At 40.6% G+C, this 144179-nt stretch overlaps 2 protein-coding genes across 4 annotated transcripts; both read right to left on the reverse strand.

Annotated features, from left to right (window-relative positions):
- Positions 1-710: 710 nt before the first annotated feature.
- On the reverse strand, positions 711-2240 carry NKX3-2 (NK3 homeobox 2). The gene is made up of 2 exons (XM_048304245.1): positions 1754-2240; positions 711-1289 (listed from the first exon to the last, which is right to left on the reverse strand). The coding sequence occupies exons 1-2, from the start codon at positions 2148-2150 to the stop codon at positions 811-813; spliced, it is 876 nt and encodes a 291-aa protein (XP_048160202.1). The 5' UTR covers positions 2151-2240; the 3' UTR covers positions 711-810.
- Positions 2241-23024: 20784 nt separating this feature from the next.
- BOD1L1 (biorientation of chromosomes in cell division 1 like 1) lies at positions 23025-59905 on the reverse strand. Of its 3 annotated transcripts, none has more exons than XM_048303415.1 (25): positions 59711-59905; positions 59167-59291; positions 57711-57901; positions 55959-56570; positions 55339-55485; positions 53852-54021; positions 52833-52956; positions 52337-52481; positions 51605-51680; positions 44996-50717; positions 42468-42529; positions 41009-41078; positions 38415-38458; positions 37447-37534; positions 36316-36395; positions 35596-35680; positions 34537-34610; positions 33153-33228; positions 33038-33072; positions 31068-31113; positions 28153-28187; positions 27963-28047; positions 27370-27523; positions 25585-25728; positions 23025-24415 (listed from the first exon to the last, which is right to left on the reverse strand). In XM_048303415.1, the coding sequence occupies exons 1-25, from the start codon at positions 59903-59905 to the stop codon at positions 24307-24309; spliced, it is 8694 nt and encodes a 2897-aa protein (XP_048159372.1). In that variant the 3' UTR covers positions 23025-24306. The 3 variants fall into 3 exon arrangements, with proteins under 3 accessions (XP_048159372.1, XP_048159371.1, XP_048159373.1); XM_048303414.1 differs by having other exon boundaries at positions 44606-50717; XM_048303416.1 differs by lacking the exons at positions 23025-24415; positions 25585-25728; positions 27370-27523; positions 33038-33072 and having other exon boundaries at positions 44606-50717.
- Positions 59906-144179: the final 84274 nt, after the last annotated feature.

Consider the following 144179-nt stretch of genomic DNA (forward strand, 5'->3'; position numbering starts at 1 on the left):
ATAATAACAACAACTTTAATACATCTGGAAAGTGCGAAAAATCCATAACTCCTCCCTCCCCGAACACGGAAAGATCTCAGGAAAAAAAGGAAAACAAGAAGTCAGGAGTTTTGATATATCTCACCCTTTTGTGACATATTTATCCTTTGCCAGGGATCATGGAGTACAGGAATAACATGGGCAACAAGAGCAGGGGGGACCTGAAAGAGGTTTCCTTACATTCAGCACCATACAAGGCACACTCAGTTTGCAACAAGTTGGAAGACCAAGGACTCAGACGACAAAAATAATCTTCCTTACAATCCACTGAGGGAGTCCTTGATCTCCTCTTTTGAGCTGCATTTGGTTTTGCGGATTGTACTTTTTTTTCCTCTCCTTTGTTTTCTCTCTCTTTTTCTCCACACAAGATCGAGTCTCTACCGATCCAAAGGAAAATAAAACACACAAACAAAAAGTCTACACCAAATACACTGACAACATGGATACCATGAACAAGTTGTGCCAAATTGCAAGAGTCCTCAGCTGGCGGGGTGGGGACAGGGTGAGGGTCAGGGTGGGGGTGGCCGAGAAGTCCTACGTTGAAAGAGGAGAGGGTGAGGAACCATCCAAAAATATTAATAATAAAAATAATAATAAAATAATAATAATAAATACTGTCCGAGGCACTGAGAGCTGCAGCTGGGGCTCTGGACTTGAGAAGCTGAATGGATGGATTCATGGATGGGGAGGTGGCAGAGGGAAGATGGGTTTTCTGGCTGCCAGTGTGTATGGTGGGGGTGTCGGTGCCGGGGGGGTATGTATGTGTGCCTCTCACTGGGTGCCGGCAGCTGCAGCGCAGGTGGACAGAGCCCACCCGGGAAGGCAGTAGTAGGGGTAGTAGTAGGACGGCTGAAGGGAGAGCAGCGAGGGCGGCCGCAGCACCTCGCCGGGGTGGTACTGTCTCTGGTCGTCGCGCACCAGCACCTTGACGGCCACCTTCTTGGCGGCGGGGGCGGCGGCCAGGAGGTCGGCGGCCATCTGCCGCCGCTTGGTCTTGTAGCGCCGGTTCTGAAACCAGATCTTCACCTGCGTCTCGGTGAGCTTCAGCGAGGCGGCCAGGTCGGCCCGCTCGGGCCCCGACAAGTAGCGCTGGTGGTTGAAGCGCCGCTCCAGCTCGAAGACCTGCGCGTGGGAAAAGGCTGCGCGAGAGCGCTTCTTCCGCGGTTTCGGAGCCGCCGCCGCCTCCTCCTCCCCCGGCAGCAGATTGCCGCACTTGCCCGCTCCGTCCTCTTCCTCCGGGGGGCTGCGATCTGCGGGCAGGGCGAGAGCACGGCGGTCAGGGCAGGCAGGAACCGGGACAGCGGCATCCCCGCTCCTCGCGGGGCCCGCACCCGCGCACAGGCGGCCAGGTGCGCTCCCTGCGGCCAGTCCGCAGCGACGGGGCGAGCGGAGAGCCCGCCAAGCCGCTGCCCGCCCCGTCGCCGGAACAGCCGCCGCCCGCAGCCGGGGCTTCTCGCTCTCCTTTAAGCGACGGGCGCTTTGGCGGGCTGCGGGCTCAGCCTGGCCAAAGGCCCTCCCCGATCCGCCCTCCCTCGCCCCGCGGGACGCGTTTTGGGTTTTCTTCTCCCCCCGACACAACCGAGCCTGTCGCACAAGCGACTGTCGCCCTGGGGGGCCGGCGGAAAGCCACGATCATCTCCAGTTCCCAGCCCTCCGGGTCATTCCCGCCCTCCTCGCGCGGGTGCGGAGAACCCGCCATCGGGGCCGCCCCTACCTGAGACGGCGGCCGACATCTCGCTGTCGCTGAGGCCGGTGGCGTCCCGCTCCGCCGCCTCCGGTGGCTGCGCCTCCCCCGCCGCCGGCCGCCCCCCGCCCGTGGCTTCCGCAGGGCGGGCGCGGCCACCGGCGCCCTCCTCCTCGGAGCGCCGCTCGCCCTCGGGGTCCTCGCTGAGCGCGGAGTCCGAGTCCCAGCCCGCCGGCGTCCGCAGGGCCGCGGCGCGGGCGGCGGGCGAGGCGCGCGGCGGGTCCTCGGCGGCGCCGCACAGCCGCCAGCCGCCGGCCGACCCCGGGGGCGGCGGCCGCCCCGCCGCGTGGCGGGCGCGCTCCTCCTTCTTGTTGAGGATGGCTTGGATGGAAAAAGGCGTCAGGGCGTTGCCGCCGCGGACGGACATGGCCCGGCGACGGGCAAGCCCCGCGGGAGAGCAGCGGACCGCGCCGCGCCTTCAGCTAGGCGACCGCATCGCCGGCCGCCGCCGCGCCGGTGCCGGGCCCTGTTCTGCCGCCGGGAGGGCGGGCGCCAGCGGGAGCAGCCTCTCTGCGCCACTGCCGGCCCGCCCGCCCATAGGGCCGGGGCCGCCGGGGCCACCGCGCTGCGCCGGGCGCCGCCGCGGGTCCCTGGCGGCGCGGGCGCTGCCTCCGCCCCGCTCTGTCCCGCCCCCGCCCGCCCTCCGCTTTTTCTGCCGGCGGCGCTGCCATCCCTCACGGCCGCCTGACAGCGCCGGCCCCGCGCCTTCCCATTGGGCAGCCCCCGCGCGCCCCGCCCGCCCATTGGCTCCCGCCGCGGGGCGATGCGGCTCCGCGGGGCGCGCGCCGGGGCGCGCCGCCTCTTAACCCCTTGCGGCCCGCGGGGCACCCCCGCCGTCCCCAGCGCCCGCGGCCGAGGAGACCATCGAAGGGACGGTCCCTCTGCATAGCAGAAAGCGGCGGCTTCCACCTGGAGAGTGTCGGATCATAGTTCGGAGGTGTTTCGGGTGTTTCCCCCCTCGCCGCGCCTCAGCAGAGCGCCGCAGCCTGGCGCCGGGAAAGGTCCCGTCCCGACGGGAACAGTCGCGGGGACGGGACCAACGCCGCAGTCTGGCGTGCATCGCTGCGTGCTGCTGGGGAAGAGCCTCGGAACTCGCTTATTTGGAGTCTGTCGGGGGCCGAGACGCCGCGCCGGTACGGGGCTGTGAGAGCCCAAGTCCCCGGCCGCTCGCGCTGTCAGGGTAAACGCAAATCAGGCTCGGCCGGATTTGAAAAATGTGCTTTTCACCATTTCGTTTGTTTAAAAACATGGTCGGGCTCATATTAAGTATGGTCTTCTGTCCATGGGGCTTTTAAAGCCCGTATTAGGAAAGCAATTTCTCGCAGATTAAACTCTTTTCCCTAAACCATGCTTTGCCTAAAAGAAAACGGCCCTACACAAGAAGCTTTTGGAAACTATTACACGCACGTGAATTGTACACACGCGACTCATTGCCAAAACAACAATATGCCCCCCAGCGTCATGCTTTTCTATTTTTCAAATATTATTGGCGTTCTCGGAGCTAATAAAAATACCGGCAAGGGTATCAAGCAGGTAGATGAGAAATGAAACGCCTGCGCTTCACGAACACGGGTGTTTGGTGCTGGGAGAAAGCGGCAACAAAAGGAGACAAAGCATATAAGAAAGATATCCGCAAACCCGCTTTGTTCCATGAACTAAATTCCCAGGGTGTTACCGGGCTTCTCCACAGGCGTATGGCCACCGCTAACACCTCCCTACTTGATCTCACAGAGATGAGCGTCTGTTTGTAGTAGACTACGAAACAATGATAATTGATTATCAACGACTCTGGCATGAATTAAATGTTTTCAATCATAATTCTTACCCCCAAACTAAATCAGTAAAATAAATAATCTCTCTTTCATACATAGCACGAAGCTGGAGAGCACCTCTGCATGACTAAGCGAGAACTGGATTTATCTTTCTGAACAAACTCAGACCGTTTTAATGACCTTGCTTGGACTCACCTTTTACCTAGGTATTTCCCAGGAAAGCCATCGCTTTGCCACCGAAGACTTCGGTGTCACGATACACTAAGAAAATATCCAAAGGGGATTTTTTTAGAGCTGGAGGTAAACAAGAAGCATCTAAAGAAGCTGAGAGAAATCCACTTACGAGAAGATACACAGGGGGCTAGGAAGGGTGCCCTGTACGAGTATTTTAAAGGCTGCTTAACAGCCAAGAGATGAAATTTGGGATGTCGGAAGAGATGCGTGGCCTCAGACGCGGGCACAGAGGAAGGGCTCCGCTCTTCCAAGGGGGAAGGCTGGAAGTGAGGGTCGTGGGAGTCGTGGTTTGGGTTGACGGCCAGAAAGCGGCTCGGGGCACGGCGGAGACGGGGAGCTCCGGGACAGGGAGTATCTTTTGTCGGGCTCTGTTCAGGTGCGGCAGAGCGCCGAGAGCGAGGCAAAGCGGGAGGCTGCGGGGGCCAGCGAGCGGCGGGGAGGAGGACGAGCCTCTCCCCCGGTGCAGCCGATCTCCGAGCTCTGGCACAGGGAGTTTCCAACCCACGAAGACCCTGATTTACAGAGTTTCGTGCCCAAACTGTTGAAAATACCTGCAGATGGTTTACAGCGGCTGTAATTCTTTGCCAAGTTACTCAGGTATCATACACACACACACACGCACACACACACACCCCCTCCTTTTCTTTCTTTCTTTCCTAATTTTTTTTTCTCTCCTCCGCCTCTCAGGTGATCTCTGCACCCTCTTTCCGATCAGAAAACCTCTGTTTGGAGGAGGAAATGCCTGAGGAAGAGGCCGGGAGGAGAGCGAGCGGCAGCGGGGGTAAGGCGCAGGGGAGCGGCGGAGGGAGGCCGGGCAGGGCCGGCGGGCTGGGGCCGTGGCGGCCGGGGGCCAGCTGGGTGGTCCCGCCTCGCCCGGCCCCCAACCCCGCCGAGGAGACGGGCAGTGGGAGGGAGGGAAGGAAGGAGGGATGGATGGGGGGAGAGCGGCGGCCCGGCTGTGCACCGCGCTGGCCGCTCGGGCGAAGGGCTGGCAGCCGGCTCCCGGCCGCGCTCCGCGGGGCAGCACCGGAGTGGGCGGCCTGCGGAGGGCACAGGGCCCCCTCCCAGAGTGTGAGGGGGAAACCGGGCGCAAACTCTCCTCGTTGAAAAAGGCTCGGAGCGGGCATGAGGACGCAGCGGTGAGGGCAGTAGAGGGGCAGGGCAGCACCTGAAACGGGGATGTCTGAGGGGGCACGATTCCCACCTTGCCTCCACCCTTGACAAGAGCTGCACACCTCCCATTACTCGCCGTCTGAAGCGGCCAAAAGCCTTGATACACCGTAAGATACCATAACACAGGGATCCGCCGTTTCACAGACTTGTATTACATTGCAGCGGGGGAAAGCCCAAACCCCGCCGAGAGCTGCCTCTCCCCGCGCCCACCGAAGGCCCCCGGCTCCCTGTCCCGGGAGCCCGGCTCGCTGTCCCTCTCCCTCCCGCTGCCCAGCGGCGGAGCCTTCCTGGCCCTGCCGGCGGCCGGGCTGCCCCACCTAGAGGCGGCCTGGCCGCACTGCCCGGCCCGGGGCTCCTCTCGGGGCTGCGCTCGGCCCCCGCACTTACCGGGGCGCCCGTCGGGGCCGTGGTGACAGCGGGGCTGGGGCGGTCAGGGCAAGGAGACACGGGTGCCGAGGCACAGCCCCGGTGCCCGGTATCCAGTGACAAACCACTGCGTGAACTGGACAGCTGGAGGGGAGCCTGCCTGGCTGCAGTGTGAGATGGCTTCTCTCAGCCACCTGAGCCGTTTTACTTCCCAGGTGAGAGGCAGCCCGCTCACAGAAGCACTGCATATGACATGTGGGGTGATGAAATGGGGAAAGATGTGTTCTGCTCATAGGCAGCTTATGAAAGCCCTTTTATCACATGTGAAAGCACGAAGAGAGGCGGCTGCAAAACCTTAAAAAAGTCTTTGTAAGGAGCACACACTTTCTACATAATACATAACGTTGTATAAAAAGACCCAGATGATCCCCTGAGTGGGAGTACATTGCACTGGGAAAAGGAAACGTTATAACTTTTCCTTCAGGGTAGGATTTGCCCAGTATGGGAAAATAATTAGTGGTGTAATCTCCATGTGCCAGTTCTGGGGCAGAGCCAAGCTAGCACAGTACCACTTCTGCCTTCCAAGCTCTTCTCAGCTCTGAGGCAGGCCAAGCAGTTTCATGGCCAGGGGCTACCACACACTGCAGCCCTCTTGGCAGCACCTCCCAGAGCCTGCATGGTGGTAGGTAATACTTTTGCCATACCTTATTAGAGGTGATTTTTTTCCCTAGATACAAGCTGTCTCCCTGAACTAATTTGCCTCCCGATATACTCAGAGCAATGCAAATCCTTGCTGAGTCTCCTGCTGGGTCTTCCAGGGGCTTAGGTGGAAGATGGCAGTGGTACAAACAGTACTTCCTTCTATAAGGAATTTTAATCCCTTGTTGATAATGGGGAAGATTTCATTCATGGCTTTTACCTCAGCTGCGCTGCTCTCTGGCTGCACAGAAAAGGCGCATAAACATGTCCTGGACACTTGTTTTGCAGGAAAATCTTAGATCATCTGCTTTTAAACAGGTTTTGACTCTATTTCTTGAATAATAACAATTTATTTCCAAAAAATGTAGCTGTAACTACACAGTAGGTGACAGCTGTACATCTCTAAACCACATTCCTGTCAAGATTTCTCCATGTATTTCATGAGGGACCTCATACAAGTAACTGCTGCAATATTCGGTCTCCAAATTCCTTTTTACAGTTGACATAAGGACCCTGTGTTGTTGCTGAGATGTCAGCTGTAAGATGCTTCCAGACTTGAGTGAGAGAAGAATATACCTTCTACAATTAAGAGAAAAATTGGAATGATTTTTAGAATTCAACCGAATATGTGCAAATATAATGCTGACAATGAGAACTTTGTTCTCACTAACTTGACAACCTTTTAGCAAATTAGCTGAGTAGGTTTTAATAGCTGCTTTACAATCCCCTTCTCTGCTCATATTCCTCATATGGGGAAAAGCTCACGTCCTTCAGGCCTGGGAGGCTCAAACAAAAACACTCCTATAGGAGTTTACAACCAAACTGAAAATAAGGCTTGAATCTTGCTGGTTGCATATATACAGTGACACAATTTCTCCCAGTTTTATTGCTCAGAGATGCTGTTTCTGGGAAAACCAAACCAAATCTCCCTCTTGTTGCTTCATCTTTACACTAACAAGTGAAAGCTTAGCATGCAGAGTACTAAGCATGAAAATAAACCTACCAACATTTCATTTCACTGCATGGCAGTTTCCCCTGAATTATTCCTCCTTGCAAGACCTTGAAAAGGAGAAGACACATGGGTTGTCTAACCACGTTGTGCTCCCAGGAAGGAGTGAAGCTGCACGGTTGTCTCTGATGATTAATGTCAGGAGGCAACCAGCTCTGTACACACTGAGAGTCCTGTCCCACATTTGCCTTCAGGCACCACCAGCTTTTGAAATATGCTGCTTTTTCTAGGCTAGATTTCCTACTAAAGAAGTAAATGGCTATATATTCCTCATTTTCTGATTAGTTACCTGTAGGATAGCAATACAACCTGGATAAGAATAGTTTGTTTTACTAACAAAAACCAAATTAGCATGTGCAAATGGCCAGGTGCTTCTTACAGTAATTAATTAAGGCTTTTGTAGACCCTATATTTAGCTTCTAATCTGTTTTATTTGCAGTCCCTGATAGAAAAATTAAAGTAGAAACAGATTGAAATACTTATGTCATATGTGTGAGTCATCCATACAGTGTATCTACTTGTTCTGAATTTTTCCTTATAATTTAGTAGAACATTTTAAGGACTATTCACCATATTACAGTAGATGTGTTTACTGTGTGCAAGTCTCTAGACTTTTAGGAACACCTCTAGCACAGGTTAATCATTTGATGTTTATTTGATACAACATCACATGAAGTCCTGGTTTCCTTTACCACTGCCCTTCCACCTATACGAAAGTAATAAACTTTCCTAATTTTTGTTTGAAATAATTGAGCTCACTGTTCACATATTGTGGAGGAACTTGGTAATGAAATCAATGGCTACATTGGGGTACATTTAAATATTTTTATTGCTTCTGATGCTTAGGTAAATCAAGTGAGCCTCTCAGGATACTGGCACTGCTTACACTTCTAAAGTGATTTTACCTCTTTGTCTGACAGTCACCTCTTTATTGATAGCAAGTCAATAGTAATTTTATATTAATATTTCTATCTCTTTATTATTCATATCAGGAGTAGACACCTACAAAAGGTAGAATCTGGTAGTGTTTGGGACTTATCAGTTAAAAATTTACACAGATCATTGATTTCAGAATTTGAGAATTTGAGATCAAGGACTCATTTGTTTCACATCCTCCTCACACTGAATATGAAGCCTAAACCATGGAGATAGGATGTGGCATTTCGCTGTGTGTTTTGGGCAGTCTCCTGCATGCAGTTCTTGCTGTTGGGATCCTGCTCTGAGGAGCAGACCTGACTCAGGAGCTCCTGTCCTGACTCAGGTGTCTCAAACATGGTGTGTTGCAGAGATGAGAATTGTGGAGTATCTGTCCTGTTTTGGATCCAGGCCTATGTGATTGACTTCCTGCGTCTGAAGGGCAATCAGAGGTGTAAGAGCACCAGCAGTTGCACTGGGTGATGGGTCTGGTCCCCAGGAATGCCCATCGTGCTGCCCAGCAGAGAAGGAAGCCAGGCAGTTTAGACCAAGAGTCTCACTCCATGTGAGACTCGGTTCTTTGAAGGGACCCCTGCCTCTGTGAGAGCATTGTGACATGTCTGGTGGAAAAAAGGCCCCCAACTCTGCCTGCTGTGAGACAGGAGTCCTTCCCTGCAGCTGCCTTGCAAGCTCACAGTGCTGGCCTTGCCCAATAAGCTGTGGTGGAGCAGCCAAGCCAAGCAGTTTGAGCATGGAGAGCTTGGATCCAGCATTGAGATTATGAAGTTAGAGCAATTAGCAGGTTCACGGTGTGAGTTGTTTCCACTGGCAATGATTTTGTATGTACAGTGACTGTATGTTTCATCTGAACACAGCTTTTACATTAAATCACCAAGTCTTTTGGCTTTCTCAGTGAGAATACAAATACTTACATAAACTTCACAAATAAATTAGTGACTCTGTTTTGTTCAGTAAACCTGCAGATTTAACTGGCTGCCTGAAAATTACAAACCAAAACCCAAACATGACACAAGTTGTCTGCAGGCAATACAGGTATTGTTCATATTTTCTGAGTGTTTCTTAGAGGAAAGAGACTTTGAGTGTGCCAGTTGTGGATGACTACAAATAAGCACCCTGTCTTGTCCTTATGATGCTCAATTCTGTTCTCTCAGAATTTCTGTCTTCATTAGTATTTTTTTTTTGCCTAATTTTAGATGTTCTGAATTATAGGTTGTCTCCTGAGTGGGTTCTCTGGGTATTCCTGTCATAGAAGTAGCTATTTCTAGAATTCATTCTAGACATGTTTTGGAATTTACCTAACAGAAAAAAAATGTTAAGACAGGTTGATGCCTTAGGTGCATCAAGGTGGCAGATGACAAATAAAAACGTGTAATATGACAAAAGCAGTTTGGACCCTACCCCTTATATGAGCAAGTGTAAACAAGATGGTTGGAAAAGTAACCAGTACTAAAGGATTTCTGTGACTTAGTGGAAAACTCTTGTGATGTGAGTTGGACAGAAATGTAGGTAGACAAAACATCAGTTATGGATTCCTTGGAAAACTAAGAAAATCCTTTCATTTCTCCAGGTTTTCCACAACAAAAGGATGCAGAAATATGTTTGCAAGTGAAACGGAGAAGTAGAGGAGTGCTGTCTGGAAGGAATGCTTCCAAGATGGCAAATTGTGATATCCTGCAGTATCAATGAGGTTATTTTTGGCAGGACAAATGAGAGCTTTCTACTCTCCCTGCTTTGGAAGGTGGGTAGTCTGTGGTGTGACCTTTTGGTGCTTTATAGTATCATCTGTATTTTGTGAGACCTGATTAAGAACGCCATGCTTTTATCCATGTACTCCTAGTATTCCAACCCTGTACAGGAGCATAGTAAACTGCCGCCTGTAGGAAGCATTAAAACACAGTCTTTGTTGTTCTCAACTCTCATATCTCCAGAGGACTTCAGATTTGTCTGTATTTCTTTCACACACCGTACACTTTGTGCAACACCTCTCTGTCAAAGATTGTTTTGCACCAGATATGCTCCCCCATCAGGAAATATAACTCAATAAAATGAAGTGTTGTGCTTCACAGCTCCAAAAAGATGTCTGCAGTATAGTCTTCTGCAAAAGAAGCAACAAAGCTGTTGTAGTCCAAGATCTTTGTACTGTTGATGATTTGGTCTGGCTGACCAGAAATTCCAAACATGGATGGTATATATGTCTATGGATCAGTCATGGATATCCATATCTTTGACTTTACCCATAGTTATTATGCAGGGGACAAAGATCTCCCAAAGGCAAAGGACCTTCATGTACAATAATATTTCTTACATAGGGTTTAATTTATCTATTTTAGTATGACCTCGACAGCGAACTGTAACAAACCTCTGCAAGCATAAGCATGTTGACCCTGAATCCCTGTGAGTTGTCGGCAGCTCTGGAAGAGCAGCAGCGTACTGGAGGGAAGAGTGGACATCCTGCTGTCTGTGGAGGATAGGGAAGAACTTCCACCTTCCAACCCCAAATGCCTTGCTCTTTGCACTGCATACAGCCAGGTGCACCACTCAGATCCTGGGGCTACTTTCTAATACATGGTGACTTCAGAAGCAGGCCTGGGCAGCTCAGGTACCTGCTTTGGGATAAGGTAACAGCTGCTTTTACAGAGAATATATTAAATGTCAGAACACCTGGATAATGAAACAGTGAGATCCTTTCAGTGAGGAGGAGGCAAGTTTAGCAGCAGAGGAACTGAAAAGACAAGTCAATGTCATGACAGGGATCTGTGCATTGTTTTGTTCGAATAGCCCCAGCCCTTTGGACACGTGGAAGTGATACTTGTGAGCATCACAGCGCCATACTCTTGTATTTAATAAACTTTTCAAAATGTGTTGATTCTGAGACTCATGATAAGACCAGCTTATGAATATATTGGGTTGCTGCTGGCTGTAGCTCACTTAGACACATATCCTTTGTCATATGACCAAGCATCTGGGCCCCAGCCAACATTGAAAAATCCCCTGTGCATTTTCTCCAAGAGGCAGAGAGTGTTCAATAATTTCCTTGAAGAACAGGTTTTATTTTCCCACCTGCTGGCTCAGCTGCTTTTTGATGTTGAGTCTGTCCCAGTTCTTGCTGCATCCTGGAAGCGTGAATGGTGACTCTAGTCACATCAGAGTTGACTGAAAGAAATGAGGAATAAGGATGGCTAAGGAAAAGGGAATTATGATTGCTTTACTTGATATTTTCACAACTTCTCTCATCATATTAACTCTCACAGGTTAGTACAAATAAGGTAAAGGCCCCCTAGGTAAAGTCTAACCTGGTTCAATGTCAGTACATCCATGTACTTTTTTCATCCACAAAAGTTCTTGGTCATGGCAAAAAGACTGAGAGGAGAGAAGAATGGAGCTGAAGAAAGGACTTTTTAAGAACTAAAAGGAGGATAAGGGCAAAGGAAGAGATCACATATATATGTGATTCAAGAGTATGCAACAAACTGATGAGGGAAAGGGAAAGGACAAGGGAAAGGATAAGGACAAGGGTAAGGGGGAATTGAGGTCTGAGGGATCCTGTGAGAGAACTGAAGTGCATGGATGGGAACAAATGGACCTTGAGCAGTGAAAGACAGGTTGGATGAGAAGTGAGGATGGTGGGAATTAGACTGGAAAAGTGTTAGGAAGAGGGGGCTGAAAAATGAGAGAAATGAGAAGGACCTAAGCAAGGAAGCAGAGTGGAATGGAATGGAATGGAATGAATAGCTTGTGTTAAACCACCAAATCCAACTCATTACACTTGAGAAAAAAAATGTTAAATGCACTGTTCCTGAATAAGTTTGATGTGCCTATAAAGATAGACCCATGTTATATGGAATTTAATATTGCATCTGGAAACAAAACTCTGGGTGGGTTTGGACTTATGCATGGTATGCTACACAGCATTCTCATGGATACGGAGTTGAAGAAAGGTATTTCTGCTGAAAGTGGTGAATCCTGCCTGTGCTGTGCAGAGCGGGAAGCTCAGGAGGAGCTGGTGGATGGGTGGCTCAGGATACCCAGGAGTGGTGGCCCCAGGACCATCGCACGCGAGCCCTCCTTGTTCCTCTCTCGAGCACTTGAGGGTCTTGCCTAACCTGCCCCAGGCTCTGGGCGCTCCAGCCGCAGGAAAGGGATCCTGCCTGTGCCTGCCTGTGTGCGCCGTGCCTGCTGAGCTACCTGGCAGGCACCAGTTGCCATCTAGTGGCTATTGTAGGACTCTCTGTGCCTGGAAAACAGTTTTTTCCAACCAAATTGCAACCCAGCAACTGCTTTTCTAGAGAAGATTTGCACGATTTGCCCCCAGAGGCTCTTGAGTGACTCGCTCAGAAGCACAGGGTCTGACGCTGGGAGCGAAGAGTGGGCGCCCCTCTCTGTAGCACCCAGAGTCTGGCCTTGCTTTGCAATTAGACAGGTTATTCACCTGCCTTCTAGGTGTGCATTTTACAGAAGGAGAAGGCTGGGAAAGTCCCAAAAGCAGCCGAGTGCGACATCAGCCCTGCTGGGCTGGCTCCCTTACTGGCAAATGGGAACTCAGCAGAAGCGGGATCTTCACTTCTCACTTTTGATTCTGGCCAGATTATTGGAATAGGCTGGAAGTTTTTCATCATTATATTTTAGTATTTTCTTCCTTGCTAGATCCCAACCAGACCAAGACAAAATACTCTAGCTGTTGGGCAAGCACAGAGCAAATATTGGTCCAATGGGTATGTTGCATTGGCTCCAGACCATTCCTTTCCCCTGGTCCCTGAGAATTGAAGACATGGTGCAGATGGACAGTTTAAGACTGATGCCCTTGAGTGAAAAAAAAGTAATTTGATTCCTTTTCCTTTCAGAGAGCTGCCAGTCACTTTCCATTTTTTCCCTGAAGAAAAGACATGATAAATGCTGAGAAAATTTGAGAAAGGTGAGAAAAGAGGGAGAGGAGTGAAGGAATGAGATCTGTGAAGCACTCCCACTATTCACTGGTGTCTTTGAACAATCCCATTATCTCAAGAAATCAAGTGGAAGAATCTTAAGAATTAGGAGAATTTGGAAAAGTGGAGTACCTACTGTCCCCATTATATTACTCTCTTGAAAGGGAGACCACCATGAAGGAATGGAAGAATTTTCCTTCCCTGTCTCATAGAGTGCCTCAATACAGAACACCCCCACATCCTTTACTGTGGTAGCATCTCCTTGTCTTTGTGTTCACTCGTGATGGATTGTTCAGTTTTGGGTTATTGCCACTGTGGTATACAATCATCACAGCAAATAATGTCCAATTGTACTCTAAGTACTTATCACTTACACACTGAGCATAGTTTTGTTTTCAGAAGAAAAACTTCCCCAGTTCTGAAAATACGACAGAACTGTATGAACATCCATCATGAGGTCGTAGAAGTTAACTGGACTGTATTTTGTTCGTGCAAGAAAAATGGAGCTCACAACATGTCTGTACCAGCAAAGCTTTGTGCATGTGTGTCCTGGTTTGAGACAAATTCAGAGGAAAACATCTGAAATGTATGTATCCTCTAATAGAAGGCAGATTTCAGCAGCCCCTCCCCCACCAGGTTCAGAAAGAAATTCCTCAGAGGAAAGTGAAAAAAACTATTTATTTAACAAGCAGGGTGCATGCAGGCACCAAAAAAAAAAAAAAAAAAGAATGAATAATGTTAAATAATAAAACCTCTCACGTAGAGAAAACCTGAGTCCTTTCTGTAGAAGTAGCTTTGCTCTCTCTGGAGTTGGGGTGCCCTGGGCCGAGGTGTCAGGCTTCCTGGTGATGTTCTGGTGTTGCTGAACAGTCCAGAAGAAAAGAAGAAGAAGCCAAAGTCCCAGGGACAAACTTTCTTGCCTTAGCTAGCAGGCTAGCTAAAAAAGCAAAGAATTTTAGCTCTCTGTCTCTCTCCTGAGAAACAGAGATGAAAGTTGGGAAAAAGCAGGAAAGTCCTTTTCTCCACTCTGCTGCAGCAAGTTATCTGTGTTTTTGAATGCAAGCTGCCAAAAGAATCCCACCGGCTTCCCCCACCCTCTCTCAAAGGTACAGAAAGGCACAGGATTCTTGTCTGGGCATAGAGCAGGCAATAGGGGATGCAACATCATAAAGTCATCCCAAAACAATGTGTTACATGGCACAGCTGCCTTTCTTCTTTCTTGGATGCACTTGAAGAGGATCCTTGTGTCTCCAGGCTAAGGCAAACCAATATATACCTGCAAAGCATGGCTGCAGGGCAAAAATCTGAAGCTGTTGTACCAAAAAAATCTCCCCACCATAGATGTTTTATAATGAAAAGAACCCCCAACCTTTTTTTTTTTTTTTTTTTTTTAATGCAGAACTCTGTCCTTTATATGTTTATTTGAAAACAGAAGAAAACTTTGCTTTATGCTTTTGCCTAAATTAAGGACTTCATGCTGTCCTGCCTTGTCTCAGTTTAAGACAAGTTTAGGAGGAAAATGCTCTGGAATGAATGTCTCCCCCAAAGTCAGGGTTTTGGCACTCCCCTCCCCCACCAATGCAAAAGGAATTTCTTGGATGAAAGTGAAAAAAACTATTTATTTAACAAACAAAGTGCCCACAAGGCACAGGAAAAAATGAATAACGTTATATATTAAACCTCCTCTCTGCAGAGAAAGCTGGTGGATTTGGAGTTCCCTCTACAGCTGGCTCGGCCCCTCCCGAGGTCCAAGGTTGGGATGCGGCGTCCCCGCAGCCTCCCTGGAGGTCCATGGGGTCCGATGATCTGATTCTGGGATCACAGTAGGCCGAACAGTTCCAGAAGTAGAGGAAGAAGTTCTGGAGGATTTTGGTGTGCTGGTATGGGAAAATTTCTTGCCTCAGCTACCAGGCTGGCTAAAAGCAGGAAGGTGCTCCCTCGGCTCTGCAGCGGTGAGGACGCGGGGGAGTGTGTGAGTCCTTGAACACAAACTGTGCTGAAGAATTCGCCTGCCTTCCCCCGCCTTGCCTCAGACCCAGCTTAAAGCTGCGGAACCCGTTTCTGGGCATAAAGCAGACAATAGGGGAACACAGTATTATCATAAAATCACCCCAAGACATGCCTTTTTTTTTTTTTTCAGTGGGAAAGAAGGAAGGAAAATATATGAGCCACTGAAAGTTGAGAACAAAAACAGCTTCGATCTTTGAAAACAGAAAAGTAACAAAACTAGATCAAGCAAAATGCAAGTCTTAAGGGAGTAGGACCCTGCTATAACGAGATATGGTCATACAGGGAATAAAAGGCACAAATTGCAACAGAGAATTTCACGTTAGAAAAAATTCTTTAAATCTAATCAGCAACAAGAGTTGGGTGACACAGGAGTGGTGTGTGTGTGTTTTGCCATCACTGGGAATCTGTAGGATCTGGTTAGACATCACATGCTTGGAACAACCTGGAGCAACCTGCCCAGTGGATCAGTCAGTCTTTTCCTCCCCCCATGTGAATGGCTATCCTGTGGCTGACTTCCAGAGGTGTTGGTGCCAAACCTGCATAAAGAAATGAACCAACTTCTCACAGCCGCCAGCCCCTCTCTGGCAGTCCCATTCCACCCAGCACTGCAGGCAGCAGGGTGTGGAAAGGGCCCAGCCTCCAGGGCCTCCCTGGGCTCAGCGGCCCTTCATGCTTATATCTGCTGGCTCCTCTTTTCCACTTTCACACCAGTTTCTGTCCCCGGGCCCTCCTCTGATTCAGAAAAGGAGGTGGCATCTCACTGGGAGTAAATGAGTACCATTTTACTTTGATTAGATCTTCCCCAAGAGAGTATTTCCTGTGATTGAGGGCCACATAGAGTTCTAAGTTCAAAATTAGTTGAAAGAAGTTTTATCATAAGTTTTACTTTTTTTTATTTGGCCTTATATTGCCTATTTACTTAGCCTGAAAAATCCTGAATAAATAGAGTTAAATAAGCACTATATTACTGAGCAATTCTTAGCTCTTGTTTATATAAAAAGAGCAGAGTGAACCTATCATTGTCTGAAAGGAAAGTCACATTCCAGATCTCTGCTTGCTTTGGGCACCAAAGCGGGAATAACTATTTAATTTTAACATTTTCAAGTTTATATACTGGAACTGATGCTGGAGTATCATGAATGTGATCACAGAGCACTTTTATTTCATGTATTCCTCTTTATTCATTCATTTTAATGTATGTTAACTTATATAAATCATTGCACAGCATGTGTGACATGTTACAATGAAATCTAGAAAAGAAAAGAACATCTCTGGAGGGCTGAGTTGTACTGTTGACAGTAGGACTGATAGCTTTGATACTCCTCTGTTGTTCATTCTCAGTTACATCCTCAGTACATGTACAGAGGTACAGCCAGTGCCTGTGCTGTCTGGCTGTGTGATCAGCAAAGGAGCTGTGTTTAAAAATAGGGCTCAATTTTGGCTATTCATGTGGTTTGCAAGGGTCCAAATTATTCTGAAATATGTTACAGAGCTTTTTCTACGTTAGGTATATTCCCACCGGCTGGTTAAACTGGATAAGAGCTACTTTTTGTGTATGGCTTAGCTGGAGCCACGTGTAAGCATTGTCCTTCCACAAGGAAAAGCCCCAAATGATCACCAGGACTGCAGCAGGTACTTGATCTCCAAACTGAACTGACAGAAAGGCTTATGTTTCCCCAGTGGAAAGCAGTTATTTTCAGTGTATTTGGTGACATTAGGGACCAGGGCTCTGAGACAGCTTTTCTGCATTTCAGGGGACCTCAGCTTGCTGATATAAGATGTTGATGGTGAGGGCAGAGATGCATGCCTTTCAATTGCCAGTATAACTTGTTGTCAACCCTAAACAAATACACAAAATAAAAAATAAAACCTCATTCTTGGTGATGCATTTTCTTTTCTAGAAATGTTTTATTTTTAATAACCTTCACTTCAGCTGTTTCCCACCTGATCTAGTTGAAGTTGCCCCTGCTCATTGCAGGGGGTTGAACTAGGTAACCTCTAAATGTCCCTTCCAACCCAAACTGTGGTTCCTTGATTCTATGAAAACTGAGCTGGCCTGGCCTACACTGTATTTCTAGAAAGCAGCAAAAGAAGAATTTCCACAATGCAGAGGCCACAGAAAAACCAGAGACCTGTGATAATAAAAGGATTTATATTAATAATAATTACTATTGTGGTATGTTCCTTGGAGGTAGATATGCATTGTGTGTCACACCACCTCAGCAGGAATCCTTCATGGTGCTTGGGGAAGCAGCCAGCCCAACCAGGTGTCTGGTGAGATATTGGACAAACAAGTCTCCAAAGTCTGTTTAGCACCTAACTTGGGTGGAAGGGGATGCCTTCTCTTATTCAAGGGCCACAGGCAGGAAGTCTACCTTGAAATTAAAGGCCTAAACATTTATTTTTGACAAGCATTGAATGAGATGGTGGTACACATATGCCCTTAACATCCTTTTCCTCAATATTCCATGGAGTGGAACAGTCAGCTGCAATGTGGACAGTGAGCCCTGCTCCCTTAGCTGCTGCTTCAGCAAGGAGGGCATGCCATGGAATATGAAATATCCGAACAGGAGAGAAAGTAGCACCCATTGTTGGATACCCTACAGCCTTGTCTGGCTGAGACGTGTGGGTTTAAGTTCCTCACACTTGTCCTTGAGGAGCTACAGGCCAGTGCTGTCAGCTGTTAGGACAGCTTCTTCAGCTTTGTGGATTGCATCTGAGGAGCTAAGTCTAACACTACAGGAATCTCCGATGCTTCATTTGGATTCCTAACTTCTTCAGGGAGCCAGCTGGCCTAAATTCAGATGTTTCAACAGTAAGTACAGTTGAACCTTTAAGCACAGCCTCAACATTTACGTCAGTTTTAGAAATGGGGCTCCAGTAGCTAAAGAACCCTGGAAAATCTTGTCCTGTGGCAGAATTTAAAGTACCTCTCTAGGGGAGAACCTGTCACACCCCTTCAAGCCATTTCTCTGTTAAACTACCCGCACTGCTGAGAAGTGGCACAGCATATTGCAGCTAGTCTAAATTAGTCTGGCTTCAGCTTTCAAAAACTGCATGATCTCTTCCTGATACATTAGGCAGCAAGGATCCCTGAACAGTTGGATAATCCATCCTTGCAAGAAGCCGCTTTGTTTTGTCACTAGGGAAGATAAACTCCACAAATTACCTCACTGTTCACTTAAACATCAATTATTGATACAGGGGTGTCATAAATGTGTGGGAGAGCTAATGGTGCACCTGGATGACCAACATAAGGGCACTCAAATCCATGGTACAATGGCAAGGTGATTTCACAGTCCCTCTCTGCCACATGGACATCTCCTTTGTGCAGGCAGCAGTATTTGCCCAGTTCCATCAGCAGCTGGTGTAGTAAACTGATCACATTAAAAACTCATCTGCAGTTTTGTTTTGTAGAGGTAGTTTCAAGCTCCCTGACCCAGCAGTCTGTGACTGTACAACACTGGCATGGAGGAAGGCACTGGCTGAGGGGCAGAAAAGGGAAGGTGAAAAGTGCCTTGCAGTCACAGCCTGACCATGCAACCCCACCCCTGGCTAATTAATTGCACAATCAGTGCCAAAAATCTATTCCTGCCCTACTAAGTTACGGCCATCTCAAATCATATTTTTCTTCCCCGATTGCTTGGCAAGACTGTTATGTTCCTAGCTTTAAATACAGCTATCTAGGGACTTCCAGCAAGACATTTGTTTTTATTATGTTTTTCTTTTGGACTTTATTCACAAAGCCAGCAAGGCTAACTAAAAAGCTGAGATTTGAAAGAGGAAAGGGGTTTAAATGAGAAATACCCTTTCAAGGAATTTTTGGTGAAACATCTTGAAACAGAGACCTGAATGGAGATAGAATTTCCTTGCTATTTAAACTTCCATGTTTTAGTAGAAAAAATCCCACCCTGTTTGAAACAGACCTCAGATTTTTGAGAAGCTGATGGAAGTAATGGAGTGTGACATACACAGCTGGGACAAGGAATATACTGGAAGAAGCGAGCACAGTATCTTTAAGAAGTTGCCAAGACCTGCAGAAGGCTGCCATGGGCAATTTCCCCTGAACTGAAGCTACAAGCAAATGAAATAGATGGAACGTTGTTGAGATCGAAGGTATGAGTCTTCTGAGCTGTATACAAAATGGATGAGCAGGCAATTATAAGGATACTGGGGTTACCAAGAATTTGGAGTAGGTGTATACTGTATGAATGTGCAGTCACCTTTGTCAAGATGGCCCCATTAAATCTTAAACCAGAAAATTTTAATGGAAAGAGAACGAAAGTATACCTGTTGCTTTCCCTCTTTTCAATATAAACAGGTACAGCTTCAAGGAAAGCAAACACTGCTTTGGAATGGTCTGTAAAATCACTCAGTGCATCCCAGATTCAGGCCAGCAACTTTCTCTCTTCAGACCAGTGATGCTCAGCATCACAGAGGTGCCACTACCTCTTCCAAAAGCAAGGGAGTACCAAATGTCTGTGGTGGCAAATGATCTTTTCCTAATGCACAACTTGATACAGGTATCAGACTTTGGCCACTTTTACTGTAGACACCCAGCCTGGTGTTGGACTTGCATCACAGTGGACATCTGCTGATTGTCACTCCAACCAGGAGCACCTGCTGCTCTTGGTTGCCAAGTTTTATGGGACAAATTTTACTGAGTTTCTGGAGAGATTAAAGCAGCTCAGGACCTTATACAGGCTCTGAGGGATTGGGGCCAGAGGTTGTTCTGTACAGGATGGTCTTGGAACACAGGTTGAGAGAGAAGAAACAGTAAACGTATATTTGGGATGGATGTCACAGATTAACCACTGCCTTCCTCAAGAGAGAAGTAATGTGTTACTAGAGAAACTGTTGGAATAGAAAACAGAGGCACTCAGAGATCTGCCAGCATCAGCAAAAACCTTGCCCCAGCTGCTGAGTGCACCTACTGAATTCGGATCAGGCTCTAGAGGGAAATTTCACCAGTTGTAAGACTTACAAGCTTGCCAGACCCCATCTCAAAATGAAAACTGCAAACTTGTAGCTGGGGACTCTCTAGCTGGTTTTAAAAAAACCCACCACAAAGAAAAACAACTGAATAAAATCCATTTGTGTGATTTAAAATCTGTGTCGTACATAACCCCACAGTATTTCAAGTTGAAGACAGTTAAGAGGTGTAAATAGCCTTTAAGTAGAATGCACTAGAAATATGAAGAGATCCTGAGAGCTAGCCAACAGCCAGCTGGGAACACAGGCAGCCGAAGTATGGCAAGCAGGACTCAAGGTCCTGTTCTGTAAAACGCAGCAGGAGGAGTTGAACTCCATCTTCCAGCAGCACAGCTCTGGTTCACTCAGTATTTTAATATTCAGAGAAATGAAGTTGTTCCAAGAGAAGGAACTGGAAGAAAAAACAGCCACTAAAACATAAAAACCAGCCAAGTGGTTTAGAAATTTACTGGGACAGCAGCCTAGCCATGTTATTGCACCAAACGGCCCTGAGCAAGTATCTCCACAAAACACTTTCAGGACATTCTGTTTCATCACAGTGCAGGACAGTATTTTTCTCCTGACCTCTCTAACTTTGCATGGACTAGGAAAGTATCATTGCTTTATACGTATGTCAAGATTCAGGGTGGAGTACAAGCCTAACTTCTGAACAAGATGGGTGTGTCTGACTGTGGCAAAAGACAGTTTTCTTCACTTCCTCCCTCCCTCACTTCGCAACTGTCTTTGATGGGCAATGATACCCTAATGTGGCTGGTGTGGGGTCAGTAGCTCTGGCCCATGAAGCTGTGACCGGTCCACAGAGATGGTCCCGTGGAGGATCGTCTGCCCAGGGCCCGGTGTCTTCCCTCAGCCGTAGCTGGAGGGCCCGTGCAGAGGCTGTCAGCTCTCTAGTGATTGTCAGCCCATGATTTCAGCTCAGGTCTGCTGGGCAATCTCCAGGCCAGACCAGGAGGAGAGAGATGAGAGACCCGTGTAGCTGTTCCACATGGGGCAGCTTTATTAGTCCGTACCCAGCGAAGGGGAGGCCAGTGACGAGCTCTTTGCTCACAGGGGCAGAGGGCTAGATCTTACAGGGATACAGGGGGTGGGTGTCAGAGGGTAAAGGCCAGTGGGCTACAAAGGATCTGCATAGGGTCTCCCAGAGGATTCTGGGTCTGTCTTCTTCTCACCGTAACTGCAAAGTGGTTGCCTTTCCAGGGAGAGTCCTGCTGGGCAGTTAAGCAATCTCCTTATCTCAGCAGACCTCTCTCCATGGCAGGGGCTGGACATACCCCACAATACCCAAGATGAAAACCAGGTGGGAATTGCAGGACAAACTGTCACATAAGGAGATAAAATCCTAAAGTAGCTCCAGAGGTGCTTTATGGTTTTGTAACTGTGCATTCTGCAAGGCCAAAGAGCGTAAATACTTCTAGCTCTTCCTGCTCATATCTAACCCTTTAGACCTGATTGTCTTACATTGGCAATATTTAGACACTGTATCAGCAGTAAATCCAGTCATCATCATCCACATAATCAGTGTCAGATTTCTCGTGCCTGAGTTTTCTCTCTACTACTCTGCCACACTGTGACTCCTGCTGCAGCCAAGGAAAAATGATTCTTCTTCCCCTCCATGTCTTGTACTCAGAAGGGCTCTGGGAGACAGAAGGTACAAAAGAATTGGAAACTGTCAACAATCAATTCAGTAGAATGGTGAAGGTTGGAAAAGATCTCCAAGATCATAGAGTCTAACCCTTGATCAAACACTGCCATGTGAACTCAACCACAGCACTTTGTGCCATGTCCAGTCATTCCTGCAACAGTTCCAGGGATGGTGACTCCACCACCTCCCTGGGCAGCCTGTTCCAATGCTTAACCACCCTTTCACTGAAGAAGCTCTCCCTTATGTCCAGCTTGAACCTCTCAAGTTTTGCTTAACTACAGCAAACCAGTACTGTCCCTGTAAAGCATAAAAGTAACTTAGATGATACTTTGAAATAACTAAGCAAAAAAATGAAGAAAATTCCCAGTATGGATTGACAGTGATGTGGCCCAGCAGAAACATCTATTTTGTTGACAAGAAAGAAGCTGTCAGCAAGTGAAATGTCCATCAGCTGAAAGTTTGTGGAACTGGCAGTTTTTATCCTCCCTTTTAGTGGCTGTCCTGCAGAAAGGTAATTCCTTTAATGCCTTCATATCACAGAATAATTTAATCAATGATCAAAGATACATTGCATAGACAAGAAGATGTTCCCAAATATTATTCCTAAATGTTATCCATCACTAGGGGGAAGGACAGTAGACCACCTCCTAGGAGCTTAGCTTTGAGAGACTGACACCGATCTTCAGAGCTGTTTTTCTACTGAGATCAGACAAGAGCCAGTCAAAAGGATCTGACACAAGCTGGAGCTTTGTCAATCACTATAATCCATCAGAAGAGCTGTGCCTGTGAAACAGGCAAATATGAGCTGTCCTGGGGCAGGACAGGCACTACCAGCAGAGAGAGTAAATGATAATAATGTACAGCGCAGTGGGGAGGCTTCCTTAGGAACCTCCTGAGCAATCTCATTACTGAATTCATGTGAAGGAAACAAACAGGTGCAGGGGAGGACTCCACCTAAAGTCTGGAAAGCACTCATGGAAAAACAAGCATTTCAGCCTGTTTAGCCTTACAGAACAAAGGCTGAGACAAAATCTACAACTTTGGTCTGTGCAGACTGCAGGGGGCAAAGGGAAAAAACAACCAGAAAACAGGAAAGGTTCAACTTATCCTACAACTGTGTATAAACATCAGTATTAGCAATATATAGGAATATATCAAACAGTATGTTAGCTAGGTATGTACTAATATGGCAGCAGAGTTACTGTATAAAGTAAAAGGAGTTAATTTTCAGAGCAAAGATATTTTCATCTTTCAGACTAATTCGCTTAGAAAAGCATTATGTGTGCACTTGCTTTTATAGTGTACTAAGGCAGGTGAACAGTTACACACTTTCCCCACTGTTCACATACCTACAATATAAGCACTTGTGAACATTTTTTAAAGGCTCTAACCAGGTAAAGCTTATAGACATGACTCCAACCAGACACATTTGTAAAGACAAGTTCCACAGTCAAACAATTAAAGGAAAATAAAATAAGGCAACTCAGATTTTTGGCAAACATTTTATATTTTTTATATAAAAATCTCAGTAAGAAACCTAGCAGAATATCTGACGGAAACATCTGCCTTACAACAAGTTGAAAAAAAAAAACTCACAAAAAAAAGAGAAATAAAGAAAAAAAAAAAGTAAAATTCCAACCCCCAAAATAGTTTTTCATTATAAACCAGAATATCAACAAAACACTTAAAATAATCTCAGATTGTTTGGCAATTCATCACATCATAACAAGAGACACATTTGATCATAAGAAAAGTTCAACTTTATATACAACTTCACTTGAACATTTGCTCTTACCAGAGTTAATATACATTAAAAAAAGATTCTGGCAATAATACCAGCTTCTATTTTTAATACCTGTGTATAAAATGTAACATAAAATGCTGAAGCTCTATAGTTAGGAGAAGTGATGTTTGATTTCAATGGGTCCCTCTGTTGAAAAAGATAAATACTGAAAGAACAGGTGCTTAGTTGCAAAATAAAACTGTTCCATTTTAGGGTGGTATTGGTTGACTTTGAATAAATCTAACCTATTACTATTTATTTCTTGAAGTTGGTAGTAAATTTACAAGAGAAAATATAATCTAGTAAGATTACATTTTAAATGTCATACTTTGTCACAAATGTGAACAGAAAGGAGCCAAGTCCCTTTCACTATGCTAAACTACTTTAATGCATGCGAGAAAAATACTTTACCAACTGTCTGAGCATATTTTAGAGAACTTCAGATTTTAGACAGCCCTGGGGGAGTGGAGGGGAAGTTTCCTACTGACATCTGCATAGAATGTAAAATATATAATTAAAAAACCCTAAGGTATATACTAAAGTTTACAGACCAATGCTTTCCATATAATAAATAAAATGTCCATCATTGATTAGATTCATACACAGAGTAAAATACAACCTATTTTTACAAGTTTATGTACAAAGTGTATTACTAGGCACATGGGTGCCTTATGGGTTGGAAGCATCTGCATTAGCACGTCACATTGGGAAACTCCAACTTTCCAAGTCAGTGATAAAATATATAACTACTTTGTTTTTCATTCAGATACAAAGTAAACTTATTTTTCATCTGAAATAAATGTACATAATATTCTGTATAAACAATAGTTTATAAAGCTGTTTAAAATGTAACTTAAAAGTACTGCATTGTTTAACTTAGAGCTCTGAAACAAGCACGTGCAAATCCCTTTGCTTTAAAAAAAATAGAAGCACAGATGTTTGTTTTCCTTTTGACTCTTCCAAGAACAGTACTGGCTGGTAAAGATTATCGTTTTGCTTTCTTTACTGGCGTCTCCTCTGTTTTCTGCTGGCCTTTTCTCCGTACCACTGTTGGGCTGTCCTCCCTTTTACGCTTGGCAGACTGCACCTTTAACCTGAAAAGCATATTAATAATTATTTTCACAATGGTAGAACCTGTAAAACAAAGAGCAGTCAGGCACAATTCTGTTCAGAGGGCAGAGCTAAATTGTCCATCTCTGTTGAACTACAAGGATATATTATATAAAAGCTTACTACTAAAACACACTTCTTAACAGGTTATGGGGTATTATTTCAGTATGCTGGAGAGTGCTCCATACGTAGAATCTGGGGCTAGAATTCCCCTTCTTCCTTCTCTTTTTCTGGAAAGATTTGTGGATTTATAACAGAACATAATGGCCTTCATTAACCTGTACCCTGTCTCACAAAGACAGAATAGCAGCAATAGTGCCTCAAGCCCTGCATACACAAGGGGGAGTAGAGGGCAGACATCACATACCCTTACCCCGTGAACTCACACACCCCATCTATATGCTCACCATATTCCAGCTGCAACTAATTGTAAGTGGGCTTAAACTCTTGGTCATTCATAACCACACAAAATAATGGAGCTGAGGTGAACTGCGACAGCCATCAGCACACAATGCACACGTTCCCCAGGTTCAGCCTGAAGACACTGGCACATTTCAGAGAGGACAACAGCAACACGTGTTTGGCATGCAATGCATTTTACAGGTAATCTACAAGATGCAGAGCAACTGTCCGTCACATTTGTTACTTATTCCCTTGGGATTCTGCACTGTGATCTCAGCTTTACAAATTAAAGAGAATGCCAGGAAAGGAAGGAAAGGGAAATATATTCAAAACTCGGTCTAAGGGCTCTCAGAGTTTCTCCTCTTTTTATCAGCTGATCTTAGATCTTTGAAGCATTAGAATCACATAATCATATTTAGCTTTAACCTGAACTACCGATGCTCTTACCCTCTCACCCAGGAAAGAATCACAGCTCAAGTTAAAATACTACATAAACAGCATTTTCAGATTCTCCCAAGAGGTTTCCAAGGATATAAAGAAAAAAATCTAGCCTTCCAAATGTCAAATAAAGGAAGAAAAAGAAAAAATGTAAACAGAAGAAAATCCTTTAAAAGCTTTTATATATCACAAAAGAACAGAACAAAACTAGTCTGCTGTTCAGATTTTGAAACAGTATGTTACATATAAGGAAAGGATCACTGTAGTGGCTTCCAAAACAAATACTCAAAGCAGATTCAACTTTAATACTTACTGTGTCAATGGAGGAGATTTATTAATTTTTGTATCGCTTGAAGATCTTTTTTTTGCTGCTAGTTTCTGTCGTTTTCTAGGAGAAACTGAACTTGGACTGCTGCCTTTAGAAGTTGCACGTGTGGTTGGCTTGCTGGGCTGTTTTCTGTAATACAAAAGAATGATGAATTTATATATAAGAAAATACTTTTACCAAGTCACTTTCTTCTTGCATTCCAAGTGAAGATAATTAAGGCTACATAGTATTTGCAACAAGTAAATCAAAGTTGCCAAAAGAAACAGTGAAAAAAACGTATTTGCCTACTTAAAGACATACTGCAATGCCAAGCTGTGCATTTTCATATCAAATGTAGAATCAAAAGGCTACTTTACTGACAATATTTGGTATTTCACAAAAAAACCCAAAAAACCCATTCCAAATCTGCAATAAATTTTGTACATAAGTGTCCATGTTTAAAAGAATATCTTGTAGTATGAACTCACTCATATGAGCTTCAGTACCCACAAGTTCAAAAACATGAAAAACTGGTTATTGGCAATTAATTTAATAGTTTAGAAAACAGGTGACTTAAGTCAGAGAAATCCAGCAATGCTGAAAATGAAGAAGCATCCCCTTCCACAAAATTATTTCCAAATGCTACTTATAAAATGCAGACCGTAAGCAGCACCTTAAGGTAAAGATGCTTTGTTGCAATCAGAGCTAGAAAGGTAGCATTGGAAATCTGAGACACAACCCAAATCTATAAAAAACAGATGTTTCCACAAGCAAACAGAATAAACCCACAAGTATCTAAATCTTTATTACAACTTTAGAGTTAACAATTACGTGAGACTAAAGGAAGTCCCTTTGCCTTCACCAAAACAAAACTGTGGTAATGGTAAACCTTCTACCTGTGGTAGTGGTAAACCTTCACAGTTTTTATGTAAATCAAGAATCATGTAACTACTTTCAGACTCAGTTCTGAAATTATCAGTTCAAGAGCACTATGTGTTTGCCCAAAGGCAAACATATAATATACACAATATAACATATAATATCCGGGAGTGAAGTAAATATGGTCAATTGAAAGTAATCTCACCACTAACATAAAAAACCCCCGGACTCCAATTCTCTTCTGAAAGACAGCAACATAAATCAAAACTTCCCAAAGCTGCTATCTTTCATTGTTTCCACAATAAGATCAAGAGGATGAGCTCTGCTAGAATTCAGTTTGCCCACAAAAAGGCAGACCTGTGCTAAAGCGGATGAAGAATGGCTTCCTGAGAACAGAACTCTTGCTACTACACATCTTTTGCAGCAAGATTGCAAATCACCGTACTAGAAATTCAATCATCCACTACTGCAGATTCATGAATTTAACTGGGACAGTACTTAAAGACACCAACAGGAGTAATTATACTTTCACCTTGTTCCAACACCAAATATCCAATGGTGAATTGTACAGTCAACACAGATGTCCCATTCTACCCATCAGAACCAAGCATCCTTAGACTCAAATTCTAGTGAGTCATCACTAGGATGAAAAGTGCCAACAGGATCAATTCTTACCTTGTTACATATTCAAGTATGCTTTTTGAGACCCTAACAGTTACCCCCACCTCACTTTTGTCTCTTCATTCCTAGAAAAGTGCTACTAGAATTAAAATCAAAATTACTTGGGAAGCTCTTATCAATTTAAAGCAAACAAACAGAAAAAGTCAAAAAGAGGAAGTAACAACCTCTTCTGCGTAACACAACCGAGAACAATGTAGAAAAAAAGCTTGTTATTGGAGTCTCTACAGTTACCTCTGAGCCTCTAATCTTGTGGATGATCTAGTTGTGGCCCCAGAATGTGCATCATCATCTTCCTCACCGTCCTCTTCCTCACCTTCCTCTTGCTCTTTTAGTTCATCTTCAGAAGATGTTAATTTCCGACGTTTCTTCTCTGGCTCCAGTGTTTCTGTCCATGTAAAATTTTACACATATGCTATAATTTTCCAAAAGCCCTCCAAAAGGACATGAACACTTAATTTAGAAAAGGTATTCTAGTCACAAATCCCATTTTCAGTAAGTAATTTTCCATTTCCTTTATATTTCAGCATTTTTAATTCACACTTGTTTGACTAAATCTTGCTAACGCATTCACCACAGTTTACTTACACAGCTCATAGCCAGAATTCATAGAAAGTTCATGAGGCTTTACAGAAGCATCTGGGATGTAGCAATTCTGACATGAGATTACAGCAATTTACACATATTTACATAATATTTACACTAGCTGTAATTCAATGATTTTTCCTCAAGAAAGGAAAATTGAATAAAGCTTATCTTGTTGCTATTAGTAAACAGAAAGGCACAGCAGTATTTTCTTATTCTGTTAGGAGTAGCATAGCTTTTACCAGTTTCCTCTGATTGAACCAGAGAACGCCTGGGCTTTCTTCCCCTTTTACGCACAACCATTTCTGCTTTCTCAGTTTCATCTTCCTGAAAAAACAAAATGGAACCAAGTAAGTCAAGAACTATCTACTTTACATAGAAGACAGACATTTTTCATTACATACTGCTTGTAAATTTACAAATTGCACTTACGTTTGTTGTTTCTTTCTTATTAGATATGTCTGTACCTAAAAAGAAAGAACAAAACTTAATCCTGAACTTCAAATCTTTCACCAATCAATTTAAAAGGGAGTTCTTTCATACTCTCTCAACTTTGCATAAACATCATAGTAGCTCAGAAAACATTTGAAGTCTTTTTCTAATTTAGAAAATAGCTTTGTTATACTTTGTTATATACAGAAACTGGGATAACGATTAAATTTTTTTTTTAAGTACTAAGGCTTTATATGACTGACAGTATTTATTGCTTTGTTGCATATGCTGTTTTGTTTTAATGGAAAAGCGAAGTTACTTGCCCCTTTTAACTACTGTCAACCAATTACAGAATCACAGAAAAATTTAGCTTAGAAGGAGCCTCTAGAGGTCACCTAGTCCAATCTCCTGTTCAAAGCTTGGCTAAATTAACTGATCTGATCATACCGGGCAAGACCTTGTTCAGTCCAATTTTTAAAGTCTCCAAGAACATGGTCCCTCCAGTAAATCTGTTCTAGTGCTTAACTGTGCCCATGCTGAAGCACCAAGATGACCAAGATGAAGCTCAAGAAGACACTATTTAAAACCTTTCTCGTACCTGGTATGCAAATTACATGACTTCCTCTGCTGAAATACTTCTTACTTGCAATTCAGTAATTTTTACAGGCTAGCCTATACATGTTAAAACAGATTTTTAACTCTACATCCCATGTCTCAACTTGGCTTCTCTCCATGGTTACCACTTCTACCCTAACTCTGTGATGAGAGAGATTATTTTACAAAGCTTTTGAACTCTGTCGAGCAGAATTATCTCAACACCGCAAGGATAAAAATCCTTAGCAATAGAAAAGAGAAGCAACCTAAATAAAAGCAAGTTTTTGTATCTTTTTTTCCCCTGCCATAAAATTCCTGTCTAATTTCTGAAAGCTATATGAAAGAGGACACAAACGCTAAAACCCTCACCAATTAGACTGACAGAACAAACAAAAGAACATCAATGCGACGGATCTAAAATAGATCTCAAAGAGCAGAAACATATTCTAAAACTCACACGCAAGCATTTTGGAACTCCTTTGTAAGGTTATGGGGAAAAACTTTATACAAAAGCAAATGAAGTACAACACAAATATATTTAAGTATTAAAAAAGTAAGTGAAATAAAACATAGGACTGTCCACTGTATTAAGTTCTTCACACAACGTAAGTACATACATAATACAAGCAGCATGTATTAGTTCTGTTTTGTTCAAAAGAGATACTTCAAAATTCTGGTACATTTTGGCAAATTTGTGGCAAAGGGGTTTTTGACTCAAGAATAATCCCATCTAGATCCAAGACATGCCTTTAACAGACAACCCTCTGTAAGATACGAAAATGTAATACTTTTGCCTAAAGGTAAGTATAAAAATAGTAAGACATGGTATCTAAAAATCTTACTAATTTTAGAGCAGCAACTGCTGATTAGTGCTAAGTAATTAGTTTCAAGTTCAGTGTCAGTGTTATGGGAGGATGATGCCTTCATAAAACTTATGCCTCTTAACTGCATGTGCTGTAGTGACCAAAAATAAATCTCTGCATCCCACTCCACATGTGGCTGTGTCCCTATTTCAAATCCTTATGCAGAACACCCAGAAATTACCAGAATAAGTGAACTGCACAGAGGGATTCAACTTGGCTTCCTTCTCATTGCAATTTCAAGGGTTTTCAAGCCCTTTATGCATGTGAATACTAATATAGGATGAAAAGTTTAATAGTGCATTCTTCCACTTTATATACTTCTCTTAGCATTGCTGTGGTATCAACAGCCTTGTACCTGGAAAATGGAATGTTACATAACACACTCAAACTAAGTACACGGTGAGGTGTCTGTCCTCTTGGATAAAAAACAAAGTAGAATGCACTTTTATTTCATTCTCACATTCTTGTCTGTTCTCTTTGCAGTTCACAGAAGTCAAGTACCACACAATGAGCTAACCCTTCAGAGACAATTCTGAAGCATATGGATTAAAGCTGACATTTTAACAAATGTGGAGAAAATAGGAAACAGTCCATATGTGCAGTGCAGCCAAATTAGTATCTCTGTAGAAACCTAAGCTTTTGGACACTCCAGAAAATTTGTTTTCTCAGATTTGTTACGTTTGTTTGCATTTGTTTACAAACAATTTTTAACCTACTTTTCAGGTTCACCTGCTTCCTGAAATAGGTTTTTTAAGTTTGTTTTATGAATGGCCATAATTAAAAAGACACATTTAAACAACCAATGCAGTTCAGACTCTATACACAAGAAAAATTAGGAAAGAGAAACAGAAAGGTATTTCACTTAATTGTATTTTAGTTTGAAGCACTAAGAGAACATCTTTGAGTCAAGCTAAGCAACTATCTTCCACAGATCTTACAGCAGTTGTGAAAACGGAAGAAGAAACATCCCCTCAAGATACCTCTAAGCTCTTTAGATGGATATCAACAGATAAACCAATTAACTGAACAAAATTTGAAATTTAATGTAGTAAGAGTGATTGATAGTCACTGTATGAAAGAAAACACGCAGAAATGAAAAACAGTCACTAAGAGCCAGTATGATAGGGGTACCTACCTTCCTCTGAAGCTTTGCCATGTACTTAGCCCACTCAGTCATTTGGTATATTCTGCAATGCATTATTCAGCACTGAGTAGTGCTGCTGCATCTTTCAACTAAGTTCTTATCAAGCTGCTCTTTTTTGAAAAGAAAAACTTGGTAGCAATTTGGGACAAATCTTCACTTCATCTCTTACTTCAGACATTTTCATTCATGAATAACACTGACTGCCAGAGATGATATCAGGATGAAGAAAGTGATTCACATGTGATTTTTGTGAAAACCCTCTTTATTTCTTCCATTTTTCGCTTTATATGTTGAGGCAGATATAATTTTCTTACCTGCTGGAGGTGTTTTCCCTCTGCTTGCAAAGGTAGGAGACTGCAGCTGAAATGAAAAAAAAGTGGGTTACTTAATTTAAAGAAAATCAGAAAAATTCAGCATTGTATTACATAATCACAGAAACTTGCTCAGATTCATTGCAGAATGAATCTGTAGATCTAGAACATGTGAACATTCTAATGAGCACACAAAGTTTGTACTGAGTTTAACAATAGGATCCATTTTTCTGTTTTGATAAAGAACTGAAACAAGTCAAATCAGCCCATAAACCAATCATAGCGCTTTCAGTAACCTGACAATAAAATAATTGCAATAAAAGACACAAAAGATAAAAGCAGTTTCAGGCAAACACATTTCTGAGTATTTAGTTATCAACAAAGAAGTTTTGTACAGTCACTTTATGTAATCCCACATACAGATTTACAGAACTACAAACCACCACAAATTTTTTATTTACTCAGAATGCAGAAAAAGCTATGTATAATTACACAATGTCCTGTGATGACTGTCCAAAAACTTCAGTGCTTTCACCACCAAATGACTGCAGTAGGATGCCTATGATTCCTCTGAAGTAGCAACATGTTCCCAAAGCAGCCCTGGGGAAACTGTCATGTAAAGGTATCTCACCTTAGAGAACCCCTGTCTCAGATGGAGGGCAGGTATCACTCCTCCCTGAGCCAGCCTGCAGCTGACACCAATCACTCACTCATCACTAAGAGGTACAAGACCTTTAAATACTTGAACCAGAACAAGATGATTCTGTTCCAGTACTGGCACTGAGTACAGTGCCAAGGTACACCTATTTTTGAGGGTGATTTTGAAATTTGTTTTAATCCTTAACTGGACAAACCCTCCCCCCCCATAACAACCAAACAAAAACCAACCCACAACACCAAAACCAAATACCAAAACACACACCAGATCAAATTACATTTCATTAAATTAATATTGAAAAAAAAAAATCAATTAGGAAAGACTAGGAATTCTGAAACAGAATTCCAGCCAACCTGTAAGAAGGGACAGGACTCAAAGGGCTGCCTGAAATACAAGGACAGAACAAGCAGAGACAATAATTCCTGTTATCCATAAACTAGGTAAATTCCCAAGATCTCCAACAGCCATGCCAGCTGATGCCTCACCAGGCAAGCAGGAAGAAAACATGTGTTTCAACATAACTTTAAAATAACCCCTTTTCTATGCAATAACATTGATTTTGAAATAGAGGAATTCCCTGGAGAGAAGCCTTCAACGGGAATAAATCCACCTGGTTGTACTCCACAAACATGCCTGACCCATTACTGCCCTGTGCTGTAATCCAATTGGATTGCAGAAACAATGCCAACAGAACACTTTCTTAGCTGTCAATGTCCTTCACAGGAGTTAGGAAATAAAACTACCACTGAGCTTTAAAAGACAGAGGTATGTTTCATGAGCTCCTAGGTTACACACCACTATGTGTCTACCTCTTGCATGAACTGTAATGTTGCAATATATATGCAATACAACTGCTTTACATACTATTTTATTTTACAGCTATGAAGAGATACTATGTGCTACTATTATGACACATTCAGCAGAGGGGAAAAAAAATTCGTTTTTGAAATAAAGTCACCCTTGCTCTTCAGGCCAAAATTACTCTCAGCACGAACTAAAAGACACACATGCACACCACCAAAATTTCACCCTGCACACAAGCATATATTGCTATCCGGCACAACACTTGAATTTGTATTAAGTGAACTAAGCATGAAGCTGATAGGTAACTTGCTGTGTTCTGACTTAACACAATATAGATGAACTTTTTAATCAAAATATAAAGAGAGACTATTAACCGTTTTTGTTTGCTTAGACTGAACTCAATTATCAAGTTTCCCATAAGATGTTTCTGAGATGCTGTAAACTGTTAAACAGGTAAATGGCTCTTGAAATACTGTGTTTAAATGCACCCAAACAAAATAAAGGCACTTACATTCCCAGTGCTCATATCAGCTTTTGACTCCCCACCTGAGGGAAGAAATATGAGTTCAGAACTTGAATGTCACTATTATCCTTGTTTTTTCACACAGGTATTATGAACTACTTACCACCAGGTTGTACTGCTTCAAGAGGGTATTTACGAGGCCGTCCCCTTTTGCGTTTCACTACTACAGGCTGATTTTCCTATTAAAAATAAAAGACAAAAATATTTTGGCTACTGTAACTGGCATTTGAGCAATACAATACAAAGACTGCTAATTTAATTCATAATGTGACAGTGGCAGAAGTAGTGATTTTCAGTTAAAAAATAGATGAGGCAAGTTTCATAGGAAGAGACACTGCCTGTTATGAATCAACTAATATAGGTGAAAAGAAACAAGACAACTCCCAATTACACAAAACACTCTGTGGCTTGACTCAGGCACAAAGCATGTCTGAGAATGCAGTGCCTCCTGCTCCCTTAGCCCCAAAATCTCTACCACTTGGTCTCACCAATGCTGCTGGCTTACCCCATAAAAGAACTCCAGACTTTACATCCCATGAGCACATTTTCCTAGTGCCATATAGCTCAGTATACATCCTGTAAGTTGAGCAAGTGCTTCAAACAGCTAATACCCTAATTATTGTGATAAACAGATTGCTGATATTCTCTATATAAACAGGATCTTTAGCAAAAAAAGGCCCCTTCCTTTGAAGTTTTAAGCTTTGAAAGACAACTTTTAAGTAATAAATACAGTCAGATGCTCAGATTGTGAAATCCCCAAGAATAGATTTTCTCTTATATACAAGGGAAGATTAAATGCTTCATTCAGCATTTACTGAAGTTTAGCAGTATCTCCCCCAGAATGGTTCTAAGAGACTCAAACCTCAAGTGAACAAACATAAAAACGTATTCCTTTAATTTTCTTTCACTTCCAAATTTGAGGCAAAGAAAGCAAATGATGAAAGCCAACACCTTTCTGAGATCAGTGTCTATTTCTAGAGGCCAGCATCAATTTTAACCTCTAGGGTTCAGACATTTTTTTACAACCCATACTGTAGAATATCACAAGTATGTGCCTAGGAGATAATATAAAGACTTTAAAAATTGTTCAAAAATAGTGTTTTTTAAAGCCAAGTCATATTTGTTAATGAGTAAACTGTCCATATCAATTAGAAAGTTTTCAGAAAACATGATTTCTATATAATACAACTCTATGTAATTGCTTCCTAGACATTTTGTAAGCACTACTAAGCATAGCAAGGGAGTTAGTCCTACTTTGGTAATCAGACATTGATGTCTTATGGTCTGTGAGTTTATACTTTGTGACAGAGCTACATAAGTCCTTGGTACTCTACCGTACCAAACAAATTTTCACAACTATTTCTTAGTAGGTGAAGGCCAAGTTTTAATATTGCTGTCAACAAAATACAAAGTACTTATCCACTGCAAAGATAGTGCAGATTCACAGTATTCTATCTCAGTGAGTTATCATGAGTAAGACCACTCACCTCTGGAGAATTTTCATTTGATTCTAGACTGCGCTTTTTCTTTTCAGACATTTCCTGTTCAATCTTAAATTCATCTTCACACATACAAAATAAAATAAAGAAAGAAAGGAAATTGTATACCTTTGTTTTATTAGGCAAAGGAAATGTAGTACAAGCCACAACCTCCACACTGAAAACGTTATTTCATTCCTTAGCCCAAAATTCCCTAAAAACACCCATCAGAAATCAACACTGTTTGCCTTGTAGCAACAGTGTACTGGTCTGCCAAAATGCTTCCCTAACACCAGATGAGTTAAGAAGGTCTCCTATTTTAAGGTAAAATCAAAAGCTCACTATTGTGGCATACTATAAAATGGTACAACAAATACAAGCCCCTATTCCATTTTCTCACATGTTCCATGAAACAGGAAGCTGAGGATACAAGCACATTGCAGAACAGACTCATACTTGTCATCTTGCTCACATGAGAAACAAAGCTATTAATAGGTTAAACTAACATCAGGGAAGATTCTCACACTGTTCCCAGAAAGACAGACTGAAGTAACATTAAAACAGATATTAATAATGTGGATATGCCATCTTTTATTATTTATTTTAGTGCAATGAAGTCAATTACAACAGTGCAATTTGCACTCTTTTCTGGTTGGTTTCTCTACAGAAACAAACAAAACTCATTTGATTGTTATGTCATGGATTTTTACACAGGACAGCTCTTGCTTGTGGTCAGAGTTAGGAGATGTTCTTATCATATAATGCTGATTGTGCTATTTGCCTGCCTACCTGTTTATTTCCCATTAGCTTTCCTACCCAAGATACATACTGAAGCAGTAATGGAGCAAATGGGTGGTAATACAGCAGAAACATCAAAACTTCTTTCACCATTAAAGAAACTAAGACTAATGCATTATTTGATAGCAGTAATAGAGCAGAAATCAACTAGAGAATACATGCAAGTATATTTGCTGGGATCAAGTTCCCAATTTCTCTCAAAAATCACTCAAATGAAATGAGCATTCAGTATGGGTTCAGAAAATCTGCCATAATGGGCAGTTTAATTACCTTTTTCTTCCACAGTACTTCTAGGAGGTGTTTGTGTTACATCAATTTCTTTGGACACTTCTGCTGCATCACCTGAAATAACTTCCTACATTATTTTGAAACAAGAGAGAAAAGATGTCTTACCACACATTGAAGATCACTGCCAGTTACACTAAAAAATCACCCCACCCTGATACATGAGTAGTTATTTTACTCATCAAGATTTTGTACTGCATCTTAAAAACTTTGATGCTGAGAAGCTTCATCACAAATTAATGGGTGAGACAGTCCCAAATATACTGCATGTACTCCTAAAAAGAAGATCTATTTTGCCTTAATTCCTGTTTTGATCTAGCAGGAGTCAGTACAAAGTCAGAACTTGAGTGAAGTGCAATACCCTCTTGAAGATCTCAGATCAGTATGTCCATGTTGATGCTGAACTGACCAGACAGCTGGGATCCAAAAATGCTCCATGAGATCCCAAGCTCCTACCTATTGTTCAACTCCGTCCTCTCAGCCTTCCATACCTCAAAGAGGTTCAACACAGACCCCCGCTTTTTGTTTTTATATTGTCTCCCCCACTGAAACATATCATTCTCTAGTCAGTTCTTTTATATTCAAGACAATGCAAAAGCAGCTTATTTATGGAAACACCTCCCAAAATAAATTGCTGGAGAAATAATGACTTAGATTTTAATCTTATTTACAATTGCAGAACATAAAGAAGTTCTCGGAAAATACCTTAATGTTATCAGGTTTCATTTTGGAACACTGACTTTGTTCATCATCTTTTAGCACATCCTGAGCAATCAGCTGGTTGCCTGTAAAACCAAGTGACAACTGAAATGTTAAGAAAGTGTCTTCTGCATTTGTCATCTTTTCATGCCACTTTTATACCAGCTCACTATTACTGAGATTCAAAAGTCTGAAAAGCAGCATCTTACTTACAGATGAACAGATCGTTATTCTAACCACTCTTTGAAAAGGGAAGACAACACAATAACAAAAGAGAATTACATGTTTCTTGTATGTTACAGGTGTGGTTTGTTTTGTTTGTTTTTAAAGACAAGGCCAAAATTGAAATTTGGTGGGACCACATCAAGAAATAGAACATCAACCTTAACTTCAACTCACCCAGAGACAGGGAAAGCGGTTAATGCTTTGTGGGACACTAATGAATACATGACTTCTAATTACTCACTTCATCAAATCAAAATTCTTAGAAGAAGAATAAGCTGTTAAAAAAATGCTATTATTAATTATACTAACTCTTTTTCTAAATTGTTCTGATGCTGAAAAGACAAAAGAAGTTGAATCCAGAGCTTGAAGAGATTTTACACTGTCAGTCTTGTAATTACTGTATCAACAAAATGCCCAACTTATTTCTATGTTAACTTTGTCTAAATTTAATTTAAAAATGTTATGCCATTCAATGGACTGAATTTCTTCTCACCTTTTGCTTCCAGACAAATAAAAGGCTACACTAAAATGTAGTTCTTTCCAACCTAAGAAAAGGAAGCATCCAGCCCCACAAAGTCTATTGAATGTTTAGATTTTCCTCCAATGATCAGCTCCTTATCTTTAAAAGGATAAAACTAGTAATTTTTCTAAACAAAAATGTTTCTTCACTTAAGATTGAAAAAACTACTATAATGCTCTTCTGTGCAGTAATTAAATTTGTTATAATATTTTTATCAAATATATTAACTGTAATATTAGAAGTTGTTTTGGGAATATAAATTGCTTTGGAGTTCGGAATTTCCTATATACCATTCTTTTCTCAAAAATACCATTTTATGGCCTAACCACAGTAGAACTTGGTTTTGCCACAGAAAAGCTTTGCACAAATTTGTGTACTTCTGTATCACTTACATTTTTCTTTCTCCATTGTTTCTGAAGATTCACATTGTATTCCTCTAGATCTATGTTCTTCAGTTACCTGGGTAGCCAAGTTTTCCACCTACACACAAAACACAAAGAAAGATAACTTCTTTTTTTCCATGAAGTTTATAAACACAGAAGGGAGAAACTTTTCTCGACTTGCTACTTTCAAGTACAACATACATTAAAAATGGAAAGCAGCAGTTTACAAAAGGAATTTATTCCTAGAACTCAAGTAACATTACTACTACAGAACCGCACAAAGTATCATATTTTCAGTATTGTGGTATTTTCAGAATTTCTGACTGATATTTTTACTGAAAAAGCCTCAGAATTAAGCACCCTACTACACATTTTAAAAATAGTTCATTGCAGTAAATCACACAAAATATTTCTGGATTTAAAGGACATTTTCCTACATGCAAGAACAATAGAAATGTCGCCAACCAGCATTTCAATACAGTAATAAATAAATTTACTACTCAAGTGTAAGCAAAAACAAACAATGTCAGCTTGCTACCTGTATTTAATATCATTTCTGCTCCGTAAGATACATTTTACATTTGCAAGTTTCCCAGTTATCCCTCTTAAGTATAAGTTCTTCTGAAAGACCTCAGACTGCATTAAAATAGGTTTCTAATTGTGATCAAAACCTCCAAGAATGATCCCTATTTTTTTTCCTCTACTGTCATGGAGATCAATCAAGCTTATCTTTTCTGCCAGTTAAGTCTTGAAATAGTCACAGACTATGGAACAACAATACAAGATTTATTTACTGGCAGATTATAAAGAATAATTAGACATCAACCTACACAGCTGCAGAGTCTCAGTATACATAGGCTCTGCATATACAAAAATAATATTTCCCTTTAGAGAATATTTAATGTAAATAGAAGTAAATTCAAGTATGAGAAAAGCAGCACAGATTTAGAGAATAAATTTAAAAACTAAGAACTTACATGAGAAGTTTCTCTTTCTAAAGGAGTATTTCTCTGCAGCATATCTATTAAAAATAATTACAACACAATCAGAAAAGCTAAACAACAGCAAAGTATCACAGTATCCTCTACTTCACCTCCCTGAAAGGATTCTAGAGAACCTGAAACTACATAAAACTTACTTTCAATGTTGGAAATAAGAGACAGCCAATCTTCTCTTTAACAATATACTCACAAAACAAAACAAGAATATGAATTTCTGAGCATAGGATAACTAAGAATCACTTTATGGTTGAAATACAGGCAATGAAGGGGCTGTCATCTTTGAAATTTATGGTGACTTTGACATTTCAAATACAGTTCTACCACTTGAATCAGAATTTCATCCATCACAGTCTTAGATACTGATCATGGGATGAAGTAAAATGTGATTGAGCTATGCTGTAACATTATGCTTTCAGAGAACTGAAGTTTGCATAATTGTACTAGTGAGATCTGTATCTGATAGAATGCATGTAAGGAAATTGTCCAATTGCTACGCTCTACTATACTCTGATGAACTACAGCCTCAGTCTTCCATATCACAAACACAGGGAAAATAATTATGAGAGTTGATGAGTGGTCTGAAGTTTTGAAAGAATTCCGTAACTTCCAGTACATAAAGAGAATTATAAAGAAGCTGCTCTATCAGGTGTTCTTAATATCTGATTCATAAAAGCGATGAATTAATATCTTAATTTTTAAAAGTTGCTGAAACATTCCAAGCAACTTTCCTTTTAGCTACAGTAAGAACATAAACCTAAAATCCAATAAACCCACTCTTTTTTACATAGTTTTATATATTTTGTAGCTCATTTCTTAAATCTACATGTTTTAGCAACAATTCTTCCACAGCTACACTGCTGAGTTGCACATCTTTCAATTTTTAAAGCAGTGTCAAATGAAGAGCTAGCTCCTACCCACTCAAACAGCAAAGATTTGTTTACATTCCAAAGAATCTTGGACTACTAAACTACTGTGTCTGCTGTTCATATTCATGACAGGACACACATTTGTCTTTTAAACAACTTCCTTTTACGTATGTTGAGCTGTATGTATATAAGCATGCATATATACATATATGAGAGATTATTGCAGAGGAGAAAAAAACCTCTCTACCAAGACCTACAAAGCATTAGTCTTCAGAATGTGTCATACCCAACATAATTTACGCAACAAATGGATTTTTGTTAAACATTTTACAAGAAACAAGATTAATCTCAGCTAGCTCAATCTGCACATTTTAAGTACTGTCTATCTGGGTGACTGAGTGATGGGAAGTGGCAGAGTTTTAAAGGCACTTCAAAGAAACCTCACAATACAGAAAAACCTTTCTGAATTTTAGATCTGCTGTCCTGAAGTCTACATTCTTCTGACCAGTTCTCAAGGTTTACATGTGCTTTCTTGTGAGCAGAGCATGCCTCTTACCACTCAGCTGAATACACACCACCCTATAAACAAAAATATGAATCTGAGCTACCCTGAGAGTAAAAACAAGAATTACAAAGTTTTATACCAATGCTCATATTTCACCTTACTGCTATTTTTGTTTTTCATTTGGTAAATTACTATTTTGGTATGCCTATTTGGTATGTCTAAAAATTTAGAAGTGAGCTTAACAGTGTGTCCTTTCATAGCATGTAGGCTTTCAGCTGCATTTCTGTAAGAGCTTTCATTTCTGTAAGAGGAAATGCATCTTTAACCTCCCCAGACAATATAAGCAGCAGTAACGCTGGTACCTCTTGGGATTCATTTTAGTTCTGCTTGTTATTTCAATAACTGAGGATTAGTTCTCATCTGGTAGTGTTGTAAACATCTTTGTAATGCATCTGGAGCACAAAATCCATCCCATTTGATGGGCACAAAGCAGGCATTTGTTTCTGTTTTAACAGGAAAGCCAAACAATTGCAACGCATAATTTGGTTTTGGAAAGAATGGATTCTTTTTTAGTTTTGGTCCCACTGAAGATTAGTTAAAGTACATGCAAAAGGAATTACTGAGCACAGATCCAAGCTGACTAATTGAGGTTCCTAAGTTGATGATTACCTACTTATAACTGCTCTTCAAATTTGAGTGGATGGCCACAAATATTTTAATCTTTTGGAGAGCAAGAAAGAAAAAAAACCAACAGAAAATTTCTGTAAAGTCTCTGTGACTTGTCATACAGTACTTACTATTTTTATATCCTCACAAGGCCTGTCACAACACCCTAAAACCAGGATATTCTAAATCTGTAAGAAAGAAAGCCATTCCTTGGGGAAGTTTCTGTATCTTTCCTGGACAAATGTTCTTCTGTATTTATTGATTTTAAACAGAATATTAGCAGTCTACTTTTTAAAAAATCCTAAATTATAAAATCCTTTCCTACTTTCAGCATATCATGTTGGAAGAAAATTCTGACCCTCCTTTCCCACAAACCAAATTCAAGCCCCCCTTGAAGTACTAGAAACATTTAAAGATTTCTGAAGGCTTTCTTCAATTCCTTTATATGTCACATATAACAAATCTGCAACCATCCCGTCATAAGTAATAGTCTCTTAAGCATGAAATTAAGTTGCTATCAGCATAAAAATCACCTTTTTGCAATTCTTTAGTTTGAAGATCCACACATCCCTCTTCACTTCTTGCACTTCCAGGCTGTTGTGACTAAATACAAAATCAAAAGAAACAAATATTGCAGATATTCAGAACAAGTATGTCTCACTCTGCTCCTTCGTATCATGATGAACATTGTCTTATCACAAACTATAGAAGTCTTCAAAAGCTTTCTTATTAAGATAGTACATATATTAAGAAGGAATAGTCAGAGCTAAGTTCAATAGTACAGAACTTAGATTTGACCTTGGAGTTAATATTAGTACCAGAGGTTAGCTTAAAAAAGCAGATTCCAGGCATTCAAGGTGCAACACCTACTCTGAGTTCCAAACACAAGCAATAGTGTAGAAATGTTCACCTATACAGGGAAAAAAGGGGTTTGCAATGTATAATGAAGTACAATGACCTCCCTTCAACTTGTGTTTTGGGTGGATTTTTTAGGTTTGCTTGCGATTTAAAAATAAAAAAAAGAAGTTGCAGATCAGCTCAAAGTTACTATTGCATAAATAATGCTACATGGAGCTAAGTGTACCTAAGTCTGATCCAAACATTGTAAACGCAGATACAGTTCCACATTATGGCTATACTGACTCTACAACTCTGTTATGCTGGTAAACAGTACAGCTGTTTTCAAGTGGAATTCAACTCTTATCAATAAATCCCACCAGACTGAAGCTGATTTAAGCTTTCCTGAAGTCCACCCTTTCACAGATGCTTGGGAGATTCTGAACCACCTTATCCCTCGATAACTTATTCTCAGAGCTTGGCAAAATATGCGGATGCACTCCTGCATCTGAAAAAGGAATTAACCCATGTGGAATCCTGCCTACTATGGATCACAGCCCAAACACACAGACAGATTCAGCTTTGGTCTTACACAAGCCATAGGTGACCATGAGCCCAAACACCCTGCATTATCCAGGGTGCCTCACTGTTCTGTGACAGGGCTGCAGTTATCAGAACAGAACAGCAGCAAGTGTTGCTCGAACACACCGCAGATGTGAGAGTCTCAAGAGTGGCCAGGAAGTGATGCAATGCAATGAACATCAGTGTAGGTTTGTTTACTGGTTCAAAGAACTAAACCAACATCTGCCAGCTCTAAGAGCTGGGGTGTGGATGGCTATTTTACAAGCACTATCACAAGCAACATGTACACAGTATAACCAATTTTTAAAAAACCAAACTTGGATGTCACGGTCACAGAAGAAGTTTGGCTGAAGGAGGGAATTATTCCTAACACAGAATAACATGGATAGACCACAATTTAAATGCCAGCTGCTTAGAAAACTACAGCTGAATAATCTCAAAAATCTTTCAAAGTTCTCCAGTTTAAATGCTACTTTTGCTGCACAAAAATCAAAAGGTACAGTAAGAAACCCTAGCAAGATGTATGAATAAGCAAGAAACAGCACAGTAAAAATTTTCAAATAACATAAATACCTTGCCAGTTTTCAAGGTACTTTCTAGTTCTTCTGCCAACTTTGGTAAGGCTGCATCATTGCCTAATGGAATACAAATATGTTAAAATTATCAGATTACATTATGCATTTATCTCATGCTATAGCAGAATGCTGTTTCTCAGTACTACCTCATGAATACAGCACATGAATTTAAACCCTTCCTGTGGACAACAGAAACAACCACCAGTCTGTTTACAGCAAACCAGCTCAATAAAACCCCAGCTTGGCATCTGCAGGAACACAAGTACTTCTGTGTTTTCCTTAAATACAAAAGGCTTGGAAAATATGGGGTATCAGGATTTACCACAGCTTACTTATGAATTCTGACTTCGGCTTTTTTTCTTGCTTGCATATGAATTCTAACTTTGGCTTTTTCTTCCTGCTTTTCTTCCAAAAAGAAACCACCAACGGATTTTTTAGACCATTTGGACCATTTCGAAACAGCAAACTACCTCTGTATTAATGAATGCAGAGCTAAGAGTTAATACTAAGGATATATTTTGTTTTAAGTGACAATTAGGTCTAAATCTGTCAGCTCTAGAACCACAATCACTGAAAATGTCCAATTTCTACAGAAACTGAAAACTCAGTAGCTCCTGTTAGCATCAATAAGATTTCAAAATACCTTAAAACTCCTTCCCATTTCATTCCCCAGGGGAAAAACTGTATGCTTACAACATCTTAAAAACAGGCCATGGCAACAGCATTGTCACACGACTTCTACAGCATTTTAGGAAACCTATTTCAGAAACCTGTTTAGACAGCTTTTCCTAAACAAATAGTTATAACATGATAATTCACCAATGCTGCATGTGAAGTGATTAAATTATGGCTGCTGTTCACGGAATAAGTACCATTACCACTGGTACTTACAAAAGCTACATCAATGGACAACAAGGATTAAGGCAAGCACCGAGATAGGAATACTTCACTGTGTAGCATTTTACACTTTCACAGCTCATGTTTGTCTCTTGTATAAACAATAAATAACATTTTTCAAGTTTACTAGATCGGAATCTTTCCTAGACAAATTCCTAAAATCCCAGAATCTGCAGAGAGTGCTTTCTCAACTCAAATATCAAAAGAACTAGAGAATAAAGCCAATCTTTGAGAAACCCACATTATAAAATGCTTTTTGAAATAATGCCAAGGACAGACATGAGAAGGAAAAGATTTTAAAAATAGTACTTGATTAGCAGCATTCCACTTCCTGTGGTATAAACAAATTTTTCTACAGTTTAATTTCTCCAAAATTTATACTGAAGTCATAATCTTGACTTCATTATAGCATCTACAGAATTCATTAATTTTCAAAAAAATTGGTGCTTCAGCTACTTCGGAGGGTCAAAGAGGTGCAAGGTCAAAAATAGTAGGATGTTCATTACACTGTCTTTTAGGAACCAGCAACCATGCAAGTTCATTTCAAACGTTAGCTTAGAAGAATGGATCTGGATATAGTGTGTGATATACTTAATGTCATATACTATTATTTTCTATTTAAAATATACATCTACTGCTTGCTTAAAATACTTATTTAGGATGACAGTCTAATTCCTTTGTAACACAAAGCAGAACAATTTCAAATGTATTCACAGGACAAAATTAAGTGTAAGACAGTGAATCTGAACATGACCACTAAATAATCATCCAGAGAAAATCTGCAGTTATGAGTAAGGATGTCCACTCTTAACCTTCAAAATTACTATGAAGTTACCTTCCTAAAATGATGAACATACATCAAAATGAAATGCATCCTCTTTCCTAAAACACTTTTTTGAATTTTGTAACACGTTAAAAACGAAACCTATGTGTAGCTCCACAATAATTACTCCTTGCAAATCACTTTATATATTAGCTCATAACTTGATGTCAATGTATTTTAGTAATTTTTTGCATTCTAATATTTGTTTTCCAACACAACTCAGGTGGTCCTATTCACCCAAAATCACATGCTTATTTGTCACCAACTCTTAAATGTATTAATAGCCATATTGCAACTAACGAAGTGAGGTATATTTGAACAGTACAAGTTATTTCTAACTATAATGATGGTAAAATGCATCTATTTATGACAATTCATAAACTAAAAAATTAAAAAAAAAAAAAAGAAATCCTCACCTGAATTAAAGGTTGCATTGCTTTTCTGAAAAGTAACTTCAATGCCAGTATCATCTGTTTTGACCAAGCTGGTTTTGTCATCACTGTCATATAGCTCTTCTACATGCAACAAAGGGAGGTCCCCTTTTTTCCCTAATTCTGCTTCTATTGTTACTTCACTGTGGTTGGTGTTTACAGTCACTTCATTTGCAGAAACTAAGGAAAGAGCCTGTGTCTTAGGCAGGGGAGTCCTTATTTCAGAAAAGTCACTTTCTAAAACCACGTTTGAGTTTAATTTATAGCTTACATTCTTAACAGCTTCACTCTCTATCACTGCTTCTGAAATCGTACAAGAGAGTTCCGATGTAACATCCTCATGCAAAACATCTTCAGCTTGTTCATCGTCCTCACCTGCCTCTGGGGAAGGACTCTCAGCAGTCTCTGTACTAATCTCCACGCAGAGGGCCTCATCCACACTCATGAGGTTCACTGCATTTTGACCCGTTTCTGTGATTTCACTCTCTACTGTGGCCTGAGATGCTGCCGATTCTGTCCTCGCCCCACTCTCACGTGTCTCGTTCTCTCTCCCAATAGCAAGCAAAGAATTCTCACTTTTTTCGGGGCCTGTAGTTGATAGGATGCATTCAATCTGGTTAGCAGTATTAAAAATTTCTTCACTTTTGTCTTTTACTTCTGTACTCTCAGCAGCAAGTTGACTTTCTTCTATGACTGTAAAGGTAAAGAGACTATCACATTCTTCCACTGCGCTCAGAGTGATCACTGCCCCCTCATCCTTATCTCCTATATTTGAAGCAGTGTGTTGATCTTCACTGTCAGTTGCAACCCTTAGCACAGGAGCTCCACATTCTCCCACAAAAATCACAGAACCTTTGCTTTTCCCATCTGCATTGAAAGCAGCTAGTCCAAATTGCTCATCTACAGTTGCAGTGGTCTCCACACCTTTACATTCCTCTGATGCATTTGGAGAGAGAACAGCATCTTCATCTCCTGCTACAATGAGCTGACTTTCAGCTTGTGGTGCTGCACTGATCAGGACAATCTCACATTCTTCTGTCATGCTTGTAGTGATCATAGCAGCTTCATATCTTCCTTCTGTTTCAGAAGCACCGAGTTTGTTTTCATCTTGCATAGCTACACTAGACATAGGAGCTTCAAAACATTCTGCTGTACTTGTAGAGATCATTAATGTTTCATTTTTTGACTCCATGTCTGAGGTATGTTGAATTGCCTCTTCTGTGACTTCACCTGACATTAGGATTACTTGTTCTTCCACAACACTTGTGGAAATCATAGCACACTCATCCTTTTCTTCCTTACCACTAGCAGTTGGGTGACTCCCATCATCACTGTTATCATCTCCTCCTGTACTGGATTCACTAGGCATGGGAACCTCATATACTTCCATATCTATGGAAACCATAGCATTCTCATTTATTTCTTCTGTTTTCACAGAGGGGAGCTGACCATCATATTCAATAGCTGCACTTGACATAGGAGCCTCAAATTCCTCCACTATACTGGTGGAAATCATAGTGCACTCATCTTTCTCCTGCTTACTGCTAGAAGTATTCACACACTCTTTAAACTCTGTAGCTGTGCTGGGCATAGGCACTGTGTCTTCAGTGTCTATTAAGATCATAGAGCTTTCCCCACTTTCATTTACTCCTGCAACAGCAAGTGGACCTTCTTCTGCATCCATGGCTGAATGTAAGGGAGCATCTTCCACTGTGCTGGTAGAGATGACATCACCTTTCAATTTTACTTCTCTGTCAGAAGGAGTACGAGAAGATTCATCTTCCTTTGGAACTGCACTACTTATAGAGGCATCAAGTTCTCTGCTGTCAAAGGAAGTCATGGCATTATCATGTTTGTCCTCAGCACCAAACTGAGTCTTATCTTGCACTGCCATAGCACTAGTCATGGGACCCTCACACTCCTCAGCATCCGAGGGAAGCAAGGTACCTTCATGCTTTCCTTTCTGTGCAGCTAAGGCACCCTCATCTGCAGCACTTGCACTGGTTACGCTGCTTTCAACAATGCCTTTATAATTTTTGCAGTCTGTGCCACAATTAGCTTCTTTCTCTACACTTGTCATGCTGTCGACAGTAAGCTTATTTATATCTGTGCCAGCCACTCCTGACTCAGCTTCCATTTGTTCAGCAACTATGCAGATAATGGAACTTTCACCTTCTTCTGCACCTATACAAATTAGTGCATTTTCACTTTCCATTCCTGTACAAGTAGAAGCATGCTCATTTTCTTCATTTCCTCTTCCTGTACTGGTCACAATGTCCTCACCTTCTTCATCCTCTTCTTTTGAGCCTGTACTAGTCACAAAACCTTCATCATCACACAGACCAACGCTGACTGTAGTGATACTGGCTTCTTCCTTTGCCCTTGTACTGTCCATTAGACTTTCACATTTTTCAGCTTCTAAACAAACTACAAATCCCTCATTGCTGTCTTCTAGCCCTGTGCAGACGGCTGAAATTTCAGCATCATCTTCTGGGGTTATGCCTGTGCTGGTCACTGTGCTTTCACCATTTACAGTATCTTCAGATTTGTCACCACTAGTTCCAGCCGTGGCACTGTTGTTTGTGACCACTGCAATACATTCACCAGTAACAGCGCTTTCTCCTTGGGTATCTGTACCAGTCACAGAGCAGATGATGAAGTTATGACCTCTTTCTTCTGCACCTGTGCAAGTCACAGTACCTTCGTGCTCTTTTACTTGGCCAGCTATCACACTGCCCCTAAATTCACCTGAATTATCACCACTGGTGGACCCTTCACCTGTTTCTGTCCCTGCACTAGTTACAGCTCCATCGCTCTCCATTTCACCTAAGCACGACACAGAACTTTCAAATTTGCCTGTATCTACACAAGTTGAGGTATTTCGCTTTTCTTCAGAGCCTGCACTAGTCACAGCGTCATCTTTTTCTTCTGTCCCAGCACTATTCACACTGTCTTCAATTTCTACTCTGCTTGGGTTCACTGAATCCTTACCACCCTCTTCTGCATCAACCATGGTACAGTCACCATTTTCTTCTCCTTCTGTACTTGTTAGGAAACTTTCACTTTCTGCTAATCCTTCAGTGACAACACTGCCACCACCTTCTTCAGCTGCTGCAACAGTACAGTCACCAATATCTGCTCCTGTGATGAAACTGCAACCCTCACTACTTTTTACCCATACGCCTGTTGTGAAACCTTCATCAGCTTCTATGCTTGTGCAGATTACTGTCACCTCACTTTCTTCTTCTGAGCAAGTGGTTGTAGCATCACTGTCCTTTTCAGAATGTGGTGCACCCTCAGCTCTTTCTCCTCCTGTACTAGTTGCCATTGCAGTGCTCTCAGTGATCTTTTCTGTGCTAGTTCCTATCACAGTGGCTGGAGTTTTTTGTAGGCTGCTGTACAATGAACTAGGTTTACTACTTCCTGCACTGGTACCTACAGCATTACTTTCATTTTTGTCTTCCATGCCAACCACATTGGTCCCTTCTTGCCCACTGGCAATAACAGAGCCTTTGAAAGTTTCCTCAGGAACTCCTTCAGGCACTAAAACAGAGGAAGACTGGATCATATAATCAGTGTCATGCACCTTGTTTTTTTCCACACTATCCATTGTGCTTCTTTCTCCCTTTGTGGAGGGATCTGTATTCAAGCACTCTCCCTCTTTTATTCTTAGGGTAAGTTCTTTTGTTGTTACATCTCCACGATCTTCAGTTATGTTAGACAACAAGTTTTCCTCTTTTCTTCTTAACTCCCTATCTTGAGAGCTTTCCGACTTTGCTGCTTCATTGTAATCTTGACATAACCCAGCTGTACCGTCTTCCACTGCCTGTTCACCAGACCGGGACACCTCATTATCTTTTTCTATACTGTTTGCCATGATGGTGGTGTCACCATCATCTTTCATGACAGAACTTGGCCCTGCACTATCTTGCTCCATGTATACAACCTGTGCTGTATCATTCTTCAAAAGGAAAGCATCTTCCAAAAAGGAAGTCCCATCTGAATTATGGCATTCTTTAGACATACTTCCTAAAGAATCTGTAAAATCCGAGATATCCATATCCATGGACTTTGCATCAGCAGCATCTTCCCTTGAAGAATTAATTGCTAAAGGAACATCATCTGAATTAGAATTTATCACAGTTTTTAAATTCTTTGGTCTTCTGCTATCTTTTGAAGCCTGATCTTTACTGGCCACATTCTTTAAGGTTCTACCACTTGTTTCATCCACAATGCTCATTTTAGAAGCCCCTTGTTTACTGGATCCTTGAGCCATAGAAGCTTTTTTGGACGAAGTGTCTAAGGCACCAACTTGTTTATTAGAAGTATCTTCTTGTTCAACAGTTTTTTCAGCTGCAGGCAGAAACTGCGATTCACAGGCTTCAGGATCTGCCAAGCTGTGTTTTAACTCCTTATTTGAAACAGAACGAGATACTTTTTGTTTTACTGCACACTTGGCATCTCTGGCTTGGAAAGAGTTTTGAATGTTTTTTCCTTCAATGTTAGATGCTTCCTGTGCTTTTGTTTTTTTCAAATCAAGTTCCATCAGCTCTTCCGCATGACCAGAATGCATGCCATCATGATTCATAGCTGCCTTTTGAGGGGCTGGAGCCTGGCTGCTTTCAGTTGTGCTAGCTGATTGCTTTTCCTCCTTAAGTAAATCTTGGTTTGATAAACTGCCTTTTCTGTTTTCACAGGATACTTTCTTGCTTTGTTTCTTATCCACTGCCACTGTGACATTTGACAATCTTTCATGCCCACTGTCCATTTCTTTAGTACCTTTATCTTCCAATTTGATGCTCTCGTCCTTCTTCTTTACTTCTTTGTTGCTGTGCTTTAAGTTTCTGCTTTTATGACCTTCAGCAGAGAACCTTCTTTCTAGTTTGGAATTACTTAAATCTTTATCACCTCTGTACTTCTCTTTTACAGAGCCTTTTTCTCCAGAATGTAACTTAACTCTGTGACTAAAGTCTTTTTGTGATCCCTGAGTTGACTGTGGGCCACTTCCAAGCTCAAACTCAGCACCACTATCCTCCAAACCTTTATCTTCATTTCTGGATTTGTGTTGTTTATCTGAATCATTGTCTTCCAGGCTCTTATCTTTGTCTAGTTTCTGTCCAGTGTCTTGTTTTGTTAATTCCTGTAATTCTGCTTCAGATGCTTTGAACTGTTTATTATGACTCTTTGACTTGGACTTTAACAAAATCTTGTCTTCTGCAAGGCTCTTAGATCTTCGTCTATCTTTATGAACACCATCTTCATGTTTTACATTACTATCAGAGTTAGTTGATTCTATTTCATGTTTATCGTCTGAGTAGCTTTCGCTTCTTCTATGTGATGCTGAAGCAGGTTGCTTTGAGGCACTTAGGGAATCCTTCTGTGGCTTAGAATCACTCAAGGACCTTTTGGTCTTGCATTCTGCCCTTGAGAGATGTCTGTCTTTTTTGTTTTCTTTCCTCAGTAATTCCTCAGCTTTTAAGGTTGATTCAGAAGGGTTTTTTCCATCCTTTCCTGTTACTGATACTTTCCGTTCACTTCGGTGTTTACTTTTTCTTTCACATTTGTCATCTGAGGAAACCTTTATTTGTTGATTATGTTTCTGGCCACCATCTTCTCCTTTCAAACTTCTCTCAAATGAATGAAGTTCAACATCTTCACCTGACTTGTGAATACCATCTCCTTTATATTTGTGCTTTAAAGAAAGTTTATCTTCTAAAGCAGTTCTTTCCTTCTCATTTTTATCTCTGTAAGACTTGGCTTCTTTTTTGGCAGAATTTCTCATATGTTGAATTTCTGTGTCAGTATCTTTTTTGGGGTGTTTTTCATTCTTAAATATGGATTTCTGCTTCTGTGGTTCTTCACTATTGACTTCTGCTTTATCCAGTTGTTTTTTTGGATCCCTTGTTTCATTGTCCTGCTGAGTTCCTTCAGCCTGAAGAGAAGTGGAGGTTCTTCTTTTATGTTCTTTTTCTGCCTTAGAATCACTTTTGCTTTCCTCAGTTGAATGCCCCCATTCTGAAAGTCTTCTAAGTTGTTTAGAGAATTCGTTTCTCCCATGATTGTGCTTCAATTCTTTGGAAGAATTTTTTTCACAAGTCTACAAAAGAGATTTTTTTATATATGTAAGTACATATTACACAGTTCCTTCACTTATGTGACTGAACAGAACTGGCAAGCACAAACTCTCGAAAAAAACAATACGCTAGGGAATACACTTAACGTTGTAATAAAAATTCACCTACAATAGAGTCAGTCAGAAAACAAAAATTGCCAGTTTCATTTCAACTATCTACTATTGTGGAAAAATCCAAAGCAAAAGAAGTAATCCTTAAGCAGCCTGTCTGAACTTTATTATCTTTTCTTCATAAGGTAATTTTTCTAAAATTACTTAAATTGATTTTTGAATAGACAATCACAATTTCAAGCACTCTGTAAGTTCCTTCAAATAACCATTATGCTGTCTGGTAGAACAAAACCGTAACTAAAAATTCAAAACAAAACACCACAACAAGACCTAAAAAAAATAAATCTAGACTTCTACTTGAACTTCCACCTTTTTTAATTTAAACAATGTTATTCATAGAATTCTTGCCATAAAAATTTTATTTCCTTTTGTGTTTGGAGCACAGTCAGTTTAACTTTCCAGTGAGAAGTTTAAACAGATCAAGCTGAAGTCTTTGCATATAAAAAACACTGCTCTTTCTTTAAAACCCAGCATACTTCACAGATTAGGGCTCAAACTGCATCTCAGGTTCTACTAGACATGCATCAACACTGAATATGCAGACCATATTTCAGTGGCTATTGGAATTCAAAAAACATTACTACAGTGATGTCAGATCACTAATACAACTGAAGGAACAGGCAGGGAAAAACTTACTAGTGAGAACAAATGCAATTGTATGCAGTTTGGTGCGGACATATGAAAGAGTACTATTAGAATTAAAAGGAAGATCATAAGGTTTATTTTTAAGAGACACCTACCTCATTTGTCTTTTGCATTTCTTTAGAATCTTCTTCACATGGCTCATTTTTCTTTCTGCAGCTATCTTCAGCATGCCTGAAATAGGTATTTGGACAACTTAATAAAGAACAATCAGTACCAGTCTAACATTACTTTGTAAAATTTCTGCTTTCACAAGAGCTGAGCACGAGAGAGAAATGCTCACTAAAAATACAGAAATAGAACATGATCACCAAACTTCTAACCAATTTGCCCAGGCTTTTTTTGCTTGTAAAATTATATATCAACTTCAAAAATACCCAGAATACAAGTGCTTTAAAGCAGTATTAGTATGACATTTGTACTTCTGTTGTCCCATAAAATGTGTCAGAGTTCTCCTTGCCCCATATTTACCTGAATGAGGACAGTTATGTACAAAGGTACGTATCTACATAAACATCAATCTAAAGATGAAGCCAACTTGACTCGCCTACTAGATGCACAAACATGTAAAAGGTCTCCATTCTCATGCCTTTAATACCATTCTGTGAAAAGCCACATGAAGACTCCTACTGCAGTCTGAGATGCCATGTATTTAAGCAGCTATAATTTTTCTGCCTGAATTCCACGCTTATTAGTAACAAAATTATGCAAATATTTTAAGAGAAAACTGTTAAAATGGATAAGGCTAAGTACAAAGTTGAAAAGAACCTTTCCAATCTGCAAAAACGAATATTCAAAACCTTAACTCCTATTGAGTAAATACTAAGTACCTTGAATCCCTTTTTCTTTTTCTGCTCAGGGCCACTTTTTTTTCCAAAAATTTCTGTTCTTTAAGCACATCCTTAATGCTGGTACCAGTAGTTTTTGACTCTACACTTTTTGATGAAGGTTCTTCTAAGTGCAAGCCACTTTTTCCTAAAATAATACACAAATGGTGAAATACATACACATAATTTATTAGTGTTTCAGCTATAAACATGACAAAACGGTACAGAGAGTACTAAAATGTAGCAGAGAATAGCAGTTATACAGGTGTTAATTGAGCCTAAGCAGTGTAATGGATATATGAAAAAGTGAAGAAGAAATTCCGTATTCATATTTTGCATTATAATTTTTTCTGTTACATCACTGTTGAGATGTTGGGTTACTAAGGGAAGGAAATGACTACAGACTTGTATGACCATTATTCAAAGCTGAATGTTTTATTCTATGGAGAATAAGTGAGAGCAGGGTGGTGTGGGCTACTCACAGTTCTTCTTCTCATACCTTTAGCATTCTGATTTCCAGTTTTTAGGGATTTTGTCTTTTCTGCAGCCTTCTGTTTACGTTTTTCTTCGAGTCTCTCTCTGTTAATTCGTCTTCTAAGGAGTCTTTCTTCTTTTTCTTTGGCCTAGAGATACAAAACCATGGAGAACAATTTAACATTAGGTCAAAGAACGTTCTTTGACTATAAATATAAGTCTAAACCCCATAGAAAACAAAACACTGCAGCTTAAGGCCAGCAAAAACATAAATACGCCTTAGAAATCATACAAAAGTTAATGGAACACTCTAATATTTTTGTGAGGCGAAATTAGCTGAGTTCCAGAATTTCACTGCCAATCAAGACTGCAGACTGAAGCTATGAGACTTTCTCAAAGAATGTATGTTTTATTTGTATGTATATACAATATATACACAACATATTTTATACACATGTATTATACATGTAACATAAATATATGTACCCGGCCAAAGGAGAAAATCTAAAAGAACTGCTGCTCCCTCTTCTCTGTGCTGGCCCTTCTGCCACAGAACAGAGTGCATGTGCTTTAATCTCTGTTTCCATTCCCAATGGCTGCAGACTTGCTACAAACTACTGATTTCATGGTCAGCAAGGACTATGTAAAGAGCTGGTGTAATGAAGTAGCCTCCAGTACTCAACACAAGCCTGATCTACTAAAAACCCCACTGAAGGCAGGCTGCAGGTACATATGGGTTACTTTTTTCATCCATATTTTATTTTGGGGGGAGGGGAAAGAGAGAGAACACACTGTCATTGCTTTCACTGCCAGAAGCCTTCAAACTATAATCAGCAGAGCAGAGTGCTGTGCTGGAGAGCAGACTGTGCCATACTGATGGAAACCTGAAGAAAGGGCAGCTATAATACAAGAGGAAAAAAATCCCTGAAAGGAGAAGAAACAGAAGACTCCCCCTCACACAAACCACCACCAAACCAGAAGTGGAATTTCTGCCCTAAAAAGTTTTAGGACCAGAATGTGAGCAGCAGAAAACCGCAGACTTACAATGGACTGACGGCGCTGTTCTACAGTTCGTTCATCATCAGAATCACTGAAGTATTTGGAGTACAGGAAAGGCTTGCGAACATAAGCATGGCGAACGGGCTTGGCTTTCCCGTCACTCAGCTCGTTAGCATGAGGCTTTGTCTTACTTTGACTGTTTTTCTCCTCTTCATCTAAAGAAACGTTAGTGAGCGTAGAGATATATTGATAAATTAGGGCAGTGCTTCCAACATAACTTTTGAGGAGGCAAAGCTACTCAGAATGTATTAACAATTATTTACTCTAAAACCATAAACAGTTAAAAAATTAAACCCTTTTAGCATCCAAATATCACTAGATTATGAAAAAAATCAAAGGTACATTCATGTGTTTGTGTGCATCATTCAGCCAAAAAATTGCATGACACAAACCTGGTAATAAACCAGGACACAACAACTGGGTTTACCCTCTTGCCTGTAATCCCACTGCCCATTTACATACAGTACTTAGTAGCTAGCTATGCATGAGAAGTCAATACAATTTCTGCTATGTATTAAATTATAATTCTCCCCACACCAAAAATATCGGTACAGTATTTGAGTACGTAAAAAGTAGTTGGCCTACTGAAATACATACACGAAACACACTGTTGGTTACACAGATATAAGTATTAATCAAGTAAATATAAATAAATCTATTTCAGTTCTATCAAGATTACTAGAAATAGTGCAATACTGTACTAATTATTTGTATTCCTGAAACATACTTGAGGTTTGTTTTCGTTTCATAAATAGTCATAACTGAACATAATCTGTCAAGTTTCAAAGTAAGACCAAAGCCAGAGAACAAGTAATTCAGTGCTTCTAAATTATATTTTGAGAGCAGAAAAGGTAACCTGTGAGCATACTAGAGAGAACTCATTCAGGTACTAAGGCATTCTGCATTATAAAGTGGAAAGTGTTATTAACCGCAGAAATCAGTTGGAAGTCTGTCCTAGATAGGGAGAACACAAAAAGGCAACACACTCAGTGAAGCAACTTGGTATTTCTGAACTTTTAAAGCTAGATCCATTGCTGCTCTTTCTACTGTGGCCAACTTCCGGAATACTAAAGCTCTAAACCCAACCTAATGTACAGAGTCAGCTACAGCCACTACCTCGGGGTCACAAAGCACTCCAGTGTTATACCAAGTTCATGGCAGAATGGAGAGGAAGAAACCCCACAGAACAGTGACATTCACCATTACGTGCGATTCTCATCTATGTAATACTGTAGCATAAAAAATATTTAGAATGTTTAGAATATACCAAACGATATTATATGAATAAAAATATTCAAAAAGTAAATCCACTACTCATCTTTTCCAACTGCACAAACACTATCCAGTTCGCATTCAAATTCTCTCTTACAGGTAAGTATAACATTGCAAACCCTCAAATTTATGATATGGTACACTCAACAAAAGTATTACAAACTCCTTATTGCTAGTTAACAATGTAATTATTTTACCACCTGATGTGATCTCCCCCTCTTCAGTACTGTCAGAAATTACAGGCTCCTCTTCGCTCTCCTCTTCAAAGGAAGAAAGGTCACTGGTATGGACAGAGCTGACCGTGATGTCACTGAGTACATCCATATCTGAATCTATTAACGCATTTTCTTGCAAAGGAAAAAGTAAAAACAAAGAGCTCTAAGGCAACACACTGAGTTTGTGAAACTTTTCTTACCAAAACATCAATTTTGTCACTAAGAACAAAACTACGTTAAGAGTTAGAAATAAGAAAACAAAATTTTAACACCTTAATAAAATAACCAGGCTAACTCTGGTTTACTCAAAACAAAAATCACTCTGAGGAAGAACTACGAACTTTAAATGAGGACTGAAATTATTGAGAGAACTTGCCAGATTAAGATGACCAATCACACACCTGAGGAATCAAAGGTCATCTGATTCCCAATTCAGGTACCTCAGCTAAGAGTCCAATTGTCACTAGCAGACAAGTTTGCCACAACTACCAGAAAACTTACATTCCAAACATACTGATTCCAAATATTCTAATTCAGCTCCTGAATAAACTTAAAAACCTTACTCCTTATCCACATTTTGAGGAAGAGCATTGCCCATACCATACCTTCTTTAGTGCTTTCAGCTGTTTTATGTTTATTGCTATTTTTTTCTGGAACTAACTGTTTCACTGGTTCCGACTCTTTTGCTTGCTTTTCTTCTTTTGACTTTGGAGTATCATCACTTTTCTTTGAATGATCAGACTTCTTGTCAAGCTTTTCCTTCTTTTCTTTTCTTCTTTCACTTTTTTCACTGCTGTCTGGTTTCTTGTCAGATTTATCCAATAATTTACTCTTTACCTCTTCACTTTCCTGTTGAATATCCTTACTTGTAAAAGTCAAAATATTAGTATCCTTTGCTGTTATTTTTATTTCTTCACTTTGGCAGGGAAGCTCATTTAAATCTTCACACTTTGCAAGTGTTTCAGCCCCTTCTCCAGAAAGGTCACAAATTGCTTTCTCTCTGTCTGGCAAGTCCTCCGCATTTCTCTCTTTATCAGTGCTACCATCCACACTCTGCTGAGATGAGAGTTTTTTTGCAAATTTGTCATTGTTCTTGGGATTTGAGGTCTCTGTTGAAGCCCTGGCAGCACTTGCTTCTTGGTTAAGAGAAGTTATTGTTTCCAAAATGGACATTGCATCACTAGCTACATTAGCACTTGGAACTGTAGCAGAGACACCTTGAATAGTAAAAAAGAACAGAGTTTTACTTCACCCTAGTTTCTGTAATTCTGTTGAGATAGAACATTAAACAAGTGAAAAGAAACAGAATAAGCACTCTCTATAAAATATTTATAATTAACTAAAATATTTGACAAATTTTGTCTTGAGAGATTTTGGTTTAAAAAAACAACCAAACAAAAAACTCCCAAGAAGTTGCATTCTTGTGGCAAACACTACGATTACTAGAGATTCATTTTGCTCTGTGACACACCACTGCTCCTGAGGTGTGCTAAAGAACATGGGGATTGTCAATGGCAAGGACATTCTGAACACAGTCCTTGTTCAACTTTACCAACATCCTAAGTAGGATGATGACTCTGGATAATAAATATACATATACAATAATATTCTACATATATGCACACAATGAAGGAGGAAATCAGTAGCTCACACCTCTAGTATCTCCATAAATGTCATGGAAGATCGACTCAGCATACTGACTATATAACAACAGGACTATCAGAACTATGTTATCACTTTTCTGTCATCTCAGAACCAGTTCTGAAGATGAATGACTAAGAGTTAACTGGACTAGCACTAAGAGTTGCAGCTGGCTTAGTAACCCACTTCACAGGAAAAAGGCTGGGATTTAAATAAAGGTTACAAATAGATGGATGGCTGTGGAGTCTCTTAGCATAGGAAAGAATGGACAATTACCTGCAGGAGCGTTTAGAAGTCAATACAGGTAATATTAGGACTTTAGCAATCCAAATTTTATGGCACACAGCAACGGCACACGTAACTGTCTATTAAGTAATTTTTTCCCTGTCTACCAATGAACAAGAAAGTTGCATCATTCTTCTCTTACAGCTATGTCTTATCTGATCCTATAATACTGAGACCAAGTTTTCTCCCCACAGTAAACTGATCCCTCATAATCTCATGACAGAGTGACGTGGTCATAACAGGGTGACATCTCTATTGCTTTCTACCTTTATACATAGACTAAGAGACAAATGCTATGGCACAGTGTCTAGAGCTCACCTTGCTAATATTGATACTAACAGTGTTATGGTGGTAGCAAACCTAGTCAATGATTCTGCTCTCTCAAACCCCATTTTTTTGTTAATAGACTGCTCAGAGAAATGGTAGAATACCTTGTACTGTAACAGAAGCATCTGCTTTCTCCTCACTTGGAGATGTACTGGGGCCTGCCTCCTCTTTGTGATTCAATGTGGCTAAAAATTCATGGACAGCTTTTTCCACCTGAGGTCTGAATGTGTGGTTGATCTTTGGGTCTACAACCTGAGAAATAATTCTGTCAATTCCCGATTCCAACATTCCAGACCTGGAACAAAGTTACATAAATTAGTATGAAAAATTAAGTTTCCAAGAATGTAGTAATGAAATATGATCATTGAGATGTGACATAAACACTCATGAGAACCTCCAATGAAGCACCAATGTTTTCTGAGCATCCCTACAGCTATGAATTTAGCCTGTGCCTTATCCATAAGAAAAAATGTGCTACAGAAACAAAACAGTCCAAGCACACAGAATTAACACAATAAGCAGCCTGTTGTTACATCATTACTGGTTACACCTACAAGTGTTATCTAACTGCAAAAACCATTTGTGGAAGAAATTTAGAAGAAACCCTATAGTATCAATTTCCACAGCATAAAGAGATGAATTATAGAAGGCATGAGGTATAAATAACTACTAAACCACTCATCACTACCCTAAGTTACTTTCTGCCCAGTATAAGGTGGCAAGTTCTGCAGCTTTATGGAATACACTTAATCTTCAGTAAAATAAAATAGAAAAGAAAACCCACAGCTATAAAGCTTATCTGAACAGACTCCTGTAGTCTTATGTGAGATGTATGCTACCTCTTGTCCTCATTGCTTCTTTAACAAGGAAAACTGCTCCCTTCCCTACAAACCAAACAGTCCTCAGTACAAGTTATCAACGGTACCACCACAGCGTGACAGAGTAAGTTTGTTCCCAATCCTTGGCTTAATCCAATTTAATGACCAAACTCATAGTGCTCTGAAGAAATTTCCTAATGTTTGTTATGAGTCTAACATTTGAGAAAAGACTGGAGGAATCTCCATGAAATAACGTAATATCAAGCTAAACTGTCTGACATAATTTTAACAAAAAAGCAATTCTTAAAACCTCTTCTCTGCCCAGCTAGATTTAAAACAATTTTTCTGTTTTGTGACTTTAGCTTTGTACTCTGCAGTTTAGTTTGTCACATACTTCTCCTTAAAACATAATAATTGCAATTTTATTAATACCTCTTTAAAACAGAAAGTAAAGGCACTCTTTAGCTAGAGGGTTATATTCCAAGCCAAAATCAAGGCTTCCACCCCCGCATAAACTTGGATCAGATCAAAGAACATCTCCAGTCTAATTCTGACTAATACTGATGGTGAGTTACTACCTCAAGTAATACCGCATTTTAAACACTGAGAGGGGGAAAAAAAAACCCACAACTTTTTCAGATGTTTCTTCGAAGAAAGCAGCCCACTTTACATTAACCCAGAGCCTTTGTCACCTATCACAGTACACAAGCATGTTCAGAGAAACCCCAGAACTGTCACTTACTTGAGAACCTGCTGTCTAATGTTATTTCTCAGCTGGTTTTTGTTGAGATGAGGACTCCAGGTATGAGTTGCCAAATGATTGGAAACAAAGTTGTCAACGCGCTGTCTCAAATTCTGGTAGGCAGGCTAGAAAGCAACAGCAGAGATTGGACTGGAAGGATTGTATAAGTGGTTGGTTATCCTTCCGTTGGCCAGGCTAGTACAGCTGGGAGCCCCGTCGAACCCCCTCGGTGCTCTGCAGGCGCAGCCGCTCCCGCAGCCTTGCGGCGATGGCAGCGCGTTAAACGCTGCCCTGCCAGACCCTGCGCGAACCAGGTGTGTGTGACCGTGCGTGCACGGCCGGCCGGCCCACGCTCCCCGCCGAACACGGGGCTCCGGCTTCGCCCCCGCGGCCGCGAGCGCAGCCGGAGCCCCGCGCGGGCCCAGCGGCCGCTCCGCACCTCCGAGCGCGGAGCGCGCTGCCCCGGGCCGGGCCCGTCCCCGACCTGCCGGAGCCCGGGGCGCCGAGACCCCCCGAGCCGCCGCTCCCACCCGTCCGCCCGCACCTTGGTGTCCACGTCGGCCAAGCAGTCGCGGCGGAACTGGTCGAAGAGCCCCTGGCTCTTGAGGTGGTTAACGATCATGGAGACCAGCTCGGGCTCGGCCGCGCCGCCCCCCGCGCCGGCCCCGGCCCCCGGCAGCGGCGGCGGCTGCTGAGGGGGCGGCGGCGGGGGCGGCGGAGGCTGGGGGTTGGTGGCCATGGGGGCGGCGGGGCGGCGGCTGCTGCCGGCGGTGCCGGCCGGGCCCCGGGACGGGGCTGCTCAGCGAGCAGCGGCGGCGCTGACCCCGGAAGCGGAAGGGGACGGCGGGAGGAAGCGGCGCGCGGCGCGGGGGGAGGCGGAGGCGCCGCCGCTGAGAGCGGCGCCATCGGCGCGGGACGAGCACTGGCGGGGCCGCGCGCAGCCGCCGCGGGCCCTGCACGGGGCGGGGGGGGGCGGATCCGCTCAGGGCCCCCGGGCCGGTGCGGCCCCGCTCCGCCGGGCCGAGGGGGGAGAGAAGAGGCCGCGGCGGCGCTCGGCTCCCGCCCGCCGAACCCACGGCCCCCCGCGCGGCGCGGCCGCCGCTGGGCGCTGCGGACACCGCGGGCGTGCCCCTCTCCCTAGCCGCCCCGACCGCCCGGCGCCGCTGCAGCGCGACCGGCGGCGACCGGCGGCCCCGCCCCGCGGCCCGCCCCTTCCTGCGCCGGCCGCCATCGCGGTGCGGGCGGTGCCGCGCGCTTCCTCCCTCGGGCGCGGGGCGGGGCCGCGCGGGGTCAGGGGCGGCGGGGCCGTGCGGACGCTGCTTGGGACGCCCGGGGGCTGTTCCTGGCTGATAACGGGACCTCCCGTGCCCCCCGGGCCTGCCTCAGGGGCCGCCCGCGCCGCACCGCTGGAGGAGGCGGTGATGGAAGATGATACTTAAAACACTTGAATTTCAGCTTGCCACCTTTACAGATCAGCGCATTCTCACGTGCTCTTGTAATAGAAATGCTTTCAGCCCACCTCTTGTTTCCTGGTTACCTTGTTAGGCGTTTTTTTTTTTTCATGTGCCTCAGTGTTATGGTCACATCTGTCCAATGTGCTGAGGCAAGGAAGATTCAGATCAGATATTAGAAAACATATTTTTCACTATTCGGGTGGGCAGGCATTGGGGTGGGTTATCCCGCGAGGTGGTGGAGTCACCGTCCCTGGAATTGTTTGAGGCATCTGGATCTGGTGCTGTGTGATACAATTTAACCTGTAGGCCCTGCTATATGTGTTTACAAACTGGTTATGACTACAGTTGCTTTTGCATTCTCTTTTAGGACAGTCTAATTTTACAATATTTTTCACATGTATTTAATATAAGAACTCTCAGCAAGTTTCTTAATATCTTCTAAATAAAGTAGATAACACATATTTTTTAGTTCCAGATGCAGTTCCTAAACTTCAGGCAACATTTAAATGTCTGAAGAAATACTAAGAAATGAGACAAACAGAAAGGAGATGTATATGATACTGTGGGAGCAAAAAGTTTACATGGCTGCAGGAGGAGGCTGGACAAGTAGATGAAAGTACAAGTCACAAAATTCAGCGAAGGTGCTTGTGGCCCAGAAGGCGCCTGCTCTGTGGGCTACTGGGGACTGGGAAGGTTTTTTTTTCTAGCTGTAGGCTTGCTTTTTGTCCTTGAATATGAGACAACTCTAAGGCTGGGCAGACCCACATCAGCCATTGCTGTCAGGTCAGCAAGCCACACAGCTTGTGATTTCAGATTAATGTATTTTTGTCTCAGGTTATAGTTGATTAACTGGGGACATAAATGGCATGATTATGCCTCATCTGAAGCAGAAATTCTGTTCCTTAATAGGAATAAAACACTATGATGAATTTGGAAATGTTGTTACTGCTAGTAGCGTAAGTAAAAAAAGCCACTGGCAACAGCTCACTCTTCCCTTTCTAGACAGTGCTGCAGAAATCTTATTCTATGGATGCCTACCACAGGCATCAAATTTGGAGTGGCCAACATGCCCAGCTGATTCTATGAGTGTTCATAGATTAAACTCTCTTGAAGTCAGTTCATACCACAATTGATAAAAGCAATAACTGAACTTGAAGGGTTAGTTGATGTTTTCTGGTTTTTGTGTTTCAGTGAAACACTTTCTTTGTTCGTGCTACGTATGAATGATATCTATAATGAATCTGAATTTATGAAGTATCTGAAATCCAGGTGACAGCTGGATTAAGAAAATAAAAAAAGAAGGTAAAAGTCCTTCACTTTGTGTGGGAGTCAAGGATTAATCTGAACAAGTTTGGTAGTGATAGGAGATGCCCTTCCTCTGTGATGAACTCTGTTGCAAAATTCTATGCTCTCCAAAGATAAAAGTATTGCTGTCAGTATTGAGATTACAAGGGTGATGTTCCTCTTTGACCACTGTAGTCTTTTACAGACAAGGGTACACAGAAAGTGGAGTTCTTTAGTAACATTTTGAGTTTTCTAATAAAAATAAAGACTTTTCACCAGGAATAACTGAAATGCCTGAGCAGATTCTTGGATAGTAAAAGCTCTAAAGCTGCCCAACACCAACAAGAGATCTGTCCTGGATGAATTGCTCACTTCTTCCTCTACATATGTGGTAATATGTCTGTGCCTTGTACCATCTGTGTTACCACTGTGGCTCCATTCTCTGAAGCTTATTTTATTTTAGTATGTAGCTTATTGGTATGTTGTTTGTTATGGCACGATAAACCCCAGAACTGTGGGTGCTAAATTGATTTGTTGTATAAATGTGCATTGCCTGATGCATATTTCATTTTTGCTTCTCCCTGTGCATAAACAATATACTTTTATGGTTGTCTCTAGTTAGAGAAAGCCTCAGATTTTCTGATGCTTACTGTTATGGGATTTTTCTAAAAAGGGCAAAATTATTATGCCTAGGAGCAGCACTAGTAATCACAACCTAGTCCACTCTGTTTTGGAGCAGCAGAGAAATGGTGCCAGCACTGCTGAGGTTTTATGCTTCATCAATAACAGCATATGTGGCTTCAGCTAAGTTGCAGCATGAAATGCTGTAGTTGCAAGACTGAAATGTAGCCAAGGCACAGACTGTACCTTCAGCTGTGATGTGATCGGAGCAATATCCATATCCTTACGTGGGAATAGTTGCAGTAGATAAAATGTTCTTGTACTGCCATGAATGGAGGATATGATTCTGTCACCCTTTTTTTTTTGGTATGTAAATAAGAACATTTGGATAAACTTGTTTAATAGCATGTGCTTGAAGTACTCTTTCTGGCAATGTCTTGGAGTGACTTTATGATGTGTATCCCATATCGCTGCCCTATGCCCACATGGCTTCACAACCATGTTTCTTTCCAGGTGTCAGTCACGTTTTTATTTGTTCAAACAAGTATATACATGTATTTATATTTTTTATTTGGCTGGCAAATAGGCCCTGTGTAAAATGTGAAGCTTGTTGGTTTAAGTGAATTATCTGTAGAACAGCAAAATGTATTTTGCTTCAATGGCAAGCTGCCTGTCCTAAGTGTTTTCCACAGGCAAGCCTTTGGCAAGTGCAGAAATGAAAACAGTGACTAGACAACATGTTTTAAAGTGATGAAAGGAAAGCTTTTATTTGGAGTAGGCTGTCATGACCTTGCACTGACACCTCTAGAACTTTTTGGTCACTTCTAAAGAGATTCCTTGAGCAGAACTAAGACTACCATGAGACCCTGATTCTCCCGCTGGAACTGAGTAGGATGATTGTTGTCAGTGATGCTTAAGTTCAGTAGAGACAGACATGTGGTGGCTCCTCAAATTGGCCAGTCAAATAGATAGACTGAAAAATACTTGTAAAAATACTAAAGTTTTCATGCTCAGTAGCTAATACTACTGGTTGTATTTGCTGGGAAGATGGTATGATTCAAGTTTGAGAAAAACTTTTGATGTCTTATAAGTCACTTTTCATCAACCTGCATTTTTTTAATACTTTTTTATTGATGTGCAGAGAAATTAACTCATCTTTGTTTATGTAACTTAACATGGTAGAAGCATTTAGTTACAGATCGGAGTATAACTTTATCTGAAAGGTTAGGATTATTTTTTCCAATGTCAGAACTTCAATGTGGCACCAAATTTGCACATAATGCTTTTTAAAGTGCATTATTTTGAAGGTACAGCTATGCCTCTTCTCCCTTTGTTTATTTTATGTCTCTGTTAAGGCCAAGAAATTGAGTTTCTGGATGTCTCAAGTTTTTTGAGATGAATAGAGCCTGTTTAGAGGATGACATTTGAGAGCAAAAAAGATTACTGTCACAAATAACTTTAATACACAGAGTTACTTGATTTGTTGGGGTTTTTTTGTTGTTGTTGTAACCAAGAAAGGAATCTTCAAGGGCAGATGGAGCCTTGACCTGCCTGTGAGAGGAAAGCCCATCCGTGTGGCCACGGCTGTGCCTGGTGGTCAATGCTTGTGCTGTTCCCTTTTATAGCAATGAGAGAAGGGACAGGCACACTACAGCTTCCTTAGCTCTTCACAAGCAATCAATGACTAATGGATGTAATACTGTTGGGATTGTTATTGGCACCTAAAGAGTTGGACATCTAATTCCTGCTAACGTGATTGATGATCTCAGCATATCTTTTTTTTTCCTTTTTTTTCCCTTGCCCTTTTTTTTCTTTTTTGAAATGTAGGTTCTTTCATGCTGAAGAAATACCACTTTATTTCTCCATTCTGGTGAAAAATGTTAGAATGAGTTACTGTGCTCTCTTTAATAGAGTTTTTACTTCAGTGTTTGTTTTTGACTGGAAAATACATGTTTTTGCTATTTGTGTACAGGGAGACAGAGAAAAACTTAATGGAAGCTTGTTCTCCAGAGAGAGCACAAGAGATTATACTCTCTTTCTACACTCTTTCAGTTTTGCCTAAATGTAATTTTAATGGTAAGGTAAAATGGTACAGCTTAAACATGAAAGCAGAGTGAGTGGATACACAAAAGCATGAGACCTTTTATATCAGCATTCTTTGCTGACTACAGCAAGGTGAAATCAAGGTGGAGGCATTGCTTAAATGGAATGCATGAAGCTTAAAGTAGAGCTGATGGACTGAATTTTGCTTTAATTTATACCTAGTGTAGGTCCATTGAAGTCAGCAGGGAGATGGATCAAAGCAGGACTTTGCTGCTAAATAATAGGGTGCTCAAAATTGCTCATGCCATCATTTCTGCAACCTTGGTTGTAATCCTCAAGTAAAAAATAGAGTTATTGTATATAGCGCAAATATAGTATTTTCTGTGGAAAATTTTTAAGGTGTTATTTAGGAAAATAACAAAAATTAAAAAAAATAATGTGGGCTTTTGTGTTGTTCTCTTGTGTTGGGGGTGCGAAAGGTCTGGAGGAATAGGAATGTTGAGTCACATTTCAACAGCATTCATTTAGGAGAGGTGGGGTGGAGGGAGGAAAGGAGATGGGTCATTTTGTTGCCGTTGACCTACCTTCTGTGCTTGGTTCCTGGTACTGCTGTGCAATTAAGAGAACGCTGTCCAAAGTCATTGGTAAGGTAGGGGTGTGTGGAAGGAGCTGGTGTGAAGGTGTTGTAGATGAAACATCGCCCTCCTGGGTCTGGCTGCAAATTGAGGCAGTAGCTCAGGTGCAATCAAGGGTGCACCCATTCCCAGTCTACTGCAGATCCCACTGGACACCCCAGCAGCATACCTGGCATCCTCGCCTGTCTTTCCGTCGAGGGGGCAGAGAGGAGAGTGTTGCCCACAGGAGGCTGGCCCCACTGTAAGTTCAGATGGAGTGTCTGAATGGGAGTTGAGATTTACTGCCTAGCCAGAGGAGTACCCCCAGACTATTGCACTTCAAGGGCTGCCCTTGGAACTTGTTCTGAAGAATGTGGAAAATGTGAGGGAAAAAAATCTTCAGCGAAACAGGAGAAATAATGATGCTTGCTCAAAATCTTTCCCCCTCACCTATTGATTTGCACAAAGATGATATGAATTTAATGTCTTTAAGATTTGTGCTTTTTGCCAGATTTCATTAAAATTGGCCAACCGTTTCAAAAGTTATGGGGCAGGGGTTGGAGAAGGGCTGACAAATAGTGAAATAATTGTTTTCTGGGGAAAAAAAATAACTGAAGCCTGGATCGACCATGATATATTGTAGGTGGAGATAACCAGCTCTGAAGCTATTCAGAGACCAGCTGCTTTCTGAATAGGAACTGATGTAGGAATCACACAAGGGGAAACAATCCCAGACTCATGCTGGGGAGTGTGAGAAGTGCAAGGTTTTCTATTTTATTTGTTTAACCAGAAGAGAATGGAAAGGCGAGGAGACGTATGAACTGAGGGCGCACTAGCCAGGTAACAAGAAGCCCGGAGGTCTGGCTGCACCCTCTGTGTCCGCAGCTCCAAGGAAGAGCGTGAGCTCCTCACCAGAAGGAGCTTGTCCTGGGCTAGGCTGTTGGTGTGTGCTGGCAGAGGCAAAGAACGAAGGAAGGGACGCTCCATATAGGTTCCACAAGCAGGTTTATTTGCAGGTGAAGGAACTAGAAACAAAGAGCCAATTTTTGAAGAGGGTCCAGGGATTTTATACTCCGGGCAGGAAAGACAGGGATAAAGGATCCAGCCAATGGGATAAGGTGAAGGAAGCGGGATTTACAATGAGGTGACCAATGGGAATAACTCAGAGGAGGGATTACAGAGAGTAGCCAATGGGGTGTCGAGTAGGACAGGAACTTCTAGAACTAATACATATTTAACTAAGGGAATGAATATTTACAAACTTATACATAAAATAGGGCGGGGAGAACAAGAACCAACCAACATAGAACATGTAAATAACTGCACCAAGGGGTGATGGGATCTCACCCTAACCACAGGACAGTCCTTAGACATTGGTGCATGACCACCAAAGATTGGCTTCCGATGTTTCATCTGGGGTCAGGGTGGCTGCAGCCACTTGCACCACCACAATTAACAGTATTACCAGTGCTAAGCCCCAACATCCAAGCATCCCAATTTTGATCATGCAGTAGGAAGAGAGGATTTTAAAAATTTATTCTCATGAATGTCTTGGGGTTTTTAGCTTTCATTTGCTTTTAGCAAAGTTTGAAACCTTCCTGAAATGGAGAAGTGTCATGTTTGCATCAGCAATGGGATTAGTAAAAATACATTTGTGCTCAGTAAAAAGGAGCTAGTGAGGCTCTAAAGGAGGAAGACAACTTTGGAAGAGCCTTTTTTTCCTGTTTTAAGGGTATGCTGGCTGGAAGGAGGATGGGTGGCTGAAGCAGCACTGCTGTGCAGAGCTGCTGGATCCAGCCGGCTTGGGTGCAGCCCCTTCTAAGAGGAGAGGGCAGGACTGCACTGTGTGCAGCCTCTTCTGCACCTCAGGTATCACAAATGTGGTTTTTTTTATATTTTATCTCTTCGTCTTTGTTGCTGTGTGTTAGTGATCATCACCTGACTGGCTTTGTTAATGTCATGCAGCTTGTTTAATAAAAGAAATTCTTAAGAGAGCAGCATTGCACTTCAGTGGATTTATTCTGTAGTTAGAAATGCAGATGCTTTGGTAGAGGGAAGGGAATGCTTCTGCATGCTGCAGGGGGACAAGGTGGTTTTTGGCTTGCTGAAAATGTATGTCAGGTTCGGAGGTTAGTAGCTGAGGTGTCTAACCTGAGAAATGAGAACAATTCTTCTTGGACCTCAGACTGCTCTGCTACCCTCAGGTGATACACACAGTGGGATGTTCTGCAATGTTTATCACTGATAACAAAATACTCTAGTCCTGCCAAGGCTGCTGGCATCAAAGGAAATGATGTAAAGTGGTGACAGTTTTCTCATTCTGGGTGTTGAGAAAAGATGAAAATTTGTTTCTTTGACTCTCCATAAGTCTGAATTCCTTTCCCAGGACTGTTTGATTTCTCTTGTGAGAAAACAGAGTCTGAAATTTTCCAGAGTTTTGATTGTATTTACTTCTGTCCGTTAAGGAAAAAAGCACTAGCTTCCAACTCTTCCTCCACTGAGACAGAATGAGCAATTGCCCACATTAGACAAGGACACTTTAGTCTTCCTTTCTTGATTTCTAAAGTAAAAAGGAGTGAGAAAATGAAGCTGTGTAGCTATTGAGAATGCTAAAGAGGAAAGGAGCTTCTCAGGACTGCTACCTCCAAATCAGTCTGTTAGATTGTCCCACAGTTTACCTATTCATATGAATAGAACAACTCCATATCCTGGGTTTGTGCCTCTCCTTGAGCTTGGAAGGTATTTTTTTCAACTTTTATTTCTGAGTGATTGTTAATATCAGTTTTATTAAAGAACTAATACAAAGGTCTCCCTGGCAAGATTTGGATTTTTTTTATTTTTATTTTTTTTTCTATTTAAAATGTCCTTCTGTGCTTGCTTGTTTCAGCCAAATTTGTGATTTACTGCTTGTTGAAAAGAGTCTGAAGAGACAAGCTTATAAAAAATATGATGTACACACACTGCCCATAAACTAAAATCCTATGCAGCATAACAGAACTTTCTTTACAAGCCTGCAATAAAGTATCTTGAGAGAGAAAGGGAGTCAGGAGAAAGATACATGAACTTTCAGAACTCAATAAGACTGGTAATAGTGAAAGTTTGTGAAGTCTGCCATTCCTGAAAAACATCTATAGCACTAGATAATGCCTTGTCTTTTCCTAACACAGTTCCATTGCTTGTGGTGGTAGAGTACTGCATGTAAATCAGACTGGAATTTTACCCTTATATAGCAGAGGAGGGAAGGACAGAGTTACCATATGCCAAATTTCTCTCTTTGCCTGAGGGAAGGATTAAAATAACTTATTAGACAAATAATCCAAAACTGTGGGACAGGTGAAAGTATTTCTAGATTCTCCTAGGATTGTATATTATAGATTACTCCTCTGCTTTTAAGCCAGGCAGAGTGAATAGGGAAGGGGGGGCCTCTAATGTCTCTTTTCTGTATAAAGCTATTCTCAGATTCTCATCCTGTCACAAAATAGCAAAGAGAACCTGCTAAGAATTTCAATGAACCAACCTTCCTTCCTTCCTTCCTTCCTTCCTTCCTTCCTTCCTTCCTTCCTTCCTTCCTTCCTTCCTTCCTTCCTTCCTTCCTTCCTTCCTTCCTTCCTTCCTTCCTTCCTTCCTTCCTTCCTTCTTTCTCCCTCACTCATCTCCTTTTTCTCTCTCTCCCCCCTCTCCATATCTTTTTAAACTCAAGTTTAACTGCAGTTAGAATTTGCTTCTCACAATTACATTCTGTTGAGATACTGCTCTGTGTACTTGTGACGCTATCTAAGATGGCTATTTGCACTAGCATATGAGCAAGCTAGGAAAATTCAAATAGTGTATTAAATGAACAGGGATTTTGGTAATTTAAAAATATTCATTTTACGCATTTTTGTGTCCTTTTGCTCTCAGGCAGACAAAGGAAACTGAAGTTATGGATACCAAAATTCTTCCATATATTCATCTAGGCTTATTCTATTTTTCATACCAGCTCCCCAAAGACACATTTGTATAAACAGAAGCATGCTAATTAAAATTGCCAGGGAATCATGATCTGTTAAAATTCTCAAAGCACAATTTTACTTTTAGCCTTCATATTGTGATTGTGTAAAAGAGCGAAGTTTCTCTTCGAGGTTTAACCATAATGAGGTGAAAATTTTTGTTAAGTATTTGCTATTTGGCTGCATGCTGCTCTTATCTCTGCTACCATGCACCTGATTTCCTTTTCTATCTTGCCTTTGTTCGTTTGTAAATCTCCAGCGGTCTTTCATGTTTCTTAAAGGACTGCAAAACTCATTAAAACTTTCCAATTGTTTATTTCCTTGTGCTTTCTCATTTAACCCTCTTTTCACAGTTCCTGCAGTTTGACATAAAATAACAAACTTTAAACAGTTCAGGCATACTACTGTCAGTACCAAAAGTATTTGCAGGTCTGTTTATTCCCAATATTTATTTCTTCTGCTGATGTATAGGCTTAGTTCTGTTGATTTTTTTTTTTTTCAATCTAGTGTCTTAATTTCCCAAACAAGGACCATTTAATTTCATTTCTTCCAGTCCTTAACAATGGTTTCTACATTTTTTCCCAGGATGACAGTTCTCTTATGGTTTTTCTCCTTGTGTCTTCTTCAAGATGCTGTATCGAAGTCTTCCATTGAGGACACCTCTGGAACTCAATAGCTACGTATATTTGAACCTTGTCTTTAGTGAAAGAAGCTCTCCAGTGTTTATACAAAGGGGCACTTTCCCTCCAATATCCAGAAAACTTCAATTTGTTGTTGAGGGAAGTGTTCCCACATTCTGTGTAAGAAGATATAGGCAGTAATCCACTGAGCTCATCCAACCTTCCTCAGTCCCAAATTCACCTTCACAACAAATCACTCTGTGCGGTGGTGTGTGACTTACACATTTTGGCAAGAGTCTGAAGCAGGCAGAATTCTTAGGCCCTTGTCAACAACACATAAAATAGCCAATTTGGGATTTTTGTGTGACTTCCTGCAAAATGGCAGCTCTGAGACAAACATCAACAGCTTCTTTAGTGGGTGATAAATCTGTTGGCTAGGAGGGAGGGCAGGAGGAAACAAGAGAGTAGATGGGTGAATGGCCAATAGGTACCTGTACAAAATAAGTTACTTGCTTAAAAGTCAAGAATACAAGTTAGCAGTGAGAGACCAGCAGGTTCAGTATATATGCTTGTGCCTGCAGCACAGAAAAGTTCTTTTCGCTTTAAGCATTATTGCAGCAACAATTTTTTCACAGTAATAAATTACTTTCTGATAATTTGCAAACTCCTGGTTTTGCTTAACATACAGCTTTGAATAGAATAGAATAGAATAGAATAAAATATCACTGTTGGAAGGGACCAACAAAAAACCCTCTCTCTTACTAGTTCAGGGTTGAACAAAAGTTAAGGCATGTTGTTTAGGGCACTGTCCAAAGGCCATTTAAACCCTGACAGGCTTCTGGCATTGACCACCACTCTGGGAAGCCTGTTCCAGTGTTTGGCCACCCTCTTGGTAAAGAAATGCTTGCTGATGTCTGGTCTGAACCTCCCCTGGCACAGCTTTGAGCCATTCCCATGTGTCCTGTCACTGGATACCTGGGAAAAGAGATCAACATCTCCCTCTCCACCTCCCCTCCTTGATGCTTTAGGTTTTAACTTTTATATTTTTCAAATCCTGTACTGCCTAGCATGTAACTCTGAAATTTCATATGGCCTGTTAGCTACTGTTCTCTCATGCTAGTTAGACATAACAAACCCTCTCTAGGTTTGCACTTCAAGGACACCTTGTTGTCCCAGGCCCCAATATATGTAAACTGAAGCTTTTGAGAGGAGGGGCAGGCTTGGGGTAATTACATCATTAACTGAAATTATAACTGGAGAATTAACCCTGATATGCAAATGGACCAAACTTATAGAAGTGTGAAAATCCTGTGACCCAGGGTCCGTCTTGGGTGGAGGCTTTTGGCTCCCGAGCTGTACCTTTGAAGGCCCTTCAAATAAATACCTACTTTTATTCTCTTAATCTTGTCTAGCCTCTGTTTTCAGGTAGCCACTTCAAGGTATCATACTCAGAAAGCTGCAGAGAGCAACGAGGTCGCCCCTCAGCCTCCTTTTCTCCAAACTAGACAAGCCCAGAGTCCTCAGCCACTCCTCCCAGGACATTCCTTCCAGCCCTTTCACCAGCTTTGTTACCCTCCTCTGGATGCATTCAGAGACCCGAACACCCCTCTTGAACAGTGGTGCCCAGCACAGCACGCAGCACTCCAGGTGAGGCCACCCCAGCACTGAGCAAAGCAGGACAGTCGCCTGTTTTGACCAGCTGCTTGTGCTGTGTTTGGTGCACCCCAGGACAGGGTTTGTCCTTGGTGCTGCCATGGCCACTGCTGGTTCACACTGAGATGCTGTTGGCCAGCACCCCCAGACCCTTCCTGCAGGGCTGCTCTCCAGCTGCTCCTGAGTTGTGGGAGAAAGGGAGGGATTCCTTAGGAGGGCTGGGAGTTCCTCATAGTTCCTACAGCGTGGTTTAATGCAGAGCTTGGGTGCTGATGACATGGTAATCGTCCACACAAGGTCTTTTGGGGCCATACGTAAGTAATCTCTCTCTAGATGTGCTCTAACTTTCTTTGTGTGGTTTGACTGTGTTCTTGGAGCCAGGCAGACTGATATGGCCCAGCTCTAGTGTCCAGTGGCCTCTTGCAATTGCCGCTGAGCACATCACGCTGCGTTTCCAGGCTGGAAAAATGTGACATTTTGCTTTCAATTTAACTCTGAATGAAAAAATCCAAAATCGAGGGGGGGGGAAGTAAAAAAGAAAAGAGAATACCAAAATTTATATTTCAGGTTTTATATTTTCACATGTTTCTAGTAGTGTGTACAATGCATGCCTTGTTGGAATAGACTGTTGTGTTTCAGAAAGAAAACAGAGCAAGTATTTCCTTGAGTATTTATTCTCTCTTGCCAGTATGGAAAGGAATTAGCAGCATAAACCAATGATGCCTGGTCTCCCTGGTAAAGCATGAGGCCCTGCTCTGATGTAGTTTGATTTCCTCCAGATTATCCAGCAGTGATTATTTTTGGTATTTAAGAGCTCTTGTTTGAAGCCTGCTTCTGTGGTTGAGGCATTTATAAGGTCCCCATGCATAACTTCGACCGAGCCTGGATGTCTCTGCGAGTCCTCGGCACTGCCCTGGGTTTGGCCAGGAGGTGGCAATCTCTACTTTCTGTCCGAACTTTGGGAAAGTTGTGCCCCCACAGCACCAATTCTGTGTTCAAAGAGCTGCGTCTGCTCTGCGTCGCGTATTCTGACTGGCAGCGTGTCGAGATCTCATTCCAAATCTCTCTTAACATTTGAATGCTTACTTAGTCATCAAAGTATTTCTAAACGCAGAACTTAGAAAGCCTATTGCTTTATAAGTCATAGTTGTTCCTTTCCCATTCCCAGCTCTCAATTACAGACAGAAACTCCCACAACTCAAAACTCAGCCATATAAATCGAGTTGTGTGTATCCTATCTTTTACTGTGAACCGCAGACATTAATTAATATGCCAGGTCTCAGACCTCATAAACTTCATGTTCAAACACCCAGACTTAATGTTACTTATCAATATTTTAAATTAATCTTGTAAACAGGTAATGGAATGACAAAAAAACCCAGGTATTTTCCATGTCTGTTGTTAAGTGTTTGCCTCACTTATTAGGTCCAAGCAATCTAATGTCCTTTCCTTGTGGAACAATTGGCCAGTAACTGTACCCAAGGTCAGCAAGTCCTTGAGCTCTCTGCTGTGTAAGTGGAGTGTTGCAAAGCAGATCTAAGGTTCTTTCATTACTGACATTCCCTCTCCCTGCCCCATTCTGAGACCTCCTTTGCATACCAAAATGTACAGCAAGTCATAGTTTCGTATGAAAATGAATGAATACTGTTGGTTTTTTTTTTTTTTTTTGCCTAATCTTTGTGGGATATTTGAATTTCTCTTTGAAATTGGGAGAGACATATGTATAAGTCTTTTCACAACAGGTATTTTGATCTTAGCCTTTCTGTCTGAGATACACAAGCAAGCTAAAATACCATGATTGCTTGTCTACTGGCAGTGTCAAGAAAAAATAGGGTTTTCATTGTTTAACTGCCATTTGCTCTGGACTATTAATACCTAGAATTTCCCATTTAAATACAGTCTGTATTCTGGCAGCTTGAGAAAATTTGATGAGGATTATTAGGAAATTAAGTTACAGTTAAGTTAAAAAATTATACTGAGGGCATGCAGGCAGTCCACCCGAACAAATGAACCTGCACAGATTTGTTCTGTCTGGTGATCAGAAGCAGAGTATGAAACCTTATTTTTGTTCAGTTAAAGACTTATGATGAGAGCTTTATGGAGTTTGTAGTTACAGCAGCAGATAAAGAAAAAAGTGCAGGTCATTACATTTTCTAGTGTAACTTCTCAAAGAGAGTTGCTTTTATAAGAACCTCACCTGCTTTGTTTATGACCTGCCTCAGTGCTCCACCAACACTTGGGTGTATCTCTGTTCTGCTTGTGACAATGACCGAGCATCTACTGGCAGCCTGGGAAGCGCTGCTGGCTTTCACCGCAGGCAGGCAGCTGGAGGTGTCATGCAGGAGCAGGGTCACCCATGTTTAGAGAGAAATAAGAGCATCCTGTTAGCCCTTGGCAGCCTGAAAATGCACCAGGTATTGTGTTGTCCTTGAGTTCTCATAGCTGTGCTGGGAGCTGCCTTGCAATTTCCATATTGTTCCTTAGGTAGTTGTTTCAGGTGCTTGGATGCCATGGTGACGACTCCTGTCAAGACAGATAAGTAGGAAGGGTTGCTGACTTAAAATCAGTGGGATATTCAGCCCTGGCATAACTGCTGTTCTGAGGCAGCACTTGAACAACAGATGTTTTAAATACACATTTTTGGCTAGAGAGGTTCTACAGTCTCTGTCCTCAGAGGTTTTCAAGGCCCAAGTAGCTAAATTCCTAAGCAACCTGGTCTGATCTCACAGCTGACCCAGCTTTGATAAGGAGGTTGGCCTGGAGCCTGCTGGAGGTCCCTTCCAGCCTGAGTTGCTGTGGTCATGCACATAGACCTCTGCAGTGCCTCCGGCCTTGAACTCAGCCAAGCCTTGCTGTGCCTCTACAAGTGCTGGCCCTAAGACGTCTGCAAGTGCTAGTCATTTCCAAGTTGTACTTCAGACAGCACTTAACCTTCAGTCGTTCTGTGAGCTGTTATCTCGTATTACTGTTGGGGAAACCATGAATTAGGTGACCCTGGCTGAAGCCCCAGGGAGGCCTCCATGAAGGCTGAGATCAAGATTTGGAAATGCAGCTGGAGAAGGAACCATTTTTCCACTCCAAATTCCTTTCCTGCTTTGTACCAGGCTGAAATCTGGACATTTCAAAGAAAAGATAAAGAAAGGCTTTTTTTTTTTTTAAATCAGATCCAAGAATAACCAATAACTGGGAGGTACGCTGACAGGACGTATATGAGACAAGGTTACCATCTCTGGGCCAATGAGACACACCATGGAATTTTTGACCATCAGATATTCTGGGTTTGCCTAGTCTTTTTATAGTGGTTACCAGAAGCTTTTACAGCTTTTACAAATTTATTTGGCTTTCTCCCTCCTCCATGCTTAAAAAAAAAATTATCTATCTATCTATGTAGTCCTATTACATTTTTCTGTTGTTGCTAACCTGGCTTTTTATCAGAACATACCTTTTGTTCAATTCCATAACCTCATCTAGTTGGGAAACACCAGCTCCTAATCATGAGCCGAAGCATTAGACAACATAGTCTCTTTTGCAAATGACATTGTTTGAACTGAGTGGCTGATGCAGGTGGAAATCACAGTTCACTCGAGCTAGGAACTCTGGTTATCAGTGAATGAAATCCAGACTCCACGGAGTCTAGCAGAATTTGCATTCAGTTGAATTAACAATCGTTAAACTCAGTCTTGTTCTCTTTGTAGTTGCTTACAGACATTTTATGCTGTAATCATTTCCTCTGAGGGTAAAAAGACAAAACATCCCTCTTATTGGAACAATTTGCCTGTAATGCAAAGCAGAACTACCCTAAAACAACTGCTCTTGACTTTTACACTTTTTTTTCCCTTAATTTTGTATTTTCCTTTCAAATGTCATCTTGGTACAAGAAATTTTCTTCAAAAAATTAAATAAAATAATAATAGTTATCATCATCATCATATCCTTATCATCATGGTCAGGCACAAATTCTGTCTAAGCAGTAGATCAGATTCAAAATCTAAGTCACAGCAGTGTTTCCCTTTTGAGAGTGTCAGGCTCCACAGAGATGTTTCAGAGTGTTGTGAGCTCCAACTAAATGTGCAATAAATGGCCAAAGGTTTTTCTCTGGTATTGGGACCTAAGAAAGACCAGTGAGGTGTGATAAAAGAGGCTCACAAAGAATAGATTGTGCTGGACTTCTCGCATGTCACCCCTTGATAAAAGCAAACTTTTGGTATGGTCTTGAAGTGAAAGCTGCTGGAGTAGAGACTACCTGATGGAACTGGAAGGCAGACATCATGGTAACAGTCATCAGTGCTGGAGAAAGAAGTACCAAAGAGATCAAATTAAATATTGTTCATGGGGCCATTCCTATTTATTTCCTTCATTAATACTTTCTTTGAAACATAGGGAACCATACTGGTTGGGCAACACTGTTCACACAGGAAGAGGCTGGGATATAGGATGGAAATGAGGACTGGAGTAAAAGAGATGACATTCATTAGCTCAAAATAAAATACTATTCAATTCTACTGTACCTGAAGTAGTTGTCATGAGGAAATGCTTGAGGGAGAGAAAGATCTAGGCATACTACCTAAATAGATCATGAATCCAGTTTTCTAAGATGATTAATCTGTAAAGAAACCACATGTTGTGTATTAAAAGAGGTGCTTCCAGGGAAGACAGGGAATCCTCCAGAAAAATTAAATCCTGAAAAGGAATATGGCTGTTCTGTATAGCTACATGGTCATAAATAGTTCTATGACTGGTTCAAAACACTCCTGTAGTTTCCCTTTAAAAGTAATGCCATTGAGAACTCAAGACCCAAGTTTTTGCAGAAAGCTTAATGGAGACAGTTGCCTGTGAAAAGGAGACAGATTTGCTCCGTGACTTACTAACCTTTTTTTAGAGCATATTCAGGAAACTTTGCAAGATGAGCCCTGCAGAGTTTCATGAAAATTTCTGTCCCACCGGAGAAGAGCAGCTTGGCTAAGCATGAGGTTCATTAACTTTTGGGTGACCTTTTCACAGTAGATACATGGCTGTTGCAGAAGCAGATAATGAAATGCTGATAATTTTGCAGAAAACATTCCATAAATGTGGCTAGAGGCATCAATATGAAATCTGAAGAAATAGGTTTCCTGCTCCTAACTTGGAGTTAAAAATGAAGCTGAATTCAAAGACAAATCAAATTGTGCAAGATTATTAATATGATTTAAAGAGAACCAGTGTTGTTGGAGGTTTTATTTTGTTCTTAGCATGGAGACATGGTATTTTCATTAAATGGATGAATAATAAATGGATTAACCTGTCAGGGAGGAAAATGGCATACTATGCTTAAATTCTGCAGCTATTTTGGGGAAGTTGACAAATGTGTGAGTGGAGATTAGGCTATTTTTCTTTTAACCCTTTCTTCTCCCTCCAGATAATGCCTGTAACTCCAAGTAGAAAAAACAAGTCAGGTGCCTGCAGAAGGGTAGGGTAACTGTGGATGTATATATATATTTTCTTTTAGTGGGAGCACTTGCTTGTAAATAGGAGGTCGCATATTGAGTCACCAGGGATTACAGGACCATAGGAACAGAGCATTCTGTGCTATGGCACATCTGATTATGTCCTCCTTGGGAAAAGGTGCCCAGGTTTCATTTTTTGGTAGGGCTTACCAGTTATAAGTATCTATCAGTACACCCCAAGGATTATTTTTGTCAAAAACTTAAAAATCCAAAGGAATCCCTTGGTTTGTATGATCAGAAAATGAGCATAAACAAACCAGAAATCCTTAAAATACACCAAATCTGCTGCAAATTGTATTTTTTAAATGCAACTATTTTCAACTAGAAAGGTTATTACAAATTGAAGAAGTGAGACCTCCAGCCCATTTTTTTGTTTGTGGTGGGTCTGGGAAAGGCTGAGAAATTCCAGACTGACTCATGAACATTTTTGTATACAGCTTCTCAGGAGTTCAAGCAAAGAAATACATTTGTCATCTTCTGGTCCTATAATAAGAAGTTTTGAAGAGCTATCCTCCACCAGTGAAATTCCATTAAAGGCATCATAAGTACACTTGAAGACTTTGTGTGTTTCAAGTTTGAGAGTTCAGAGGCCAGCTCTAACACTTGGTGAAGAAATACACAGGTCCTTAGGGAATGGATCTTTCTCTCTATATACCCCAGAATTATCATAATGAAAGCTTAGTATTTCCACTACTGTAAAATGAAATACCTACAGCCTGATTATAATCATATTACTATATTAAAAATATTTATATTTCTGCTTTTTAAAGTTAGTCTAAAATATATAGCTGATATCTCGATTCTAAAATAGAGACAATAATCAGAGGTGGGACTGAACCCAAGATAATTGGGTTGAAGCTCTGTGGATCAGCCTCCTCAGCCGATGTTTTCAAGCATGAAAACAATGGTTTTAAGATGGGAAGGAGAGGAAAGGGGATTATGGAAATCCCAGTGAGCTATCCTAGCTTTCACATTAGTTATTTGCTTTACTTTTCTAGAGTGTTTCTGTGGAGAAAACGGCTAAGAAGCATTGCAGGTGTCATCTTTTGTGATCAGAGCATGATCTGTAACTTGAATTAATTTAAGAATTAGTTATATAGTGATAATTGGCCTTTTATAACATTTTATCTGACTTGCTATTCTCCTAGGAACAATTTGGGTTGAATTGGTTGCAAAGAGTTAGTAGCCTTAGGGGGGGAGCCTGAAGCTTCCACTATTTCCTTCACAAGCATTTTTCTTGTTAGATTAAAGACTCATAAATTTTATAACTTCCTAATTCAGAGTTCTAAACTGCCATCTCAGAATATCGAAAACAAACTGAACTACATCCAGTGCCTGTGTAAATGTGCTCAGCCACAACTTAAGTTACTTGAATTTTCTTTGTGAAGTAGAGCAAGGGCAGATCTATATAGATGAATTCAATAAACCTGAGCCTCTCTGCCCTCACAGGTGGGCCGTATGGCAATGTTAGTAGCTTGGCCATTGGTTGCAGTGCTTTAAGCTTTGTCAGGATGCTCTGAAGATCGGAGATGGTTCATGTTCACACGATTCAAAGTTTTGTGAGTGAATTTTGGGGACTGGAAGGTAAACACGGGCCAAGCATTTACTTTGGGCTGTGTTTGTACCATGTGTTAAACCTCAGTTTGGGCTCTGGATGTTGGTCTAGCACCAGTACTGAAGCACTGGTATTCCTCCTCACCTGGGAAGGAACAGGTACCTCTAACACATATGATGCAGATGTAGGTTTTAGTATGGTAGAAACCTAGCTCCATACTGATTGTTGGTGCATATTTGTAGATCTGAAATTTGTTCTTTGCATTTTATTTCTTTTTCCTTCTTTACAACAAAAAATGATTATAGCCAAGGAGAATATTTAATGAAACTAAGCTGAATTCTGACTGTACTGAGTTATTCGCCAGGTTAGATCTCAGGGCAAGGACATTGTCTTTAGTGCAATGATAGATAGGTGTTTAACTTTTTTTTATTGCCTTAATTGTTATTTAAAATAATTCCTAGTTACTACCAGAATGAAATTCTTTAGGAATACTCATTGTTAAACACCTTCCTTAAAAGTTAGGAAAAAGGTGCACAGGAGATGTTAATATGATGAGTGCTACAAGCATACTTTATAAGTGCTTTGTGATGACATATCAAATGTCATTTGTGCATGGTGGCAGATACTTCTTCTTTAGTTTTAGGATACACCTGGAGTTGATCACAGACTCCTTAATGTGCCAGAGCAGGGAGGTGGTATTGAACTGGAAGTATAGGTGAGTGAATAGAGAATAGAAAGTCATCTAATACTGTGATGTCCTAATGGACAGGAGTTGGAGAAGACAGAAGAAAGCAGCAGGTGACTGTAAAAAATACAAATCCTATTTAGAAAAGGATTGTGGAGTTCTGCCACGTGTAAAAGGGTGCACGTGTGTTTTACAGTATTTGATTTATAGCAAAGAATGGAGGAAATTTTCTCTTTACCATCCATGACTCATTTTAGGAACTGAGAAAATGAAGTTCATTTTCCTTCTGGAAGTTGCTTCTTCACAGCTGAAAATCCTCCCTATGGCTCCCTCTTTGTTTCTGTTGCCCTCTGATTCTCATGCTCCAGATTGCAGCCTAGTTGCCTGGCTGAAACTGGAATTAGTCTTCTAACCACAAATAATGTCAGAGAGAATGAGGTTTCACAGTGTTGTAAACTTACACAGGCAGTGCCAGATGGCTTTTACAGTCCAGTTTGGCCCATGAGCGTTTGCTCGTGTGAGTGTGTGTGTATTTAAAAAAACAAAACCAAAATCTAGTAGCTGCTGGTAACTGGACCATCTGGTAGCTGTTCCATCCAGTATAATGTAATTTACTTTTTTGCTTTTCAGGCAGGTCTGTTTTTAAATGGCTTATTTTAATCACCAGAAAGCACATATGTGCCAGTCAGTCGTCTAGTAGATCCCAGCACTCTTCCCTCTATGTAGCCTCCTTCTGTCAGCTGGGGTTTTCCCCAAGATGCCACTCACACTGATATCAACTTTGTCTTTTCCCCTAGGCATCTTCCAGCTTTACATATGCAGTGCATTTTTTTTCCAGCAGAAAGCAGTTTCTGTCTCTATCATTTTGTCTTTGTAAGGACAAAGTCTATTCTTCCTAAATACTCATATCTTGTTCAGTCTTGCCATTGTTCAGCCTTATTCTCTCCTAGTGTGAGATCTGATCTCACCTGACCCCAATGAATGCTTAAAAAATGTAAACAGTGAAACCCAAGTTTCTTATAGCCTTCCCCCTGTGTAGCTGAGCTGGTTACAGAGCTGTGCAAGTCCCCAAAGCAGGTGCATGGAAAATCGTGCTTAACTGCCTTCATCAGTGGGGAAAAACATTTCAGTAAGCAGGTCAGGAGGAAGGCGTAAATGGCCATTGGCTAGATAGCTCGTTCTTGGTCATCCCTGAGCTCCTGAGGCTTTAGAAGGTGCTATTATTTAACTATTTATGCCCTTACTTAGTGGATTGAGTGGGATCCAGGGTCAGGAAAACAACTGCTAAACTCGATGTGCTTTCCAATTACTTCAACTATTTTCTCTTGCTTCTTCACATCGTATGTGCATTTAGTGTCCATGAGGTAGTGTTATTACACACTTCTTTCTGGTGGAAAAAGCTTCCAAAATGGGGATTCTGCTATTAATATTCATGTTAGTTTTTCCCAAATATATATAGAGAAAAGGACTGAAATTAGCTACCTGGTGTATGTGTGCAGATACCTTAGCCCTTTCTCATCTTTTAAAAGCACGACAGATTTCAGATTCTGCTTACCCTTTTAAGAAAACCACAGCTGTAGGAAATTTTGTTAATGTGGCACAGGGTAATCTGTGTTATCATTTTCTTTTCTTCCTGACTGTAATTTGTATAAGTGAAGTACTGGGAAGGGCTTTTAAACAGGGCTGTACCTTTGGTGTGCTCTCACCCTGCAGCATCCCTGCAGTCTTGGCGCTGGGCTGTGTGATGCAGAGGTTGTAATGCGCAGTGTTGCTCCTAAGATTTAAAAACTCTGCATTACAGCTCACCCGTAGGTTTGTGTGAACTCTATCTGCCACCCCAGTATATCCTTCTTAAACTAAAGGTGATTTCTAACCATGAGTGGGGTGGGTGGTGAGTTGAAGTAGAAAAACAAGAATATAGAATCCTTCATTTTTAGACAATCTCTGTAGGACAGCAGGTAATAATAATCTGAATTTGGTACTCTGCCAATATTTTCTCTGTTGTAATTTATGTAGTTTCATTTTAATACATTAAATTAATTCTTTAGCCTAGTCAAGTGATGAAACATTTCATTTGTTCACATGAAATGTATTTCATAATATGCATTTTTAATTTGTGCTTCCTCTGAAAAGCTAGCATGACTGTATATTCTGCCATTGCAAGCAGAAGTAAAATACATGGTTGCAGTTCAATGTTTTATTTTAAACTGTATGATATTGTATCTCTTCGTGTGAAGACAAAGTTCATGTTGAATGAATGCATGATTAGATAATTATCACTTGAAAAAAATATCCTAAGATAGAGCTGTATGAAGTCAGTGTTATAAAGAGGATTCTCAGCAACAATCTTCACTGTCATTAAAGAACCATGGCATTACTATGGAATAGGAATGCTTTGTTTTCTTATGCCTCACAGCATTGTCCAAGACAGTCAGCTGTGATCAAGAAATTGTATTGGGAACGTATTTTATCTATCACATTGTACCGCTATTGAGGCTGAAAATTATAGCTGATTGATTTACAGACAGGATTCATAGATATTTTCATTTATGAAAAATAGTATATCAGTAACTCCAAGAAAAATACATGTCCTGGTGCATTTACTGGCATCTGGAAGAAATCTATGGGCACAGGTCCATTGCTTTGTACAGGTGCGAGCTCTTGTCTAGCAACTGCATAGGTGCCTCCCTTTCATCAGTAGTTCATTCCAGTTTTAGAAGAGAAATCCAGTGGTGTGAGAAGCTACCAGTTTAAAAATGTGCTTCTACTGGTTTTGTGGTATTCATGAGCAAACCAGCAATGGTGCGTGACCCTAATGTATTGTCAATAACAGTTTCAAGACATAAAACCAAATTTTCTACATCCACTTTAATAGGGAGAACTGAAAGGGGAAATACGAGGTTCTGACTGCCTCTTTTTGCAAAACATGCAGAAAAAAGAGTCTACTCCAGATCTTAAATACATTCTTACACAAACAGCTCTCAAATGAAAGGTCTTAAAGTAATAATCACATCTATATTTGTTCGTCATATACAACTTTTCCAGAACTTGAAGAAGAAAACAGTATTTGGCAGATATATCTGTGCTTCCTTGCTGCTGTTTGTTTCAGCTGCATACAGGAACCCCAGAATAAAAGAAGCACCATGTAGCAGGATGTTATCTCTGATAAATATATAGGAAGCATGAAAAAGGTTGGCACGCTGACCATTCCAGCACTCTGCAGAAAACAACATGAACCTGCACAACACAGTATCTTTTCCCCAAACCAACCTGCAGAAGTCCAAATAAAATTCAGGGCTTTGAACTTCATGCTTCTGACCTCTGATGGCTGGGATTCAGTTTACACACAGTGTAAAACTGTGACAAGCTTTGTGATAAGGACTATGCTCAAAGTTTCTATGTCTCCAGCAAACAGAACTTCCTACAGATAAAGGTTATTTTGGCTGTGTTGGGAATAGAGGTTTCTTGGCAGCCTGTCTAAGATTAGACCAAGCACCCACAGCAGATGAGGATAATCACAAGCCTACTATCTTCTACCTCAAGTGCAAGTCTTTTTACTTGTCTAAGAGGCATAATTAAATGTAGACATGATGTGTAAACTCCTACCAAAACCAAACACTGAACACGTATACACATATGTGTATATGGTGTTTCAGGGGATGTGTGACTACTGTCTGTCATGTCACCCAGGACCTCAGCTAGAACAGCTGGAACAATAATGGCCCAGCCCAGCTGTAAAGCAAGACTAGAGGGACATAGCAAAGGGCACTGTCAGTAATAAACAGCATAAGAAGACTTGCTAAGGAAGAGAGCCTGTAGGGAATTGACTGTACTTAAAAGGAAGAGAATGAGAGAGTAATGCATAGTCTGGAAAAGAATACAAAGGAAGAGAGGCAGAAAACTCACCTCCATTCCTCAGTGAGTTGTTCCTTTTCCCACAACAGATCAATCATTTTGAAGAATACTTATTGAGTGTAATAAGGACAGGTCCAACAGAATGCTCAGAAATACCAGTGTGATTGGGGTATGAAAAGAAATAAGTGTGGGCAGGTTAATAAAGACTGACAGTGTGAGACATCAGTGGTTGTGACACCTGAAACTGCCTCTTTTGATAGTGACACTCAGTAGCTAAATTTTATTTTGCATGGTGGAGTGTTGCTGGTGGCAGTATCCCTTTTTACTCCTGTATGCATAGCAGATTCCTTCTCTTTCATCTCAGACCTCCTACCACTCAGACACTTTGTGCAGAATCTTGTTTTCCCGCTGAGCTCCCATGTTTGCTCCATGTTTCCAGACTTGGCTTTCCTCCCCCAAGACCCCACACTCATGCCTCTCTGCTCTTATGTTCCTTACAGCCTGGGTTCCACTCTGCAACCCCAGTGCTTCTGCTTTCCCTCACCCATGCTCTACAATACCCCTTCCCCCGCCATTCCCTGTGTCCCCAAGCTGGGATCTCCCTGCTTTCCCTGAGCCTCCTCATTGGGGTGTGAACCCCTGCAGGTCATGCAGAAACCCAGGGCACTGCTTTTGTCAGCAGATACATGGGGAAAAGCTGAGAAGGAAAAGCTGAAGAAGGAGATAGAAAGTAGCAGGTTTTACCTGCTCCCCAGAGCTGCCCCCATGCAGGCTCTTGGCACACCCACAGGATAGTGGTGATTTTAAATTTTTTTGTATTTCCAGAGGAGTTTCTATCATAACACAGATGACTAACCTGTTGTTATCCTTCTCACAGAAGAGCTTTCATATTCAGATGATAAAAATGCTGGAAAAATTTCTGACATTTCTATAATGAGGTATCATTCTGTTTCACATCCTAAGACAGTTTGAAAGAGGCAGACTATCAGTTATCTTCTGGGAAAATCCTACAGACAGTAGTTCAGGAATTTGTGTAACTATTTTACATAGTCTTCTGAGATTTTTTTCCTGCTGCATCCCTCCTTGCAGCTTCATGAGGGTGGTGCTTTGCCTAGTTTTCTCCTTTCTGTGTTTTTTTTCATCAACAGGAAGAAATGAAAAAAAAAGGTTAGCCCAAAAGAAATGTAAAAGGAATGTTCCTTTATCCCTTTGTGTATAAACAATACCATGCTTTATAAATGTCTTACTTTAAATTATGCAAGAAAGGGTTGATCCACTCCAGCAGTCACATCCCTATTTCATCCATTCTGTGGATGGTTAGAACAAGAGGAGCTGAAATCAAGCATTTCTTCCAGTGAATTACGAAGAATGTCGGTTCTGAGCCAGCAAGCTATAAAAATGAGCAAAATGATATAAGAACCTATTAGAGGTAGCAAGAGATAATGATGATAATATCCATAATGTACTGTTTCTGCCACTTCATTCTGTATTAGAGACTGTTGTTGAGAATGATCTGCCTCACCAGGTTCCTGTCTGTCCTGCTTCTCGCCTGGCTGCAGAGACTTGCCTGGCTCAGTGTACTGTTCACTGGCCAGACACAGTAAATCAGAACCACTCCAGTGAACCCACAGCAGCATGTGCTGGAGGTAGATGGTACAAAACTATACTTTTTCATACAGCATCTGCCAGATAAAGTTTCCAAGAGATGAACCGATAGCAGGGCCAGTCCTGGTGATGGCCCACAGCACTCTTTCCTGGTTGCATCCCCAGAAGAGAAAATGTTATCTTAAAGCTGTAATGGAAGCAGATAAACCTATTTTCTTTATTTTCTTAAGCCCTAGAACCAATTGTTTTCCTATCTGATTGTTTCAAAGTCAGTATTTTCTAAGGGGCTTGGTTCCATAGAAGCTGAGCTTCTCTATTTCTCCTGGGCAAGGCTGTGTGTGTATGTGCCATGTAGCATGCACACAATGATTACTTCTAATCAGAGAGGTTTTGCACTTATGTGTTGAGCACAGTCACACTGTGATCCAGGTATGTGTGCAGAATGTCCAGCAAAGACAGTGGATATAAGCAACAAAACCAAAATTGTCGAGCTCTCTGTGCAGACGTGCAGACGCTGTAGAGTCAATCCATGCAGTAGAAATTTACATTTGTCCAGGATTTCCACACAGCTGCAACCGCCACTTCTGACTGAATTTGCTAGGCACTTTGTCAAAATGATTATTTTCCTTTATTTTTTTTTTCCCAGGGCTAGTAGCAGCTCTATTCATTAATGGCCAGGCATCTCTGGAGGAGACCATTCAGCCCAAAGGTGTCACCAGCCCCCCCCAGGTGATCAAGAAAAGGGCAGAAATAAGGGAGAGAGTCTCCCACTGATGCCAAAATTTCCTCAAAAGGTGAACTTTGGTAGTAACTGAAAAACTCATTCTCTTGACTAACCTGGTATGAAATTCTTACAGGTTCTGTTAGGTAAAAGTCTGCTAGGAGAGTGTTTTGGTGACACTGACAGGGAGGTTATCTGAGATCAAGAGCTCACTGTACCTATGAAATTGGCTGGATTAGGGAGTTCCCCAAATACTTCAGCTCTCTAAGAGGCCACAAAAGCCCTAACTTGTTTTACTAAGATAAATTTGGATTACAGAAGACAGTTCCAGGAGAAGTTCTTTTATTTGCTTGCAATAGGCTGTTTTTCAGCCTATATTTCAATGTTTGTTGTATGCCAGGCATCCATTAGTTTTATCTTACATGCTTATAAAAACAAAGTAGGTTAGTTAAATACCTGTTTTGCAACAATGTAGCTATTCCAGTAGCATTTTCTTTAGCAAGAATTTCTAAGTGAAAATAATGCTTTTTGATGGTACTCATCTCCTCTCTCATCTACTTCATATTATGCAGGTAGCTCCACGCTTAAGCTCATAAATCCTGCAGAAACTTGGGATTATTCAAAAGAAACCTGTGACAACCTGGGAAAAAGTGCACTTGGTTAATAGCCTAGTCTTCATCTAGTCCACCTCTATGCTCAATAAAAATATAATATCCAAAGTACTATTCCTTTTGTGCAGATTCTCCAAAGCATTAGGGTAGCCCAGTGTTAAAGACTTAATTGTGGCAACCAAAGTGCTACTAAAGGTATCTCAGCACTGTAATGTTAAATGCTGCTATGTTATACCATGGTATGTATTTGAAAGCAGCTCGTGCTTACTTCTAGTTCAAGCATAATTTTGTATCATTGTTCTGAAAAGTAACCGTATTAACTTACAGTTAAGACCTTATCTTTAGAAGAGAGTAAAACAGAATGGGAAAGAAGCTTCTTTTAATTGCTGACCTGGCCAATTCTAGTTGAAGAAAAAAATAGAAAAATTTGACCAAATATGACCAGATTTTTAAAATTTATTTCTTTCATTTAAGTGAAATTTCAATGAGTATTTATTTTAGACACAATTGTTTCAAATCCAGCCTCATATTTATACAAAATCTACTGTAATATATTAAAGAAAAATGTAATTAGCATTAAAATGTATGTGACATTGGTATCCAGTCAGTCTGAAAGATAGTGAGAGAAAGCATGTTCATGCTTTATTTTGGTATTATTTGTTTCATAAGGGACATAAAAAGTATCATTAAGGTATGTATCATTAAATTCTGGATTTATGTCTCCTAATTGTCTGGCTAAAAGGGTCTTCACGTAAGCTGTGAATACAGGCTGTGTTTATATTACAGTATGTAGTACTGCAATACACTCCATGTTGCTCATACTCAGATGTCTACTCCAGCTGCAATCCAACTATGTCTGAGGGTAAACCCAGAGTTCTTCCTGCCCCTCTGCGTGCCCTGGCTGTTTCTTCAGGAGAACCTCAACCTGTGTGCAGGGAGAGCCCCAGGATTCCTCTGGGCTGATGACAGAGTGACCTGGACTACAGGACACCATGGATTGCACTGTGCTGCTGAACAGACATGTCCCAAATCCCTGAGAGAGACTCCTTGAGACAGTGAACTGTCTGACCTAAGGTATGTGTCCGAGAAGCATGGGATAAATTGTTCCCTGCAAGTGTTTCTCCTTGTGTTAACAATATCTCCTTGAATAGGCATTTAATTTTCAGGCAGTTGAAATTAGAGAAGGTGAAGCTCACCCTGACTGACTAACTGTGTTTGTTCAGTGGCGCACTGAAAGCATGAAAGAGACAAGATTGAAATACATGACTCTGCTGAGGTTTTATTGCCAGTGACTCACTGCTGGGTATCCTGGGGCTGGATGGTCCTGGTCTGAGAAATGGGCTGTGTAAGCATCAGGGATTTGAGTGCATTTCTCTTGACAGCCCCTGTGAATGATCCAAAGGGTGTGCTGTCTTCTGTGTTTGGGATACAGATTGCCAGGATGTGTGGCCTTGTGGGGCTGAACCAAGGAGACAGACGAGGGACCTTACAGTGCCAGTCCTGCTGGGAATTAGGTGTGAACTCAGTGCTGAGCTCTTCATTTCTGAGCATAGCTTTTCACCTAGAAGCAAAATATTGCATGCCCTGGGGACTTTACTATTTATTTGCAGCTGAAATGCCTCAGGACTAGATAAAAGCTTTAAAAATCTGTATTTTGGATGTGTACAGTTCTTGGGGGCTGAAGCCCTTAGGTTCTTTCTGGGAAGCTGCTGCAAGGGCAGTTAGTCTCTTGTGTTTCTTCTCCATCCCTGTGTAGTACCTGGCATTATTATCTTCTCACAGATCAGACCTGTGGAAACTTGTTGGAGTCCTTATAATAACCTCTTTATATCTTTTTGTCACCTGCAAATAAGTACTGACATTGCCTTTCACTGCTTGCAATCTGAAGCAATAAATCAAGTGCACTGTCACACAAATCCTCTTGGTTTTGTCACTGTCTGAATTCAGCTCAGACTGGATATTATTTCTGGTTTTAGACCAAATACAGCAATTAGATGCTTTCCACACTACTAATAATTTAAGACTTAAAAATATCTATCACTGTTACTGCAAATAAATGTTACCCAGTATGACCAATGCATGAATGACCTTTTAGGGTGGAGAGAAGCTGTAAGACAGAAAATAGTATGTTTTATCACAGGAGAGGCCAGCTACTAAAGGATGTGCAGACCCACATCAGTATCTAAAACTACTATTGGTTAGAGAGGATGATCTGATAAAACATGGACATTAAAAATGCCCTCAGTTGCTGTCCTGCTGGGTAAAGGCATTTCAAAAATCTAGTCACTGTACTTATGATGTGTCAGGACTTCTGGTACTCTGTTTCCCTGTACTATTCTGCTAATGCTTGGGAAAGGTGGCAGGGTAAAGCCATGGTGTCTTCAGCTATTCTGGACCAAATCCTGCAGCAGTGAGAGCCCGTGCTGTTTCCCTCAGGGTGGCACAGAGCAGCTGCAGTGTTTCCAATGTGTAATATCCTACGGAAGGGAGGCAACAACTGAAGAAGAATGCAGCCTATGTGTGTTTTGTTTGTCCAACTGAGTCACAGCCTGGATGTGGCAGTGTATCTGGTAGAGGCTGGGGGCTTTTTTCATGCATTCTTTTCTATCAAACATCTGTGGAACAAGATTAATATATTTAGCTGCTCTTCTATTTTTTTTTTTTTTAAGAAACGAATCCTTTCAACATGATTTCTGGTAGAATCACATTGCCTAATTTCCCATGTTTGAAGTGACCTTTTCCTTTGCTTCTTTCTAAATGAAATTACTGCAGATTCATTATTCATAGCATCAAGGCACAGAGACCCAGTTGTAGAAAGTCAGGAGGTTGCTTTCTTTGAACATCTTTTGAAATCCTCAGACTTAGCTTGTATATACCAATATCTCATGATAGTGTCAGGAACTTTGTTCTAGCAGAGTACAGTGTAGGCTGACTTGGGAAGGTTGGGAAGCTAACCATTACGGGTATGTGTTTCTGACTAAGCTGATAACCTTTTCCTCTGCCATGGTTAGTCCTTGATTAAAGTTTCTGGAAGCTCCACAGACTAGATAATCAACAAACATGCAAATCCTTGGCCATTAAAAATGCTAGCTTGCTTGTGGGTACACAGGTTTTGCAGTGACCGCCTTTTCCTGCTGAACGTAATTCTAGAGCTCAATTACTTTGTATCTGTGAAGAAAATCCAAATAGTGATTTCAAATGATGAATTATCGTAGTATTCATCTAGATATAACTGTATTAATGTTCTTTAGGTTTATTAGTATTCTCAGAGAGTAATATTCTTCAGTTTCAAGCAAATATATTCAAAGCTGCTTGTTTCCTACAGCACACTGATAAGAAAAGAAAATATCACCAGTTTCAGGATTTAGCTGAGAAGTTTGGTTCACATGAACAGTCACAGTCTTTGCATGAGGAATAGGCAAGCTTTTCTTCTTTTAATTTGTTTTCATCTCTTAGGAAATATTGGAGATGTGAGTAAGACTAGTGTGACGTTTTCAGTCTTCTAATAATAATATATATACATATGTATGACGTTTGTGTTAAGCTTTTCTTGGAGACTTCTGATGCAAAAGTGCAAGAAATTCCTCCAGATTTTTGTCCAGCACTGCAAGAAAATGTGTCTTTATTCACTTTTGCATTTGCAAAGTTAGGACTGTCTCATATGGGATTGTTTTTCTCACTTTCTAAGAAGAAAAAAAGCTAACTTAGATTACCCACAACATGTGTTAGAGATCTAACCCTGAGTTAGATGAAGAAGGGGCACCATTGCATAAACAGCCACTTCAAAAGTCCATTACAGTGAATTTTCTGTCTAGCAGGTCTGAATCAATTTTGGATACGTCTGACAATTAATGAAACCAGTTGATCATTATTGTACCAGCTTGATATTTTTTACTTAGTTCTGTTACACTGTGGTGATTTGACCCTGGCTGGATGCTGGATGCCCACCAAAGCCACTCTTTCACTGCTCTCCTCAAGTGGACAGGGAAGAGAAAATATAGTGAAAGGTTAGGAAGCTGAGATAAGGGCAGGGAGAGATCATTCATCAATTACCATCACCTCCATGGGCTGCAGGGGCACAGCTGCCTCACCATGGACCACAGGCTGCATGGGAATCTCTACTCCAGCAGCTGGAGCACCTCCTTCCCCTCCTGTTGCACTGAGCTTGGTGTCTGCAGAGCTGTTCCTCTCACATGTTCTCACTCCTCTCTTCTCTGGCTGCAATTACTTCTGCCCAATAACTTTTTTTCTTCTTAAAAATGTTATCCCAGAGGTGCTACCACCATCTCTGACTGGCTTGGCCTTGGCCATGGTGGGTCTGTCTTAGAGCCAGCTGGTATTGGCTCTGTTGGACATGAGGAGAGCTTACAGCAGCTTCACAGAGATGCCCCCCCTTCCATTACCAGAAATTTGCCCCACAGACCCAATGCATACATATATGTAAGTAAAGGTAACAGAATCTTTGCAATTTGTAACAAACTCACACCATTTATTTTTTATTTGTTGCTTAACATGGTGGGACCATGATAACTGTCACTCTTCTTACTTCTAACATACACAAAACTAGTAATATTATAATACAAAGAGAATTAAAACTGTTTTTGTGTGCCAAAGAAGTGACTGCTCATTTTTAATAAGCCATCTGTTTCATTTAGAAATTGGCTGTTTATAAATTTCCTTTAGTCAGCAAAATATTGGCTTCTTCTAGTAATATAGAGAAAACCCCACAGGATCCACTAATAAACTGTATTCTCTTTTCACTGTGAAAAAAGAAAAAAACAAAGATTGTAGAAGAAGTTACAGTGTGAGGCACAATATTTGTGGCCAGATGAAGCCATTGGGAATTGGAGGAAAGTGACAAACCTCACCAGCACCATGCTGGTGGGACACATGAGTGAGAAAAGGAAAGGAGAAGGGAATCTAACTCATTACAGTGATGGTGTGTATCTCCCAAGATACTTCCAGGTAGTTCCAGTAGAGTGCTCACAGAAGGAGGTTAAAAAAAAATACAATATTCAGTACTGAAATGGCTGTGAAAGTTTCTTGTTCTCGTGCCATTTTGGAGAGCAGGGGAGACACAGCAGAAGATCATATTTCAGTGGTTAACAGCTGAGTTTCCATGAGAGTTTTACTGGACAAAGGATACTGATGGTGTGTTCGGGAGGCTCCTGGTTCATGAAGTTTGCAGCACAAATAAGAGAGCATATACCAAAGAGGAATAAGATGTAAAGGGCAGGACCACAAGGGCTGAGAAGCAAAGAGGGGCTGCAAACATATTCACTTCTTATCAAAGGGAAGGCTGAGAGATGGGCTTGAAGAAAGGGTGCTTAAGGCATAACAAAGATGCCACATGGTTCTTCACCAAGGCTCTTGCTGAGGATTTTCAGTCTTGCTGAGAAAGGCATAACAAGATGACTGCAAATTGACATTAGATAAAATGAGTCCCAAAGAAGATGCAGTTTTTTAGCAGGGAGAAAAGGAATAATTTATCAAGGAGTGTGGTAAATTTGGCATTTCTTGATGTGTTTATGGCAAAAGTAAAGTACATCTTTTAGGAGAATATTTAATCAAGCACTCAAAAGAAGTTATACAACTTGGTTGTGCAATGGGTTTTGCAGTGTGGTTGTGATTATTTTTCCTTGATTTTGGAGCCAATGAATATATGAAGTTCCCCATTTATTTTCTTTCACAGAAGGAGAATAAAAACCCCTGCATTGTCCCAGCATATTCATTGCTACTGCTGTTCTGCATTAAGAAATGCCTTTAACAAAATCTCATTATTTAGAGTTTCTGACAGTTGCCTGCAGTGGTCAGACTTTATTCCCTTTCAGTACAGATTTGTCTGAAAATACTTAGTTTGAGACTGGTTGGGGGTGGCAATTATTTGCTCTTGAAAGTTAATATCATTCTTTATGATTGTTCTGTGCATGCTTTCCACATGGTCAGGGTCTGCCATTTTTGGGGCAGAGAGGGTGTCCTGTGCCTCAAGTCCTGTGCTGTGCATCCCCTCCTGTGAGAGCCCCTGAATGTCCCTGAATGTCACCCTGGTGCTCTGCTTCTGGTGCTCTCCTACTGTTTGTAGCACAAAGGGTGCTGGTATCTGGACAGCCCATGCAGTGCTCTTGCAGGGTCACAGGGAAGCACTGACCTGCAGGGCATGACCACTTGGCCACTCACTTACTGAGGTACTTGAGGCCAAACGAAGGTACTGGACAAAGCAAAATAAGTGAAGTCCTTCCAACTTTGTAGTATAGGAAGGCAAAGAAAATTGTGTTTGTCTGTTCTGGCCACAATGAAGTGACAAGATATTCATAACATTTTAAAAGGTGTAGTGGTCTCATAACAGAATATGTAATTCCAGTCCTCCTATAAAACTACCCAAGATGCAGAAAAACTTACGGAAAGTAGATTAATCTGTTAACTTTATAGGTTTTGGAAGTAATTTCAATAAAATCCTCTTGGTTTCTTTATTATACTAGAATCTTCCCTAAAGAAATTGGTATTTTATTATGATGTTTGTCTTGGACTTTCAAGAATTGCAGTTTTAATGTACGCAATTACTTTTGTTATTAAAAAAGTCAGAAAGAAACCTGATTAACATGTTAGAAATTCTGACTGTACTATCCAAACAATTCCACTTGGTTAGCAGAAAAATTTGGATCCAAATTTTACTGGCAGCCAGCAGACTTGTAATTGGGTTAAAAATAAGCAGGGAATTAGTTAAAAAAAAAAAACAAACCAAAAAACCTAAATAATTTACTCATGCCTCTGTACATTTTGTGCCATAATATAGTCTGATTTGAAGGTTTATTTCTTTTTTATTCTGAAGCGGCTTTGATAAAATTCATATGGTAGATGACACCCTTGTTCTGCTGTGGGAAATGTGGGAAATCAAGTTCAAAATTCCCTTACTGCAATACTTTTGGGAAAGCAAGAAGCCAGGCAATAGCAAAAGGAAGATCTTGAATGCTACCTTAATTTAGACGTATGCTGTAACAGATACGTTAATTTAAATACTTTCCACAATGCAATTGATTTCTTTATTGAATGTGAATCTTAATAAATCATGCCTGGTAACATAGCCCATTAAATGAGATGCACAATGTGGCCAATTTAATGTTCTCCTAGGAGCTGGGTGGAATTTTGGCCCCATGGAAGTCAGTGGGAGTTCTGCCACTGGCTGCAGAAGGTCCATTTTTTTCACAGCAGTTTTGAATGTGCGTGACTAGTGTGCTTGATTTTCAACCTTAATGTTTGGTTTTGCACTTACATTGGAAAAGAACATTTTAAATCCTATCAGGAAGGAAGCCAATGCATGTTCTTAAACCTTTGGTATTATTTCCTTTGGAAGAACTAGGCAGAGAATAATATGTATTTTTTTTTTTTATCTGATGGCAATATGCTGTACTGAAATGAAAAGCATTTCAACCTAAATTCAATTTGATGTTTTCATACGTATGTGTTTGTGAGCATGTGTATGCTACTGACGTTATTTCCTATTGACTTAAGATACAGTTAAATATGGGTGACAGGCACGATAGGACTTTCTTTGTAAACCTTTGCTCATTAGGAATTGAAGGCTGGTAAGAAAATCTCTCCCTTCTTCAGTTCCTTTTTGGTCTCTGGAAATTCACAGCAGATGGCCTCAGTTCTCTCGTTTGCACCATTCTGACTTCACTGACTTAGATCGTAGTAAATCCTGATTATCCAGCTATGAAAGTGGGACCAGGACCAGCATTTTGGCAACTGGCTCTGACTATAAAAACGAGAACTCAGTACAAAGCAGCAGTTTGTGACTCTAATGAAACCTATGGGATTTTTGCTGTTTACTTCATTGGAATCTGGATGTCACCAAAATGTGGTGTTCTTCTGTAGTCACCTCCATTCATGTTCTGGTAATGAGTGATGGATAAAATATCCCAGGCGAACAAAAAATGAAAAAAGACATCACTTGCCAGTTGTAGAGCAACCTGGTGTAATTAGGATTTGCAACCTTTGCAAAAGTGGGTTTTGTTTGTGTGATTTTTCACTTCTGTGAGGGGGCAGCAGTGAAATCTATGCCCAACGTACCATAGGCAAAGACCTGATCTGACTAAATAGAACAGCGGATTTAATTTCCATTTTGTGTAGGAGATATTTAGCATCTCTGCTAAGCTGTAATATGGCACTGTGCTGAAATCCATAAATGCATAACTTTCCTAAACTGCAAATTTAGTTATACTGAATTTGCTAGGTTTCCATAAAATTGCTGTAGAAGCTTTGTGGCAACAGCATTCTACATAAATGCAATTTGCAGGTTTGTCACTTTTTCAGCTGTATTTTCCATCCTTCTCATCTTTGTGTTACGGAGAGATACTGACTTTGTGGAATCACTGCAGAAAGTTATAAATGATGTATGAAATGAGAAATCCCTGCTCAGAGCACAGAACTTAATCTATGCTATTTGCTGTGAAAGTCAGCTCAGCTGCAAGCAGAAAAGCCCACCAAATCCAGAAGCTACAGACTAAGAAAACTAAAGCAGACTCTAAGTATTTTTTTTTCACTTTGTACCTGGGATAAGCCAGGGCATGGTACTGCAAGCTGCAGAAGGTCATGGGGAGGGCAGACATTCACAGCTTGGGTGTGCTGAGATGTTCTACACAGGCTGTGGGTTGAGGAGACCCTCCTTAGCTGAGAGAGGAATTTCTGTGCCTGTGCTTCAGTGGGAAGAGGGGATACAGAGAAGCTGCAGAAGAGGCAGTGGGCTTAATTCCCCCGACACTACATGGCCACTAATGAAACAATACTATAAAATGCCCCAGGATTTTTCAAGTTGAAGTGTCTGTGTGTGTAGTGCTTACAGCACTTGTGTAGGATCACTTGTCAGCACAACACAGTTTATCTCACCTTGTTGGATGCACAGAATCCACAGCTACTGCTGCCATCCTGTAGGATCCAACCCACTGGAGAAGTAGGTGCTGCAAGAGCAAAAAGTAATCCTGAAAGGATGCAGTGATTTCTCTCTCCTCACCCATAGATTTTTTAGACTCCTGCCTAAAATCTGCAATTCTGTGCTAGAGTTAGGGAGGTTACTGTTAGCTGATTGTGTCTTTCTGTAAAGAGGGTATTTTTTGCGGTTGTCTAAAACTTTGTTCTCCATGAAAGTTGCTTTGGCAGAAAGATACATTAGCCCTGCCTATGAATAGGAACAATCAGCCATTTTGTGGTACAAACAGCTTGCAAGTAACTTTAGTGCTTCTTAAGAAACAAACATCTCTGCCAAACATTTGTAGTGGGGAATGCAATATACAGGTAAGAGCAAGCTTTGGCTTATCACACTGTTTATTTCCCTTGTTCTCTCTACTCTGCTGTGAACTCCTTGTCCATTGTGGATATCTGCTGAGAAGGATGGTGAGGGGAACTTCAACTTCCGTAATCCCAGATTCAGACCTGGGCAGGAAGAGAGAGCAGCAGGTCACAGGCTGAAGTGGTCAGATTCTGACCTTGGCTTTGGTAAGAAACTTTTCTGGGAAGCTGTCTCTGCTGATGCCCATAGTTGCTTACTGCAGGGCTGTCTGTGGCTGCAGACTCCTTCAGTAGCTGCTGTGAATCCCAGAGCAGCCTCGAGTCCTGAAGGATGAAGTGTTTAAATGTGTGCAGAGGGTCAACTTGGAAAGACCAGGATTTATTTACAGGACAGTTGGCCTGCAGTCTAGCACACAGAGCTACTGCTTATATCCTAGGTAAAATAGATGACTTTGCACTTGGCAAGTGCTACAGATATTGCTAAAGAGGTGTTTCTTGGCTCATTCATTCCTCTGCAAGGTGCAGAGGAACTGTGGCAGCTATATAAAGAGTTTGGGGAAAAATAGAGACACATGAGTAATGGAGTAGTAAAACTCAGTTTAGCTCCTTAGCACTTGCAAACTCACAGCCAAGCCCTGCGGCCTTAACTTGGGAAAAAAAAATTATCTGGAGAAATCAAAGGGAGTTTTAACTTAGAAAGCCACTCTACTACTTGCTTATTCTAGGGGTAGGTGTTCAGCAGCAAAGTTCCCTTTCTTTGGCTATACGGGCTATGACTAGGGGCAAGTATCTCCTCTTAGTATCACTAGTGATGCAAAATTAATCAGAAACACAATTCTAACAGTTAGAAAAATCTGCCATATTATTAGAAACAGCTTCTAAAATGCTGGACAAAACTATAATCAACTGCTAAAGCACGTCTTGGGGAACTAAAGGGGTTTATAAATAATCATTAGAATAAACTGCTCCCTGCCGTGAGGCACATCTCTTATTATGTCTGCTATGTCCCTTTCGGCTTTCTCAGTGCATCACCAAGCATGGATTAAGGTCAAATAAATTTAGGATGAGTGAACACAACAGTCTTGCCTAAGTTTCTAAAAATGTGAAGGACACAATATTGTGAGTGAACAAGTGCAATGTATTCAATTCCACTAAAATACTCAGATTTCAACTGGTTCATTAGACCCTTTCTCAAGAAAAATATATTCCCAACATCACTATGCCAATAACTACACCTATATAATGTTTAGAATAATCCATATAATTAATATAATGAGGAATAAATGTGGTGGAAGTGAATATGCATCCTCATATTTTTAAAGTACTTTACTGTTCATATTTTTTTTTTGTATTTGAAATTATATCAGTTTTATCAGGAGATACTCCAGGTCTGAGCAAGAAAGCAATATGTTACATAATATAATTCTCATGTTTATTGACATTTCTCTTAAAAGTTAGACTCCTAAACCAGCTTTTTATTGTGTGTGCATTTTTTTTCCAGTGTGATGTGGTTTTTGACTCCCTTACAACCATGGCATTAATGCCCATTCTAACTTTTAGCTTAAATAGATCCTCCTGATGCTTATCCTTAGAAGTGTTTCCAGAAAGCAGCTATCTCCTGGTCACTGGCTTGCTAAAGCCAGGCTTGTTCACCTCCTACTCTAGAAGAGACTCTGCTCTCCAGATGGGATGATGTGAAGCTGGTGGAGGATGCCTATGGGAAGTGCCTTCAGCAACACCAGAGCTGAAGGAGGGAGGTCTTAGTCTATACTGAAGGAGGATGACAAACCTGACAGCCATGTGGAGAGAATGCTGACCAAACCTGAAAAATTAAACTTGATCAGAAAACATAGATTAATTAGGTGCAAGGAAAGCTGGTGGGAGCTTCCACAAACCTAGGCAGAGAGAAATAAAGCACTAGAAGGGGAAAAGAAATGAATGCGAGCAGGGCAAGGTGTCAGCTGCAAGCAGAAGGAAACCTGTTTCAGTCTCTGCAGTAAAGAAGAGTGCAGTTTCCCCAAACAAGAAGCCTCCAGACGGCTCCCTGGGCTTCCTTAGCATGGGCAGAGGGACACTTCCGTATGGCAGCACGCTCTCTGTGCAGAGAGGAAACCGCAGGCTCCCCCAAGGAAGGCAGTCATTACTTGCAGCCTGTCTCTGTTCTCGGGCACTGTGCTGAATGCAGTCTCCGTTCTGTGCTGCTTTTCAGCCTCGCTTCTGAGCTTTGTCTTCCGAGCTTTTGCTGACCTCCTACGTATTTCGTGTTATCCTCTGGTTTCTCAACTGATGTTATTATTGATGTACCAGGATTTTTTTGAGAATAGAGTCTGCATGTTTTTTATAGCTCAGTCTTGCATTTTATAATGGGTACCGCAGTGAGCAGTTGTTAACTGTAGATGCTGTTGTCTGTTCAGCAAATTACAACAGTTTTTTCGGCAGTTTCTAGTAGCCAGAGTGGTTAAGGTGCATAGCTAAAAACTATCCCATGCTATAGACAAAGACCAATAATGTTTCCAGTGTTTGTTTGGACTGTTGTTTTGTTTTAGATTAGTAAAATCTACTTTATGATTTCGACGGTAGAAAGGGAACTGATTGCAATAAAAGCAGAACAAGATTTATAGCATGTTCTTATAAATAAAGGCACGCTGCTCTGCCAAATTATGTAAGATGTGGCATGACACATTTTTCTGTTCCTCTCATAATCTATGGTGCCATATGGACTTAAAAAAATAGGACTATTATATGGATTTCTGCAGCATAATTGGCATTGACACTTGTATTGATTGAATAAATGAAATAACATGCACAGTTCTGACAATCTTTGCAGATTTGTAAGATTACAGACGTGATGGTTCTATGTCAGCAAAAAAGTCTTTAGGAATTTAAAATGAAGCCACAGCCAGTTCATTAATATACATATGTTTGAAATTGTAGCCCTAACAATTGAGTTCTCTGCAGTGAATGCTATAATATATATTGTCGTGAGCTATATGCCCTCAGATCATTTCTGTGAATTACAAGAAAATTATGGAGTGGAGAACATTTTATTATTGTGCTTTTCATCCAGGGATACAGCCTTTCACTGATGAAAATTGAAAACACTGAAAATTAAAATGTAAATGCATTTATCAAAAGAAGAGGAAAAAATTGAATCCTGAACTTTAACTGCTTTTGCATTTTACTTCCTCAAAAAGCAATTTTGATATTTACATCTCAAAAGCACAAGTAGTTAGACTCTGTAATATCTATTTGGATTCTTACTAATAAGTGGTTTTTTGTTGCTGGGGGTCTGAAGATCTGTTTTAGTAAAACAGCATGGAAAGCTGTGTGGGTGTTTATTTGTGTATGTGCATATTCTGAGAGACAAACAAAATAATTATACATCTATTTAATGTTTCTCTCCTTTCTGTTAAACACGTTGTTTTGTGTTTTTTACAGGTCAATGCCACATTACAAAGGATGTGAGTTACTCATGTCTTTGTAGGGAAGAAAGAAAAGACAGGGAGCAATGCACACTCGAAGCTCTTTCCATGAAATTTAGCACTTAATAGACAGAAAAAATGCATAATTTAAGATTTATTTAAGGTGAATTTTTTTTTCATTTTAGTTTCAAAAAATATGTATTGTTCTTTTGGTTGGCATCCTGACTTAACCCAAGGATATGTTAACAGCCCCTAAGAAGAAGCTTGTCCATATGCTGAAGAAGACTGTGGGCTCGGTTTTCTGCAGAGGAAGAGTGCTGCATGAAGCATGGGAGCAGGCAGGCCGTGCAGCAGAGACAACCTGTGCCTCTGGTGCTGCTGTATAATGTAAGAAAATAAGAGGTTCATTGTATTACCTGGAGATTGTGCCTGTTTGTGCAGTCCTTACTGTATACACAGTCAGATTAGTTGACTCCCTGCAGCTGAAATCCATCCAAATCCTCTACAAGTGGCACAGGTAATGAGTAGGTAAAGCTGTTTTTATAGCATTTTCGCTGCTTTTGTAATTCTCTTCTCTTTCTTAACTTTGGAAACATATTCTTTTTGGTGGACATTTTCTGAACTCCTCCATGCTGGGTAACAGTACTAGCTCCCCTAGATATAAAAGACAAACCTGACAGACTTAAGGACCTGATGCCAAAAATTTCCTGCCCACATATAAGTACAGAAGAGGCGCCAGAAGAGAAAAGGAGCACTGTTCTTCCTTCCCTGCCTTTCAGTAGATATTTTTGAATCTTTGGTTGGGCCATGTCTGTCTCTTCTTGTGTTCCCCATTGTATTTGGAAGACAATTTTTCTCTTTCTTTAATATTTTAAAAAAACTTTCAAATTCTAAGGTGATAAGTAAGAATGAGAAACATACAGAGTATTATACATGGCACAATATCTATCACAGAATAATTGGCACCAAGCAACAGGTATTGCCTTTTAGGGTCTCAGTTACTGAAATTGTTGAGAATTTTGCTGCAATCATATTTCAAAGAAAAAACTTGTCAAGCAAAGAGATTAAAAAAATTATATCTATGCTAAATATGTTCATAGCAATTTTTAGAATAAAAGAAAATCTGGTTTTATTATCTTTATTTTAAAAAAATTACTCAAAATTGTTTGGCTGGGTTTTTTGGGTAGGAAAACTTTATTTTTGGTCCTATTTAGGTATCTGATACTTCTTTTTACTTTGAAAGGAAAATTACTTCAATGTTTCAGATGCCAAATGGTTGAATATCTTGGGCTATCAAAACAGAATACAGCAGTTATGATCAGAAGCATTTTGCTTTAGCATGTAAGCCATTATTTCTATAAAATTATTCATATTCTTGGAACTTAACAGGCGTATTTGGTGTATTTATTTACATCTTTCCAATGTTTTATGCATTTCTTGTTTCAGTTTTATCTTTGTTATTTCTGTTCCACTGTCTTTCTTGAATTTATGATTAATGTTTCTTTAGGCAATGAAACAATACATTCCAGATCAAGAGTTATGCAAAGACGTAGGTTTTTTTGAGAAATAAAATGATTCAATAAAATATCAGTATTCATAGCAAGTTTTCTCTCCATGCAAGAGATGTTGTAAGCAAAAGTTAAGCTTAGACCAAAATAAAAACTGTCCAAAGAGTAGAGAAAAATGGAACAAGCAATAGATGCTTGTGGAAAATTCCAGTCACTACCTGGATCTGGATACAATTGGTGAAGAGGACAAAAGAACTAATGGCATGGATTTAATGGATCAAGTTTCTCTTCTGCAGTTCATCTCTTCATTAATGGCCCATGAAAAGTGAAGACCAAGAGATTTGGACCAAAGAGCTGCCAGAGACTAAACCAACCATTACCTCTTGAAGGATTGCATCATTGATGCTTTAAATTAAAATTTTATTGCCATTGTAAAATGTCTGTGAATTATCCAGAGAAAATAAAATATATGGTTTTCAGAGAGTGGTCATTATTTTTCAGCTAAATAAGAAGTGTCCTTTCCCCTTTGGAGCAGTGTGAAATGGAGCCCTCTGTAGGTCTTCCTCAGCTAGATTCCTGGCCAAAGACTTTTCCATGCACATCTGGTTCTTTGTTCCTTTTGAAAGAGATGAATCAAGGTTTGGGTCACATCTGAAGGCCCTACTTGAACAATAAAATAAAAAGAACCATATTTTTTTATGGAAGAAAGTAATTTTCCAACTGATCTAAGACAAAGATGGGGGTTGTTTAGCCTGGGAAAAAGGAGACTCAGGAGGGACCCTTATTGCTCTCTACCACTACCTGAAAGAATATTACAGACAGGTGGGGGTTGATCTTTTCTCCCATGTAACAAGCAATAGGACAAAAGGAAATGCCCTCGAGTTGTGTCAGGTTTAGGTTGAATATTAGAAAATATTTCTTCACTTAGAGGGTGATCAAGCCCTGAAACAGGCTGCCCAGGGCAGTGATGGAATCACCATCCCTAAAAGTGTCAAAAAACGTGTGTGTGGTGTTTGGGGACATGGGTTAGTGATGGACTTGGCAGTGCTGGGTTAATGGTTGGACTCAATGATCTCAGAGGTCTTTTCTAACCTTAATGACTCTATGATTCTATGATACTGTGGTTTAGTGGTAAACATGGCAGTGACAGGTTAGTGGTTGGACCTGATGATCTTAAAGGCCTTTTCCAACCGAAACAAATCTGTGATTCTCTGGTTCTGTGTTACAGCCTTCTCCTGCATCTAGCATGGGGTGCCATGGGAGAAAACACCACTGCCTCAGGCTGCTCTGTACCTACCTGCCTTACATCTGAAAGGCAAATACTTAGAGACCTAAATACTGGCATGGCCCACAGGGGTTTGGGTCAACAGTTTTTGGGCTACAATCCCCTAACAGGACTGTTAGTGGCTCAGTGACCACAGTGGGAGGGAGGCCCTCTCTGTGGAGAGCGGCTGTTCAAGAACCAAATATTCTTTGTGTGAAAGGAAAGGTAATATTTTAATGAAGATTCAGAGGTTTGGAGCTCCATATTGTGGCTCAGGAGCATTCAGCCCTAGCTTCAAAATATCAGTGTGCAAGGGAAATACCTTAATAATTGCTGGATACAGTGGTACAGCTTAGCTCCAAAGACCTACTTTACACTGGACAAAATGGCTCTCACAGGCACTCAATCACAAGACTTCCTGTTTCTGAATAACAGAAATATCCTCAGCTGAGAAATTTGGTCACTGATAGTATCCAGGCAGCTTGAGAAACAGCCACTTCTCTGTGAATAGCGGGGAATGTAGCATTTGCAGCTCTTCTGTTCAGGAATGAATGGGACTGCTTTCCAGGACACAGTGTAAGGATCTCTGGCAAAAAAAATGTTATATAGGTGCCTAAAATCAGCAAAACCAAAGTGCCTATACTGGGAACTGTAATTTTGAAATAGTTTTCTTGGCTCTCACGTACATATGGAGGAATCTAAACTCCACGGCTGCCTGATATTATATGGTGTGGGGGGTTTTTTTGTGGGTTCTTTTTTAACAGTGAAAGTTGGATCACTTGTGAAGAATCTTAGCAACTCCATCTCACCTTCCTGCCTGGGAAGGCTCAATCCCAAATCTCTCACCTTTCCCACACAGGAGAGGCCCAACTGCTACGATGTTGATGCAGAAGCTGGAGTGGGGTGTGAGGGGGCAGGAAGTATCTGTTGTCTCTGTCTGAAGCTGTTCCACTGCACAGAAAAACATTCCCGAGTAAAAAGATCAATCAGGCACCAAGAGGAAATATGACTGTATCATCTAGCAGTTTGTACAGTCACCTGGCAGAAGAAAATCTACATACCACCCAGGCTCTTTCTGCATGCCTTCATATGAAAAAAACACTGGAAAGTATATATTAAAAATATGATGCTATGATCTTTCCACTTTTTATTTAATTGGATTGTACATAAGTACTTTGCATGGGAGGAACCCTGTGCACAAGTATGAAGCTTTTCCTGCTGAATGGAAAGATAAAAACATGCTCAATAAGCTACTATATGTGTCTCATAAGCTAAGCTCCAAGTTGACCTTTGATCCCACAAAACAAAGAGCTGCTTTTAAAATATGTCTTAATTGCAAAGTATGAAATCAAAACCATTTGTTGGTGGCAATAACTTCTGTGCATCCCTGCTATTACCTACCGAGAAAGAAAGTGCAAACAGCCTGAGAGACTCCCTGGTAGTCTATGTACAGCACAACCCTTTCAGAAAAAACTCAGAGAAATTAATAATGTTCCTTCTCCCCATGTCTGTCTTGTCCTGTGTCCAGCTGAGGCCTGACTACTTATACAGCTGAGAAATTCAGATCTCAGTGCCTTGCTGGTTTTGTGCAAAGATTTTATTCAAGGTCTGCTTCGTTTCCTGGATTTGAGCCTTCTGTGCTTTACTGACATGCTTTTATGGCTGGACAATTCCCAATATCGAACAGCAGTATGCAGAGATTTTTGTGACGTTAGGAAATGAATCTGAAACTTAACAAACCATTGTTTATCTCATTATATGCATCTTCAGAGAGCCAAGAGCAACCTACACAGTGCCACTGTTTTGTGTTTTAATTCACAGCTGATGAAAGCAGATTGTTGTTTACAGCAGAAGCCCTGTCCATGGAATGCATCCCGCCCTGCAGTGCCCTGCACTGCCCTGTGCCCACAGGAGTCACAGAACCTGCATGGCTGTGGCTCCCAGTGTAGCCTCAGTGAGCACTGCATCCTTTATGTATGGCTAACAAATTCACTTAAAGGAGTGTTCACTCAGAGGCTGGCACTTTTTTCCCCTGTTTTGTCAGACGGATGAATGTCATGGCAGCCAAGGACAGATGAAAGTTTGAAATATTACAAGCAGAAGCCTTTAACTAAGATAATATAAAACCAATTTTTGCAAGCATATCTCTGAGGAGGAAATAGGCTGGAGATTATAATAAGAATTTTTTCTAGCTGTAAAATTTTGTTAAGATGCAAGCAAAAAAGAAAGCAAACCATCCAATAAACCTATCAAACTTAGCTCAGTACTGAAACTCCAGTGTTTCTTAAGACAATACTGCTTGAAATTGCAACATCATTCAATTTTAAGTGATTTGCATACCAAATGCAAAAAAAAAAGATTAACTGGAAGCTTCCCCCCTACACCCCTCTGAGACATATGGTGAGACAACAACAGAAATGATGGATGTAGTGGATGATTGCTTGCTGAACCGGTGTGTGAGAAACTATGCTAGGAATAATTCATGTCAAGACATGGTCTTAACTAAAAGACGTATTAAAAACAACATCTTGACAGGTTTAATATCTTACATGATACACATAATCCGTGACTTCTAATGCATGCGATTATCTCTAAACATGATTTTCAGTAGAACTTCAATTTTATGAGAAGATATCAAGAAATGCTTGATCTAATGTTAAATCAACCTTTCACAAAATAAAGGAAACTTCAAGTCATTCTAAGATATGGTATGGCCTCATCTTTATCTAATACTGCTTCAAATCAGTAGTGATTCCCCAGAGAAAGCAGAGTAGCAATGGTATGAAATAAGTGAAAGTGACCCAATAAACAGGATAATGAGGCATTTTGGATGAAAACACATTTCATATGAACAAAGGATTTAGTGCTTTGCCATGATTAGAACCCACTGACTAATACAGCAGACATGTATTTCACGTGTATTTCTGTTGCCTGTATTTTATTAAAGAGTAAATTTTACAATACTTGAAGTGACAAAAGATTAAGTTGGATGTTTAACAATTATGAAAATCAGGTGATGTTAACAAGTAAAACTGGCATTGCTTACTGCTGTAATTAATTTGTGGTTGTGGTGAGAGCTGTATCAGTAACAGTGGCTTCTAAACTGACCACTTCGACGTACCCCACCATGAAGAGAAATCCTGGGTGAGGGGATGGAGGACTGAGCTGGGATATATGAACTGCTCCTCACCTAGCATGGCATCCTGGGCACACCAGTTTTCCCATGTCATCTCTTGTTTGTCTCACAAGTCGAGAAAGCTGTCCTTGATTAAAGATATTTTAAAGTATTTTGCATAGTCATTGGCCTATGAAATCAGCTAATAATAAGAAAAGGCTACAAAATGTCTTCTATTCCATAGTGGTTTTCATCAAAGGACAGCATCCTCGAGAACTGAAATACAGAGACCTGGGATCAGCATGCAGAAGGGCCAAGTAATTAATCTATGTTTCATACAAGAGATGTTCAGGTATCTCTGAGGTTAGGTATAAAGAAGATTGTCTCTTTCACTCTCATCTCTCTAATATGTATGTACATCTGCTTTTTTTTTGGAATTAAATTGGGTCGAACTTAGCAAATGCTATAGAAAAAAAAAATCTTATGCATCCTGTAGTGACATGGAGTTTAACAGATGCTGACCAGATGGAAGCAGCCATTTTTTTTTCAAATGATGCAGTATTGTTGGTTGAAAAGTATGCAGTTTTGTGGATTTATAGTGTTGCCCTCTGAAAAAGCTTGCTGGTTCTAACCTGTGATGTTTTTATCTTTCCATAAATTAGGCAAAGGCTGAGATTTACCTCATGATGAAAGTATAACATACATTCCTGCAAACTAAGAAAGTCATAACCTAAGCCCTGCAGTAATATTCAAAATGCCCAGTGCTCTCTTATTGCTATTGTTGATCAGTTTACAACACTTGAAATAATAGAATCTGGATCATAAAATGGCAAATAAAAATTATTTCTTATCTCTAATATGTCTTTCTATCTGGCAGGTAAAATCCCAGCTCCCCCTGTCTTCTACGTGAAAGGGTGATTTTTTCTGCCAATGGCCATCTTGTCAGCAGCTTCTTATTAATACCTATAATCCCTTTCTTTGATGCCTTCTGACATCTCATAACTTAAGGAGCCTATATTTCTGTGCACAAGCAGTTAGGCACAGCAACAGAAGGGAACACAGTTTTGGTGGCTCTGATGAAGACAATTTGATGGCCAACAGCTTTTGAAAAGTCTCACTTATCTGTGAATCAACCCTTAAACTTAACTGATTAGTGGAAAAGTATGCAAGACTCCCAAAGAGTAATAGGGAAGCATGGAAATGGAAAAGCAACAGATAACTCAGAGTAATAAATAAATCAATATCTAAAGTGAAATAGTATCAGAGTATCTATAGGTTTCTGAAGAAATCCAGGTTTATTGAGTAGTCTCCAGCTTGCTCACTGTCATATGAAGGAATAGTTAAGTATTTGGTGGTACAAACTTTGCTAAAATGACCTCTTTACACTCATGCAAGAGATGAAAATTATTTCCATCCAATTCTCAGAGGGAACTTAAACATTCAGAAATTAAATTTTGGAATCTGCCTTTGTAAGGAAATATCAATATATTGTAACATTTGAGAGGCTAGTTCAGTCAAACTTATGCCTTTTCCTGGTCTTAAAATCAAGAGTCAAACATGGTTAGAAGGGGAAAAGGGATTTTACCTTGGTATTCTCAGCTGGTAACTGTGTGACATCGTCTTGGCTTCTTTCAAGTCCACAGAATAAGTCACTTTACACTGTCGAAGTGTCTGACCCTAATTAACCATAGAGCAACCTGGGGAGATAATTAGGCTGTGGGCAGACACAAGCACAGAAAAAGGCAAAAGAACCATGGATAGTAATGAAAAAAATGTTTGTTAGTTGAACCACTGGTAGAGGGAACCTGAGTGACAAACACACTTTGGTTCATAGGTTGGGGCAATATGTAAAACAAGGATTAGACAAAAGTTTGCTTCAGCTTTGAATTCCACCTTCAAAATTATTCAGGTCATTACTTCTTCCATATGAAATAAATTGAGGGATATCTGCATCAGTAACTTTTCTATTCAAATGTGAAAATTTTGATTATTTTATTTTATATTATTTTATTTTATTTTATTTTTTCCTCCTCTTGAACTGTGGAAAATAACATGCAGGATGAGATAATTAGATCCCACCAGAGAATTTTAATTCTTTTTAAGTTACCTTGCTGAGCACACGAGCAAATGGTAGCACTTCTTATAAATCAAAGACTAATAACCCAAAACAAAAAAGGAGACTCAATCCTCCCAGCTGGAGCAGTGAGGCTGATACCTTTTTGTTTAGGACCTTAATAAGCTGAGATGCCCCATTCTTTCAGAAGCATTTCTCTGTGTGTCAGACAGATTCAACATATCAATGAATTTATAGGTGAGCTGAATCCAAGCTCAAATAAAATAGGAAATAGAAGTTCAGACAGCAACATCTAAGCAGTGAGAAAGTACCTTCCTATTTTGTTTCTGTTTCATGTAAGCTTAGAAGACAGGAACAAACAGAAAGAGGTGAAGAAGTAACAAAAAATGGTAGAAAGGTAATGAGTTCCCTGTTTAATGCACTCAGCAATAGCTTGTAGACAGAAGATTTCTGAGTGCAATGGATGTATTTCTGTGAAATTAGAAAGGAATAAAACCAACCCATTGGTTTGGTCCCACAGGATGGGATACAAAGCTGAGGTACATCAATAAAAATTGAATTAGATTTACAACTCTGCCCTATTACCTAATTATAGCACGCTTGGAGATATATGGTAATTTATCAATAAAGAGAGACCTATTGAACATGTTAGTCATAGATTTCACACTGAAGACTATTTTCATTAATCAAGCAGCTAGATAGTTACCCTCACCACTTTACTTTTAAAGGAAGGGGAGTTAAGTTTCTCCTATAGAGCTGCTTCTGTCTCAGTGCCCAGCCAGAATATACATGAGTCAAGAAAAAAACATTCTTTGTTTACAGGCAGACCACGTTTGCAACCTGTGTTAGTCTAGTGGCTCCAGTGAGTTTACAGCAAGCTGGAAGTTGGCGCTGCATGTTGCATTCTGTTTCACCTATTTGCGATGTGAGCAACACCGATCCTACATACAAAAAGCATTCTTTAAGTTGCAAATAAACCCACCAGATTCCTAGTGAAGGAGACGTAAAGGTTGCTCAGGCATCTTTGCTTCTATCCCTTTGTGTGTGATTTATGATATAGTCTATAATGATGTGACTAAATGTAAAAATATGCTGGATGGAGAAAAGCACATGACCACGTATTTTTATGCATCGACCGCCAAGAGGATGGCTGTTTGGGTCAAACTCTTTTGTGACTTTTTATGAGTGCCTAGTATTTCCATCAGTTTTCTGCTCAAGTACTATTGTATTCTTTTGAAGACTTTGTTCTGTGAACTAAGGACAAGGGAGTACAGTTCAGCCAGATACACTGTGGTTGTGCATCCTCTCTCTTCCATGCGATATGGAATGTGTGCTGCATCTGCTTGTGGGCAGGTGCTCCCTGCCCCTATTTATTTTCCCCAGAAAACCCTCCACTGGGCAGCCTTCCTTGTCAGCATGCAGTAGGTTGGCCAGTACACACCTGGACATTACCTCTGTTCCCTCTGCCACAATGTTCCTCCAAACCCATCATTTCACTTTGACAGTGGCAATCTCAGAGCTTATGGTTGTGCCAGGGATACAGAATAAGAGAGCCATGCCAGCACTGGAAAGTGATAGGGCAGCTGCTGCAAAAAGTGAGTGTAGGGATGATAGTGAAGAGAGTAAATTGTCTGGGACACAAAATTTACAATTGTAGTGAGGATTTGTCTGCTGACTGTTGTTGTATCATCCATCAGCTATTTCTGGCCTTAGGCAACACCCATGCTGTTAGCTGTTAACAACTTCAGTCTGCTTCCGTCTACTTTAGTTCATTGCTATATTTTTGCTTCAGTAAGTTTCAGCACCTAAAAAAAGTGAAGTTAAAGATGGATGTGAAAATTTTATTTGTGGGTGATTTATACATGGGGATTCACCCAGAAAAGTGTAAAATGTCAACTGCTTATTTATTTTCTTCTTGCTGTGTAAGGTTTGGCTGCACTAATGAAGGATTTCCCCCCCTCCTTAGAGTATCACTTTTTTTTTAAGCCTGAAAAAGCATTGTCTTCACAACTCTCATTGGCAAACTTGCTGAGGGTTCACTCAGTCTCACTGTCCACGTCACCATCAAATATGTTAAACAGCGCCAGTCCCAATACCAGCCCTGAGGAACACCATTGGTCTCCAAGTCAAAGGAAGCCTGTGTACATGTTCCTCTTTCAAAGGCTTTTAAAAATACATTTCATCTGAAACAGTGGGTAGAAAAAGCCCAGAAACAGTCCAGCAGCTAGGGTTGAAGTGAAAAAACACTTTATTTTGCTTCTTGCTTTTCTTCTTTTATTGTGCGGTAGGAACCCTTTAAGGTGGACATCTGAGTAATGTTTTGACTGCAACTTGATACATTTTCATTCTTCCATCATCATCTGCTGGAGAAAAATAGTTGGGCAACTGAGTATAAATTTCTCTTGAAGATGGCATTTGCTGGGGCAATAGCACTATGAGGCACAACTCTATAGTTGCATAGAAAGTTTTACATTAATTAGTTCAATTTCTTTTCCTTCAACATTTATAGCTGAAATAATTTTCCCAAAAGCTCTAACAGAACATTCTGATTCTCCGCTACCTGTAATGCTATCATTCTTCAATGAGAGAACCCTACATATTTTGCAAGTTCTTAAATCCTTGCCTATGGAAAGTTGGGCTGTTATCCATTTGTAATGCTCTTGAATTCTGGAGATGGAAAGTACCTTATCCCGTGATAGGGCAACGGCACTGGCTATTGCCTATCATTTTATTTCCACCTGGAGAATTGTAAACACTCATCAATAATGACTAAAGCAGAATACTAGAGATCCCTAAACATTCGCATCTTCCACAGAGCCCACAAGACTAAAAGTAATAACTAAATGAAAATAGTCCAAGCTGTTTCTCCATTTAGAATGCTTATTTCATCCTAGTTTTGATCTCTAAGATGTTTAGGTTAAGTCTTGTTTCCATTTTTTTTTAATGCATTAAGCACATTTTCTGTCCTAATACACAGTAGCTATAATTGAAACAACTACTGCAAAATCTGAAAATTTTGTGCATGTGCATTGCCATCTATCCATGGTCTGTAGTTTCATCTTTCAGAATGGATGTGCAGATGAATGGCAGCTACAGCCCCTTAACAAAACTAGTCCTTGTCTTTGAGAGACTATGAAAGTACAGTTTTAAATCCGGGTATTCTTGTTTTGAATGATGTATGATTAGTTTTAATTTTGGCCTTACCACATAAAATTTATTTGTGAAGTTTTAAAGCCCTCTCATATTTTCATGTCATCTCCAGTCATTTACAAACATTGATCAAAGGAAATGCAGTCCTATACAAACAAAATTGTTGTTAATTTTTGTCTCACTCCAAGAGTTTTTGTATTGCTAATTGCTGGGTTTATGAACCAAAGCTGATTGATAGAGAGCATTGGATGTAAGATACTTCCTGGTGTAACGCTTTAACTTTGGAAAGTGCTCTGCCATTCAGCTGTGGAAAGCTAATTGAGAAGGGAACGTTCTGGTCTTTCAGCACAGAACAGCTCCAGTGTTTTGACTGCTTTTTGCCCCTAATTGCTTTAATTTAATGAAATGTCAAGTATCAGAAAGTTATGGTAGACCAGCATTCCTGGTTCCATGGGAACAGCACGCCAATCCCAGCCAAGGATACTAGAGCTTTGTGTCTTGTCTCTGGCAATAGTGACATCACATATCTAGGGAAAAATTTGAATGTTTACTTACAGGAAACACTGGTATGCTTTCTCAGAACATTTTAGCAGCCTCTCACAGCTTTCTGCTCAGAAACTTTGTCAGAAAGAGTAGGTATCTCTGTGTTGAATGGACCTCAACAGATTCTTCTGCAAGTGTACTGAAATGCATTTTTTACTAACTTCTAGCAGCTGCAACATCCTGCAGGAAGTCAAATAGCAGATAAAATGGTTTAATTTTAATGCCAAAAGACATTTGATTTTCTTTCAGAATTTAATTTCTCTTATAATTTTGGTTTTCACTCTATCTTGGATTAGGATTTTTTTAATTAAAGACTTTTCTGTACAAGAGAAATCAACTGCATGCCTGCATGCCCAGCTGTATTTATGGGATTATACTATTTTATTTGAGGGAAAAATAAGTAGTCTTATGATTACAGATAATTTGCTGTAATGCTCTTAATTTATAGCAATCATTGGGAATAAAGATGGAATAAAATAACAGGCAGAAAAATCCTGCGCTGTAATCTATATAATGAGCAAATTGAAGAGAATTAATGTCTGAGTGTGCTATAAATTTGCTATTTCCTGATTTTTAATCATTATTGTTTGTAACCTTGGTTACATGAATGCGAATTTTTATATGCTAGTAGTTTATTTATATTACTTGAAATCTTATATGGCAGATTTTATAGCTGCCTAGTACCTCAGTCAGCCCTAGTAGAGAAGAATCTCAAAATGGGACAAAGTTTATACTAAGTTTTAATGAGCAGCACTAAGAAGTCCAAAGACATCCCACGCTGTTTCAGACTTCTGGGTCTGAAAGTGAAGTTGAATACATCACACAGCAAAGCTCGCTCTTTCAGCTGCTGAGATTTCCTGATTTCTGAAGCAGCAGCTTTCTGTGATCCCATAATTTTCTCTTGAAAGTTAGAAGAGAAATGGAAATGTATAAAAATTTTAAAGTAACAAAATACAAATTTAACAGAAAGTCATTGGAGAACTTTCGCTTTTTCAGAATGGTTTTGTCCCCACCGCAGAGCTGACATGTGAATGCATTGGTTATAATCCATACATTGAAAATTTGTAACATGCCTCCAATGTCAGCTGATAATGGCAAATAAACAGCTCTGGTTCATAATCTAGATTTTTTTTTTTTTTGCACAGGGCAGGGACTGAATTTGAATTTCAACATATGCCAGGGAGAAAATGCCCACCACGATGCTAGAACTACGTAGTGCTTGCTATCATCAAATGATGTGAGGACCTGTAAACTGTGATTCAAAGAGACATGAGATCATCTGTGTGATCACTCAAATTTAAAGAAATAGCAGGATCATATTTTTGGAGCTGTTATCTTCTCCCACAAAATATACATATTGTCCTCTCAGCACAACCTGTCTGTTTCTGTAACTCTTCTTATGACAGAAATGCATATCTGTTACTGCAACAATACAGCAGGGAACAGGTACTGATGACTTTACACTGATGTCATATTCATCCACCTGCTTTGTCCTGAAAACCTGTAATCTTCAAATGACTGACGGCACCAGAAACCTTGGGGAATTATATCATTACTGAGGCAAGAATTTGATTTCTGTCCAATTTGTTTGCTCTGTTTATTCGCTGAGCAGCAGACCAGTCCGGATTGCACAGCAGGGCTAGATTCACCCAAAATGTGGGAGTGATGTGCACTTGGCTATAGACACTCTATCACCTCACCTGGAGCACACCTTCTGTCCATGCAGGCCCACAGTAGCTTTCTCGGAATAACCATTTCCACACACTTTTTAACAACATTTCCTGAGGCATTAGGGATACAAAGATCCCCTGTGACCCATGGCTTGCAGTCCTTGCCTCTCAAAATGACCTAATGCTTTCAGGGAATGGGGAAGTCCTGACTCAAATGTCAATTTTCTAAGTAGGCTTTGATCTCTCATGTGCCAGGCAAATGGCGATCAGCCATTCTCCATGGGTATCCCTTCTGTTGGAGCTGTTCGGCTAGCTTCTATCCAGGTTAATTCTAAGTTAAATAACAATTGGTCTGACGGAGTCTGTACCCTCTGGTAAGTGTACTCAGCTGAGATCTAGGAAGCTGAGGTCTCAGTCCCTGCTAAATGTTTAATGCTGTGTGCACAAAGGATAGCTCCCACAGGAGGAATCCCCAGCACAGAGGAGGCAAAAATGAAATCATCCAGAAGAGTGGTTTGAACTCAGCTCTTTGACATTGCAGGGATACTCTAATTGGATTATCAGATCCTGTGAGGTGGAGCCTCCCTTGCTTTTTTCTCTTTCCAAATGGGGTAGAAACATTTAGCTCCAGGCTTGTGGATTGTAATCCCAGACAACAGAATAAGCCTTCACAACCCTTACTATAACTGGGCGAGCTGATGGTCAGCACTGTGTTGGTTTTAGCTCTATTTTACTCCTGACTCCCTGTGTTGTGGATTGCTCTACAATAGTCTGTATTTCCACAGCTGGAGGCCCTGGGCAACAAGTGGGAAAAGCTTGGGGAGCTCTGCTTCAGTCTCTGTTCAGGAAAATCCTGAGAAATCTGTGAAAGGAAGTACTGAGCAAAAGAACAAGTAGAGACTTCAGAGTTATCTGACTCTGGAAACCAGTGTACATCAATAAGAGGGTGAAATGAAAAAAAAGCCTTCTTAGTGTGCTGAGGAGAACATACGGGAAATATTTCCTACCAAACACTGCACTAAGTAACTCATGACCATTTATTTGGCTATTTGTATTAATTAATATTTAAAATAATTTGAAAGATGTCTGTCATGAAACCTATACATCCTTTTGGCTTGTATTTCCCAATTGTTCTTATTCCATATACTTTGATTAATATCACAGAGTGAAATTGAGGCATATAAAAATGTGTTCCTTTGAAATGAAACTAAACTGGAAAGCACTCTCCCAAAACACACCTTGCCCATTCTCATGCTAGAGCTGAACCTATAGGGTCAACCTAGAGTTGAGTAGAGTTGAAGTCAAACACCGAGACGTGCATGGTGCAGCACTGATCTGCAGATCCACTTCTGGTGTGCTCATAAAGCCATTTCAGACTTCATTCCTCCTACAGCCAGCTCACCAAGAAGCTCCTTGTGCTGCTCTGAGCACCATGAATGGACATGGTTTTGCTGAGGCAGCTGGGGACCCTGACCCTTTATACGGCCATTGCCTGGAAGTGACGATCGTCCTTCCAGTCACCTAAGGCAATCGAGGTGAGATGCTTTCCTCCCTTGTTCCCTTTCCCTGCACATGACACACGGTAACAGCCATTTTTGGAAAGGTGTCTACTGTGGCAACAAGTTTGTTCACGTTCAGAATTGCGTCACCTCTCCAAAACTCAGCTGTGCCAGCTGACTTGCTGCCCGGCTGCTGCGGTACCTCACTCTGCTGGCTGACGACCTCCTGTGTGAACTTGACAATCTCCCTCTTTGTGTTAGGTTTAGATGCTATTCAGTCAGACTTTCATTTCTTAGCTGCTCTTTTCTTTTTCAGGAAGAAAGGCACAAGATAAGAAGGAGGAACAGATCAGCTTCCTTGATATCCTTCTTAATTGTATGAACCCAAATCAAATATCTTCCTTTTTTTTTTTGCTTTTATCTAGTGCAGGTATTGAATGAATAAAATTGAATCTTGAAGTGCTGAAACAAATGATTAGAATGTTATTTAGCTATCAGGCACTCTTAGGGGTCATGGGATAATTAACGCATAATCTGACTGCAAGTAGCATTTAGAGTTATTGTATTGATATTTTTTATTCTTTTTCTATTGAAAAGAACCTAAAAAGGACCTCCCTGCCCCCCTTCCTTTGTGTTGTAGAGTAGCTACATGTACAGAGTGCTTTTGTGAAATGAGGGAGTTTTATGATCAATTCTAATGTGATCTGCCATTGATGTAACTAAAGACTGTGAAGGCAAGATGACATGTGGGTGGTATTAGCAGAATTTATATTAAATTAAAACAATATGAATATTTAGAATAATGTAATGTAGAATACTTACAAACTTTTGTGCAATAGATGCATGGTTCTGTAGTTCAACCATTGAATAAGCAATGAAAAGTCGGTTAAAAAATAAGTAAGAATGAAGCATCTCTTCACCTGGTACTGATATATAAAATTGCAAAACAGAAAATATTACATTATTATAGATCTTTCAAGAGAGTGCATCAGTATTGGAACGATTGCTAAATGTTACATTTGGGCTGAATTCAAGAGGGCACAGTGTTTTAGAACCTGATTATGTCTCCTAACTTGCTCTTTATCTCAGTGGGTAGAATAGAGGTAATAATTAGGGAATTAAGCTTTGCTCACTCAGTCATGAAGTGCACAAATTCACTTGCTGTTTCATATTTATTTTCCAGCTGGAGGAGTTTAATTTATTTTGCTTTCTGCTGTGCCCACACCTGACCGACCAAAGCAGCTTCAGGAGGGTCCCACTGATCTCTACTATTTAACCCCTGTATCTCTTCCTATTGCTTTGCAAAGCAGCTTTCCTTGGAGGCTTGTGCCAGAGATCTTTAGATACAGCTTCAGTGACTGCCATCCCTGTTGATCCCTGAATGTGATAGCACATCCATAGAGTACACTCGCATTCCTTCCAAAAGGACAAGAGAGGAGACTAACACTGATGGCAGGGCCTGGTCTTCATTCAGCAACATGTAAATTTTAGGTGCTTTTACCACCACAGTTTCCCATTGTCAGATTCTTAGGTCATAGTCTTTTTGCTTTAGAAATATGGGAATGTTGCTTCCAATGGGCAGAAATAATAATATATCACTGAGTGATACTGATGAACAACAATGTGTTCCTTTTTAATTACTATTTCCTGCCTGAATCCAGAATATTTCTGTGGTCCCTGTTGGCAAATGCTGTCTGTGAGAAAGTCCCTGCTGTCTGTCACAATACAGTGTTATCTTGTGAAGGGTTCCTTAAATATCTGCAATGTCACAGAGATTAAATGTTCTCTTGGGAAACTCAGGAAAAGTAGAATGTCAGCATCACCTTTCATCCAAGTGAAAAGCTGAATGACATTTCCAGTGATACTGATTAGAGCATCTCTGAGTGTGAAAACAGAATGGTGATTTCAACATCTGCAGTGAAATGCAGAGGTAGAAGCAGAAGATTGTGAGTGTAGACAGCATTTCATTTCAGAAGAAATTTAAGTCTGAGAATTATGAAATCTCTTTCCTCAGTGTACTTGGGTCTCATCACTGGGGAGCTGGATTTTTCTCTCTCTCCATTTGCACAGGTAAAATTGTGGGCTGAGGGGACCATGCACAATGCTACCACCCTTTCTGAGGTACCTTCTTCCATGCAGTAGTGCTAGGGAAAACCACTTCATCTAGAATGCTCCTGTGCTGCATAGTCAAAAAGAACACTGCAAGCCATCTGTGAAAGTCACGACTTTTAAGATGCCTTCATCTCATGCCAGTTCATACTGTAAGACAAGTCATTAGCAGCCCCAGAAAACTGGATCTCTGTCTGTAAACACAAGTGAACTGCTATTGTATTAGAGAGCTGACTTCTCTCTGTCTCTACCACAGCCACTTCCACTGACTCAGGGGTGTATGTATGGAAGGAAGGATCATCTCTATCTTGACTGATTAGCATATAGTTTGTTTCACATCACATATTTTATGCAAACAGTGTCCCTACAATGCTTCTTACATTAAATAGAGCAGCAGAATGAAAAATTACCAAAGAAGGTAAAGAGGAAAAGAGAATGGGGAATGGTATCCTGAGTTCTGCTGCAGATTCTCCAGACAAGAATCCATTTTAATTTTTTTCATAGAAGATCAGAAAAGTGCTGAAATAGGGAGTTATAGACAGACTGCTTTAACTTGCAGAGCTGCAGATGAGGTTTTGGCACCAGAAATGGTGGGGGTTTTGCCAACTCACAATGAAGATGCTAGGAACTCACAGTGCTAGGAAAGGAGAAATAGAGAGAAAAGGGCAGAGAGAAGAGTCTGAAACAACAGAGAAGAGTCTGAAGCAAGTCTAGAGAGCATTATTTTAAAAGTTCTTTGAGTGTGCTCCTATCATATAATTAATATAAATGTATCTATTCTTTTTGAAATACATTTTTACTGCAATTCTGAACTAATAAAATTGAAACAAGTCATTTAACAATAAAAGAAATCATCTTCACATTCTAACTTGTTATAACTCAATTTGACTTTATTATTAATAAAGTAGTAATTATTTTATTACTTAAGATTATTACTAAAATAATCTTAATTAATGTTCTGATTTTCTGTATCTTTGCATAATTGGTAGATGATCTTCTGTGCACTGAGCATTTTTCACTTTCAAGATTATCTCTGGGTTGAGCTCCCAGGCACTCACTTGATCTTTTGTTGTCCTTCTTGACCTCAAGTCTTCACAATCAAATGGCCATTTAGATTCTTATGATTGCAGCCTGAGAAAGAGAATGGAGGGGAGGTTTATCTTTAGCCTGGCCCTTCTGTAAACCCATATTGTTTCTTTGCTATTACAGAAAGAAATTGGGGTTGTAAAAGTCTGCATTACATTGATCGTCTACTGGGGTTCAGAGACATAATGGGCTTTATTTGATTTCACTTACACCGATGTAAATTAGAAGGAGCTGCATTAAAGCTATCAAAAGAAGCAGCTGCATTATACTGGTGCAAAGGAAATATTAAGACCCCCTGCCCCTCCCACAGCAGCAACATTTTCCCCATTTCTCTATCCTCATCTCTGTTGAGTTAGACAGAGCAAGATTGTTACACCAAAATAGCTTTTCACATTTTTGTATGAATATCCAGCAAAATTTAGTCTAGCAAACTATCAGGATGATTACTTAAATTTTATGCAGGGATCACTGCAGCAGAGGGATGTGTTCTTGCCAACAGCAAAAGCTTGGGAGCAAACAGAGAAGGGAACTGACAGCCTGGCAAGATGCCATTTTTGTCTTCCCTGATTTGCTAGGACTTCACTAGTGAGGCAAGTTAGATTTTTTTTAGAAAACTAGATACCCTATTTATGACTTACAAGATGCTTCCCTGAAAATCATTGATTGCAAGGGCTTTGGTTTCCCAGGGTGGGTATTGGCAGGTAGCAGGGGAGAGGTTACAGAGCTGCATGAGAGGCACTGCCTGGCATTGTTGAGTGGCAATAGGAGACGGCATCTTTCAGCTCTATTTTACTGGTGGCATTAGAAACAGATTGGGTCTCATCTAAGTCTGTGGACTTGTCCCCTCACCTCTGAGGAGGTTTGAAATCCAGTTGTGGTTCTAATGGCTTAGTCAAACTCTTTGTGTCTACAGGCAGGGCAAACTGTCTGGGATTAGGGCTACAGAGAGCTGCTGTTGAAGGAACTGGAAGAAGGGTAGTTCCGCAGGGTTTGCTTAGATGCTAAGGGTCTGTCTGTCCTGTTGGTCCTGAAATATAAATAATAACATCACCTCTTTTGCATTGGAAATTTCTCGTGGAGCCTGTGTGGATTTCATTATGGCAGAATCAGGAGCTAAGGGAATACAGGAAGGTGGGCCTATGCCAAGGTTTTACATAATTTTCTAATATTTGTAACAATGTGGAAATGAAAAGTAGGGTTGGTTTGGATTTTGCTGTTATTGCCTTTTGTAAGGCACTCAGTATGTGGGTCATGTCACCTGAGTTTAACTATCAAAACCTCTGCATCTAGTCTAAGCCAGTCACCTCATCAATGAAGAGGGAAAGGCATTCACAGGCAGCAATTAATCTAATTCTAAACTGGGGGCCTGAGATAAGTGATCTGAATACCACTCCAGAGGAACCTATCTGACAAAAGACAGAGCAGAGATAAAGAGTGCAGACAAATTAATTTCAGACCCATGAAGTTAGGGGAGAAAAATCCATTTGAGGTCATTGATAATCACAGATATTTAACAGGTGTGGGAAGTACAAATGGACCTGGATGTTACTCTGTGAAAAAACAACTGCAGATTACAGTGCAGGCTGGTGAGCACTAAAGAACTGATGTGCCATGGACATGCTGTGAAAAGCTTCCTCAATGCTGTGGCATGTTGGAATAGTCTATTGTCCCTGACTGACTTGTATACCGTAAGGTGATTAGAGAAAAGATACCTGGCTGGCTTTTTGATGCAGAAGAAAGTGAAAAGAACTCCAAAACAGAGGTGGAAAGAGACCTTTATAGGGCCTAAAACAGATGCTGAGGAACTCCTTGCTTCCAGATGTTGCAAGGGTGAGAAGTGTTTCACAAAGAGATTAGACAAATTCCTGGAGATTCAGGCAACCTTTGCACAGAACTAATTGTACTTGAAGGCCAGTGCCAAGATCCATGTCAAAAAGGCTCTGAAACCTATAAATCTGTAAAAAGTAAACTGAATTGTTTTTCTTTTCAAACTGACTGCCCTGACCACAGTCTGTGATTGCAATCACGATATTGAAACACCTGGGCTTTCCCTTTCTGGCTGCAAGACTCTTCCCATGTTCTTATAGCTTCTTATGCCTAGTGGATCACCTATACCAACAAAGCATTTGGCTTCAGACCCTCCCTTTCCAACAAGGTTGCAAGTGAATTTGGACATCAATGTGTCACGATGTTGTCACACAACACTGGCAGCTCAGAGAAGCATGATATAAAGAAACGGATTTTGATGGTTTATAAAAAATATCTCCTTTTGACCGCTTTTTTCAGGGAATCACAGAACAGCATTTAGGTATCTTCTTTTGTTGGCAAAATATTGCTGTGTTTGTTGAAAAAAATGGTAATCTCTACTATAGCCTGTTCCAATTCGGAAATACCTTGGATTTTTAATGTTAGGTAGTGACAATAAAGAAGATTAATCACAAAGATTTTGTCTCATACAAAACTGTGAATGTTTTTCTTGCTGTGAATTTCTTGCTATCCAGATGTAGTCACCAGGGTTTCCTAGCACTGTTGTTGCTTTGTTTATATGGCACATTAGAGGTTCTTTTAGCAATACACATTGGTGTTGGTGTTTGTGTGGAAAAGTAGATTTCCTCTATTTTTAGAAACAGAATTCCTCTTTTGGTAAATATCAGTGCTTGAGATAAAATACTTTTGTCAGATCTTCATAAACAATGAAACCAATGAAACTTTAATTGGATTATTCCTCAATTTGTCACTACCTGGTATTTCTCTTTTCCCTAAAAGAATCTTAATTTGTGCTTGGAGGGAACCAGCCTATTTTAAAATCCAATCTTCCTCCTCACATAATATCCATTTTCTATGAATAGCAGTATTTATTGATCCTTCTTTAACTGAAGCTTATTAATTAGAGTGATACTTGTGAAGTAGCTGCCCTTAAGCAAGATCAGTGTGATCTACAAGTTATTTTTCTACTAGGTTTAATCACAATTAATTATATATAACCATTTCTTATAATTCTCTACACACTCCTAGGCTGATCACATGGTTTCATCCAGCACTTCTTAATTTTTTCATGTTGGGAAATGACAAGCCAGAAAAAATTAAAACCAAGGTATTAATGAGTGATTTCTTTTTTTCTGAGCAATTTTTCAACTAGATTTGTTTGCTGACCAGAAACACATGAAGCACCCTCATGGGGGTCAGCAAGTGACTGCCTTGCCAGAAAGGAGGCTGACGAACACAGCCAGAGCAGCCAGAATTCCTGTATGACCTTTGAGCTTGTGTACTGTATCTATCTTCTACCTTTTCTAAAACATAAAACTGTAGTCTGAAAAATGTCCATAAAGATTTAGACCTTTGAAGCACATATACTTAAATCTGTAAAAGTATTTAGATGCCTAAGACTGCAATAGCTATTTACTTTTTACTGAGATCAATTATTGTCTAATAGGATTCTGGCCCAACAAAACATTTAGTCACCTAATTCTTGCTTACTTTTAGATCACAGAATGTCCTGAGTTGGAAGAGACCCACAAGGTCCAGCCCTGCACAGCACCATTCCCAAGAGTTACACATGTGCCTGAGAGTATTGTCCAAACACTCCTTGAACTCTGTCAGGCTTGGTGCTGTGACCACTGCCCTGGGAAGGCTGTACCAGTGCCCAACCACCCTCTGGGTGAAGAACCTTTTTGTAATATCCAACCTAAACATCCCCTGACACAATTCCATGCCATTCCCTTGAATCCTGTCACTGGTCAGAGAGAACGGATCAGTGTCTGCCCCTCCTCTTCCCCTCACAAGGAAGTTGTAGACTAGGTTGAGGTCTCCCCTCAGTCTCTGCTCCAGGGTGGACAGACCAAGTGACCTCAGCTGCTCCTGGTATGGCTTCCCTCAAGGTCCTTCACCATACTTGTGGCCCTCCTTTGGATGCTTTCAATAGTTTAATGTCTTATATTGTGGTGCCCAAAGCTGTCCCCAGGACTCGAGGTGAGGCTGCCCCAGAGCAGAGCAGAGCAGGACAATCTCCCCCCTTGCCTGGCTGGTGATGCTGTGCCTGATGCCCCCCAGGACACCCTTGGCCCTCCTGGCTGCCAGGGCACTGCTGACTCATATTCAACTTGCCATCAACCAGGACCCCCCAGATCCTTATCTGCAGTGCTGCTTTCCAGCACCTCATTCCCCACTCTGTCTGTACATCCAAGGTTGCCCTGTTCCAGGGGCAGAATCTGGCACTTTCCCTTGTTATCTGTATTTAAAGACATTGAAATAGCTTTAGAAGTGCAGTTTGTGCATGGTGCCAAGAAACTGAATCATGGTATATGACAGCCAAATCTTGGGAGAGATGAGCCTGAGCCCTGCCTTGCTCCAGCACTGGTGCTACTCTGACAGATGCCCATTCTATGTGTGGGATAAATCCCTTTTCATACGTGTATGCAGGGGCAGGGGCTGAATTAGTCTTATGCTGTCTGGGAGAGCTTAACTGTCTCCCTGGAAGGTCCACTACCTCCACAGACAAGCACTAAAGCAGATAAAAAATAAAACTTAGGTGTGCTCAGGGGACTGTGGCAATTCAAGCTACTGTGAATTTAAACTATGAAGGTCAGATCTCAGGCTTGGGTTTAGAGAATTAGAATTACTGGCTTTTTCATGTAGCTTTGCATCTTTGGGGCCAGGCTCATGCCCAGGACCACATGCAGCCATCTGCTCTGTGAAGTGTTAAGGCTGAGTGTCTTCACTGCCTGCATGGAGAGCCCTGCATGACTAGCTCAGGTACAGGCATCTGCTCTGCAGGTGTCTGCATTTTGTCAAATGAATCCTGAGTCCTGGCTTGGTGTTAGGTGGGTAAAGTCATGACTTGGATCGCCTCCACAAACACCAGTCATGCACTGTAAGTATAATGCAAATTTCAGGATAAAAGAACCTGACAAGGAGAATAATATGCACAGGACTTGGCTTTCATTTGCCCTAAACCTGACTTACATTACAGAGATGTTAATAAAGGTGCCTTACACATCTATTAAATGCAAATTAATCACAATTTAAAACAACCTGACATGGCCTGAGTGATATATGGTGGCTTTAATGTAAAGGAGTAAGGAAGGTGCCACTCTGGCATGCTTGTCGTTTCAGAACAGCCTGTTCACATGGCAGCCTGCCTGTTTGGATCTGATTTTAGCAGATTTCTGCACCTTCCACTTAATACAAAGTGTGGTTCAGTGCACCACGAAACTGGCACATTTGCTCCCTGTTTCAGATGAGTAAGTCAAAGGATGACCATTATCTCTGAATGTGGGAAAAGTGGAAGGAAATGGTGTGAGGCTGAGCAGCACTCAGGCTCTTATCTTCCACCTGTAGCTGTGGTGAGAAGCAAAATCAGGTAATGAACAGAAACAGCTGCTGGAGACCTCGCACTCTACCATATCATTGGCCCAAAGACATGTCCAGCAAACAAAAGCTGGAATATGTATAGAGTGGTGAAAGGGAAAGGATGTCTTTTCTCCCCTTTCCCAAATTTGGATAGGCTTTTTGGTTACTAAAAATAGGAAAACCAGGATAAACTGGAAATGCAATCTGTAACTGGAGCTTGTAAGTAGAAGATGACTAGCACTAAATTGTGGTTTTACAGACAAAGGCTTATTTATTGCTACTGACTACATAAAAAAATTGTGGCACACACAGAAGCCAAACTCCAGATTTTGTCATGCTTAATAAAATACTGAATTAAGCAGAAGTGAAACTACCTGTCATATCTAAAAGATAGTCTCAATGCCCTTTCAATGCTTTATTTTAAGACCAAGTACAAAAGGTTTTCACCTTACATAATTAACTTTTTATCATTAGGATTCAGAAAAATTGAATTGTGTTGGACACAGGTCATCATAATGAGAATTTAATGGATCTGTATTACTATGCAAGTTAAGCTTTGAATATGTGCTAAATGCATTACATTACCATTGACCTATGCAAATTTCCATCTCTGTGACTCTTTTTTTCCACTGCTGCTGCGTTAAGACCCCCTCTTTCTCCTCATCTCCTTAAACAATGATTTCCTCATTTTCATATTAATTGCATCAGTTAACTGAGATAATGCTCCCACTGAAATGAGCAATAGGATGAATCACTGAAATGGTGCAGTTATTCTTTTTGCTTAACCAATTTCACAGGACCTTCACAAAGAACTGCCTTAATTTGACTTTATATAATTGCTTATCATTAGGCACAGCAGCCTCATGAAGTACCTTTATTTATTTAAATCTCATCTCTGATTGATGGAAAATTAGTCAGTTGCCTATCTGAGGAACACAGATTGTTCTGCTACCAGGCAACTTCGATGTAGAATACCCTGGAGAACTTCAAAACAAGCAACCGCTAATGCATGCTGAATATAAAATACAGGGAAACAAAGTGCAACAGCTAATGACATCCAGGAGTTCCTGTAGAACAACTGTGATGTGACAGAACTGCCTTACCTGCTCCTCACTAAATTTTCTCTATGAAAAAGGAAGGACAGGCAGATGTTGTTCCAGAAGAGATTATACATCTGGCTTCAGCCACAGATATACTCTGCCTGTTTTTAACATTGATGATGCCTATCACAAAGTGTGAACACTGAAGGTTATAACATCCCTCCTTTTAAAATTAACAATGTGCCCTACATGGTTTGGAATTCACTCAGAAAGCTTTAATCCACTTCTCATTTTTAATATTCTTAAAGTATTTATTCAGGACAGCTCAAAGGAATTGTTCACGCTTTCCTTCTTTGTAAGGAAAAGGGTGTGTGTGGGGAATTAAAATTTCTAAGGCAAATTATGCTGTTATCATCAACTGACATACTCAGAAGGGATCTAGAAAGGATGCCACCTCCAGCATAAAAGAAGCCATAGCATATTATCCTGTCATGGGATTTGAGTTGAAGGATTGCCTCCAGGTCTCCTCGAAGCACACTGTGTACTTTTGTCCCTGTAGATGAGACTACCTGTCTGAACTAGATATCAGCAGTCATTAAATCCATATAGTCATAATATTGTTCTTTCCAGACATCAATACTGTGACTCATTTTTCCCCCTACATTTGCTCCTACTCTAATTCTACATGCCAGTCTGCCATCTCCCTCCCCAGCAGAAGCCTCAGTTAAACTTTCCCTTCTTGCCAGGCTGTTGTAGCTCCTCAAGAGAACAGCACCCAAGTGGCCCTTGGGGCTGGTGCCTCAAATCATCTTCACCCACCAGCACCTGAGTCACAGAAAAACTCCTAATGAGCTGGAAGCAGCAGCAAAGAATTATGCTGATTATTTCTTCAATGTGTTGCACTTGGAGCTGTATTAAATACAAACTAAACAGAATATTGCCCCATGGGCTTGCAGTCAGAAGTATTAACCTTCGAGTAAATGTTGGGAGGGTTTCAATTTTTTGGAAGGGTTAAATTTTGGTTAAATTTTGTTCCTTTGAAATCCCAGGTAAATGAAGTAGAGTTTTGTTTTGCTTTGTTTCTGCTACTGTGAGAAAAGAGACAACTCTTAGTTAAATAAAAAGTTAAAATAATTTATTGAAAACAGAAAAATTGAAAAATTACAGAAACTAGAAAAATATAAAAATTTGGGATCCTATGGCTTGATAAATGGTATGCCCCAGGAACGCAGGGATCTGAGATCTCCTGGCTGAGACAGCACTGGACCTCAGGAAGAGAAAAAGGACTTGCAGTGCTGGGCTGACTTTTAGCTGGTCCAAAAGTAATGAAAAATTTATTAAAGGCTCCTTAATAGTAGTAAGGCTTTTAATGCCCAGCACTGACATCCACCAGAGCTAGCGTGCAGAGAACTTCTCTCTGTACTTTTTGAAGCCTCCGTTGTTTTATAGCGCCTTTGCTCCGCCCCAGTCCGCCCACAGCCCGCCCACAGCCCGCCCCTTCAGTTTAAAGTGATTGGTGCTTTCCCTTTGATAGATCATCTCTGTCCACCAATAGCTCATCGTTGTCAGAGGGGTGGTATCAGTTGAGATAAGGGCGCTAAAATACCTTCATTAAAATTCAGGTTGCCATGGAGCTTGCCTACAGGGTAATGGCTATGGGGCTAAAAATAGCTGCTGGCTGTCAGAACTGGGGTTTTTGGAGTTAGCCTTGGAACCAAAGTGCAAGTAAAAACACCTAAAAAAGTATTAAAATACATCCAACACATCTTAAAACACTTGTAAAAGTATACAGTAAACACAGGAAAGGTAACTCTTATGGTGTACAGGTGGTTTGAAGTTTGAAAAGGGAGCAAGTTGGTGATTTTTAACTGGGGAATTTTTAACTGGGAAGGGTGCAACTCTCTTAATAAACTACTTTGAACAATTGAAAACACTGATAATGGAACTTGATTTTTGTACCTGGGCTGATGGGTTAATTTTAACATTCAATTTAAAAATATTTAACTCAAAATTAATTAATTAAAGCACTTAATATGCAAAGACCAAGCACAATTAGGGATTTCATGTATGACAGCTACTTTATCTATGCTCAAAGTACCTGCAGAAAAGAAAGTGGTCCTTTCCCTGGCCTGGCATTATACACGTGATCAAGAAAATTAGATTGATTTTTGAGAGGAGACTGGGACCTGAAAAAGTAGCTTTTCATTTTAGTAGTGAAAACCAAATGAAAATTTATAAACATTACATGATGTTTAGGTTGAACTACGTGTTTGCAGGATTTCATGCTTCATTACAAAACAGGACATGCCCTGAGAAACCCAGACATCTGTTTTATTGACTTCATTTCAAAATCTGGAATAACCCCTGATCTCAAAGTTGGCAAACTCTCAGTAATGGCCACCTAAAGGTAAGTTTGAGAACTAATGCTAAAGTCTTATGTGCTTGCTTCCCAAATGCTGTCTTGTTCAAAGTTTAATTGAGCTGAATAATTTTTTTCCTCGTTACTTGGCACACTGCTTCGCCTGGTACCACTGATAGTCTCATACATCAGGGGTATAAACTCATATGTCAGTGTAACCACAACATGGGGCCAGCCCAAGGCCAGGGCTAGACCTGAGCATGCTTTTTATGAAGATGATGTCCTTATCAACACTTCCAAGGAGTTTTTGTGCTAGTTAAGCTGCCCACATCCTGGCTGCCAGGGAATGTTATGCAAGTCTTTACCTTCCTCATGAGTTTTCATAGCTCATCCTTGCTTGTAAAACAATTTGCTGTGAAAAATTAGGAGAGTATTTCCCTAACTGAGTACAAAACATGGAGCAATTCCAAGAGGCAGGTATTTGCAATTAGGAGATGGCAGTCTTAGGTACGCCTAAGTACCTCACTGTATATTGTCATTTATCTGTAGCTGCTTATTTTAGTCTAAAATGGCTAAAATTAATACAGTTGCAGGAATCTTTCCCCCACAAACCCTTAACAGCAACAATAATGACTGTGTTAAATCAGACCTCATTGCAATGTAATGAAGCCTGTCTGACATATTGCAGGTATGATACTAAGTAATTTCATAAATTATTAAACTGTAATTGAAAGTAATAGTGCAGATTACTTTTTGACACACTCAAAAAAAGGACCTTGGCATGAAAATAAGGGCTGTAGCATGACTGATTGGAAATAATGATCAATATCTTAATTTTAAGAATAGCCACAAGTTCCAAGTTTAAAATCAGAACAGGAAAAAAAATTCAATTTTTTACCACTCAAGCTTCTCTTGACACTTTGATTTCTGTTTAAGTATAGAGGACAAATGGAGATATATTTTACCTCACAGAATGGGAAGCTGTAACAAATTTGGGTCAGATATGCTGAAATACTTATTGAAATATCAAAATTTAGGAAAAATATACTTACCTAGATAATTTTTAATATTTAGGAATGCATTTTCACTCTGCAACTTCAAAGAAACTAGTTTCACTGAAGAACTTGCTGTTATATAAACTGTATCATTTTATGCCTCTGGACATTTTGTGTTTCCTGTTTCACATCAGTTAGAGCTTAGATGTCATTATATGTGTTCATTTGTGCACATGCTTTATGAAACCAGCCATACCCTTGCACCTCTGCTCACTTAATTATATTTACTCCAGATCCAGTGGCTTGATCCTTTTAGGCAGCAATTTGAAAACAAAGTCCACAAACCTTTGGATGTATTTTTAGATTGTTTAGCTTGGGATATTGTGGCCATGAACTGCATTAGAATAAAGGTATTTATTAGATTAACCTGATTGTTAGTACATTTCATGTGGTGCTTGCAGGGACTTTTCTCACAAAGCAATTTTTGGTTAAAAATCAGACGTTCTAAAGGAAAAATTCAGATTCAGCTACACTTTTATTGACATGCTGAAATGTCAGGGAACACATGCATAAGGGGGAAAAGATAAAGGGGCACTGTAGCCCAGTGGTGAGGATACCTGAACAGATACAGAAGGTCACAGGTTAAACCTCCACTCCCACCAAAATGATTTTTCTCATCAGGAGATGGAGTTCTACCTTTCAGTAGGACATACGGAGTTAAAACAATTGTCTTCGTAATTGCACGGAGACCTACAGTATAAAATACCCAAGTCATCCCACTGAAGACACAAAAAATATTGCCTATTTTAATGCAACTATGCTTCACAGTTTCTTGCTCACTTTACTGGGTTCCCTAAAGTGAAGCACTTTTGGTTCAAGGACATCTTCATCTTTAGCTCTTGTTTATTTTTCTTGTCACTGGTCTATTGCTCTCCGGAGGAACATTAAACATCTCAATGGCATGGCTTACATGTGAAATATACAGTTGGTTCAGCACAAAGGGCTTCATTTTAGGGCTCATATTAGTGTGTCCCTTGTGAGTTGATATTATGCCATTTTTGTCCTTAGATCTTATGGGGAAAGCTATCATCCAGTAAATTGCCTTAGTCAGATAAACATTACCAGATAGATCTCTTCCTGCCTCTCTCAGCAATGGGCTCTGCAGAAGGAAAGGTCATTGTTCATTCTCTTTCAGTTTATCCTGCTCAATTGTTTCTCATTGTATCAAGACAGAGTCAGTTAGCTTTTACCAAGGTGAACTTAGAAAATAATAGTAACATAAACACAGAGCTTAAGTGAACCGAAATATTTGACAGTTCAGGGAGAGTGTATTGACTCTTCCAGGAATTTTCTTCATTCAGTTGAATTATGCCCAGTGTTCAGGAGTGTGTAAACCTTTTCCACCCCCTTGGTCTTCTACTTTTGCTCTACAAAGCCTGTAGAAAAGTTTTTCAGCCTTCCTATGATTTGGAAATGGCTTTGTTCTATGTCTGCCAAGGGGTAAATCCTATTTAATTGTTTTTCAGAGTGAGAAAAAGGATCAAGGGTTTATAAAGGAAAAGACAAAATGAATAGAGTTATCAATTTTTGACTGTGTATAGCTTGTCTGTCCATAGGCAGAGTAATAACTCTTAGTATGGCAAATATAATGACTTGGTCTCTATCAGCAAGGAAAAGTTGGGGTGGAATAGGGGTGTAATTTTTCCTCTCTGCTCTAGCACTGTTGTCACCTGGTCGTGCTGAATCTCCAGCTTACTGCTGTCCTGGCCATGCAGACCCCAGCACTGCCTCTCTTGGAGGCATTTCTAACTGGATAGTCTAAAATGCTCCTTGCCTGACTTGCTGAATCAATGAAGATTTCAAATTCTTCAGCATGGTGCAGAACCATTCAGGCCATTACTTGTCTCTGGACTCAGGTGGTGTAAGTGCACTGTATTTCAATGCATTCAAAACTCAGAGCATTTTTTAAAATTGAATTCCCTTTAGATGCTTCTTGGTGTGACATTTGAGGTAAAATCAGCATCAAGCATGGCCTTTTTAAAGAATCTAGCAAGAGCAGTTCCTTTATGATAGGCACTATTTCAATGTTATTCATTTGTACTGGAGCCAAGAGTTGTGCATTTGAATCTGTTTAAATGTAATTTGGATTGGATCAGTTTAACCCGGAGACCATGCAACGTAGACTGATGCTTTCATATTATCAGTGAGTCATATACGGATTGCAGCCACCCCTAAATATCTCAAATAAAGCTTGAGGTTGCAGTGTGCATTGGAGTAACAGATGATGTGACCAAGGAGCAGCAGCACTTACCCAAATGAGACAGACCATACCTCAGTGGGGTTTGTGAGTGCTAATGGGCATGAATTACACAGACAGCCCCAGATCAGGCTTTGAGCATGTGCTGAAGACTATTTGACTGTTCTTCCTGATCCTGCAGGGATTAGGCTGATTAAGAGAGCGAGAGCTTCCAGATGCAGGTTTTCTGGTAACCTCTCTTTTTGCTACAATCCTTCCTTTTCTTTGGATGTGAAAGCAGTACCATAGCCACAAAGCTCAGGCTCAGCCCCAATGCTGGTATCCCTTTCACCATGGAAGGCTCACTAGACTCTCTTCCACAGGTCAAGTTTGATTTTCGATCCTAAAATGGAGAGAATCATGAGAACTATGATAGCATTTGGCATTTCTCTTTTGGCATTCAGTTGGGCATGACTTACAGAAGTAGTCTAGAAATTCTAATGGGGAAAGCCTTCTTTCCTTTTCCTTTTGAACAGCACAAACATCTCAGACTTTTAGGTCAATAGTTTGTTGGACCTGGATTATCCTCATACTTGCTACTTCTGCAATTGGAAATCCAAGCTTTTCTGAAAATGCTTGCTGCACATTTTCATATCTTCTGCACACATACAAGAGCTCCATTCAATCTGGGATGCTGCAAGGATTGTTTCCACTGGCAAATCAATCTCTCTATGCTCAAAATCCTGTCTTCAATCCTTTAAAAAATAGAACACATTCAACTGTTTCATTGGTAACTGTCTGGCATTCACTGGAAGCCAGTCAGGTTGTGGGAACTGACCTTGGGCAAACTTGGTTTGCTCTGTGCTCTAGCTATTATTTCAATCCACCTTTTCTGAATTTCTCCTTAATTCTAAGAATCAGAAGGAAACTAAATAGCAAAAAGGCCTATGCAAACACTCATCTCAAACCCATACTTGCTGCACAGCCTGTGCCTGAGCAGTGCTCTTGATCAGGAGAGGTATTCAGCTGCCTGCAGAATTGCTCTCATGTTGGCCAACAGGCCCATCAGTGTTCTGCTTTGTGGTTCTCTTTCAAGCCCCTGTGACACAGTGTGTACAGAGAAAAAGATTGCTGTTACCAACATTCATATGGATCTGCCTGCCCTGAAGTGTGTCTCAAATGTAAGAGCGATGCCACACTGAATCAAGATGAGGATTTACTATTCTGATATTGTGACAATGACTGAAACCAGTTGCTCTGGAAGATATAGCTGCACAATAACTGAGAAGTGAGGTAGGTTGGGGATGGCTTCTGTATCCTGCATTCTAATTTTGCTTGCAAAATACCACCCTGCTTTTATAGGAAGTAAACAGACCTTTTCTTCCCAACATCAGGTTGGAAAGCTCTCATCTTTGTCTAGAGTTCAAGGTGGATATTATTAATCTCTTTCCTGTCTGGATGACTCAGAGCTTTCCTCAGACATCATTACTGGGAAAAAAAATAAAGTATTGGAACACTTGTAGTCTGGGTCCAGAGCTGAAATGAATTTTTTTCATCACTATAACACAAGGTAATTGCATTGCATACATTTGTGTTGTCTTAGCTGCAAAAGGTCAGTCAGATTGTTGTGGATCTCCTTCAGCTGTGTCTTGCCAAGGTTGTGACAAATGGTTGTAGTAAGTCTCTCTTACAGTGCTCAGCTATTGTTCCAAAGCAGAGAAAATACACCTACTGCACTGAGCCTTATAGCCTCCAAGTTTCTATCATCCTCATAGCATCTGTCCTTCAATATCACCTCTGTGCTTGCTATGCTTTTTCAGCAGAACTTTAACACCCTTAAAATCTCATTAGGTGCTCAGAATTTGGTCAAGGCTCACAGAATCACAGAATATTCTGAGTTGGAAGGGACCCACAAGGATCATTGAATCCAACTCTTGAGTGAGTGGCCCATACTGGGATCAAACCCATGACCTTGGCACTGTTGGCACCATACTCTAATCAACCGAGCTTCACCTGGGAAGGATCTTGGTCAAGCTCATTTGACTGCTTTGGCACCAAAGATTTTTTCAGATATGATGACCACTGACCCTGTCCTCTTTTGCCAGGGTGTGTAGAGCTTCTGTCACAGCTCAGCTGTTGGCCACAGTTCCCCAAAAGCTGCCACACAGGGGTCACAGGACTGGGAGCTCAGTCCAGAGCATGCCAAACAGGTTGGTTAGAATATGACTTTTGAAGACACTGGATGGAAAGGGGAGCTCAGCTTCTGACAACATTTATGTAAGTGCTTCTGAGGGGAATCCATAGCCACAAGCCTCTGTGCTTTAGACCCTTTTTCTCCATGCATATAAGCAAGCAGTGGGACACAGAGTTTGCCTAGAGAAGCTGTGCAGTCTCCATTGGAGATATTTGAGATCCATGTGGGTCAATCCACAGTCAACAGTGTAACTCTGAGCTCAGCTTTGCCTGACTCTCTAAGCAGAACAACCCTGGGGTGTGCTTACCCTGGTAAGCAGAGCAGGGAACATAGCCTATTGCTTGGTGGACACCTTTCTTCAGGAGGTGGTAAAGGAATCTTCCTTTGGGGATGTGTTCCCATGAGCCATTGACTGTCAGCTCTGCTCTCACAGCTCTGGGAGGAGCTGGGTCAGCATGTGGCTGCTTGCCTACCAAAACACTACTCACTGTCTGCATGGCCAGTGTGGGGTATAAATACTTTAATCTGTTTTCCATCAGTAGATGCATAAGGAAGGTCACGAAAGCACAGTTCTGTGCAATTTTATTACTTAGTTTGTTCCTCTTGCCATAAAAGATTGAATTTGGTATCTCTTTTTACCTAAATCAAAGAGAAAAACCCAAGAAAAATTCAGTCCAGCATAATTTTTGGATAAAATTTCAGATACATCCTTTTTGAGAAAAGCAGGAACATTTTTTTTTTTCTGATTTTTCAGAATGAAAACTGGGTATGTTAGGCAATCATGCAGGCACGACTAGTTGGCAGAGCTCACCTGCAGTGGGAAAGAATGCAGATTAAATTGCTCTGAAACTTCTTTTGTAATATCATGGCTCTATGGGTACATAGAGCATGTAACCAAGTCTCCATAGGCACAGACAGGCACAAGGTGGAGAAGTTTGAAAAAGAGATAAAACATACAACCTTTTGAAATTTATCTGCTTAGAGTACAAGGTAATATATAAAAGAAAAATTCATTTTCTGTGTTTACAGTTTATGTTAAATGCCACTGTAGATAGAATCTCAGTTACAAAGGCAGACGGTTTGGTTCAGGGTGATTTGATTACTAGCTTTTTTAATGGAAATGTCACTATTTCAAAGCAACAATGCTGAGTATTAACTTCAGGCATGTCATGTGGCAACAAGTTGGACTAATCTCTTCTGTCACAACAGGTTTGGTTTTTCCTTTTTTTTCCCATTTTTGGTTTAAATAAAACTAATAAAAAATTCTCAGCAGTTGTGCACAAATAGCAGCAGATGGGGCAGGAAGCCTCTGCCTGCCCCCACTCAATAACAAGAGAGGAATCACACAGGTGACAGAAATGCTTCAATATGATATGACAGATCATCGTCACTGCTCCATCACAGGTTTTGTAAATCCCTGGTGACAGGCTTAGGGCAGCCAGCTCACAATCACCTGAGAGGCTGCTATGCTTTAGTCATTTGAAAGTCTAGAGGCAAGAAGAAGAAAATAATTGAACTGATGTCATTAATGACTATTTGGTTTGAGAAAAATTCTCTGATACATATTTTTGTCAGGGAAATGACTTTGTCAGGCTAAATGCTTACATCCCATGTTTCAGCTCTGAACACTGATTTATAGCCTAAAAAAGCAAAATTGCAACAGAATTAAAAGACATCGTTTATGTGAATATTTGCTTCTCTGACAAAGCTGCTGGAAAGGAACTTTAAAATGACCTTTTCCTTCTGCGTAATAAATAATATCTACCATTCATGATGGTGTAGTTTATTTTCATTACATGACTGGAGGTTTTGAGTTTCCTTTAGGAACACATCAGGTTAACTTGTGCACAAGGCTTTTGCAGGCTTGTCATTGTTCTGGCTCAGTCACAAGGTGAGGCAGTGAGTAAGGAGCTTTGGGGGTCAGATGCTCCACCTGACCTTTGAGACCCTACTTTGCACAGGTATTACTCCTCAGCAACCTTCTTTTGTCCCTTGCAACATAATCTCTGTTCAAATATTACCATACAGGACCAGGCTGTTGTTGATATAAACATGTTTTAAAAGCATTTTTGTACAGTTATTTTGTAACTCTTATCTATAAGTCCCTTCAATGAAATTTCAGAGAGTTATTCAGCTGTGAAACTACGCAGAGGAGACATTTTTCTCATCCTGGGTCAGCATTTTCTGACTTTCTGTAAACACTCTCTCACATGATGCTTGTTAATAGGCTTCCTCAAGCAGAAAATTCTTGGCAGCCACTGGAAAAGTTCTCCAAAAGACTGATTACTTTCCCTTTGCCTGAGGCCAGTTGCTGATCATGGCCCTTACGTAGCATGACAAACACAGTTAATATCAGAACATGCAGCCAGGACTCTGAAACACTCAGTCATGCACCAGTTAAAGCTTGGCCTACCAACACCCCAGGAGGTATATTAATATGCTGCAACCTGTTGGTACCAGTTCCCAGGAGTTTTAAAAGAGGTGGGGGGGATGGAGGATGAAGACAGTGAAGGATGAATGTAGCTGGAGTTCACCCAAGGGCACACTGCCATGGTCTGAGGGCACTAATGTGATGGACTAATCCTGCCAGTCCTGGTGGGTTTCCAACCCTGCTCATGGCCCAGGACTACATTTCAGTTCAACTGGCCCCCAACCAATATCCCATCCAGCCCTCGACCCTGCCCCAGGGACATGGCTGATTCCTGGGCTGGGGTTTCCCATGGCCACTCCCCAGCTGCCCTGTCGCTGCTGCAGCACTGGGATGTACTACAGCTGGCAAAGCCCTGTCCTGCCAACCCCTGGAGCCCTGCCACCATTTGTATACAGGAAGCTCCTGGGATGACTTCCCAGACTCCATCACTTTTTCCCTGACCTAAGAACACCATGCACACTTGTATCATAACAAATTGTGCCATCTTATTTTCTGAAGATGGGCTCTAGACAAAATAAATACAGGTATTTCTGGGAGGAATCAGAATGTTGTTAATTATTAGTGGTGGTAATGATCCTGCATGTCTACTGTGCTAAGCAGATGGATCCCTAAGCACTTTGCAAATGTTGCTACTTGTGTTAATATAAGAGAGAGTTCAGTAAAGCTGCAAAAAAAGATGAAATGCTGTAACTATAACAGCAGGCAGTGCCACTACAATAACTCAAGACAAATGAAATGTTAAGTGACCCTCTGAAGTATGTAGGGGATGGGACAGAGGGAGGAAGGTGTATAGACAGGCCTAGTGGAATTTGGCTAAAACAGCCCTGCTGGGTAAAAAATTGTTTTGCAACAGTTGTTTCAAAGTATTTCTCTTTGCCTGAGCTGTCACATTTAAATTCTGTCACAAAGCTGTCTGGTGGAATTTTAGAGTGGAAGTAATTTATCTGGAGCCAAAATGGAGGTAAAACAAGTATGCAGATAATAGTGGGAAATAAACCTCCAACATACTCTTCCCAGGCCTTTTGGGTGAGACATTTAATGTTTATGAGCAAAAAAACCAAGAAACAATATGTAAGTGGTAACATCCTTGCATGCAACAACAAAATTAGGACGAGAAACAAGATCATGCTTTCAAACAGAATTTGGATGATAGGATAGGTTTGTGTGACCCAAATTTCTGTGAATTTGCACAAACTTATAAAATTGTATATGACAATGTCTGTTCACTAAACTCTGACTAAACAAGTTCAAGTTCTCTGTTCTCTGTATTCCTTACCAATCTTCTAGGCTTTCTTTATTGTGGCTGAAAAATTATTCAATTTAGAATTGTGTAATAAACACTTCCTCTATTCTCAATAAAAGACACTATCAAGTTTTACAAGGAAAGCAGTGGCATGGGCTAGATATGTCCAGAGGAAACTTTGCTGTAAGCCTTTAAATTTTTTTTCCCTCTTCTTTGATTTCCAGACTTTAGACAACATTTCGACATGCACACACAGATGCTGAATTTCACCTTCTTTGTAAAACAACTGAACAAGTTACAACTTAGATTCCAAGAACCAGGTGCATTATTAATTACTGACAGACAGAAAGTTCTTTCAGCTTCATTCTTGTATTTCCCTGTCTAAATTTTTTCTCAGGATTCCATGTCTCATCTTTGCTCACACTGATGTTTCAGTAAGACGCCTCAATTTGGATGTGTCCTGTTGAATGCAGGATGGGAGACACCAGCTTCCATGTGCAGGCTCTGGTGCATTGTGCTCCTGGCAGCTATTGAAGCATTGCTAAGAATGGAACATAACTGAAAAGATAGCTCAGAATGAAAATGTGGCTTTGCACAACCAGGGTAGACGGTGAAATTAAATGCATGTCAGAGTAAAGTGATGCATGTAGGAAAGCTATCACCCAAATTTCATTTGTAAAATGAGGGGTTCTGACCTAACCTTTGCCAGTTTTCAAAGAGACTTTGGGGAAACAATTGATAATTCCATGAAAACGACAGCCCAGTGCTCAGCACTGAACAACAACAACAAAACTGCAAATGTTAGGAACTATTGGTAAAGCAATAGAGAACAAAACAGGGTTCATTATGCCTTTATATAAATGCATGGCATGTCTGTGCTTTTATACTGTTCTGTTCTTTTCATCTCAGAAAGAATATAGGTAGCACTGGAAAAAGGTTCAATTGTCCTTGATTGTCAAGGCCTATCAATATATGGGATGTGTGCTGTGCAAGGAATAGCTAAGTAAGCTAAGATTCTTCTTTCTGGAAAAGAGACAAATTACAGGGGACATACTAGAAGGCTATAAAATCAGGAGTGAGGTGGGGAGGATGGATGGGAGTTGATGGTTCACTGTCTCTTCCACTATAAGTACTAGGGATCATCAAAGTAAGATAGTAGGAACAAGCTTCAAAACAAGCAGAAGTAGGTTGTTCTTCATGCAGTAGGTGATATGTCAGTGACACTGCCTGCCAAGGGATGCAGTGAATACTAAAGGTTTAGGGGGGAACAAGAGAGAATGGACAGGTTTAATGGAAGAGAAATACATTGGGGAATGTACAATATGCAGTAGCCAGGCTTAGTCCAGGAAGTCCCTGGGCTGAAAATAGATGGTGACTGGGAAAGTGTAATGGAAGGCTGTAGTCTAGTCTTGAAATTTGCTTAGTTCTTCCTGGTCAAGCCCTGTAGGGCAGCTGGAACCTCAAATCCTGCCTTGGCTCTCACCAGTTTGGCTATTCTTATGTTCATTGAGAAGCAATAACCTAGCAAAGGGAGGATTCTTCAAGTCTGGTGGACTTGGAAGTGCTAGACTAATGGTTGGGCTTGATGACGTTAAAGGTCTTTTTTCTACCCTAAATGATTCTATGATTCTACGGTTCTTTACCTCTTTTCTTTTTTTTTTTTCCAAATAATGCAGTTGCTAGACTGCATTTAACTCCAATTGATCTATGTACTAATGTACCCTTATGTATCAGACCAATGCAGCTCCTTTTCCCTAGGTGTTCTTGTGTCCATCAGTATAAATATGTCCATTATGTTCACAGTCCAATTCCTCCCTGTTGTCTTTTTCCTATCTGTGCTTTTCATGCCTGTGCTATGTCATTTCTATTGCAAAACAATGGAAAGGCCTTTGTATTACACAAGGAAATCTAATTTGCTTTCCACAATGGACCTTAAGCTGGTGATTGATGTGTTTCAGTAATTAAATTCTGCTACCTGCAAGTTGCTGAATGTAAGATTTAGGAAGACGGGGAGAATGGGTGAAAATGGAAAATATATTAGCAACTTTCGTCTCTTGTGCTGCAGTGTTCAATATTCCCCCCATTTATGTTTGAACACGAGAACAATTTTCTAATACATGAAGATAACCCTATATATTGGGAAGGAAAAGTCTGATAATTATACTGCCTATTGAGAGAGGAATGATTGAGCACTGGGTGCCAGCATACATTGTCTCAGGAGAAGAAAGAAGCAAAAATTGTGAGTATTGGACAAGTCAGAAGTTATAAGGAAGCTAGAATCCTTTGACAGTAGTGGTATATTTTAACTCCACATTGTTGTTAGATCTCATGCCATTCTCAGACAGCCTCTACACAGCACAAGGCATCACTGTACGCAGGTACCCAATGTAAATCCTGCAGATCCACACACACAGTGGAAAGCTTAACCCCGAGATTCTGCTGCTATGTGAGCACTAATGTGTTTTGCTTCTCTGTTTTTCTACTGAAGTTTTCAGTGTCTCTGTTCAGAAGACTGCTCAGTGCCCAGCAGACTTACCTTCATATTAAGCAACATGAATGATAAACATTACATATTGTTCATTCTTTTGTCAGCCTCTCTGCAGAGAAGAAATTGTGTGTGCTGGGTGGTATTTTCTTTATGTATTGGAACCTTAGACAGGTCTTTAGTAGATGGACTTCCCCCATTTGAGGTCTTTCAAAAGGCTAGATGCCCTGAATTATGTGTTACAGCTACAAGTCACCTGGAAGGTACAGCCTTTGTGCTATACCCTCATACCTCACCAACATTGTAGCTGACAGCTAAAAAAACAGGGAAATACCTTCTGGCCTTCAAATCTGCAAATAGCTGCATCACTTAGCTGACTGAAAAAGTCTTAATGGCCAAAATAAATGTCAGGATGCAGGATAAATTTGTAAGCACTCCACTACTGAGCTGCACTGTAGCTTGGTAGGCTTTCTAGTGTTCATTTGTGTTCCCCTGACAGAACACCATCTCTAGAGCCCAGAGATCTTTGGTGACTGGGACAGATAGTGAATATTCAGCTTTCTTTTGTGGGGCTCCATAGCCTTTTCAACCAGTAACAGGGGCCTGTGAAGCCAGATTGGAGACTGAATCCAAGAACAAAGTGGTGCTGGATGCACTCTGCAAGCAGGGTTCTTCCCATTGTGTTGACATGTTTATTTTGTGGTAGCTTAATATTCTAGCTGATGTTCTAATCTAATTAAGTTCATTGTCAGTAAATTGAAAGTCATGATGATGTGACTGACTTTGGGAGGCATAAAAACTAAAATGTTTGACATGTCAGGATATTCACATCTTGGAAATATGGTGTTTTATGAAAAGTAGAAATAACCACCATTTTTTTGAGTGGTTACAATGTTAAGGACTCTGCTCTTCTTATTCACAACATGGGGTTTGTTTCTCATCAAGTTCTCAGAACTCTAATACTTGTAGCTAACAGCTTCTAAGTGAGGTATAGACCAAAAGCTACAGTAGAAAACTAGCCAATGAATGATTAAAAATTATATATATATTACAAAAAGTTAAAATCTGCTTGTAGATATTTCTGAAGGTTTCTTCCTTCCTTTTCCTATCCATGCTAAACAGCTTTTGAAAATCTAGTTTTGTTTTACAGCTGACAGAAAGCAGTTGCATATTCTCTTCCTTTTGATAAGTAGAGTTTTTAACCTTGCTTTAGCAGAAGTTTAGCAAGAGAGGACTCAAACCTGAGTGCTTCCTGCTGCTGGCTTGTAAGATAGTTTGATTGTTTTTGCTACTCTTTTTTGATATTGCCTTCTGGGACAGCAAGAGCAAAGGTACAACTTTGGAAGAAGAAAGGTCACTTCTAAAATGCATATTGAAACAAGAAATACTCATTTGTTCATACTCACCTGGTGCAAAAGAACTCTCTTTTCTTTTTCTTTATACTTGCAGTAGCCATTTGACATTGTTATTACCTTCTCTTTATTTTAAGTAATAGTTACAGCTGTCACAGGTGGTACTGCAGTAATCATGATTATTCAAATGAGAGGAAAAATATTTTTAGTTTAAGATAAAACCACAAGCAAACAAAAGGAAATAATATGAAAAGCAATCCTGATTCCCTCCCCAATGAAATCTTTATTTGCCTTCCATAAGCGCTCAGACAGCTTACTGTGTGCTCTTGATATTTTTGCTCAGAAATTATCTTCTGCCCAAATGCATTTTATGTCATTTGATAAGCAGAGTGACAAAAAGTGCTTTGCAGCTGGGGCTATTTCTTCAACGACAACTGAGAATGATGTAAACTGGCATAACTCTCAAAAAGCGTGGGTTTTAGGCAGAACCATGAAAACACGGGACACAGCACTGAAAGGAACTGCTGAGGATGAGGTCTGGGGCCAGGATACTGCAGTCTGCCACGTCACATCAGGGACCTGAGCCTACACCCATTTCTAGCCAATATAGATACATTTATTCTGGTGTCAATATTGCTACTTTAACCAGCTTTTCTCCTTCAGACATACTGGCCCGTCTCCCGTGATATATTTATTAAACACCATATTATTAAATTTAATTTCAGACTCTCTTTTGCCAGGGCAAAACAAGCAAAAATTCCATGTCTCTTCCTGTATGGCTTGTCTCAGCTCTCTGTCTAACAGCATTCTAGGTAGTTCCACCTGTAGTAAATCTGGCAGAGCTGGGCCTGCAGTGCATACACTTGTGTATACCCTCTCAATAACTGTGACCCTTTGTGTGAGTCCAAGGACGTCTGACTGAGGGACAGAACACCCAGAGGGATGTGGGAAATACAAGTCTGAGTTTATACTTCCAGTTACATGGTGTGTGATTTTTCTTTTCCAAATCAAGAAAGTCAATGTCTGATAAAAAATGTTTTTGGTTGATAGACTTAGTCAACAAACATAAGACCCTTGGATTCTGTACTTGCAGCAGTACACACCTAACTCTGTGTATTTACCCAATAAGTTCAGCAACAAAAAGAATCATGGGAAGAGTATTTTGACAAAATGGGCAGGTGGTCTATAAAGTATTTGACACTTCTCTGGACCATTAAAGGCAAAAAGACTCCAGAGAATTTGGAAAGAAGGAGCAAGAGGTACTTCATGGCAGTAGTGCTGGGAATAACTGCCCAGTCCATTTGTGGCTAAGGAAGATGGTAGTGTCTATTAAAGATGAATGTATTAAAAATAAGAGAATTTTTCAAAATTCTCCAAAAGAGCTGGCTAGAAATATATCACAGAAACCTACACAAAAGACTAAATTTACTAAATTCATGATGATACTAAACCAAAAAACTAGGGATACCATAGAATACATAGAGAATGGCTAACCTGCCATCCTGTCATCAGAAGAAGGTAGAAAGGCAGAAAATCTGATGAAAGTTTAAATCTGAAAAGAAATAAAAGATAAAATATGTAAATATAAACCAATATGATTTTATGGCAAAGATGTCATGTGAATCAAAACAAAACAAATGAAAAATATTTTTAATTCAAACTTGGTTTATCAAGATAGATGGACTATGAGAGCGCTGCATTTTACCATTATTTTAAAAATTGCTTCTTTTAATATCAGTATTGAATATGTGAAATAGACTTAAACAATGGCGAAATAATAGACCTCAAGGAATCAATGCACAGAGGGAAATGTCACTGAATGGGATTTTTCAATGGGTTTAAGGGTTAAAAGTCCTGATTCCAAAACTGTTTTCAAAATATGCCAAGACTTGTCATCTGGGGATGTATACCGTGGAGATCACTGATGAGAAATGAGGATATTATTTTAACTTCCATGAGGTAGAATAGGATTTATGCTAGAATAGCACCTTTTGTTCTGGCACCTTCATGTAAAAAAAAAAAATTGAGAAATTGGAGACTGGTAGAAAGATATGAGAAAAGCAGAGGAAATGCTTCACAGAGAAAAACCCAGCAAACTCAGCTGGTCTACCAGACACAAGGCTTGGTGACAGTGTATAAATAACTTAATGAAAAAACAAAAGATTTTCTAAAGGGCTTCTCTGGAATCAATTCCTGGAAGCAGAATGCAGGCAAAGTAATCTGAAAAACACAGTGCAGTTTTTTAGTAGTGATTTTCATTACAGCAGATAATTCTCAGGAGAGGTGGATTATTTTCCATTGCTTAGGATACTCATCAAGATTTGATACCTTTGTAGAAGTTATGCTTTTGTCAGAAACAAGTCTTTAGGCTCCATGTAAAAGTGATGTGTAATTGGCCTGTGATACAAAGACTAGACAGTCTAATGGTCCTTTCTGGGTTTTAATGTAATGAATCTCTAGATGATTTTTAGAGAATTCTTGTGCATGTAGTACTGAAATACATATAAGTTACTTGGCTGCAAAAAAGGTATAAAAGGGCTGTACACAATTCAACCAAGAAATAAAGTGCCCTCAAGTCTCAAGAGGACTCTTTTGTAGAAACAGCAAGAAACATCTCTTCCAGCAGCTGAATAAAGACCAGCTATTCAAAAAGATGAAAAATTAGCACCTTCTGTTGCTGTCAGTAGGTCAGTGTAACACTTGTGGCCTACTGAGTGCTCACCTGTGAGTCAGTTTAAAAGACTTCTGGGCAAACAAAGGCTGTGCGTCAGAAAACCACGAAGCATTTCTGAGACAGCCAACCCAAATGTACATGGAGAAAGATGGGGAGAAAGATGATCAGGTGAAAAGGGGAATGTCTCTGGACTTATGAAATGACTGGTTAATACAAAAACATTGTGTTCGTCTTGCAAGGATATTGAATTTAGCAGGAGAATTAGCGAGAGTTAAACAAAATTGTATTTATATAAAGACACACATCACAGTGAGAGAAAGAACATTTCTTTAAAATAATTGATTGATTTGTTTTCCATCTTTCACCAGGAAACTTGTCCTTATTAAAAAAGAAAAATGTGAGTGTTTTGCAAAATCTGAGTTCCATTCAATATCCACTCCCTCCTTGAATGTCTTGTCACACTTTTTCCCTATAAATCAATGATCTTTAAGACATCCAAGCTTTAATCAAAGGAAATGTTATTATTCTGCAGGCAGAAGTGCTTGCAACATGCCAAGGGGTGTTTGTTTAAACTTTAATGGATAAAGTGTAGACACCATGTTTCATTAGTTTACAGACAAAATACATTTATTTATCATTAGGTGTGAAGCCAAGAATTCTGTAAGCTTGCTAACAATTCTGATAACTTCCAGATAAAATTAAAGGAATGGTCATAAATACCCCGAGGCTTTAGAATATTGCCTGTAAGTAAAGGAGAGTCTGTTTTTTTTCTTTAAAAAAATCCCAAAAAAGACCAAAAAGAAAAAAAGGCCTGAAGTCTAGAATTCAGATTCAAGTTAAAGTTTTAAGCAATATAGACTTTTTTGTGGGCAGAAGAAACTCTTTGAATTCAATTGGAGATTTCACGATTTGTGGTCAAGGACTGAGGGACAGGGGGAACAGAAGAGTTATGCCCCCAAGGTGCTGTTTCCTCCAATATTAACTGAATCATCTTAAGCTTCCAGTTCTAGCAAGGCAGGTTGAAAATTCTGGATGAAAGGTCTTTCTCCCAAGATTTCAGGTACTTTCACTGTGGATTGCACCCCTTGCTTTGCCTTGCCTTGCCAGTGTTTGGATCTCTCAGCTAAAATCAAGACTTCTGCGCTACCAGTGTTCATAAAACTAGAAAAGACAGTATCCAAAGTGTTCACATCAACAAAACAGAACATTATTATTCAAAGCAGTATATTAGTCTTATTTGCAAATGAAGACCTGAAGTATGTAGAGAACTGAAGGGCTTGTTTTTAATACCACTGTTAATGCTTTTCTTTTATGCAGGTTCATCTGGGGCCAGGTCTGGTTTTGCATACACTGAATAACTATTTCAGCATCTCATTAACACACAATCAGCCCTGCTTACACTGAGCTGCTATTCAGGACCTGTTTATTTCCTGTTTCTTTCAGAAAAATCACCTGCCCTACTGAGCCAGGATATTATCATCTAATCCTGCCACATGCAGTCCTGTGGCATAACAGGGAACTGAACCCAGACTCAGTACCTGAGTACTTCTTCACTCACAGGGTGATTTTTCCCTATGGCTGTAATGGTGACTACATGGTAATGGTGACGTAGGATAATAACGTCGGCGTCCTTCGGCCAGCTTTGTTTTTGACTAAGTCATAGTTCAGCTCCTGTGCTCAGTTCATCTGCAATTAGTCAGCTTCGCATAAATATTTACATGACAGGTATCCTGATTTGTTTTTTACTTCCCTGCCATATTAAAGGCCAAAATCACAAACCTTCGTTTGACACTTCTGGCTGAGCGAGCTCCTTGGCACATTTCTGCTGAAATCCCACATGCACACGTGCTCAGTTGCAAGTGCTGAGTAAGCAACCATGATTTGGATGAAATACTGGGCCTGGGGCGACAGAAAACTGCATGGATTATCTAGTCGAATTGCAAATTCACTTTCAAAGGTACATCTATAGCTGCCAGCCATACAGCAGCTTCTGTTCTCTGAACTACACTTCCTCTAGTTCATGTATTAACAGTTGGTTGCTTACCAAATTGTACTCTTCAAGGAAAAATGTCTGTTAATGTCTCAGTAGAGTCATGACCAGGGTAATGAAAATCATTATTCATGAATAAATTATGCAACAACTAAAAAAAATAATCTATCAAATTGATATAATTGCCAAAGAACATTTGTTCCTTAGTAAAAACAGCAATAAGCAAAAGTATTGTACTTCAGCTTGGAAAAGTGGCTGGAACCTTACCAAATTTAAAGTTCTGCCTCAATATTTGTTATGATATTCACTGCAATTTGTTCAGTTTTCAGTTCTGAAGATGAACAAAAGTTGCTCCTGAATTAAGCTGGTGTCAAAGGGTGTTTAAGAGGCTCACAACAAGGAGCTGAATAATCATCACAGGCAGCTTCTAATGGTGAGAGCATTGAAAATATATTCCTTTCAGGATCATACTCATCATCATGCAGAAACAGTGTGTCCAGCAGGACTAGGGCAGTAATTGTTCCCCTGTACTCAGCACTGGTGTGACCACATCTCAAGTGCTGTGTCCAGTTCTGGGCCCCTCCGTTCAGGAAGGACATTGAGGTGTTGGAGTAAATCCAGAGAAGCCCAACAAGGCTAGTGAAGGGTCTGGAGCACAAGTCTTATGAGAAGCAGCTGAGGGAGCTGAGGGTGTTTAGCCTGGAGAAATGGAGGTTTGGGGGGGGGCTCTTATCACTCTCTTCAACTACCTGAGAGCAGTTTGTAGCCATGTGGGAGTTGATCTCTTCTCCAGGCAACCAGTGATAGGACAAAGGGAAACGTCCTCAAATTCTTCCAGGGAAAGTTTAGATTGGATATGTTTATATTAGGAATATTTTTTTTCATTAGGTGGTTATCAAGCATTAGAACAGGCTTTCCATAGAAGTGGTGGAATGCCTGGAGGTATTTAGGAGACATGTAGCTCTAAGGGACATGGTTTAGTGGAGGGCTTGGCAATGCTGAGTTAGTGGTTGGACTTAATAATCTTAAAGGCCCTTTCCAAGCTAAATGATTTGATGATTCTAAAAGTCTATGATTCAAATTATAAGACATAACTCACTAGGTCAGTACCCTGATGTGTTAGGTGCTGTGCAGGGTAAATGTAGCA

This window comes from Corvus hawaiiensis, chromosome 5 (assembly GCF_020740725.1).
Source record: "Corvus hawaiiensis isolate bCorHaw1 chromosome 5, bCorHaw1.pri.cur, whole genome shotgun sequence".
In the NCBI taxonomy this organism is placed as follows: Eukaryota; Metazoa; Chordata; class Aves; order Passeriformes; family Corvidae; genus Corvus; species Corvus hawaiiensis.

What these genes read in the sequence shown, in the direction of transcription:
- NKX3-2 (XM_048304245.1), bottom strand. Translation starts at nt 2,150, where the DNA reads ATGTCCGTCCGCGGCGGCAACGCCCTGACGCCTTTTTCCATCCAAGCC. An exon ending in GATGTCGGCCGCCGTCTCAG is followed by an intron (nt 1,290 to 1,753) that starts GTAGGGGCGGCC and finishes CCCTGCCCGCAG; the next exon opens with ATCGCAGCCCCCCGGAGGAA.
- BOD1L1 (XM_048303414.1), bottom strand. Translation starts at nt 59,905, where the DNA reads ATGGCCACCAACCCCCAGCCTCCGCCGCCCCCGCCGCCGCCCCCTCAG. An exon ending in TGAAGCAGTACAACCTGGTG is followed by an intron (nt 33,073 to 33,152) that starts GTAAGTAGTTCA and finishes TTCTTCCCTCAG; the next exon opens with GTGGGGAGTCAAAAGCTGAT. An exon ending in ATAAGAAAGAAACAACAAAC is followed by an intron (nt 28,048 to 28,152) that starts GTAAGTGCAATT and finishes TTGTTTTTTCAG; the next exon opens with GAAGATGAAACTGAGAAAGC.